General features: G+C 40.1%; 3 protein-coding genes and 1 long non-coding RNA gene across 4 annotated transcripts; 3 read left to right on the plus strand and 1 right to left on the minus strand.

Annotated features, from left to right (window-relative positions):
* Nucleotides 1–3,422: 3,422 nt before the first annotated feature.
* On the minus strand, nt 3,423–78,992 carry LOC119796577 (leucine-rich repeat-containing G-protein coupled receptor 5-like). Its single transcript, XM_038305198.1, has 20 exons — nt 78,600–78,992; nt 54,267–54,338; nt 48,996–49,067; nt 48,745–48,816; nt 44,939–45,154; nt 42,405–42,476; nt 28,421–28,489; nt 28,268–28,339; nt 27,044–27,115; nt 23,163–23,231; nt 20,495–20,566; nt 20,308–20,373; nt 19,958–20,029; nt 10,006–10,077; nt 9,774–9,899; nt 7,997–8,139; nt 7,125–7,208; nt 6,673–6,916; nt 6,433–6,593; nt 3,423–5,280 (listed from the first exon to the last, which is right to left on the minus strand). The coding sequence occupies exons 1-20, from the start codon at nt 78,827–78,829 to the stop codon at nt 4,589–4,591; spliced, it is 2,748 nt and encodes a 915-aa protein (XP_038161126.1). The 5' UTR covers nt 78,830–78,992; the 3' UTR covers nt 3,423–4,588.
* On the plus strand, nt 68,052–69,341 carry LOC119796578. The gene is made up of 3 exons (XR_005282488.1): nt 68,052–68,180; nt 68,991–69,214; nt 69,292–69,341. It is a non-coding gene; the product is annotated as an uncharacterized LOC119796578 (long non-coding RNA).
* A 9,765-nt stretch (nt 78,993–88,757) lies between the features above and the next one.
* Nucleotides 88,758–102,696, plus strand: rab21 (RAB21, member RAS oncogene family). The gene is made up of 7 exons (XM_038305214.1): nt 88,758–89,233; nt 97,083–97,142; nt 97,225–97,332; nt 98,572–98,635; nt 99,718–99,772; nt 99,856–99,944; nt 101,190–102,696. The coding sequence occupies exons 1-7, from the start codon at nt 89,087–89,089 to the stop codon at nt 101,327–101,329; spliced, it is 663 nt and encodes a 220-aa protein (XP_038161142.1). The 5' UTR covers nt 88,758–89,086; the 3' UTR covers nt 101,330–102,696.
* Nucleotides 102,697–110,370: 7,674 nt separating this feature from the next.
* Nucleotides 110,371–119,904, plus strand: LOC119796591 (tetraspanin-8-like). The gene is made up of 9 exons (XM_038305217.1): nt 110,371–110,536; nt 111,828–111,899; nt 111,973–112,089; nt 112,610–112,684; nt 115,789–115,884; nt 118,331–118,444; nt 118,531–118,563; nt 118,646–118,729; nt 119,126–119,904. Exons 1-9 carry the CDS (start codon nt 110,477–110,479, stop codon nt 119,267–119,269), a joined length of 795 nt encoding a protein of 264 aa, XP_038161145.1. The 5' UTR covers nt 110,371–110,476; the 3' UTR covers nt 119,270–119,904.
* The last annotated feature ends 6,458 nt before the right edge of the window (nt 119,905–126,362 follow it).

The raw sequence follows: 126,362 nt of genomic DNA on the forward strand, positions 1-126,362 counted from the left end.
GGCAAAAGTTTACAAAACTAGACTCCAACAAACACAATACAAAGGTTTACAAGAGCGAACAGAGAAGAGTTATGTCTATGAAACATTTACGTTTTAAACAATAAATGCTGTTTAAGCAGCAGGATTCAACACAGCACACATTCATCGTCAGGCTTTGTAAATATTTTTTTTTATTAATAAATTGTTTGTTGCTGTGGTTACATATATTGGTGGAGCTTAACGTAACGGGGCGGGGCATTCCCCACTTCTTTTCTATCCATCTTTTCACTCTTTTGCACATGAAAGTGTAAGAAATTAAAAGGACCAAGCAGTGAAATTTTCACCAGAAACCACAAGAAACACACGAGTCACAATATTCGGAGCAAACATTTTATAGGCAGTTTAACTGAACCTGGTTAAGTTTGGAAAAAATACAGAAAGAAGAAAGTAAAACCTGATTTAAAATAACTTCAATCTACTTTTTCAACTTTATTTTTTAAAAGGACTTTAAAAAGGGGGAAATTATATTAGTTTAACATGATTGCATTACTACCTTAAACTATCAATAATCATTATTTTCTTTAATGCTGGGTGGGTCTTAGTGAAAATAAAAAAGGGAATAAAGTTATTTATTAAAATCACATACAAAAGATTTTCTTTCAGTAATTTGGAAAATAATCTGTAGATTAAAATATGTCGAACAGTTTAAGTCTGTTCAGAATAATGATGTCATTGTAAACTTGTTGATATTTTCTAGCATCCTGCTGAAGAAAATCATGTATAGGCCATTCAAATGTGATTCGAAACATTGAATGCGTCCTGGTGTTGCACTTTAAACCATTTTATTAGCTGGGATGTTTTATAATTGTGGATTCCATTTGTAATTCATGATCTATTTTCCAGAACAGAATACGCTGTCAGATCAGATTGGTATACATTGTGCAAATATGCACAATGTGCAACAGAGAATTATTCCCTAATTTAATTTTAGCAGCAGTCTACAGATCAGCAAAAAACACATTTATTTTAACCTTTAAAAAATAAAATCAGCTTTGATTTTACTGTATTTTCTTGGATGCAGTAACGGCCAGACATGATTGAGTTTCCTGGATGTTGAGAGAAGAAGCCTTTATTGCTAGAACTATATTAGTCTATATTCATTTAAAATAAGTTACTTCAGTAGTAAAAAAAAACAAAAAAAACGTGTGTGCGAAGAATTTTTTTTTTTCATGTTTAAAATCATATAAAAAATTGGCTGTGGTTTATATTGTGACTCAATATTACATTAGTTTGGATAACAACCGAATCATATGTCAATCTGACAGCGTATGCTGTTTTGACATTGCAATGAGATTACTTCAACTAATTGATTTAATTAAAGTATTAAATCAAATTCTGCTTTAACATAAGTTTGAAATTCAAACTTGGATAATTTATTGGGAAAGAAACTAATTAAGCAGAGAAACCTGGTTCTGTAGTATCATGGTTTGGGCCAACAGTCTGCATGTAGGTCTGCATCTCAGGTTCCTGAATGATTCTTTTAAGATTTCAGCAAACCTTATAAAATACTCTACTTTCAAAACATAAAAAGCGAGATTTAAGGAGTCAACTTTATTTATTTTTTTTGTTTGTTTGTTTTTTACTGTTATTTGTCTACAAACATTTTTTTTTTTTTTCCTGCTCTTAGTTTGCTGAATAAGGTAAGAATTGCCTGTTTTGTAAACATTCGATGTTCTGTTTAAGAAAAGATAAAAAAGAATAAAAGTTTATCATTTTAACCCTAAATTAAAGTTTCTCACCATAAGCACTGGTTTGGGTTTCTTTGTTAAAAATGATATCAAGTCGACGGTTAATTACGAAGCAAGAAATGAAAAAAGAATTTAAAAACAATAAATAATTATTAGAAGAGCAAAAAGAAACAGATTTATATATATAAAAAAACAACAAATTAAAAGCTTAGGGTCAATTTATTTACTGTAAAACATCACAGAGAGCAAAGTTAAATTTCTTTAAAAGAAAAAAAGAAAGAAAGATAACGTGGGAATTTAATAAAAAGAAATAAATAAATAAAGTTAGAAACGTTTCTGCCCCAAATGTAGGAGAGGTGAGAAAATGAGAAAGTATTTGAGGTCACGTTTGTGGAGAAACAGTGTTCACAATCAGCACTTTACACGACACATAAAAACGACGAGAGTTAAAAAAAAACAGCTGTAATATACAGACAATAAAATCCTCAAAATAAAACAAACATATCTCACAGTCTACACACTTTATCGATTGTCACAGTAGCGCCTTTTTACAACACGGTTTACTCACTAAAACAGATTCTTAAATGCAGCAGCCTCCTGCGGCGTGAACACGAGGCCAGACTAGATGTCACTATGTGGACTGAAATGATGACCTGATGACCTCACTCCTTCGGGCTGAGGTTTGACTCTGTGACGAAGCTCTCACGCATGCTGCAGTTTTCACACCCGCCTGCAGAAACACGAGCTGCTAGCGTGAACATTTGGTGGCGCGTTGCTGTAAAAGTGTGTTTTTAAAACGAAACCCTTCATGATTCCTGCCGGCGTCTCAGACTGGACAGGAAGAAAACAAAAACAAAGGAAAACTAGAAATGTGAGTTCATGGCGAGCTTCTCTTCTTTAGCTGCTGCTACATTTGCTGGACCTGTAGGTTTGATGTCACCTGACAAAAGCTGGGGAGGGTGGAATGAAAATCATTGAACCATCTTAAACTGGTCCCAGTAGCCAACTGGCTGGAAACTATTGCAACACTGAAATGTTTTAAAATCATCAGAATTTCAGGCTTCCTTCACACTGCAGCCTGAAGCGACCCAAATCAGATTCTTTTGCTCATATGCGACCTCTATCTGATCTTTTCATGACATTCTGAACAACACAGGTCCGATTTTTTCCAATGTGACCCAGGCTACTTGGCAATGTGGTCCTGAATCCGATACAAATCCGATCTTTCAAATGCGACCTGTGTCTGAACAGCCAGGTCGCATTCATGAGGCCTGAACGCCATTAATACCAAACATAGGTCACTATTCTGGATCTGGCTATGAAGAAGTTGTAAGAAAAACAACAACAACCATGGCAGACGTGGACGCAGAGAGCAGTATTTCTGTTTAACTGTCTTGAAAAGATTGTGTTTTTATGGTTAGGAAAGATCGCTAGATGTGATCCGGCACTACCATCCATGTTTACTTCCGTAAACACAGAGCTTGCTGGCCTGTGACGTCATTGCTTCCTCTACTGCGCATTCAGGACACTTGTGTCGTGTGACTGCAGTTCACGCAGGAGATTAAATACAAGTGGCATATATTAGGAAATGTGAACGGCAATGCAAAAAAAATCGGATTTCACAAAAAAAAAATCGGAATTGAGCATCAAGGCCTGCAGTGCGAATGTAGCCCCTGATTGTATATATATATATAATTGTATATAATGTGTCGCCAAATGTGTGCATTGATGACTGAAAGACATCTTCTGCCTCAATTTATTCGTTTACCACAGTGTGTTGAATTCATATTAATGTAGATTTAAAGATATTTAAATTAGTCGACTTAAAGTCCAACTCTGATGGAGGACAGCAGAGAGCAGAATTCAGTTTTCCATCCACTGCGGCTAAACTCCAACACATGCTTAAACAAGCATTATGTTCTTTCAGGCACGGTGGAGGAAGACTGATGATCTGGGCTTGTTTTGCAGCCAGATGACTAGCAGTGAATTTTATTTATTTACTTTATTATTTTAATTTCTTTTTTTAAAGAAAACATTTTTATTTTTTTCAGGTTGAGTTTCATGAATTACATTATTTTCAAATTACGTTTTCCTGATCAAACTCTATTCACTTCTAGGGGCGGGATTTCCTCTGGAGTGAGTAAAGAAGATTAATTTCTATTGGTCTGCTGGAGGTTATCAACATTTTCATTGGTCAAGAGCCAGCGTCTGGAATGGGCTTGAAGTGAAGAGAATGTGATGCAATTTGAAAAGAAAGCAAAACGTAAAAATACATCTGAAAAAGTAGAGTTTAAAAAATAAAATTAAAAAATCTGTAAAAATAAAAAAAAGTAAACATTAAGTAAATATAAAATTTACAAATTTAATTTTAGAGAGAAAACAAATCTGGGAAAACAGCCAATTCCCTCTCCAAACCTGTTTTGGATTGAAACGTTTTGAAGTTTCATTTCTTGATTGCACTTTTCTCACATTTCCATTTACAAAATGTGTTCTTTGCAACATTAATGGACCAGAAATCTATCCATGCAGAACCTGGTAGGAACCTCTGATCACTGAGCGGACCTCCTCTCTGGGGTCAAATGTCAAACAATGGACCAAGCAGAGTCGTGACCCCAAACAGACTGAGAGTCTACATCAGAATGGCTGAAAAGGGGAACAGATGAGGTTAAAAATAGGTCCAATCACTTTAAACCCTAATAGTGAAACAGAATTTCAATGTTCTGATAGAATAAACCCTCTGTGGTGTTTAATGACTGAGCTAACCCTCCACCTGGACGTCCCACACGGGTCCAATCTGACAGAGTATTCCAGCTTTCGTCAGGGGAGACCAATAAATGCTACAAGTGGGAGTTTGTGTCCATTTAACAATGTTGGCCGACTGACAGCAACTGCTGCATTTTGCTCTGCTGCTCCTCTTCCTCTTTAACACCTTCAACGACCACCAGCGCCTGCGTAGAGTCACATGACTGCTTCTCTGCGTCCTCGTCGTATGTTGAATCCAGCGGTCGTCCTCCAGAAGCTCCCCTTCTTTGTAATTTAGACGCCACTGCACCCACGCAGGCGCGTGTCGCCAGTGCTGCCAACTCCCCTCTGGCGAGCGGGTTGAAGAGGAGGTAGAGGAGGGGGTTTATGCAGGCCGGGAGCGGCGCCACGAGCAGCAGGACTCCTTTTGCCGCCTCTGGCCCGGCGGCGGGGAGCCGCAGGAGGGAGGAGAAGGAGAGGAAGGCGACTGGGAGGTAAAGGAGGCAGTCGGAGAAGAGAAGCCAGGCGACGTGACGAGTCAACGCCGCCTCTTCGTCTGAGGAGGGCGGAGCTTTGCCGGCACGGCAGTAAAGGCGAGTGTAGGCCAGCGTCATGACGAGGAAACAGAGGGAGTCGAAGAGCACCAAGGAGACTGAAAAGGCCATGGAGGAGGACGAGGAGGACGAAGGGAGGGGCAGACAGAAGGAGGAGCTACTCTCACCCACCACCAGCGGAGGCAGGGTGATGATGAAGCCCAGCAGGAAGCACAGACAGACGGAGAAACGGATGAAGAGCGGCGACATAGAGTGACCTGCGAAAACAGAGGCGAAATTAAAACAAAAAGATTTCTCGCTCGGACAAATAAAACATCCAATACTTTAATTCTCCTGATTTTTCCTCCAACATGAGGCGTTCTGAGCAGAACCTTCCGAGATGTTCAGCTTCCTGTATGATTGTGGAAAATGTAAATGTTGTAAATAAAGAGCAAAAATTTTTCAGAACCCACAGCCGCTATGGAGGAGCTGCAGAGATCCACAGCTCAGGAGTGGCTGGGACAGGGGAGGAGGTTCACCTTCCAGCCACAGATACAATGATGGTTTGGATCAAAGCATTTTAATTCAATTCGATTCAGTTTATTTATAGAGCGCCAATTTACAGCACATGTCATCTCAAGGCACTTTACAGTTCACCAGATCATAAACCCAAATGGATTCAAAGTTTTCTATCTAAGGAAAACCAGTTGATTGCGTCGACTCATTGACTCGAAGGAAATCCTGCACACTAAGCATGCTTGTGGCGACAGTGGAGAGGAAAAACTCTATTTTACCAGGAAGAAACCTCCAGCAGAATCAGGCTCAACTGAAGGGTTGAGAATGGCCTAGTCAAAGTCCAGACCTAAATCCAGTAAAAGTCCTGCGGCACATTGATGTTTACAAACCTTCCACATCCAATCGGAGCTTGAACTGTTGTGCTAACTAGAACAGGAACTTGTTCCCCACGTCTTGTGTGTCAGAGAGGCAGAGTGTGAACAGTGATATGAATACCTTAAAGCAAGGGTAACCAATTTAAAATCATCGGGGTCCGAATAAAGAATATCAACAACCAGTAAATGTCTAGAGACATTTTCAATTATAATCTGTTACCTTAAACTGAATTTAACACTGAAATAAAATGAGGTTTTTATGCATCCATGTTATACATTAAATCTGTAAATAAAAATATATTAAAAAAAGGAAATGCATTTTTCCTTTTTAAAATCTAAAGTGTTTTTTGAAGTAGAGAACAAGAGCCGTTCAGTTTGGTAAAGAGACAATTTCCTGATTGTGCTGCTGAAGATACTCAGTTAGACACTGTCGTCAGACAACATGCGGTCATTTCTAAATGTTTTAAATCAGGTTGGGTCTGGAACCTCTGATTTAAAGTGACATGTGCCTTGGTTTGGGATGATTTTGTTTTCTCTCACCATTGTTGCTTTCGGTTCTGTTGCTCTGAGTTGCACCTGCGGCAGACAAGCATCGCTCCAGGGCCGCCAGCGTCAGCAGGAAGAGGCCGGTCTGGGATGCAAACACACACAGGAAGCCGCTGAGGCGACACAGGGAGCTGCTCTCCCACTCCACCCCGTACCTGCCACAGATGAGGATTTAAAGACCGAACAGGCAAACAGATCAGGTGGTTTTCATTCCACTCAGAGTTCATTTCAAACCTCCAGAAGCTGCCGAACGTCCAGGCGTCCACCGCCGCCAGCCAGCCGCCCCACACGCCCATCAGCCCGTTCACCAGAGCCAGCAGGCCAATCAGGAGCTTGGGGGGTGTGACCCTGCTTGCTGGAGAAAAGAAGACGGAGAGGACCACAAGACCATTGCTGACCAATGAGATTCCAGCGATGAGCCAGACTCCGCCTCTGATCATCCAGCTGCCAAGCAGACGGAGGCAGGGACGAAACGGTCCTGAGAGAAAGTCAAACCGTCACTTTAAAAACAGACAAACTGGCAACCTCCACCAAAACCTCCTCATCTAGTCAAAAGATGACTATGTTCTCAATAGTTTGAGATTGTACAACAAACTGAAAAGTCTTCATATAGAAATACTTTAAAAAGGTAAAACAATCCGCTGCAGGATGAGGGTCATGAGAAATTTGATGTAACTTCTTGTTACCTGGAGTTGGGCTGCAGTGAACAGAGTGTTGAGGTTTGGGCTCGTCTTCAAACTGCATGAGAAAATCGTCCCAGTCCTGGTCCACTGTGGACATAAAGCCGTAGATCAACGTCTGAACTCAAAGCATTTCCATTCATTCCTCGAAGGAACACATTCAGAACTCCAGAACAAAAAAAGCCATTTTAAATTCGTACAGTTATATGTTTTGAACAAACATAAATCACCAATATTTGCACAACTGAGTATAAATGTTCAAAAACAAATACCTAAAACAGAACTTGGCAATAAAGCATGTTCTAAATAAAAAAAATATATAGATATAAGATATTCAAAAACAGACTTGGCTCTCAGAGCTCCACTCCAAAAGCTCTCAGGTCTTATGAAGTAAAAACTAACTTCACAAAAAGAAAGAAAAATTCCATAAAATCACCGTCAACATGTGTTTTTGTGCTGCTCAATTTGATTAAAATACCTAATTTTTAAATATATAAGTTTTAAATCTGTAACAAAGAAAGAGGAGGTGAGGCCCATCAAAGCTGCGTCCTCGGGACACTTTTATTCAGTATCTCCGTGTTTTGATAAATACATTTGAATGTGCTTAGAAGTAAACTATTTAAACTATTTATTTTTACATAATGTCCTTACAACAAGAATTAAATTCTGAATTACTTTTTTGGTGAGTTCTAATAACGTTATTTGTATTTGGTCTTCAGTTCAGGATTTATTTTTAATTAGATAATAGCACTTTAAGTGTATATACCTACAAACATACATACATACACAACAATCATTACTGAAACAAGGATTGCAGGAACACAGCAGGAACTTTGGGGCTTTTTAAATGTGCAAACGTCTCTGATGTGGAGGTTCACCTTGGCTGGAAGGGAAAGGAGGATCTATTGCAGTTGAGTCTGCTGCTTCCTCCCTCTCCCAGGATACACCTCCTTCTTCTCCTCCTTTCTTCTCACAGGAGATGAAGGCACAGCATTGGAAAGCATAAGGAAGCTCCATCACCCTGAGGAGACACTTGCAACTCTTAGCATTTATTGATAGAAGTTTTACAGCATAAACAATAAAAAGGCTAATTTACACCCAGGAACATCCTGTTATATTTGCACAGAGTAATAAACAAAGATCAGCGAATCAGAAACCATCATGGTCTTGGTTCTGTTTAAGTTTTGTCTTTGTGTTTTCTTTAGTTTTATATCCATTTTGTGTTATTCTAGTTATTTTTGATTGTATTTGGGTTCTTAGGCATTTCTTGTTTGCCTTCGGTTGCCCTTGTGTGTCAATCTCCTTTTCCTTAGCTCCCTTCTAGACTGCTCTCTCCACACCTGCTTCCAATCTGCTGATGAGCCTGGTCTTTGTTTCTGTCTCTCATGTATACACCTCCTGCTTAGTCATGGGCTGCGTTCAAATGCATGGGCTGCGTCCTCCAAAGGCCAGATTCGTAGGCCGATTAAGTCATAGCGTGTGCTGTGGTCTGGTCGGATTCAAAAACCCCTCGTTATGCCGCCTACAAATGCGCCCTTCTTTTTGCCTGATTTCAAGGACGGGTCCGATATATCCTCTCCATCCTTGGTTTTCCCAGGATTCATTGTGAGACCAAGCAAGCCGACTGCTCTGTGATCAGAGGAAAAAGGTACTTGGCACCAAATAGTGGTGAATATTGGAAGTTCCGTTTAATATGATACAAGTATGAATAGTTCTGTGAAACGTTCCGTCTGAAATGAAGGAAAATAGTTGTTTTAATGGTGCAGATATGTGGCGGTAATGTTTGATTTATCTAAAGGTTTTTATCTGTTACTGTGTAAATGAGTTTGGCTGTAATTTAAAGACAGATTCTAATATATCTGCAGTGTGGGGACTATAAATCTGATAGGATTTAAATTTTTTAATTTCTGTTTTGCACAATTAGCTTAAACTAAGTATTTTTTGTTGTTGAATATAAGACATTTTGCAGATATATTTTTTATACATACATTGTTTAGATTTACTTATATCCTTCTACCCCTTTTATGGAATAGAATACAAAATCTCTTTATTGTCCCACAACTGGGAAATTCTGGTGGTTACAGAAAAAAAAAATATTATAGAAAAAAGTGGTCCCACAAATGTGGACCTTAGAAAAATATATAAGAATAATATACTAGTGAAGAGTTAAAATATAAACAATAAATTAATGTAAAGTTAACAACATAAAAATGTGCATCTGGAGATTAAATAACCAATATGCAGCTATGGACATTTTTACAGTAATGGATATTTTAAAACAGCAGCAACATCAGAAATGTGCAAAATGCATATTATTTAACTGACTAAGGTTTCTATCATTACATTTGCTTTTATTTGTTCATGCTCCCGGTGGTTGGAACCTTTATTTCACTCTGGATTCTCATGAGTGTTCACTTTACGATAAAAAAAAGAAAAAAAATTAGAACATTTTCCTATTCTTTTCATTTCTTTGCCCTTGTTTTGAGTATTCATGGTTCTCAGTATTTTGTGGATTTGTGTTTTTGAATTTTTGCTTCGGCTGTGACCTTTTTAAAGTACCACCTTCAGCTTCAGTCTCTGCATTTGGGTCCTGCTCTCAAACCTCCCCCCAACCTGACAAATACCAAATAAATACTTTTTGGTGTAAATCGTCACCTGACTCGTGGCAGATCTTCTCGGGGTATTAACTCCATCAGCTGATCGTTTCCCACCAGCCGAATGCGAGTTAAACTCTGCAGACCAGTAAGAGGGAGAGAAGACAGCTGATTGGACGAAAGGTCCCTGCAGGAACACAAATCACTCCAGTTATTCACACCCAAAATAATCCCATCAACAGGACCAGGACCTTAAAGCAATGCAGAAAACAAACACTGAACAGAAAACTCACAGTTTGGAGAGAGCAGTCAGAGCAAAGAACGAGTTTGGCTCCACGGATGATAAACGATTCCAGGATAAATCCCTAAAAGCAGAAAAAGGAATCCCACATTAGTATAACTCGGCAATAACTGAATTAAGGTTTATGAACTGGTGGAAAAAAAGTTGTAACCCACATGGTTACTAGACCCACGTATGTTATTTGAGAACACAACGGTAGTTATGATCTTCGCCACATGGTGGCGCATTGGATTAGGTTCCTGCCACTGAGCATGTGAAATCACACTGATGGACCAAGCTACACTCACTGCCGATACACAAACTGAGAAAAAAATCATCTGTTGAGCTAATAAACCGGATCAAGAAGATTTTATGAGCCTTGAGGAAGAGAGAGGAACTACTTCAACCACCTCTAAGCCCTCTGAACTCCGGTAAGAGTTAGGCTAAGTGGTAGGATGCTAGGCTTCGGTTATTAGCTTGTTGGAGTTAGGACATGTGAAGATGTTGTTGCTGAGACAGTTCCATAAAACCAGTCGGAGTTTTTTTATCCAATGTGTGACCCACCATTGTACTGTGTATCATTTTGTTAGGTGAAATAATAACTAAAGAGATAGCTAATTAGCGTGCTAACGCTAATCGCGGGTAGCTGCTATGCTAGCACAGGTAGCCTTCTCTGCTACTATGTCATTAGACAAAGAGAGAGATAAATGTGATAGTGAGATGTAAGAAATTGTTCTAATGTACTGTTTTGTGTACATAATGCTATCTATTTCATTGTGGTTGTTCAAACTCATAAAGATTTAGTAAAAAAATAAATATTGATTTAAAGGCTGGGTATTGATATAAATACTGCTTTAAAAAAGAGGAAGAAGTTCATTTATGTTAAGAATAAAAGTTCTTAATGTTTAATTGTGTTAACATAACACTACTTATGTTGTAGACCAATATTTACAATTAATTGGCTGTGATAATGCAGAGAATCAGAGTAAAAGTAGTAGATGAACATAGTATTAATGGAAGTATCTTTCTACACCCCGTGTGTAGATTGGTTTTATTTTTCTGCTGGATCAGGAGTCGATCTGCATGAATTCTGAACCTTCTGTGGTTCAGTGGCGAGCCAAGCGACAGGAAGCGGAGAACGGGATCCACTCCACGAGGACTACAGAAATCTACCAACTTCTCTGATACAGATAAGCGCGCTCAATAGAAACAATTAAAAAAAACTACCCGGGTAGTAGAAGAATATATAAACAGACACACACACACACCACAAGGATCTAAGCTTTTTCTCCTGACACAGAAGAAAAGGACACTTTTATTTGAACTTTTTTTTCTATTTTTGTTTTGTTATCAAAGAGCTCTATTTTGTTGTTCCCCCCCCCCCCCAATTCTTTGTATAAAAAGAAGTTATAATACCTGTTTGGTGCAATAAATAATCATTGTTCAACTTCCACTCAGAGTCCAACTTTTTGAACCAAGAGAATGTGGTTTCTTTCTTACATTTAGGTTAAGAGTGCTACATTAAACTTGGCGAGCCAGCCAGGAGAGTTGGTTAAATCCTTTGAACAGGAAGTTGAGCAGTGTGACATTTTTGCATTTTTCTGTGAACATTAATATAATTTAACTTTCATATATTTCCATTGTGGTACAAATACAAACATGGATACAGTTGCATCTGAAAATGTTAAAGTGCCTAACTCATTGCTAGTAAGTGGTGTAACTGGTAGTGATGTAGACAATGAAGTATTTGACTATTTGGGACAGTATGGTAAGATTGAAAGAGTAATTAATGTTACGAGCAGTCAGGCTAGGTTCCAAAACACAGCTATAGTGGAATACAGCTCAGGGCTAACTATAGAGTATCTTAAAGATACCTTACCTGTTGATAGGCCCTCCAGTAACCCGGATGTTGTCCACCACATTCAGCTCTTGTCCGAGCTCTACACAGCAGACAGAGGTTCTACCTTAACTCAAACTTACTTAACTGAACTAAGGGATGTTGCTCAGTTGAGTGGAGCAGATTTTGAGAAGGTTTTGCTAGATGAACTAGCTAGGATTCAAGCATCCATTAGAACTAGGAAAGCTGAACCAGATGCATCAGCGGTTAGACATGAACATCAGCATGTTAGTGCTGTGGACATAGCTGACAGAACTCCCCTGAATGTAGGTGACAACCTGACGCTTTCCCCTGAGCCTGATGCACCCCCACGCAAGGAAGTTGAAGCATCCCCATGTAGTAACCGGACTCAGAACTTATCTCCCGAGCATCTCTCAACCCCAGAAATACAAAGAGTAGTGGTTGAGCATGTCATTAAGAACAGTGATCTTCCTTTGCACTATCATGGTAGCACTCGACTCAGACCCTTTTCAGGAAGAATTCCCTGTCCCAGTTCAGAGTCTGATTATGACATGTGGCGCAACAATGTTGAGTTTTTCCTTGCAGACCCTGCTATGTCTGCCACACATGTAACCAGGAAAATAGTTGAGAGTCTCTTTCCACCTGCGGCCACCATTGTGAAACATCTCGGGCCCAATGCTTCCCCCCATGAATATCTTGCCCTTCTGGACTCTGCTTATGGCATCATTGATGATGGTGATGAGCTTTTTGCAAAGTTTTTGAACACGAATCAAGACCCTGGAGAAAAGCCGTCTGGCTATTTGCAGCGCTTGCAGACAATCCTGAGTAAGGTTATCAAAAGAAATGGGTTAGCTGCTGGTGATTCAGACCGCCAGCTGCTTAAGCAGTTCTGTAGAGGCTGCTGGAATAACAGTCTACTTACCAGCCTTCAGCTTGAACAGAGGAAGAATAATCCTCCCCCCTTTTCAGAGTTACTGCTTTCGGTACGTTCTGAGGAGGACAGACAAGCTGCTAAGTCCAGCAGGATGAAGCAGCATCTTGGAGCAAACAGAATAAAAGTCCAGTCAAACACAGTCTCAGTGGAAGACCACACCACTGATGATGATGATGAAATAAAGGCTGCCCCATCTGACCCACGGAAACTTGGAATACAAATGGCAAAACTACAAGCCCAAATAGCTTCTCTTAAAGCGTCTCTAAGTTCAAACCAATTGGTTGCAAAGCCAGGTAAGAAACAAAAGGCTAAGCCCAAAGTCCCTTCCGAAGGAAATCCTTCGCTTTCTTCAGAACCGAAGCTGGTCAACAAGAAGCCTCGCCCATGGTACTGTTTCAGGTGTGGTGAGGACGGCCACATTGCGCCTTCCTGCAACAATGAGCCAAATCCCGAATTAGTTGAAAAGAAACGCAAAGAGCTAAAGCAAAAACAAGAATCCTGGGAGCGGAGTTTAAACTAAACGCAGTTCCTGCTGCGGGACGACCAGGAGCTGGAATTGAGAATGACAGTCCCAACCCAAAGCATACAACAAAAACAATTATTCAATCACACAAAGTAGAACCCCAAATTAAGCTCCCCCGAGGTCTTGTGGGCCAGAAATGTGTTGCCGATGTCAGTGTGTCAGGAGTTAACACAAGTTGTCTCCTTGACTCAGGGTCCCAGGTTACCACAGTAACTGCGTCTTTTTCAAGAACCCACTTGTCAGAACACCCCATCCAGCCCTTCCAGGGCCTGGATGTTGAAGGGGCTAACGGCCAAAAGGTGCCTTATTTAGGCTATGTACCTATCACACCCAAGTTCCCCAGAGAATTTGTTGAAGCTGAGCCTGAAATCACAACCCTAGCCCTAGTAGTACCAGACCGCCATAGTAACTGTGACTTACCTGTACTCAATGGCACAAATGCTCTAGATACCTTGTATGAAGAACATTGTATTGATAAAGACTTGAATGACTTGTCCTCTGTATATGGTTACAGGCAGATTATTCGTGTACTCAGGCTCAGAAACAAAGTTAACTCTACGGGAAGAATAGGGTTAGCTACTCTAAAAGATAAAGTGCACCAAATCTTACCTGCTAAAACAAGAGTCTGTGTAGAAGGATATGTGAATGCCAACATCCCAGGTGCCTGTGCCATAGTTGAGCAGCCTCAGTCTTCTGCCTTACCTGGTGGAGTGTTTGTAGAATGCTGCCTTATCACTCTGCCCAGACACTGTCCCCACAGACTACCCGTGTGGGTCAGAAATGAGAATGATCACAATGTCACACTCCCCTCAAATTGTGTCATTGCTGAACTTCATACTCCCGAACAGGTCTACGATAACTTACCTGACTCAGACAAACCAACTGACCCTGTGAAATGTTGTGCTGGCATTTCCAAACCAGCCAAAAGACCAGACCAGTCTGACTTTATTATTGACTTTGGTGACTCTCCCCTTTCAAAAGAGTGGAGAGATAGAGTAACATGCAATTTGAATGAGTATCGTGATGTTTTTGCCTGTGATGAGAATGATTTTGGGCATGCAACCAAAGTAAAGCACCATATAAATCTAAAAGACGACTCCCCATTTAAAGAAAGGCCCCGACCAATCCACCCAAACGACTATGAGGCTGTCAGAAAACATTTGCAAACACTGCTAGATGCAGGGGTGATTCGCGAGTCAGAGTCCCCTTACGCTTCCCCAATAGTGGTAGTCCGTAAAAAGAATGGGGAGGTCCGTCTTTGCATCGACTACCGCAAACTCAATTCACTGACAATCAAGGATGCATACGCATTGCCAAATCCTGAGGAAGTTTTTTCAGTTCTTGCTGGATCCAAATGGTTCTCAGTAATGGACTTAAAATCAGGATATTACCAGATTGAGATGGAGGAACGCGATAAGCACAAGACCGCTTTCGTGTGTCCCTTGGGGTTCTATGAATTCAACCGCATGCCCCAAGGCATCACAAATGCCCCCAGTACCTTCCAACGACTGATGGAACGAGTCATTGGGAGCCTCAATCTGAAGGAAGTACTGGTGTTTTTGGATGACATCATCGTCTTTTCTGACACGTTAGAAGAGCATGAAATTAGGCTTAAACATGTCCTCCAGCAACTAAGAGAAAATGGCTTGAAACTCTCTCCCAAAAAATGCCAATTCTTCCAGAGCTCTGTAAGGTATTTAGGCCACATTGTTTCTAGCAGAGGAGTAGAGACTGACCCCGATAAGGTCAGTGCACTCCGCACCTGGCCTAGGCCCCAAACACTTGGTGATCTCAAGTCTTTTTTAGGCTTTGCAGGGTACTACCGCCGCTTTGTCAGAGACTATTCTAAAATAGTCAAACCCCTGAATGATCTTACCAGCGGCTACCCACCTTACCGAAAGGGCCAAAAGACATCTAGCCCTGGTTCGTACTTCAACCCCAAGGAGCCCTTTAATGAGCGCTGGACTCCTGAATGTCAAAAAGCTTTCGACCTGATCATAGAAAAACTCACATCTGCACCTGTCCTTGGTTTTGCTGACCCAAAACTACAATATGTGCTCCATACTGATGCCAGCACTTCAGGTCTAGGGGCTGCCCTGTACCAAGAACAGGATGGTGAAATGCGAGTCATTGCTTATGCGAGCAGAGGCCTTTCATCCAGTGAAAAACGTTATCCCGCGCATAAGCTAGAATTTCTAGCTCTTAAATGGTCGATTGTTGAAAAGTTTCATGATTACCTTTATGGTAATACGTTCACTGTCATAACGGATAACAATCCTTTGACCTATATACTAAAGTCAGCCAAACTAGATGCTGCCAGTTATCGCTGGCTAGCAGCTCTTTCGACCTTCAACTTTGACATAAAATACCGTGCTGGGAAGAGCAACCAGGATGCCGATGGTCTTTCTAGACGGCCGCATGACAATATAGCAGATGATCATGCATCCCTTGAAGAGAAGGAGCGAATCAAAAAGTTTGCTTCTCACCATCTTTCTTCATCTCCAGATCAACAAAGCTTGCCTGTAGACGCAGTTGCTGTGTTATGTCAACACCGTCTTTTACCTCAGGTAGTTGATGACCTACCTTCCATCACATTGGTTGAATCCCTTGCCATCCATCCAGATGCGATTCCAGACACTTATGGAAATGAAAACATGTTAGGTTGCTCTACCATACCCACCTACAGTACAGAAGAGCTCCAGCAACATCAAAGGGCTGACCCAATCATCGGACAGGTTCTCCAAGTCTTGGAAGGAGGGGATGAGGCCAACCTCTCTCCTGAGTCCTTAGAGCTCAAGCTGATGCTCAAGGGAAGGAAAAGGTTGGAGATGAGAAATTGTCGTTTGTATAGAACGCATCAAACAGGAGATGATGTTACTTACCAGTTTGTTGCTCCCAAGTCTCTTCGTGCTTCAATTCTCAAGTCCTTACATGAGGATATGGGACATATGGGTTTCGATAGAACCCTTGACTTGGTTAGAACAAGATTCTACTGGCCTAAATTGGCTGCAGATGTGGAAAAAAAGATCAAGTCATGTGGGCGTTGTGTCCGAAGGAAGACAAAGCCAGAAAGGTCAGCACCCCTTGTGAATATCCACACAACTCGCCCCATGGAGTTGGTGTGCATTGACTACTTGTCACTAGAACCGGACAGCCACAATACCAAGGACATCTTGGTCATTACAGATCATTTTACCAAGTATGCGGTTGCTATACCGACAAAAGACCAGAAGGCTACAACAGTCGCCAAAACCCTTTGGGAGCAGTTCTTCGTGCACTACGGGTTCCCTGAGCGTCTGCTGAGTGATCAGGGCCGGGATTTTGAATCCCAGCTCATCAAAGAACTCTGTGCTGTAGCAGGCATCACAAAGGTGCGTACCACGCCCTATCACCCACGAGGAAACCCTGTAGAGAGGTTCAATCGAACCCTGCTAGGCATGTTGGGAACCTTAAAAGACAAGGAGAAAAGCCACTGGCGAGATTATGTAAAACCACTCACCCATGCCTATAACTGCACCAGGAACGATGTCACGGGGTTCAGCCCGTATGAATTGATGTTTGGACGTCAACCTCGTTTACCAATAGACATTGCCTTCTGCTTACCGGTGAAAGATGGCTCTCCCAAATCCCATTCTCAGTACGTGAAACATCTGAAAGCACGCCTTGAGGAGAGTTATCAGATTGCCACCAGGAACTCAAAAAAGGTTGCTGATCGGAACAAAGGCTATTTTGACAAGGGAGTACGCGAGTCAACGCTAGAGAAAGGGGATCAAGTGTTAGTGAAAAACCTGAGGTTCCGAAGTAAACACAAGCTTGCAGACAAGTGGGAGTCCGGTATGTACAACGTTCTTGAAAAAGTTGGAGACTTACCAGTGTACAAAGTACAGTCAGTAGAGGGTGATGGTCCCATCCGGACTCTACATAGGGACTTGCTGCTTTCTTGTGGTGACCTATCTGAAGCCGAGGAGACTGAACCAGTCAAACCTCAGGTCCGCAGGCCAAGAACTAGGCAGAATCATCCACAAATCCTGGAGGAACTCTCGGAATCTGAGGAGGACTTGGTTATCTATCCAAGCCTGTCCTCAGTTTCTCCTGAAGAACAATTCACACAGGTGTGTGGAATTCCAAGGAGACAGCAACCCAATTCAAACCTAGAGCATGGAGGGTTGCTGGCTGTGCCATCGGTTCCCTCGACCTCCCAGCCTCAGAATTATCCTGAAGACAACAATTCCACTGCTAAAACTGTTGGAACACCTTCTGAGCTGGTAGAAGGAGATGAGCCTGAGGTCATGGTTGAGCAGTCCTCTGCTGGAGGGGGCTGTGCACAACTGGATGAGACACAAGAAAATGAGATGGATATGACAAACAAAATGGATATGACAAATGAAAAGAATGTGATGAATGGACAGGAACTGCATAAAATGAATGGAATTGGAGAGAGCCCTGCAGATGCAGGGACTGCAGAGGTTCCACAAGAAGCGGGGCCAAATCACCCTGAAACATCTGATAAAGAAACTGAAAGTGAAACAGGAAGAAACACACCTGACCCCACAAGGAGGTCAGAAAGGTCCCGAAAACCCCCTGAACGGTTCCACTACATTCAGTTAGGGAAACCTTTAATGTCCTTTGCACAGAGTATTTTAGAGAGCTTTAATCAAGCACTGGACACTCTAAATAGCTGCGACAACCCCCATATGAATCAGAGATCAGCTCATGAAGGGACTCATGTTGATTCAAGAGGGGAGGGTGTAACCCACATGGTTACTAGACCCACGTATGTTATTTGAGAACACAACGGTAGTTATGATCTTCGCCACATGGTGGCGCATTGGATTAGGTTCCTGCCACTGAGCATGTGAAATCACACTGATGGACCAAGCTACACTCACTGCCGATACACAAACTGAGAAAAAAATCATCTGTTGAGCTAATAAACCGGATCAAGAAGATTTTATGAGCCTTGAGGAAGAGAGAGGAACTACTTCAACCACCTCTAAGCCCTCTGAACTCCGGTAAGAGTTAGGCTAAGTGGTAGGATGCTAGGCTTCGGTTATTAGCTTGTTGGAGTTAGGACATGTGAAGATGTTGTTGCTGAGACAGTTCCATAAAACCAGTCGGAGTTTTTTTATCCAATGTGTGACCCACCATTGTACTGTGTATCATTTTGTTAGGTGAAATAATAACTAAAGAGATAGCTAATTAGCGTGCTAACGCTAATCGCGGGTAGCTGCTATGCTAGCACAGGTAGCCTTCTCTGCTACTATGTCATTAGACAAAGAGAGAGATAAATGTGATAGTGAGATGTAAGAAATTGTTCTAATGTACTGTTTTGTGTACATAATGCTATCTATTTCATTGTGGTTGTTCAAACTCATAAAGATTTAGTAAAAAAATAAATATTGATTTAAAGGCTGGGTATTGATATAAATACTGCTTTAAAAAAGAGGAAGAAGTTCATTTATGTTAAGAATAAAAGTTCTTAATGTTTAATTGTGTTAACATAACACTACTTATGTTGTAGACCAATATTTACAATTAATTGGCTGTGATAATGCAGAGAATCAGAGTAAAAGTAGTAGATGAACATAGTATTAATGGAAGTATCTTTCTACACCCCGTGTGTAGATTGGTTTTATTTTTCTGCTGGATCAGGAGTCGATCTGCATGAATTCTGAACCTTCTGTGGTTCAGTGGCGAGTCAAGCGACAGGAAGCGGAGAACGGGATCCACTCCACGAGGACTACAGAAATCTACCAACTTCTCTGATACAGATAAGCGCGCTCAATAGAAACAATTAAAAAAAACTACCCGGGTAGTAGAAGAATATATAAACAGACACACACACACACCACAAGGATCTAAGCTTTTTCTCCTGACACAGAAGAAAAGGACACTTTTATTTGAACTTTTTTTTCTATTTTTGTTTTGTTATCAAAGAGCTCTATTTTGTTGTTCCCCCCCCCCCCCCCCCCCTAATTCTTTGTATAAAAAGAAGTTATAATACCTGATGGTGCAATAAATAATCATTGTTCAACTTCCACTCAGAGTCCAACTTTTTGAACCTAGAGAATGTGGTTTCTTTCTTACATTTAGGTTAAGAGTGCTACAAAGTACAATGTTTTTTTTTTATGTCTCCAATGTGAGATCAATAAAGTTCAGTTATTATTTATTCTTTCCTTTTTTTTTAGGTGACAATGTGTTTTAGTTAAACCCAAACATCTGATCGTTTGGTCAAAGTTTCACTAAAACTCTGTGGTGTCTTGAGACCAGATAAGTTTAATACTAAATGAACTGAAACCTTTTTCCTAAAACCCCATGCCTTCTTCCCTGAAACCTGAGCGCTGAATTATTTCCTGAGACCTGAGTGTCCTGAAATGTAGCGCTCCCTGTATTCTAGATGCGTGTTGTAAAAGTGAAATATTTTCAGTATTTGTTGGTGTTATTTGGATGATTAGCTCTTTGCTAACTGCTACCAGGAGCAGCAGGGTAACTCCCTTGTTGACTTCGTGTCGTGGCAGCTGCTCCACCAACCAGCGGACCACCTTGATAGGAGATCGGCACTTCCATTTGGAAGCACTTAAAGTAGATTACAGTTGGATCATGGGTCAGGATCCAAGGACTAATTAAACCTTCAAAGCGTGTGTCCTTACAGTGAGCGAAGGCTCATCAGCCCGGTGAAGGTGTTCTCCCTCAGCTCCTCTATCTCGTTATGGTGAAGATCACTGAAACACAAACACACAGTGATCAGCGAACAGTTTTTCCATGGCTCCACCTTTATCTCCTCCACCAAAGCATTTTCATTCCTTCTGATTTGCCTTAAACAGACAACGGCGCTGCTAATTATTCCCATGATGCACAGCTGGATGCATTTTACCGGTTGCTATGGTAACCAACAACTTGATAAATGCGCTTAACAGGCTTCAGAGGCTGACAAAAGAACCCAGAAACCCCAGAAAGAGAAAGATAAGCTTTAATTAGATAAAATGAAGATAAACCTCACATCTTCTGGAGGCTCTCACAGCCAGAGAAGCTTGGAAGAGTCTGGATCTTGTTATACGAGAGGTCGCTGCAGACACAAAGACAGTTTTTGCTGTCAGCAGCTGTCAAGGATGTCCGACACACCCTAAGCGGATCAGTGTGCAGCACATGAAAGTGGAAACATTTCTGCTTGATGGTGAGAGGCTTACAGCAGCTGGAGGTTTGGAAGCTCCTCACACATGAAGCCGGGTAGAGAAGTGATCTGAGCTCCAGTGATGGTCCTACAGCACAGATAGGCAGACAAAAGGAAACCTGTAACATCTGTTTATATACCCTTTTTACCCTCATCTAGTCCTACTTAATCTATATGTGTATGTAACCTTTATTTAACAAGGTATGTCTCGTTGGGATTACAAATTTCCTTTACAAGTGAGACGTCTGCCTAATTAAAGCTACGGTGATTTTGATCCATCTATCAAATTGGACATCATGGATTTTTAAAAGTGCTGGTCCAATACTGGTCTTATAAATACTTAAAAAGCATAAATAACAGTTTTATTGTGTTTTTTCATAATATTATAAAACCATATTTAAATGTTATCGAGCAGCATTGCAGATGAAGAAGCTGAAGAAGGCAAAATTTGATATGCTTTGAATGCAAAAAAATGACATATTTAAAAAAATATATATATCATAATAAATACATGGGAATTTAATAAAGTTGCACCGATACCAATACCAGTATCAGGTGGGGCCCTAATCCAGAACTAAAATGGTGGTATCAGTAACTGCTTCAAAAAGGTAGGCAGCAGCTTGACAAAGCCCTGATTGCAATTATTTTACATCCAAGTAGTATGCAGTTCTTCATATAAACACATATCAATTTCAAACAGATGGTATCTGATACGCGATACCTGCACAGCAAGGTATCGCTTATCGGTATCGGGGCCAAAAGATGGCAACGGCGCAACACTAGAATTTAATGGTATAAATGTTTCTTTGGGATTGTTTTAAAACACGATGTGTTCGGGGTATATTTTTATCCTCTTGCTTTCATCCTACTGATGACTGCAGCTAGCAACAAAATCATTAGCTTATTTTACTGCTTGGGTTGAACACCCAATTTTGGGCCTCCAAAACAAACCAAAAGCAATCTAACTAAGTTTAAACGTAAAAGCCTAAAACTAACTGCTGGTTAAATTATCTTAGTTTATTAAATAAACCCACAACAGATCAAATATAAATAAATTTAACCTTAGATTACTAGCTGATATGTACTAGCATCTGTTACGTGCTATCTCTCAGTCACACAGTGTTAAAGTCGTAGGGAAATGGCCGTTCCAACTTTGCATTTCCAAATTCTCCCGAGTGATGCACGACTTTACACGAGTGAATAAAGTGAATGTGATTGGTTGATTATCAAGGGGGCAGGATTGTTGTGACGGAAGGTTTGCAAGCAAGTTTGATTGTGTCCGGTTTGTCGGAAGCATCTTGCTAACCAGTTAGCAACTTAGTGCTAGTAGGTTCCCAATGGGAAATTCCATTGGGACCAAGTAGCACTAAATTGGTGACTTAGAAACGACACTGTCAAGGAACGCTATGGACAGAGGAAACATGCAAGGGGAGGAGAGATTTGTGTCGGAGGTCGTGGGTGAGTCTCCGCTGTCAGACATTTTTTATTTAGAGGAGGAAAGCGGGGACAAAGTTGTCGTGGAAGAGGACGCCAGAAGTTTGGTTTGGTGATATATGATTGGCCGAATTTAGGTGTACAACTAACTGGCCTGCATAAGATAACGAGAAAAAGAACACACATTTTAAGACAGGATTTATTTTCTAAATCTTGGGACAATATTGTCTGATAAAGAGTACATTTATATAGATGTTTAAGCCAAAATGATTTGACATTGAAAATACGATTTCCCTACGACTTTAATATCAAGCTAATTCAGCTTAATAAGGAAAAAGAGCAAAGACGTGTTTTACATTTGGTTTATTAGGCATCCAAAGGCTTCTCCATCTTTTTGTCATATTATTAAGAGAAAAAGAAAACTACTCTCAGCAACACACTAATTTGGGTCCTGGATCCATCTTTGGTTCATTGCAGACCTAAAGTCTTAGAGATTTTGGTTGTTTTAAGGTGATTGTTGCTTCTTGAGAGCTTTCAGACATCACAGAGATTCTATTTGATTCGTTATGTCTGCTGTGAGGTAGTAATCAGACCTGGGCTTGAATTAGTTAAACTGAGCTAAGCTTTCTAAAAAATATAGCTTAATCAAAGTCAATCCATAATTTAAAAAAGGAAGGGAACATTTAATCTCCCCAAAAGTCAAGGTTGGTTTTACAGCTTCTTTCCTCAAAAGAAATCATCCTTTTCAAAAAATGTTTTAGTTGATTAACTAAAACATTGAATTTAAACAGATTAAACATCTGAAACATTTTAAGTGTGACAACAAAACAGAAGAAATCTGTAAGAGGATAAAGCTTTTGGAACCACAGAAAATGCTCATTTTAAAGCTGGACAATAGAAAAATGTGGGATGGTTTGTTTGGTTGCAATATGTTTTTCCACCTACTGGTTACAGTTGAACACACCACCTTCAGAAAGGAGTTTGGATGGAACATTACATGAAAATAAACTGTGTAAAATGTTTATTATGACATGGAAATTTGGCCCACTACAGGAAGGGAAAAAAATGTATTTTAATTTCAGGCCAGGGCTGCAGAAAAATAAAGCTACAGCCTGCTAGATAGGATAATAACTGCAGTGTTAATAAAAACAGTTTGATTTGGTGTTTAGTTCTGAAACCCCACAGTGATGTGAGCTACAACAGCAAATAGAAAGGAAACATTCCTGTGAGGGTGTGTGTGTGCGTCTTACAGGCTCTCCAGACTCTTGGTTCCTGTCAGATCTGGAAACTCTGTGAGTTCTGCTGCTCCATTCAGAGATCTGAGAGAAAAAACAGGCAGAGTTCAAGCTGGGAGAAGCAGATTTATATGGAGGAAACAGAAAATACTCTGGCCGCCTCTCAGTTTCTGAGTTACATTCTTTGTGTAATTAGCACCTGATTTAATGAGGCTCGGGCTAAATACTGAGTCACCTTAAACTGACCTTTTACTTTCCGCCTGTGGGTGAAAACAAGCTCAGAGGTTTAACTGGCTACTCTGGCAGTGCAGAGAGGAATCATACTGTTAATGCGACCTAGATGTGAACATTTTTGATGCACCACAGGCGAAGATAAACTACGGAAGCCGAGGGCGGTCGTTTCCCTCGGATACTTTTTCACTGAGGTTTCCTCAAGAAAACAAGTTAATTTTCTCATTACCTAATTGTAACAAAACCATTGTCTCGTGATAACGAGATGATTGGTGTGTGTTAAAACTGATTACATCCTTCAATACCACAACAGCGGGAGAGGATTTATAAGTTAAGCCATGGCAGCCAATGTGCAATTATGAAAATAATCTTGTGTTTAACTTTTAGGTAACAAGATGAAGTTGTTGGTTTGATGATTTGCTTTTACTTCTGATTTATAAGCAATAAGACCTATGCCTCCAGCGCCTTTGCGCCGGATGTTTTCTGAACAGCCCTGGTGTTAACAGGTATAAGATGCATTAACCCTCAAAATGAGTCCAGATTAAAGATTTTCATTGAAAGACAGATGTTTTTCTACTCTATTCTATGCAATCCAATCATCCACCATGACCTGAGAATGAGTGAAAAGAAATAGGAAACTAAAAAATGTATTATTTGCGCACACGCTGTACCACAACTGCACAACTACGGGCCTCGCAGGCATGGATGGACTGGGAATCCAGGGCTGCTGGCCTGCCTCATTCATTACTCATACAGGTTAATTATCTTGTTATCTCGAGAAATCAATAACTGTTTTCTTGTGATAACGAGATAATTATCTTGTTATCTCGAGAAAACAACCTTTTAAATGTGATAATGAGATAGTTATGTCGGTATCTCGTGAATACATAGGTAAAAAAAAGTTGACTATGACTGCTCTCAGCTTCCGTACAAAACACACAATTTTCTTGACATATTGTTTTAGTTTGGAAAACAGCTATATATATGAAGGAAAAATCTGTTGTCCTGACTTGGCATAGCTTTAACAGCAAACTGTTATTTGACAAGTCACAAGATAAAAAGGCTGACTTTTAAAAATGGAAGTCCAGAAACTTCCAAGTAACCTAAAAATCCAAAATGGCGGCAGTCTGTATGTAACATTACAAAGCATTTTATTTCCATTTTTGGTTACATTCACAAACTCTATTTTGTATCTATTTGTGAACTTAGCCTTAGCCTAGTCAAAGACAACTTCGCAACCAACTTAATACAAACATAAAAGTCAGGAAATAACTGCTGGTTAAACATTTATAGTTTGTTAAAAAAAAAAAAAAATCAAACATAAATAAAAATACCCTCAGACACAGTCGATATGTGCTAGCAACCATTGACATACACTTATATAAAAAATAAATGTTTTACAAGAATTTTTTTTAAATCATTTAGTGCATTTAAATATTCTTAGTGGGGTTAAGCGTAATGGAATATTCTCATAGTATGTACACTGCTAAAAAAAATTAAAGGAACACTTTGAAAACACATCAGATCTCAATGGGGCTAAAAATCATGCTGTTTATTTCTACTGATGTGGACTTGGTGATATTTTAGGAACAAAAGGATGCCACATCTTTTGATGGAAATGAAAATTATTAACCTACAGAGGGCTCAATTCAAAGACACCCCAAAAATTACAGTGAAAAAATTATGCAGCAGGCTAGTCCATTTTGCAACTCAAAATGGAGTTCAGTAATTTGTACGGCCCCCACATGCGTGTATGCATGCCTGACAACATCAGGGCATGCTTCTAATGAGACCACGGATGGCGTTGTGGGGTATCTCCTCCCAGATCTGGACCAGGGCATCACTGAGCTCCTGGATAGTCTGAGGTGCAACCTGGCGGCGTCAAGTGGATCGAAACATAAAGTCCCAGAGGTGACATGGATTTAGGTCAGGCGAGCGTGGGGGCCAATCAATGGTATCAATTCCTTCATCCTCCAGGAACTGCCAGCATACTCTCGCCACATGAGGTCGGGAAATTGTCGTGCACCAGCAGGAACCCAGGACCCACTGCACCAGCAAAGGGTCTGACAATGGGTGCAAGGATTTCATCCCGATACCAAATGACGGTCGGGGTGCCCTTGTCTAGCCTGTAAAGGTCTGTGCGTCACTCCATGGATATGCCTCCCCAGACCATCACTGACTCACCACCAAACCGGTCATGCTGAAATATGTTACAGGCAGCATAACGTTCTCCACAGCTTCCCAGACCCTTTAACGTATGTCACATGTGCTCAAGGTGAACCTGCTCTCATCTGTGAAAAGCACACGGCGCCAATGGCGGACTTGCCAATTCAGGTGTTCTGTGGCAAATGCCAGTCGAGCTCCACGGTGCCAGGCAGTAAGCACAGGGCCCACTAGAGGATGTCAGGCCCTCAGGCCACCCTTGTGAAGTCTGTTTCTGATTGTTTGTCAGAGACATTCACACCAGTGGCCTGCTGGAGGTCATTTTCTAGGGCTCTGGCAGTGCTTCTCCTGCTCCTCCTTGCACAAAGGAGCAGATACCGGTCCTGCTGATGGGTTATAGACCTTCTACTGCCCTGTCCAGCTGTCCCTCTGCTACATACCTAACCAAATCAATATCCCAGAAGTTTAATTAACTTGATGCTATACTCTGATTACAAAGCGTTCCTTTAATTTTTTTGAGTAGTATATATATACTGAATAGATACTATATGTATATATACATATACACACATATATATATATATATATATATATATATATATATATATATATATATATATATATATATATATATATATATACACACACACCAGCAGGTTAGGGTAGAAGGTCGACCACCCCAAGATGGCGCCCGTTATTTCTGTCCCAACCGTCAATGAGGTGTCCACTCTTACATGTCTGTTAGAAACTGCTACCTGCTAGCTCTCAGTCACACAGAGCTAATATCAAGTGAAACCAGCAGAATAATGACACATAGTTTAGAATCTTGTTGAACATTTATATATATTTCAGGTGTGGTATGTCACCAAGGCTGCACCAGTGGTCTTTTGTCATGTTTTTCAGAGAAAAAGAAAACGGTCAACCTTAAAATAGTTAAAGACTTAATACCAAATAGTTAAGGTTTTTTTTAAGGGAAATGTGAATGAAAACAGAACTAGCCCACCCAAATATATACCCAGCCTGGGGTCTTTCTGCATGGAGCTGAATGAGGAAGTCAAAACATCTCATTAGGTATAGAATAACTGAAGACATTTCATTGTTTGACTCCTGGGTCTCTCTTTGTCTCTGAGTAGCTGTGATTTCCTGGTCATATTTCCAGTCTACCCTGCCTCCTGCTGAAGGGCAAGCCCTGCCACCACCATCAACAATTAATAGGGGATAATTTATAAAACAGTGTGATAGCATCAGCTTGAAGTGTGCAATAGTTCTCACAAAATCTAATCTGCAATTTCTAACTGGAGCGTGTTATTATATAGTTAATGGTTTAGCCTGACTAAGAAATCCTAGTTTTCTTACATTTTTCATCATGAATTGACTTACTTCATGCTTAGGTTTGAATATGCAGAAAAGGAGCAAACATTGGCTTCCAAACGTCTAATATGAGAACGTGTTAAAACCTAATAAGCCTTTAAGTTTCTAACAGAGTCGAGTGTTTTCCTCACAGTGTCCGAAGCTCCGGCAGGTTCTGAAAGGCCGACCCTCCCACAGACTGAATTGGATTGTCGTAGAAAAATCTGATTGAGACAAAAGAAACATTCACTGTTCACCAGGCAATAAATAGAATCAGTAAAGAAAAATAAAAGATTTTTTAAAACATCTGGCACACAAGGACTAAGAAAACAAAACTTAAACTAAGAATGCACAGATTGGAAAATTCAGGACGCTTTCTCCTTGTGCAGTATAAATTATATGTATACAAATCTTAGTGTTTTTAAAATGCTCTTTTTCACACATTTATTTTCTTTTCCAGACGGGGTTAGTTTTGTTGAAATCTTATTTTATAAAGAAAATGGTGCCCTTTTGTATCATTGTAGCCCTTTCAATAAAATCTCAAAGTATAAAAGGGAACACGTAAACACAATATAACTTAATTTAAATCAAAACTATGTGAAATCAAACTGTCTACTTAGGAAGCAACACTGATTGACAATCAGTTTTACGTGCTGTTGTGCAAACAAAATAGACAACAGGTTGAAATTGTTGGTTATTAGCCTGACACTCTATATAAGAGAGGTTCTGCAGGTGGGGACCACCGACGGTCTCTTAGTACCTATGCTTTCTGGATGATGGTTTGGTCACTTTTGAAAGTTGGTGGTGCTTTCACACTCGCGGTAGCATTAGACTGACTCTACAACCCACACAAGTGGTGCAGGTAGTGCCGCTTATGCAGGATGACACATCAACATGAGCTGTGGGAAAAAGGTTTGCAATCTCTGTGCTACCAGGAGACAGGCCAGTACACCAGGAGATGTTGAGGAGGCCGTAGGAGGGCAACAACCCAGCAGCAGGACCTCTACTTCCACCTTTTTGTAAGGAGAAACAGAAGGAGCACTGCCTGAGTCCTGCAAAATGACCTCCAGTAGGCCACAGATGTGAATGTCTGCACAAATGGTTAGAAACAGACTCCATGAGGAGGGTATAATGAGCCTCATCTTGACCCTACATTACTTGGAAGTAGTCTGTTTTTCCACTTTAATTGTGTGACTCTTTTTTGTTGTCAGCACATTCACCTTTGTACAAAACAAAGTATTCAATGAGAATATTTAATTCTTTCAGATCTAGGATGTGATATTTCAGTGTTCCCTTTATTCTATTTTTTTTTAGCAGAGTATAAATGTAAGTCATTAAACAAAGAAAAGCGAACATTTGTTATTATTGGTACCTACAAAGAGATCAGTGAGGGGTTCCCAGTGAAGGCATGTTCTGGAATAGACTGAATGTTGTTGCTATGAAATCCTCTGAAAAGAAAGACAGAAGAAATTACAATTTTCCCTTTTTTCTTTTGCTTTTGCCTTTTTAAACCAAAGTTTCAGACTTACAGCTCTTTGAGGTGACTGAGAGAGCGGATGGCTGTAGGAAACTCAACCAGGCTGTTGTAGTTTAAATCCCTGAGAAAAACACAACAACAACAAAAAAACACTTAGAAGACAACTCTTCCTGCTTCGACATTCTCTCATCTAGTTACTGCTTCCATGCATGACGAGTTTATCTAAATAAACAAGACTGCTATTACACCATGAAAGCAGCACTGTATTTTATATCTCACTTTATCAACAAGTGAATTAGCTACACATCAAGGTAACCTTTATGCTTTCACGGTTTTATTTATGGCTGATTAATTTTGAGCGGACCATTCAAGACTGGGAGTTTGGTCTCTAACATTGATATCAGTTGGACACTAACCAAGTAATATTGGGGTCATAGTCAAAAACTCAGGAACCTGCAACTCCTTAGATGATTTCCTCCACTGGTTCTAAATTTAGACTGACAAATTTGGTGCTTAAAAAGTTGAAATGCCTGAGAACAATGTCAGCATGCTCTAAATATGCCAAAATAATAACATAGCATTTCTAAATCTGGGCATTCTCAAGAAAGGCATTGTGTAAAACTGTGCTCTGTTCCTGGTACTCTGGCCTTGTAAACTTTTGTTAGACTGTATTTTTGCTGTGCTACAACAAGAGTCTGATTATCTGCAGAGAGACAATAAAGGCTAATCTTATCTCATTTTATCATTGTCTTGTTTTATTACCTCTGTACAGTGAATTATCTGCCACAAGCTGGTCCCACCAAATCTACAAATGGGTTGTAAGGGACTGAACTCTAAAACAGAGGAGGAGGCTGTATAAAAGCATTAACTTATTACAGCGCTGGAGTAGAGTCAGATTAGAACAGGGCGTAGCATCTCTAGTGATTAGAGAAAATCTGAAACCCTTTTGTAAGACAGGGAACACCTTGCCCATTGCTGTTGACATGGGAAATGTTTTATTTTGACCAATGCAACACTGTAACTTTTAGCCACAAAGGGCATTAGAACTGAAACTTCAATGTTTAGTGCCCCACTGTATACACTGCAGTAGGGCTGCAACTAACGATTATTTTTGCAAATCAATAAATCTCTCGTTTATTTCTTTTGATTAATCGATTAATAATCAGATAGCCAAAGGTTTAAATAGAAACAGATGAAATTAAAACTTTTCTACATGAGGAGGTCTGGATAGAGCATATAGACAGATGAAAGCATTTCCATTGTTAAATTGAAAATGTTTACATATTTCTTTATACAATTTTATAATTGCTGCTCTAAGTGGGTTGCTCAGTAAGCTAAAAGCACGTTTTAGAGTCTCTACACACTGGTTAATGATTATTCGATTACTAAATTAGTTTAATATTATTTCAATAATCAATTAAGCGGATTAATAGTTTCAGCCCTTAACTGGTTAATTAGTCAGAATTAGAGGTCAGTAATCTAAAAGCAGACCAGCAGATCTACAAGTCATTGGGTTCCGAGCAGACAAGGCCCTCTAGATTAAATCTTACTTCAGTCAACCAATAATAACCATTAGATTTGTTATTTGAGCTTCTATTTGGCAAATAGAGGTTCCCAAATCCTGAGGGAGGTTGGAAGCATGGAGTCAGAGTGGTCCATGTTCTCCCTCTCCATTGACAATGCGGCTGTTGGTAACTGTGACCGTAAGGTCTCTGGTGCCCGTCGTGACGGCAATCCCTGAACCTGATGATGGCGCCCGGATGTAAGGGATGCCGTCAAGCTGAAGAAGGAGGCTTACCTGGCCTTGTTAGCTAGTGGGATTCCAGGGAGGCACTGGCAGGCCAACCGTGCTGCAGCTTCTGCTGTCTCATTAGGCAAAAACTCAGGTCTGGGAGGAGTTCGGATAAGCAATGGAGAACTATCCGTCGGCCTCAAGAGTGTTCTGGCAAACTGTCCGGCACCTTAGGATGGGGAAGCAGTGCTTCACCAACACTGTTTACAGTGCAGGTGGGAAGCATCTGACCTTGCCTGGTGATGTTGTCAACGGCAGAAGGAATACTTTGAGGATCTCCTCAATCCCATCGACATGTCTTCTGACGAGAGTACAGAAGCTTGGGACTTGCCTATCAGCCAAGCTGAAGCCACTGAGTTGTTAGAAAGCTTCTTGTTGGCAAGGCTCTGGAAGTTGTAGGACTGTCTTGGCTAACACCTCTCTGCAGCACCGTGTGGCAGCCGAGGACAGTATCCCTGGATTGGCATACCTGGGTAGTGGTCTCTCTCTTTAAAGAGAGGATCAGGGGTGTGCTCCAATTAGAAAGGGATCCCACTCCTCAGCCTCCCCAGTAAAGTCTACTCCAGGGTGCTGGAGAGGAGGATCTGGCTGATAGTCGAACCTCAGATCTAGGAGGGTCAATGCGGTTTTCATCCCGGTTGCGGCTCACTGGACCAGCTCTATACCCTTCATTGGGTGGTAGAGGGTTTGTGGGAGTTTGCCCAACCAGCCCACATAGGTTTTTTGGATTTCGAGAAGGTATTCAACCGTGTCCATTGTGGTGTCCTGAGGGGGGTACTCCAGGAGTATGAATTCCGGAGCCCTCTCTTAAGGGCTTTCTTTTTCTGTATGACAGCAGCAGGAGCTTGGTTCGCATTGCGGGCAGTAAGTCAGATCTGTTCCCAGCGTACAATATGCCTATTTCTTGTTTGGTACCTTACCAGCATGTTCAGTTTGTATATCCGCCATTGTGGAAAACGACTCGTGAAGATGGACCAGCTAGAAGAGGGAGATGTGCGAAAACGTTGGGACCCTTTTTCCACCTGGATCCCCACTCTTTTTCGCCCTCATTTCCCCCTGTTGTCTCACAAACTTGCCCCTTGCGTTTTTTACTTCCTCACCTCGGCCATATCTAGACCCACAGCTAGTGGGTCCCTCTAGCGCTGTGGCATGGAATTACATAGGGCAGACCATGCTTCAAAATTTGGGCCTAAATCAAAAATATCTGCATCATACCTGTGACAAGCTTACTGCGACACAGTATAACAAGCCCTTTACACTGTGAATAGCTGTCTTTTCTAATACCTTAACAAAACTTTACCCACTCTCCACTAAAAAAAAATCAGATGACTTTTGGTTTTAATATGAACTGACCATCTTTGCAGTGCGGTCGTGACTTTAAGCTGAAAAATATTTCACATAAATGTTTTTTTTTTCCATTAACATGTTTTGCTTTAATCAAAAACCAACAAAAAAACAAGGGTCCCTCCTTCCTCCTCTTTCCTTTCATCACCAGTAGAGACTAGAGCATTCCTCCAGTCGACATGTGCTTTCAATTAGGTCCTCTCATCCATCTCTGGGATGCAGGTGGCTGTTCCACAGACACACACAAGTGCTCTGAGCTGAATGAAGCTGCCACATTGTGAAAATACCATTAAATTGAAATTGTTTCAGTCTGGTTCTGAGCATGTGAGTTCATGTGTGTTGAGAGGATCACTGCTAACAACAATAGCGGGCAGCGTTCTTTTCAAAGATTTTTTAATGGGGTATGGAGTGTCCTGATTGCAGATGTTTCATGAGATCGACAAACCGTTGGAAGATTTCATAGTGTTTTATCGTAAGCTTATAAAATTTAACTGAAAGTGAATCAAGCTCAGGTGTGAAGGTAAGAGTCACATTTATTTATCAAATAGACAGAAATGGTGTTTATATCCATCTTGTTTTGTTTCCAATTTCCCTCCTGGCTGCTTATATCAAAGGGGGAGCCTGGTAGTCCATGGAAAAAGTAAGTAATTTACATTGTGTTTGGCTAATTTCTTCCCAATTTAGCGCTACATTTGGATGGAAACCCCTATGATTGCCGAAAATTAGTCCAGAAAAACAGATTCAGGAAAAAGGACACTGTTGGGTAGCTGAATGAGTTGAGCTGTCAGATCAGCATGCAGCTCAGCAATGGAAAATGAAACGATTATTAATATGAACTGGACTGGAATGAATCCAGTTTAATATTACTGTAAAGGGTGTGGACCTGTTTTTAAAAAAGGCAGCATTTTGTGTTGCAATGAATCGATATTGAGGTGGAATTTTGGCTTTATTGTAAAATGGTTTAAATGTTGATGTTGACATTCTACAATGAACAATGAACTGGTGACCTGTCCAGGGTCTAACTCCACATCTCACCCATAGACTGCTGGAGATAAGCACCTGCCGTGACCCTGACAGAATGAACGGCAGATGGATGGATGTTTATATTTATGAAAGAGATTTATTGTGTCGCCATGGTAACAACCTATATGGTGGAATTAATTACAGCCTGATATGTTTTCATCCAAACTGGGCCTCCATAGGATGCTTGGGGTTATGCTTCTGCTGGACTTTGCTGCTTGTCATGACCAGCAAACAGGATGTCTGATGGCCTATGGAAAACGTTTTTTTTTCCTGCTATTCTTCCAATAAGTCCAGATCTATAAGGGAAACAAGTTACTGTTGTAGCTTCAACAGATTTTCTGGATCGCTTGTTTTTCATGAGAGAAAAACCCCAAAAAATAAAACAACAACCTGGTGACCCCCTAAAATACATATTCACTCAGCCACCTTAATTAAAGAAAAACCTTAATTATTTATAAGAAATGCATTTAAAAATGTTTTTTTTTTTTTTTTCTAAATGGTGTTTATTTATTTAATGGGAAAATCAATTATTTCACCATGTTTTATCAATATAAGTTAGATAAATAAATGTTACATATATTTATTAATTTATGAGACAGTCACATTCCTGTATTTCATGATATATTTTGTTCCTCCACATACCTCTGGAATCATAACACAGTGACTGTGAAAACTAGCTTACATTTGCATTTGGTGTCTCACGACCCCACAGGGCACCCCGACCCGCACTTTGGGGACCCCTGGATTTTGACGTCATTAGAAGGTTCTCCCTTATCCGTTTGTTGGGTTCCTGGTCGTCATGATGCTGCTTATTCTCTAATGTTCTCCATCAAAACCCTCTGAGGCCAGAAACAGCTGCATTAACAATCAGATTAAATCGCCCACATTGGGACTGTTTTTTTTTTTTTTTTGTTTAAGGGTCTCAATATAATTTATATATGAAAACTTTTCATTGGTAGTAAAAAAACATTTTCCTTCAGCGTTGCAGTAATTTGTGGTTATCTGACAGATAACGTCCCACTAAAATAAATCCTAGTTTGTGGCTGTAACGTAACAACTTTTGGCTACACTTTGGACTTAACCTGCATTCCCACTGTTCAGATTCTTAAATAAAAGTGTTTATTGTTCATTTTCCGCTTCCTGGGAAACGTCTGCATTGGAGTTCTTCCTTCCTGTTGAATCAGAATCTCTCAGGGTTAAACTTGAGCAGAGCAAGGACGGTCGAATGAATTAATTCTCGCTTTCGTTTGTGTTTGTAGTTTTGGGTGAACGTCAAGCGAGGGCTGTGGTTTATTATTGCTGATTGTACAGGTATACAGCCTCCCGACTCACAAATAAACACATGCGGCCCTTGTGTGCATAATTCCAATTAGCATAGAGCCCGGGCCCACACACAGAGTCGGCTCGTTTCTGCTCAAGTATTTCCAAATGAAGGCAGCAAAGTGTTTAAACCTGGCTTGACTGAGAAAACAGAAACATTTCTGTACACACACACACACACACACGCATTCCTAAGATGACACATAAATACACCAAATCATGCAGGCACGCTCGTTTATATGTTGGCTCCTCGGTTATTTTCTGTAAATACTCCCTACAATAAGCAATTATGTGATTTGGAAAAGAAAAACAAGTGGATGACGATATCAGACAGTGAATTATTCGTCTGATTTACTGATTTATTTTTCTACTGTTTCATTTTGCTGACAGCAAACAGTAATGATGCCTGTGTTAATGAAGATATAAACCAAAGACTGAGAAGGAATCCAGATATTTAGGTTAAGAGTTATTTCACTCTTTAAGAAGAGAAAACATGTTTGATATTCTCGGTACATCGATCACATATCTGCCCATTTAACACGCCATTGCAGGTTCTTGAATCCATTTTTATCCCATCAAGCTGCACGCTCACTACAAACAATTAAAATCTAAGTAACTCCATTTTTCTTGAACGAAGTGATTTTTTTTTTTTATTGAGCTGCTAGGTGAGACACTTTTCTAATGGGAAAAGACTATTTACATCTAAAATTAGAAAAAAACAACTACAGCCTATTATTTCAATTCCATAATATGTATTTGTCTTATTTAAAGGATAAAAATGCTTATTCAAATGGAAAATCATCTTATTTACCTGCTCTAATTAAAGGTTAAATGTCATGATTTTGGTGATGATGGCTGGCTTAATTGCTCATTTCATTTACCTGCCTAATTCTGCCCCGTTTCTCATCACTTCTCATCTGTTCTACCTGCTCCTGTTTCTATTTATACTCTTTTGTCCCAGCCATCAGTGCCAGATTATTCTCTAGCCATGTGTGAGAGCTCTTTAGCATACCCAGTGTGTTTCTGATTCCCTGATCCTGACTAGTTTTTGCCCCTGTCTGTTCTGTTTGCCTGACCTGTCTTCGGACTCCTGTTGGACTCCTCTGTGGACTGAAACTGGATCTGCCTCCTGACTTCGACATGGATTGTCCTGCCTTTCTTCGTCTGCTTGGATCTCACCTCCTGCCAATTCTGCAGGCTTCTAGACTTGGTCTTGTCAGCTGACCGACTGAAATCATCCTCATTCTCTGGGCACGGACTGAACTTAACTATAGACGTTCCTGCTTTAGACGCAATGCCACTGATACCGCAGACCCACTGCCCGTTGTTCGAAAAAACGCTTTTTCAGGTATTCGACTGTCTGTCTTGCCTGAATTCTGAGTCATTAATATAATAACAATTTTTAAAGAAATGTTTACTTGTTTTTAGACCGTTTTTGCAGTGCTGAGTCACATGACTCATTGAGAGAGAAATCATACCCACTAAATACAGAAGTTTTTGAGAAGAGAAGCGTGGAGCAACGATACCATACCAGGTGCTAAATATTGACCTAAACATAATTTCCAAATAGGATGATACTTGGGTCAAAGGTTAAGCAGTGTTGCTTTATAGTCCAATTAAAGATGACAAATAACCCAGCTGTCATGTTTCTGAACTGTGGGAGAAATCTGGAGAATCTGAGCAAGCATGAAGAGAACATGCACACTTGTAGCTTCTTAAATCAAGGCAACAGCGCCACCATCAACAACAATTTATCTCTCACATTGTTATTAATGGTGAATCTATCATTTGCTTAATGCATAACTAAAGAGCGTCTCCCTTGTTTTCTTTTTCTGTTTGTGTCGTATCTTAATAAGTCATGAAATCGGCCATTCCAACATCATAATTCACCGAAATATAAGGCACTGTTTGGTTGACAAACGTGAGGATGATGCGTGCAGCACCCTCAGGTTATAAGCTGAAGTAAAAATGTCACTGACCTGGGTGGGAGAAAACTAGATAGTGTCTGTAAGTAGGTCTAGGGGAAAGATTACCTGCATTGGTTAGTGAGTGAGTAGTGAGCTGTAAAATATCAGATATCAGCTGAATTTCCATTATAGTGCATCCCTACTTAAAATATAGCAAACTGAACTACGAATGTAGAAACAAAACATTTATATTTTCAGATTAGAAAAATCAGAGAACATACCTGCTGCTTCATTAGGTCTCTAACACAAATCTTAGACCAATAGATAGAAGGTACACCATCGTCCTACCATCACAAACATACACATGTGGAACATTGCCCTGAATGCTTAAAGTCGTATGGAAGCGGCTGTTCCAACCGTTGCATTTCTGAATTCTCCCAAGTGTTGCACAGTTTTACACGAGTGAATAAAGTGAATGTGATTGTGATTCGATTATCAAGGGGGCGGGATTGTTGTGGCAGAAAGTTTGCAAGCACGTTTGGTTGTGGCCAGTTTCTCTGAAGTATCTTACTAACCAGTTAGCAGCTTAGTGCTAATGGGCTCCCAATGGGAAATTCCATTGGGACCAAGTAGCACTAAATTGGTGACTTAGAAACAACACTGTCAAGGATGCTGCTTCAGCAAACCTGATTTTGGTTCATTGCCGAACTGCAATCATCTGAACCAGGTGGGTTAAAGCAGATAGTGTCCCTTCAGAACCAGGATGTTTGAGGTCTACCAGGGCTGTGAGTTCCCTCCAAGACTCAAATGCATATCCGATGTTGACCGCAGGCTACAGGCTTATTGAATCATCAGTGCTGAACTACTAAGATGTCAGTCTGCTCATGAAACAATGTTTTAGTCGTAAAGTGTCTATTGAAAAGGCTAATTTAAAGATATTTTTCAGTAAAAACTTACATAATGCCTCTTTAATGAGCTCAGTACAGCAGGTCAGACCATTTACTGCAACTGCTCTGTCATCAAATGATGCTTCTAAATTTTATTAATTTAACATCCTTCCACATCATATCAAATTTATTAATAAAGCACTTCCAGCACTCAACAGGACCAGTGTTATACACGATCATAAGATACAAATAATCGATCATAAAAACAAAGTGGTGCATAAAAGTAGTAATAAAATAATACAATAAACACAGTAAGACAAAGCTCAGCTCAGATTGTGTTAAAAGCCAAGGAAAAGAAATGGGTCTTAAGAAGAGATTTAAAATCAGAAAGTTAAGAGGCCCGTCTAATGGAAACATGAAGGTCATTCCACAGCTTAGGGGCTTCAGCAGAAAAAGCACGGTCTCCTCTGAGCTTGTTTTTTGTCTTTGGCCCCCTCATTAACAACTGGTCAGCTGATCTAAGGAAACGAGGGGGTGTGTAGGGATGAAGCAGCTCAGACAGGTAGGGAAGGGGAAGACCATTAACAGCTTTAACAGCAAATAAAAGTATTTTAAAATCAATCCTTAAATGTACTGGCAGTCAATGTAAAGAGTCTAAAACAGGGAGAATATGATAAAATGCTAGAAGACGTGCAGCAGCATTCTTCACCCACTGAGGCTTGGAAATACTTGAATCAATGATGTCCTTTAAAGTGATTTACAGTTAGGGATGGGCGATATGTTTTCGTGTGCGATATATCGTCAAAGAAATTCCTCATGGTAACAATTTGTCATCTCGCGATAAAAACGATAAACTCCCGCCGGTGACGTGTACTGGGCGTGACACACCTGCAGTCCAACCCACATGCGAGCCATGCGCAAACAACAAGCATGGCGGAAGGTGGAGGAGAAGTGCCGCAAGACCTGGTTCCTAAAAGAGGCTCCAGCTCTGTTATCTGGAACTGGTTTGGATTCAAAAAGTCTGATACGGAGCAGAAAGTCGTATTATGCAAAGTTTGCAGACAACCTGTGACGACAAAGGACAGCAACACTACAAATTTATTTCACCACCTAAAACACAAACACAAACCGGAATATGAAGCTAGTCAGAAGATGCGCTGCGATGCAGCAGAAGCCTCGACGAAAACCTCTTTTAAGAAGCCAACTGCCACTCAAACAAAACTTGCCGACGCGTTTTCTCACTCCACACCGTATGATAGCCAAAGCAAGCGATGGAAAGAGTTAACAGAGGCCGTTGCGTTTTGCCTGGCTAAAGATATGTTGCCGCTTCAATCTGTGGAAAAGGAGGGTTTCAGGCGTATGGTCCACAAAATGGACGCACGATATAAGATGCCTTCACGGAAATATTTTTCCAAAACAGCCTTGCCTAAGATGTATGACGACTGCCGTGATGGGCTACAAGCGAAGCTATCAACAGTGACGTTTTTTGCTTCAACCACAGACATGTGGAGCAGCCGAGCGACTGAGCCATACATCAGTCTTACGGTGCACTACATAACGGATGACTGGAGTTTAAATAGCAGCTGCCTACAGACAAGTTTTTTCCCGGAGGACCACACGGGTGAAAATATTGCGAGTGGTTTGAAACAATTTTTACAAGAATGGAAACTTGACGAGGCCAAACAGGTGTGCCTGACCACGGACAGTGGGGCCAACGTTGTCAAGGCAGTCGCGTTGAACAAGTGGACAAGGCTGTCCTGCTTCGGACATAATCTGCACATTGCTGTTGGTGAGTAAATCTCATAATGTCTCCTTTCTTCTTATTTCTGAGTGTTCTAATTTGTGTGCATTATTTTTATTCAACAGTACTACTTGCAATTAATTGTGTTTAAGGTCACAGCTTATGTTTTCTATCGATTTTTTTTTTTCATTCTTCCTGCGCACTCCAAAGTTCTAATCTATACTTGGCATCTACCGTTGCTAAACAACAGCAAGATGAGCGGTTTAACAAAGCCTCTGTTAAGAGCATTTTTGCTGAAGCTAAAAGTTTTTTTCTTTTAACCTGTGTCCTCATGAGCAGAATTCCATTGCACTGGGACGCTGGTACATATGGAGGACCAACTCTGCCATATTTAAAAATAAATACAGAAATAAATGCTCAATAAATAAATAAGCATACAATTAATTGCCAACAAAAACACAATCAACAAATAAATATAAGTAGAAATTAAATTATACAGTGAGACATAAATGTATATAACTCTTTTAATTAGCTTCTTTATTTATTTGCCTTTGTAATATTTACCTTATTTGTTTTTTTGTCCTTTATATTTTTTTTTTACATTTCTGCCTGCCCTTTTTACATTTCTTTTTACAATCGTGATGTGTAATATTACCATGTTTAACAACATATCGCCCAATCAGAAATTAGGAAATCAATTTACTGACAGACATGATTAATATCACACAATTCTGGAAGCATGTATGAATTATCATTCATTGTTTTGGTTTTTGTGTGTGTGTGTTTTCCCCCAGAGAGAAGCATGAGGGACAGCAGGATTGACAGAGCTGTGGGAGTCAGCAAGAAGATAGTCAGCTTGTTTTCACATAGCTGGAAAAGGCAACGTGCTCTTAAAGCTGCACAAGAGGAGCTTGGACTTCCTCAACATAAACTGGTGACCGAATCTCCAACACGATGGGGCTCCAGGCAGAGGATGATTCAGCGGCTTCTTGAACAAGAAAAGGCCATCACACAAGTCCTGGCTGCTGAACGGTCAACCAGGCATCTGGTGCTGAAGTGGCAAGATGTTGACGTTCTTGATGCTGTCAGCAAGGCATTAGGACCTCTGCTTGATTTCACAGATGCCCTCTCTTCAGAGAGTTATGTGACAGTGTCATGCCTGAAGCCTATTCTTCACCTTTTCAGTAGCAAGCTTCTACAGGAGAAGGATGAAGATTCTGATCTCACCAAAACCATCAAAAAGTCAGTACTGGACTATCTGACAACAAAATACAGTGACCCAGATGTTGTGGAGCTGATCAACATGGCATCATTTCTGGATCCACGCTTTCGTACACAGCACCTAAGTCAGGAAGAGATCCAGGTCATCAAAGCCAAAGTGGTCACAGAGGGGGAACCTGTGTCTGCCATGCCAAGTGGCCCTGCTGCTGCTGCTGCTGCCGCCTCTGAAACATCACCACAGTCTGCTGAAACAGGCCAGGGTCAAGAAACTGAGGACAAACAACAGAGGAAGAAACAGAGGAAGAGTCTGGGAAGCTTTCTGAAACAAGCAGCTGCTGCTGAAGTCTCCACCAGTGTCTCTTACAGTGACAGAGTTGAGGCCGAACTAAGCAGTTATTTATTTGGACAACTGGCAGACAGTGAGAGCGATCCACTTGCATGGTGGAAAGTGCATGAGGTGAATTTCCCTCTGATGAGTCAGTTAGCAAAGAAGTACCTGTGCATCCCTGCAACAAGTACAGCCTCAGAAAGGGTCTTCAGTGCTGGAGGTAATGTGGTAACTTGCCAGCGATCTCTTCTGAAACCAGCCAGTTGATATGCTGGTCTTTCTAACCAAAAATCTAAAGGTGTAAGGCACATACAGATGCTCCTGTCAGCCTTATTTATACACTGCTGCACAGAGAAGAATTTCAGTTTTTATATTCTTTTTAATTTTATTGAAATTATTTATTTTTATTTCATTGTTTAGCATGCTGACGATGCTGCTAGTCTTATTTTTACATTTTTGCACAAAGTATTTCAGGTTTTACATGTTTGTTGGAATTTATTGACATTATTTCTATTTTATTATTTAGATTTTTCTGTTTTTTTCCCTTTATTTATCATGCCATTTGCACATTTTTTTGTTTTAATTTTCAGTGAAATACTTTTAAGTTCTGTTTCTCAATTTATCAGGTTGTATTTACAGTTGCACTACTTTGAAACTTTTATAAGCCAAGTTGTATTTGCTGTGTAGCATTTAAATAAATGTCAAATTTGTTCTCATATTTCAGGCTTGTTTGATTGGTTTGATATATTAGGCTGATATTGTGTTTTTGTTTTGTTTTTTATCGTCACTTATCGTTATCGTGGTAAAACCTAGAAATTATCATGATAAATTTTTTAGTCCATATCGCCCATCCCTATTTACAGTAATCCAGTAACTATGGCGGTTATGGGAGAGTGGCGGCCTAGTGGGTAAGGCATAGAACTTGGAATCCTGAGGTTCTGAGTTTGAGCCCCACTCCCACACTGGGTCTTAACCCCACACTGCTCCCTAGGCGCCTCATGATGGCAGCCCACTGATCCCCAGGGGGATGGGTTAAACACTGAGGTAAATTTCTCCATTCTCCAATCCAATAAAGTTTAATTATAAAGTTCAATCCAGCTGAGTGGTTACAAACGGATGGACCCCTGTTTCAAAATGCTGAGGTGAAAGAATAGATTTAACCTTAGCTAGCTGCCTCAAGTTGAAGAAGCAGGATTTTACAACAGCTCTAATGTGAGATTTAAACTTCAGACAAGCATCTGTTTTAACACTAAAAGTCCCGGAGATACGAGAATTTTCGTCAGCCTGCAGTCCCTCCGCAGTAGTTATCAACTCATGAATCCCTTTTCAGATGTAAATGCCCCATTAGTGCTGTGGCTGGAGAAACATTCCACTCACTTCAGTTTCGGTTTTAGCTCAAGTCTCTCTCTTTGAGAGTGTTTTACCTAAGAGCCTGGGGGGTGGGGGGTGGAATCATATCTGTGATTAACCCCTACATTGGTAATAAGTAGTGTTGCGCCGATGCCATCTTTCGGCCCCGGCACAGATACCCGATGCCTGGCTGTGCCGTATCGGCCGATACCGATACCATATGTTTGAAATTGGCGTGTGTCTTTGTATATAGATGAAGAACTGCATACTACTTGGATGTAAAATAATTGCCATCATGGCTTTGTGAAGCTGCTGCCTACCTTTGTGAAGCAGGAAAAAGACTAATACAAAGTGAATCCAGTAGAACTTTTTATGCCTACCTGGAATGGGAGACAATAGTTGAATAAACTTTTGGCTCACAAAATGGTATCGGTGCCCTATTTGTTGGTACTCACCGATGCCATCATATTAGTGCTGGATAGAGGCCCTGCCCGATACTGGTTTCGGTATCGGTTACACACTAGTAATAATAGGCCCAACATACTGGGCTAAAGAACCAGTGAAAGTCAGGGAATCATCACTGGAACTACCATAATAACCACCTCTGTTTTTCCTTATTGGGTTTCATCCTTTGCTTCATAAACATATTCAAAGTTTTCTCTGGATGTGGATGAAATTATAGTTTTGGTCAAATCAATGTATTTGCTATAATAAGCATCAAACACCTGTCCAGCTCTAAATCTGCAAACATTTTATAATGTGTTTATATTCGATTAGGTTTGAAATTTGCTTAAATTCATGCAGGAACAAAAATATCTGACAAATAAATTAGCATTTTAACATTTACTTTAGACCGATGTTAACAGGATCTACTCTCTGTTGTTTGTTTTTCTTTTCTTTTGTGGTTTCATGTTTAACTTATTTATGTTGGGTTTGATACAGTCAAATTGAAGAAGGCTCCCTGGGTCGTACATGAACCTGGAGAAGACCCACAGAGATGAGAGAAAGCTCAGATTGTCCATCAGAAGGACTGTTTAGGAGCAGAGATCTGCCTCGCTGACCCCGACTTAACCCTCCCTGCTCCAACTCCTCAACAGAAACAAAAACACACAGAGTAACTCACAACGTCTCCAGGCTGTGGAGTCCGTGGAAGCAGTTGGTGCCCATGGAAACGATCCTATTGTTGTTGAGATGCCTGCAGAGAAAGCGAGAAAAACTGATGGACTAATGAAGGGGACAAAGACTGAGTATGTGTCTTTTTAAAAAGGGGCCCTGAGGCCCTCTCAAGAAGGTTTTTTCTTTTGGTAATTTCATGCAAATTAGCTTCAAGCCGATTGGACAAAAGAAATGACAGCGGACTTCAATGACGCCGCTCTGAATGCGATCACACGGACACAAACGGGGAGCTTGCATGTTATTAAAGAGGTAACGTGGACAGACAGGGAGGCAAATAGCTTTCAACATCTCCTGATTTAGTTTTCACATCTTACATATTTTATATTCTGAACAGCAAACATTCAGTAGATTCAATCTGTAACAATTAGATCATCATTAAAGTTAGTATTTAGCCACAAGCGTAAACAGTCATAAATCTCAGCCATTTATATTAATTTAGCATAAATTAATGCATCAATTCAGCATTACAGACAAAAAAAATATTGTTTTTAGGAACAGAGACTGTAGCCCCATTTAGACACGACCTTCTGAAAACCCATCCATGCTGAGTTCGGACCGAGCTTGGATCAATTATCGTGCTGAGCTCAGTTCCCTACGACCGATTTACACACCACGCTAGCACGGTTTGTCGCCTCTTAGTGGCGATATATGGTACTACTGCTCTCTAGAGGGAAACAAGCAAATCAACATGGCAGCGCCCGTAACATTCATGAAGTTTGATTATAATTGTGATATTTCGTTGTTTGCGGAGAGTCAGGCTTTTGGGAAGTGGATACGACAAACGATAGTCTAATCAGGGCTTGCAGACGGAGGAAACAACAACAGACGTTGAGGTTTATCACACTGCTAAGCAGAATCATCACTGGAAATTGTGTGGCACGGTAGGGACCGACCCGGGTTCGAGAAAGGACCCGTGATCCTTTTGCCGCATGTCTGTTCCCCTCTCTGTACCCCCTTTTCAGTCAGCTTACTTTGCAAAAACGAGCAACTAGTGCCGCAAAAACCCTTTATAAAAAAAAACAAAAAACAAAAAAAAAACATGGCTGCTCTAATGGAAGTCTGATGGAGGAATGGGCCAATATACGAGCTTCAGTGAGAGCAAACCTGGTAAGTAGAGTTGTCAACTCCCTGAAAAAAAAAAAAAAAGGGACACCTCATGTGTGTGCCAGCTGATTGCCTTTATCCCTCCTGGCCTGGTGATTGTTTGCTAGCTCCCCTTTGTGTGTGAAATAATTTTTTTTAACTATTTGACTCAAATCTGCATTAAATTAGAAGCATATTTGTGGGTGACATGAACACATGGAAAACAAATTATTATCCAGCTATTCACTTTAATACAAAATAAACTTTGCTGAATAAAATAAGTATCTCAAACATAAGCCTGTCCTGCTCAACTTTAAACTGTAAAATTGAACATAAAACAATAAATAAATAGTGAAACTTTTTGGTGCAACAGCAAACTTGGGAAAACTTGTAAACATATTTGTGCCTTGAATGCAATGACTTTAGGCTACAAAAACAGGCTAAAAAAAATCATTAGCTCGATGCCACATCATTTGGCGATAGCCTTATTTTTCCACTTGTATGTCCTCCGTGCTCTTGCAGCATTTCAATTACTACGTTTGTCCCCCATACTGCTCTGTCGTCTCCTTGAGCAACACTTGGCTCGACCAATGGGATGAGGGTATTCTGGATCGTTACATATATGTTGGTCATTGGTCACAATGCAGGACAGAGCCCGGGAACAAGTTTACCGTAAGTTTTGTATCTAATGTGCCCTGGTTCTTCATTTTCCATTTGCTTTTTACTGGTTATTTTTTTTACTCTCAAATTAATACGGGACAACGTGCGTTCCTTTTCCACTAAATACGGGACAGGTACTTTTATTTCTAAATACAGAACGATTCCGTTTTTAAGGGACGGTCGGCAACCCTACAGGTGAGTGACAGAGGAAACCTCTGGCGTTTCCAATAAAGGTAAGGCTACAAAGAACTGAGTTGAACTTATGATTCTGACCTTTGTTTTTAGATATAGTTGTACTCTAACCGAAACTCTGGGTCATCAATCTGTTCTGATTGGAATATGTTGAGCCGGCTGCAAATTTATAATTTTTTTGTAAACTCTGCTTCAAATGAGATGATGGTTTATTTCAGGTGAAATTTAGCGCAGGTGTTGAGGTGAAGGTGAGACACCAGAAATGACACTTTGCAGAACAGCTCACGCTGATCTGCCGCATTGATGCATTCATTTATACAGAAGGAGTTGTGTAAAATAAATGTTTTATTTTATTCTCTCGTTAAAAAAAAAGTAGAAATTGTTCCGTCTGTGAATAATCTGATAAAACCTTTAAATGGGTGTTTTGAACTGTAAACGTTTTTCTGTTGCTGAAGATGTTTTTGTATGGTTTACTGGTGAACGTTCCTCAGACTGCATCACATTCTGCACCCCATTAAAACCCCAGCATGCGTTTCTTTTACGTACAGAACCACCAGGCGACCCAACTTGCTGAATGCGTCGTCCGGGACGTGAGCGATGTGGTTGAGGGCCAGCGTCATGGCCTGCAGGGTCGGCAGCTCTTCCAGAGCCTCGACCGGGACTTCGGTCAGAGAGTTGTCATCCAGCCAGAGGTGGCGAAGCGACCGCAGTCCAGAGAAACAGCCGGGTGGGACGTTGACGATGTGATTGGCATCCAGACGGCTGTGAAGTTCACACACAGATAGAAAGCTCTGCATTAAGGCATCTCTAAATAGTTTGAGATTTAGGTTTCTTTTCAACAAATCTAAAGTCAAGCAGGAGATTTGAAGTGGTTCCAGGAACAAACAGGAAACGTCTTCCTCTCTAAGCCCTCCTAGAAGAGGTCCGCACTCACTTACCGCACAAAATGAAAGGCTTCACTAAATCTGAAGTAGTTTAAGAGGAAAATGAGTGTTTAGAGTGTTTGATTAGTAGCAGAGGAATGATCGGCAGGCTGCTCAACAGCCTCTTCAGCAGCCAGACAGCTCTCAGGTCCCACTAACGAGATTTTATCAGGATACCGTTTCTATGGAAAGCTTTTTTCAAACATAACATAATTAGAAACCAATTTCTATTCTAACATTTGCCTCATTTGTTTCTCTTTAGCTTTCTTCACTCATTTTTTTTCTTTTTGCAAAGACTGTTTTCTAAGAACATGAATCTTTGTGTTCCTTCTTTAGGAAGTGAATTCTGTTTCATTATTTTTAGAAGCAAAGAACATGTTTTGTAAATGCAAAAAAAGAAAAAAAGAAATAAAAGCATTTTGTGAAAGTAAATTTAACAAAAACTAAAAGTGAAACTTCGAAAAACTTCATTGAAAAAAGTTTTTCAATTGTTATCTTTTTCAAATTTCATTTTTTAGACTGATTTTATTTAGTTTATTTGCATTCTTTCCACACCGTTTCATAATTTAGACCAGAGGTCACGGATTAGCAGACTACGGTCCGGATCCAGACCCAACTTGATTTAAAACATTAAAAAATTAACGCATGTTGTCTGACAACAGTGTCTAACTTTGCTTGCGCCTCTTCTCCTGTTAATACGGTAAAGCCTTTCAGAGCGTCAGCACCAGGCTACACGTGATACAAATGATCCAATGAGCTGCTGTCAGTCTGGGTTGCTGCTGCTGCTACTTTTAGACACAGCAGGCAAACCTGTGACAAGCCGGGCTATGGGAAACAAGGAGAAGATGATGAGAAAAAGACAGCAGAGAAAAGGCTGATTTATACTTCGAAACTAGGTCGTCTGCGTGGGTGTAGGGGTGAACGGAGAGACGTCCCCGCCCCCTCCACAGACACTCTGCTGCACCTCTACCAAATTGTAGGTGACCGCAGACAGGAGGCCGGCTTGTTTTGTTTGAATGACCACAATTGCGGAAAATTACTCGTGAAGATGGACCAGCTAGAAGAGCGAGGTGCACAAGAACGCTGAGACCCTTTTTCCACCTGGATTCCCGCTCTTTTTCACCCTCATGTCCCTCCGTTGTCGGACAATCTTGCCCCCACTTCCTCATTGCCTCGGCCGTATCTAGACCCACAGCTAGTTCCTGATTGTCTTACGTTGTGGCACAGACCACGCTTCAAAATTGAGCATAAATCTGCTGCAGGGAGTATAACCAGCCCTAAAGTGTGACCCACTGGAAGAACTGCGGTGAACTGGTAAAAGAGAAGTGAAATGGCATGTTCAAAGGTGATGAGGATGTTTGGCTCAACCTGCTGCTGTGAAGCAGGTTTCTCCACCATGAACAGAATCAAAAATAAATATGGATCCAGGCTCAAAATGAGCTCCTTGATATGTGCTTTAGAATGGCTTTGTCTCCATTCAAACCAGGTTTAAAGCCTTGCAGGGCAGCATAAAGCCCACTGCCAACATTAAGACAGAATAAAATAACAAACGGTCAGTCAGTTCAGGTGTTTTATAAAATATGGGAATCAGGAAATTGTCTATACAGCAAACTGAACGATTGTTGTTCTCTAATTCAAAAAACACTTTAGATTTTAAAATGGTAAAAATTTTCTATTTTTTTATTTTAAAAGTCAATGTATAACATGAATACATAAAAACCTGCATGTTATTTCAGTGGTTTTTCTTCTTTCTCCTTCTTATTCTGTTTAATGTAACGGATTATAACAAAAAATGTCTCCGGAACTTTACTGCTTGTTGATTTTCTTCATTCGGAACCCGCTGATTTTTAATTGGTTAAGGTTTTCACATCACTGTTGCAGCTCTGCCTCCTCTGACACACAAGACGTGGGGAACAACTTCCTGTTCTAGTTAGCACAACAGTTCAAGCTCTGATTGGATGGTTTGTAAACAATGTTATGCCACAGGACTTTTACTGGATTTAGGTCTTGGTTACCCCTGCTGTAAACCATACCATTTTAATAGATAAAACAATTATTTCTCCCCAGTCCTTTATATCCAGTGGGACTAGGAGTTAATAGCCTGGGATCCAGGCCCTGCTTCAGGCTTTTCTGGTAGCAACAACATATCTCAGGCCTTTGCTTTTATAAATAATAATTTCTGTGAAAGCAGGAGTCGCCTTTCTTTATTAATGTGGCTCTGCCTCCTATGGCTTTATAAAACCCAACAAGGCTTTCATTTGGCTGCAGAAACATGTAAAGAGCTTTGGGTTTGTCTGAGCGTCCATCCTAACAAAGGCTCCTCTGTTTGGACACAGAGAGACGAGAAGGATGGGACTTCACATAATCGTCCATCAGATAAATTAGAGACTTTCGTCCTAAAGACATCTCCGTTCTTAAAGCCTTATTGAAAAACACACACACATAGACACACACGGGTACAGTTTCAGTATAATTACTGTGTATAATCAGGCTGAGAGAACCACACTGTCTGCTCCATAGGTTATCATGGGTGTGTGAGTTTGGGACAATCTTTTCCTGTGAGTTTAAAGGATGAAATAAGCTGAAATGTAAGGCCACTGATATTCCTAAACAATGTGGTGCATTCACAACCAAAGCATTTCCAGTGTTCACCAAACGCACGTTCAGCAGCCCTGCGCTGCAAAGCCGTGTGGCGGATGCGTCCGGCGACGTTTGTGATGGATTTGCATTGTGTCCCTACCCTCAATGGTAAAGTCAGTAATGATTCATATTTTTTATTTCAACCGTTGCGTATATTAGCTGCGACGTACAAATCAAGATGCTATGAACCGAAAAAATTTGATTGACAGTTGATATATGATTGGCCGAATTTAGGTGTTCAAGCTGACGTATAACTAACTGGCCTGCATAAAATAACAAATAAAACACAGGTTTCAAGCAGGGTTCTTTTTTTTTAATAGAAGTTTTCTAAATTTTGGAACAATATCGTCTGATAAAGAGTATATTTATAAACATGTTTAAGCCAGAATAATTTGACATTTAAATATGATTTCCCTACGACTTGAATATAAATCTGGCTACTCTAAAAACTGCCATTCATGCTTAAAAAAACTATTCTGCAAAGAAGAGTTGGAGAAAAAAAGCCTAATTTCCAGTTACTGCCAAGTTGGATGGATTGTTTTTCTCTTAGTCAATAAAATCCTTAAATTTCAAATGCTTCTATGTTATTTACATATTCTTGTCAGATATTACTGTAATAAGCAGGGGCATGAAATGGTTAACATGGTGTTGGAAAATAAAGAGATTCCAGTCTTTTTATCAAATAAAAATGGAGGATAAATTACAAATTTGTTATTTAAGGAAACAAATATTGTTGCATCGAAGCAGAACTAAAACCTTCGTAAAGGAACAAAGCCAAACATGTCTTACAGTGACTGAAGGTTGTGAAGGTTGTTAAAGGCTTCAGCAGGAACAGAAGTCAGCTGGTTGTTCTGCAGCATACTGTAAAAACAAAAACATTAAAAATTTAGTAAAGAAACAGAAAAAAAAGCTGCATAGCAGTTAATTTTCAGCGTGAAAAGAAAAATGAATGAATCTGAACTCAAATCTTGTAGGAATTATCCTTTTGAAAACCTCCACAGTGATAAGAAGTGTTGGATTATAAACATCTGAGAACTTACAGCACTTTTAGGTTGTAGAGGCCGTTGAACGCTCCTTTGGGGATGAAGGACAGATCGTTTCCTGCTAAACGTCTGAGAGACAGAAACAAGAACGAGAAAAGTTCTGATTTAGTCAGAAAGGTCTTCCTCTGTGCCATAGGGACTCAAGTAAGAGGAACAAAGGAGTAGATTTATAATGTTGCCTTTATTAGAAAACAACAGTGCAAACATTAATGATCCTGACAATCACTGCCCTGATTTTCACTTCATAAACATTGCTGATAAGTCCTTCATAAAACATTAATAAAATTCTCTCTTCCTCAATCCACTCGTCCATTTAAGACCAAGAAACCTTTATTACACATTTAAAAAAAATGAATAACATCCTTTTCAGGAACAATAAAAATATTGAAGTGCATTATATGTTGCTTTTCCACATTTTAACCATCAATGTCCTTCAATGATAATTAACTAAACCACAAAAATGTTGATTTTTTAGTTTCTTTTTAGAGAAAATATTGACATTTTTATGTTAAAGGGTCTAATTTCTGCCCCCTATGGATTAAAATATGGGTACTGCAGTTTAATTTTCCTAAAGGTCAGAACTGCACAGCTGTCGTCAACATCACAGCCCACGGTTCATCTGTAACGATGCGTCCAATTTACCTCCGAACTGGGAAATGAAGTAATCTCCAAGGTGATGGTATTATTTTCTGCTCATGGACACTTTTCTTCATGTTTTATATTTGGACACTGTGGCCACTGTTCCAACCATAGTAATGAAAAAAACTATGATTTAATGTTGTTCTCAGACGGTTAAATGCAAATGGAAGGCATCATGAAACAGTTTCACAGACAGAACTTTTTAAAGGATTCCTTAACCTTGTAATAAGGTATGATTTTTTTTTAGCACTTTTCCGAAAGGTAGCACTATATCTCTAGAGAAAGTAACTAAAGACATTTATCAAACCTAAGCTACCCTGGCTATTAGTGGACATAGATCCTAATTTCAAATCGTGAAAATCCGTAATGGTGTGTTCACAGTAAACGCATTTTGAGCATCAGGCTGTCTGGTTTTACATGCCAAGCCTTTTTGACTTTCAAAACACGCTTGGTGTGAATGCACCATTTGCACACTTAAGTGGAAATGTATCACTGGTCACCATGATAAGTGCTGTCTGAATACAGCAAGCAGTTAGGAGGGATGTAGAAGGAGGAAGCAGGATGCCTTCTATCATAGTTCCTTAAAGCTGAAGTCTGTAAGTTTTTAAAAATCACTTTTTTGTCATATTGGCTAAAACTGTCCCTATGCCCAGACAGCAGTACATGTGATATGTAACCTGTGAAAAAAACTGCTTCAATTGGTCCCGCCTACTGCCTGTATTTCAATCTGGAAAGAATAATTCGGGACGAGTCAAAACAACCAATCACAGCCAGAGGAGCGTCTGATGGAGTGTCAATCACAGCTCACACACGCTGAATCCCGCCCCCCCCCCTTCTGGTCGCATGCGGTAGCCGCGCAGATGCTGTGAGAGGGGTGGAGCTTGGAGGTGGGGCATGAGTGAAGCAGAGAGGGTGGGGGAGTGGCGTGAAACCTGTTTTTCTTCAAATTTTCAGTCGAAGTCTGCTCTCTTCTCAATGTTACAGACTGCAGTTTTAAGCTGGGTATACACTGTACGATTTGCTGGCCTTTTCTGATCAGGAATCGTGAGGTTTGAAATTCAGTCGGCCATTAGGGCAAATCGCTCAGTGCACAAACAGTGATTCTTCTTCTTCATCCTCTCAGATGAAAACACAGAATCATGGCGGGGGTGCAAGTGAAATGGAGTTTTTTCTGTAAAATTGACAGACCGTAGTAGCCACGTTTGCTAAGCCATGTCTTTGTTCAAATATGTCGTCATCTTTACTTTTTAGGGCTTTCAGCACAAAGTTGCACAAATTACCAAGGCAGTTTATCTCTAATGAGCTTCATTTTCCTCTTCTACTCATTTCGAGTAGCGCCATCTCACTACGGAGCTGAGTCCGATATAGTTTTTAGATGTACGGTGTGGGCAGGAGCGTCGGAGCGCAGAGTGTGAGAACATACATCGTAAGCTGTGAACTCGCATTGTACGACGAAACCCGTTGTACAGTGGGAGCTGTAGGTGCGTGAAACAATTGAAAGAAATAAAATAAAAATCACGCAGTGTATGCCCGGCCTCATGACGTTTCTATCTGCTATCAATTCATGCAATCCTTTGCTTGAGAGGATGTCTAAGCACAGCTCCTTTTACAGAGTTTAACAAAAATACATAATTTGTTATGATTATCATGTAGGAGACAAGCCAATGGACACATTAGCACCAATTCAGTACATTTGTAGTTCTTTTTTGTTTTAAGGTTGTTGTCGTCATGATCTTGGTTTGATGACTGGCTTGATTGCTCACTCATCCTGCCTTATTCTTGAGCATTTGGTGTTAGAGTTTTCTAGCGTAACTGATTGTGTTCAGATTGTTTACATCCTGACCCGTTTTGCTTTTGGACCTTCGAGCCCGTCTGCCCCTGTTCTGATCTGTTTGCCTGACCTATCTCGGACTGCTGCCAGATTCTTCTTCTGGACTGAACCTGGATCTGCCTTCTGACTTCGACATGGATTATCCTGCCTTTCTTCGTCTGCTTGGATCTCACCTCCTGCCAGTTCTGCAGCCTTGAAGGCTTCATCATCTTGACCTCTTTGTCAGCGTCCACTGCGACCGGCTGGAATAAACCTTCTCTGGGCACAGACTAAACTGTCAAACCAGGTTAGTGACTCACGTGTTCATAACCATTCTCCATCAGATTATTTTGGTGTTTCTCTCCTGCAGAGGTTTCTGCTACTGCAGATCCGGTTTTAAATAAATGCTTTTCGAATAATCCCACTGTCTGTTTTGCCTTAAATCCTGGATCCTCTGTTCTGAGCCTTGACAGTTGTAATCTGAAATAATGAAATATTGCTAAATGCTGCTTTAACATGGTGACACAGGAAAATAAGCTGGTTGGTGGAGGCCTGCGCTTTCTCAGTTCCAATTTTTCAGATTTTCCGACCTGCCTATGAGAAAGTAATAATTTAATTGTGAAGGCAACTATGACACTGGATTTATTTTAGGGCTATCGGAGTAAAGGGATGAGATTTCTAAGTGTTGTAAAACCACGTTTCTTCTTTTTCCTTATACAAATATGACAGGAAAAACCAAGCAAAAAACATGGATGTTTGTGGCTGGAAGGTGATAAAACGTGGACGAGTTCTGAATGCATTTATAGTTTTATAAGGGACCTCATCCTGAGGAGCTCTGAATTCAGGCCAGGTTTTAATTTCTGTGTTTGCAAGAATCTTCCAGTAAGCCTGGACTTCCAAAGCGGAGTAAAAACAGCGAGGGATAATGAATCCTGCAGGTCTGTTTGTTTTTCAGAGGCCATGCAGAGTTCAGCCTCTCGGAGTGCCTGCGGTGTCCTATCGCCGTAGTGACGTTTCTCATGCCGCCGTGACAAATATCACACACACACAGCTGGCAGCAGAGCAGAACATCGGCCAGAGTCATGTTCAGGTCTCAGTGAGGTCAGCCCGTCTCTCCCAGCTGCCTCGATGGTTTTTAATTTAGTCCGGCCCGGCTTTGGGAAAACGCTCATACTTGACACGACGCTGCTGGGAGGTGAGGAGAGATGAGATTACACATCGCATCCTTAAAGATATCTGATCTGCTTGCCCGCTCAGACACCCAAACTTCAGACCTCCGATGGTCACTGACCACAGATCAGATGCATTATCTACCTTTACTCATCCTCAGATATTTCACCTAATATGCTCTGCATCTTCATTCTGGATGACCAGGTGGATGTTTATGGATCACTGCAGCCATTAAAGAAGATGTGTGACTGAAATACACCAATAACCCCAAATAGGGGGGAACCGATGATTTATGTTTAGAAAAATTACTTGAAGTAGAAAAAAATGAAGGTTGATAATGATAAAAAAATATATATTAGAAGAGCTACCACATGGCAATATGGGAAATAAAAAGAAAACAGATTAGAAATTTAAAAAAGGCTTCAAATAATAAGTAGAAAACATGAATATTAAGAGTGATCAATATTGTGAATAATATTGCACAATTTATTATGTGTTTATTTCCTTTATAATTATTGAATAAATTATTTAATAATATATATTCATTTCCTAAAGTACCACTGCATGAGCTCCTCAGCAGACACTGAGTGGTGCAGAAGCCTGTTAATCATTCCTTCATGTTAGTCAGGTGAGAAGCGAGGAGACGGCTAAAACTTGCAGGACAGTGGTACCCGATGAACTGGCAAAAAACGTGCTATAAAACAATTAAAACAATTTGAAATAGATCGACAAAAAAAAAAAAATTAGTCTAAAGATAAATGCATGAAAATGAATTCCAATTAGACACTTAGAGGCATGTAAAATATGGAAACATTAAAAAAATAAAAATTATCTAAATAGAAAGGCTAAACAACCTTAGCCTTTAACAGCATTATAAGACATAAGTGATAATTTAACTTCAGGTAAAGTGAGGAAAAACAACCTCAAAAAACATGGAAGATAACAGTTATTTAGAAATCACACTTAAAAAGAACAAACAAAAACAAAACAAAACGGTGGAAAGATAGAGTCTGACCTCTAGCAATCCTCCATAATGCTCAGCTCTATGTTTTGGGAAAAACTAAACCCTTCATATCAGCTGGCACGGAGGAGGAGGGGTGATGATCTGGGCTTGATTTGTAGTTTCTTCTTTGGTTCAAACTGGGTCATCAGCAGAACAGCAGTAAATATACAATGGAATAACTGAAAATGAAAAGAATCAAGCTTGTCCAGTTAAAGTCTGGACCTCGAATGAATGGTAAGGGAGAAGAAAGCCAAAAACGTCTGCAAACCTCAAAGAACTGCAGCAAGTCAGACAAGTTTCCTCCTAAAAGATGCAAGAAAAACAACAACAAAAAAGTCCTAGACTTGTGGCTGCAGGAGGTGCTTCTCCATGCAGTAATGTCGGGAGATGAGGATTTTTATTTACCAAAAACCAGAAACCCTGACAATAAAAACAACAGCTGCAGGCCAAACAAAGCTCTGAAAAATTATTTCACACACAAAAACTTTAAGAATTAGAAACTTCAATGAAAATCTAATAATTGACACAACATAGTTCAAATACCCATTGAATACTTGCTTATATTTCACTGCTGAGATCACATATTAAGTTTCATGTGAGGTAAGATCATTTCTGCAGGAGATAAACATAAGATAAAATGACTCACAGCTCCTCCAGGAAGTGCAGGTTGGATAGAGCTCCACTGGACACCACAGTCAGGTTATTCATGCTGAGATCTCTGCAGACACAACAGATAAAAAGAAAGCACCTTTCAGCTATTTTTATTCCCATCTAATCAAGCTTTTTTAAATACAGGATCTGCATTCATAAAGTCATAAAATGACATTAAAAAGAGAATTTTAGGTTCAAATAATGCAGCAGCATAAAACAACATCTGAACACAAACAAAAACATACATCAGGAGTAAAAACAGGACCAACGACTCATGAATTATTAAAGCCGGCTCCTTAGAAACACTGAGGCCATTCAGCCAGCTTCACGTGCAAAAACATTTGGTCCCACAACCCAGACCTCCGGTAACTTTTTCCATCTCTGTGAGGGCCGTCGAGCGGGCTTTGGGCCAAAATCAGAAACTGGATGAAGAAAAAAAAAAAAAAAAAAACGGGGAGGAAAATCTACAGCTCCTTCAAAGAGTCGACAAACACCTGAGTGAGAAACAAGACGGGAGCAGAAATGACTGGAAATGGGGAGAAAACAGGAAAAGCGGGAAGGAGAGCCGGAATGAATGAATGTGGGAGGTTTCTGCAGTTTATCCTCAGAAAACCAGGATTTAAAAAATTATTCTGTCTTTAATGGGAAACAATTACCGTAGCGACCATTTTTAGGCCCATTTGTTTCCTAGAAGTAAAACCATTAAACCTGTTTTTCTATCATTTTCAAAACATTAGCATTGAGCATCTGTTGCTGCTTTAGTACTGATGAAACCTCCCGTTGCTTCTGTGTGCAAAGCTTTTTTAAATTAAAAACCTTCTAACATGAAAATTACTTTATTTTGACCTGATTTCATGACAGTCGCAGAACCGTGAAAAAAAAAAAAAAGGAAAATCACAGAAATGCTTGGATATGATGGGTTCTTGTTTTAAAAATCTCAAAATTAAATCACTGCTCTGCATCAACGGATCCACAATTAGTTGTTACAACAGAATATTTTCTATGTAAATACAAAGCAGTAAAATTACTGTAAGATTTTTAAATTTTATCCATGTAAATAAAATACTGTGACATGTAGGGTGACCAATTGCACTATACAATAAAAAGTGATTTAAATTATGCCATTGATTTATTACAAGTGGAAATAAATAAAGAATTTATCCAATATCAATTTTTTGAGCCTCGGTGTAAGTATTAATGACAGTTTAAGAGGTAAATATAATAATTTCATGATATAATAAATTCAGTTATGTTCCTGAAATCAAGCAAACCATGAAATATGTTAAATTGTCAAGCATCTATCAAAGCCAAGAAGGCGGGACTAGGACTGCTTCCACAGAAACCCTAACATCTGATTGGCTGCTTCTCACTGAGCAAAATAGTTGAAGTAATTACTGCTGAAAAAAGCATAAATAAATTTAAAAAATAAATAGCCAGTGTGTGTGTTGTGAAATCATTTCATTCCTAAAGTGTTTGACTGATTGTATCGTATAATGATGTTAAATCACCTTTTTAATTTAGTCAATGTTTCTTGGTCCAAAAACATTAGACTCAATGGGTTTAATAAGAACTCTGCACTCTGACAAAGGGGACATGTCCCCTGGACTTTTTACTGTCCAAAACCAATTTCACGTTACAGTACACATGTTTTTTAAGATAACTTAAACAATCCAGATTCTTGTAGAAAAACGTGGGTCTCAAAAGACGATAGTTGGTGAGGGAGTCTGCTGTAAATTAGGTAAATGAGTCTGCATTTATCTCTTGGGTCACGTAATCTAAAACGGTTGTAATCAGTAGAGGGCGCTAGGGCACCCCAATTACCCTAACTAAGACATAAAAAAAGAAAAAAACAAGATTTTATTTTATTTTCCAATTTGAAATATATGAGTATATATTTTTTAGATTTGCAAGATAAATATTTAATCTTTAAGTAAAGCGTTTAGTAAAGTGTCCTTCCTTTTTTCGTCAGATTGCTGACATATTTTCGGCCTAAGGCGCAAAAATCTTTGCCCATTGACTCTCGTCGTACATGCGCAGTAGCTCCTCTGCAATACAAAGGTATAGAAGAGCTCGGGGTGCAGGAGAGCTGCGACCTGAGGTAACAGGAAGTGTTTTTGCTCACCACCTTCCGCCACAGCGCAGACTTTTTGTAGGTGATTGACAGGTTAAGTCGGTGGAGTTGGAGACGTATTGGAGAGAGAGAGAGAAAAATGGTGCAAGAAACGTCCCTTTCCAGGACCCGGTTTAGCAAGAAGGCTTGGCTAACTGCATGCAGCGAGGCTAAAGCTTTATCCTACTTTCCCTGCCTCCTTTTTAAAATACCAGGATCTGACCCAGCATGGATAAAGACAGGTAGGACTGATTTAAAACACTTTCTAGAAAAGGCAAAGAATAAACAATCTGGGATTCACATGGAAAACAATATAATATAGTGTACTTTTTCTAGATGTTTGTTAGTTTGCATAGTTGCTCTTAAATAAAAATATTCTCAGAAAATAAATAGTTTTTATAAATAAAAAAAATATAAATCTGACTAATAGCTTCTCCATTATTAAACTGGCACATTCTTTTTTTGGTTCTTGGAATAATATTGGACCATGCAAAACACAGATTTACCTTCACAAAGCCTCATAAGGCCAAGATTTATGTACAAAAAGTACATAAAAGTACATGAATTCTGTTTTGTTTTTATAAATGTTTTTTTATAATGTTTGTTTGTGTTGGTATTCATATAAATATACTGGTGTGGTAACTTAGTATATGTTTGATTGGTTTTGGGTATACGTCTATTTTGAATTTATAGCCCCCTTGGAGGAAACTCCACCAGCCTCCTCTGGTTGTTATATCAGGTGTATTGGCCCATGTGCTTGCATGTGTTTGTTTGTGTTTTTGGTTATTAGGCTTGCAGCCAGAATGTCTGAAAAAAGAAAGAGACATAAGAGGATGGACCTCTCCTAAAACACCTCCACTGGCGCCATAAAGCAGCAGATCCACTTCAAGATCCTTTACCGCATTTTAAAGCTTTCAGTAACCTTGTATAGCATTTTTTTTTATTAAAAGTGCTGATAAAGCAAATGTATTATTGTTATATATTATTAATATAATCATAAAAGGAAAAAATACAATCTATAAATGTGATTTTATATATCTATGCTCATAATTGTAAAACTATGTGTTTTTAATCTACATGGATTGTTGCACCACAAATTGTCCAATTGTTCAGGTCATGCATCCAATATTTTGTCAGGAGAGCGAAAGCAGAGATGTAAGAGAAAATGGAGGAAACAAACACAGAATAACAACTAGAAAACACGCTGAACTCTGTTATATTACAAAATACTGGCATCCTCTCCACTTCTAAAATCAAACTTTCATCCATGCAAAAGAACAAATTATGAACAGATGTGGAAGCAGCTGTTTTCAACACAACAGGTTTCAAGTTTGAGACAAATGTTAGAAACAATGAAGGACTCTTGAAGAACAACAGAAACAGTGAATCCATAAAAAGTTCCTAAAATCACCACCAACATATTTATATATTGAACTACAATTCAAAAGATGAATTAAAGGAAGAAAATGAGTCAAAAGCTGAAAAACAAAAACAAAACATGTGAAAAATAAACAACAAAACACCCCTTTAGATGAGGCTTCGGGTTATGAAGATAGAATCTGATCATAATAATATAACAGCAATAGATAAAATGAGGTAACAGGATCATAAAGCTATAAACAAGCAGAACAATCGGCGATAACGGAACGCCATTAGCAGGATAAACAAAACAGAAAGAAAGGAGGAAGGTGTTGTGAAATCGACGGTGAGGAGCCGTTTTTTCCTGCTGGAGCCCGGGCCCCTCTTTATCAGAGCACCACCCCAGCTGCCAGCATTACACTACAATCATGACATCCCTGCATGTCAGGAATCTGATGTGACTTCATCTTTATTTCCCTTTTTTCTAAAACGCTGAGATCATCCAGAAACAGGAGCGCCCTTTTCTCTTCCACACTGTTATTGTTTGTGTTCAGCCATGACGCTCTTCCTCCTTTCTTTCCCTTATCGGAATCGTCTTCTTTCTATCCTCACTGATAATAATCGGCAGGTAGCTTCTCTGCACTGGAGAGGACTCGGGTCTGAAAGGGACTCAGAGACAGGCTGCCTCTGTCTCAAACGCTCCGAGGGCGTGTCTTCCTGTTGAATATACTGGTTGTTAAGGAACTTTCTCAACGCTCCATAAAGGCTGTTAATGTGTGCGAGCTTTACAACACCGTCCACAGGTAGAGCGCTGGCACACAGAGAGGGTTTGTTTGGCTCTGAAAGGCTGACACAGTTAAGGCTGATTGGATTTTACTGTTGCTCAAAACAACCAGCAGATTTCTTTCATTCATTCATTCATTCATTGGCCTGTAGTCATAAATATATGGTTATATAGGCTGTGAGGGCAACTTTCCAGACAGTGAGCTGTTCATTAAGCCAGAATGAGACCTCTGTGATTTCTGCTCACATACATTCTGGATTTTAACATAAATATTTACCATTATGACCACAAACGTTCAACAAATGGTCTTATTCAGGATTTATGATTATAATAATAACCTAGGATTATGAATGGGGGACTTTTTTATGAACTTTTTAGCCTGATTCTTTATTTGGATGACAAAGGGATCAACTACCATCATCCATCCATCCACTCATGTTCCATCCATCCACTCATGTTCCATTCATACATAATCGATCCATCCATCCATCCATCCATCCATCAATCCATCCATCCCCCATCCATCCATCCATCCATCCATCCCCCATCCATCCATCCATCCATCCATCATACATCCATCAACGTTCTATCTATCCATCCATCCATCCATCCATCATACATTCATCCATCCATCCATCCATCCATCATACATTCATCAACCTTCTATCTATCCATCATCCATCCATCCATCCATCCATCCATCCATCCATCCATCATACATCCATCCATCCATCCATCCATCCATCATACATCCATACATCCATCCATCCATCCATCCATCCATCCATCCATCCATCCATCATACATCCATCAATCCATCCATCCTCCATCCATGCACCATACATCCATCCATCCATCCCCCATCCATCCATCCATCCATACATCCATCCATCCATCCATCCATCCATCCATCCATCCATCCATCCATCCATCCATCCATCCATCATACATCCATCCATCCATCCATCATACATCCATCAATCCATCCATCCTCCATCCATGCACCATACATCCATCCATCCATCCCCCATCCATCCATCCATCCATCCATCCATCCATCATACATCCATCAATCCATCCATCCTCCATCCATGCACCATACATCCATAATCCATCATACATCCATCCATCCATCCATCCATCCATCCATCCATCCATCCATCCATCCATCCATCATACATTCATCCATCCATCCATCCATCCATCCATCCATCATACATTCACCAACCTTCTATCTATCCATCCATCCATCCATCCATCCATCCATCCATCCATCCCCCATCCATCCATCCATCCATCCATCATACATCCATCCATCCATCCCCCATCCATCCATCCATCCATCCATCCATCCATCATACATCCATCAATCCATCCATCCTCCATCCATGCACCATACATCCATAATCCATCATACATCTATCCATCCATCCATCCATCCATCCATCCATCCATCCATCATACATTCATCCATCCATCCATCCATCCTACATTCACCAACCTTCTATCTATCCATCCATCCATCCATCCATCCATCCCCCATCCATCCATCCATCCATCCATCCATCATACATTCATCCATCCATCCATCCATCATACATCCATCATCCATCCATCCATCTATCATACATCCATCCATCCATCCATCCATCCATCCATCCATCATACATCCATCAATCCATCCATCCTCCATCCATGCACCATACATCCATCCATCCATCCATCCATCCCCCATCCATCCATCCATCCATCCCCCATCCATCCATCCATCCATCCATCCATCATACATCCATCAATCCATCCATCCTCCATCCATGCACCATACATCCATAATCCATCATACATCCATCCATCATACATCCATCCATGGTTCATACATCCATCCATCTTCCATCCATCCATCATCCATCCATCCATCCATCCATGCATCATCCATGCATCATCCATGCATCATCCATCCATCATCCATCCATCATCCATAATACAGTTCCTTCACCTAAACATAGAGATAGGATGGACCAGCAGCAGACCTACATTATTATTACAGGAGCAACCAGGGCTGCCATGGCAACGTCCTTAGGACCCACAGGACACATGTGTCCCATAGGACACATCTGTAAAACCAGCAAAAGAAGGCATGTTGGATGCAACCTGGTCAGATGGACAGTGACTGTTTTTGGAGAAGCAGTAGCTGTACTCTGCATTCAAAGGTCCTCACTTCATCCGTGGGGTGCAGCCCCCCTCTGCATCCCCACTCCCTACAGGGAGAGCATGTTTTAAACAGTTGCTTCACCTAAACATAGAGATAGGATGGACCAGCAGCATGCTCTCCCTGTAGGGAGCAGGGATGCAGAGGGGGATTTCATCCAGGATTTCAAACATTTCAGAGGTTGTTGACATAATCTAAATTGATCTATATTAAAAATAAATAAATAAAATCCTTCAGTAGAGCTTTGATAGAAACTAACCCAGAATCAGAAACCTGTCTGGACTTAAGTTGGACCAAGCTTTAATGAGCTCTATATTTACTGTTCACCGAAGGCCCAGCTTAATGCCACAAAGGTGAGGAAGTTCAGACACATCGTCATGGAGATTGACTTAAAGCAGGTAGATCTATGAAAGAACAACTGAAGGTTATCATTTAATATTTTTAAATAATCTATAAAATAATAACAATTGAATTTTATGGATCTCACATTGGAAAGTGAACTCTCTGCATTTAACCCATCCCCTTGGGGAGCAGTGGGCTGCCATTGTGCGGTGCCTGGACAGCAGTGTGGGGCTAAGGGTCTTGCTCAGGGACCCAGAGTGGCAGGCTGTGGGAGTGAAGCTTGAACTCGGAACCTCAGGATTCCAAGCTCCATGCCCTAACCACTAGGCTGCAAGACCCACAACAACATATTTTAACAATATATACTTTTCATCAATGAGTAAAAGAAAACTACCCATTTAGATGAGAATTTCCAGTCACCTAACGTCTGAAATACCATCGACTTGCGTTCTGAACCTGAGCCAAAGCCTCAGAACCAACAGTGTTTCTCATGTTTTGATTCCCTTCAGTCGTGACATGAGGGACTGAGAATGACAGTATGCTACAACAATGATGATGGTGGTAGTTTACGAGAATAACCTGATTACCCTGCTTCATATGAAGCCAACAGCGTTCTGATTGTTCCCATTCTCACAACTTCGGCATCTTATCTGCTTGTTCAGCATTTTTATTCTGTTGGTGAGAAGAAGAACAGAACCTTTGTGTTTAAAAGATCTTTATCGTCTGTTAGAATAGACAGTCAGTCGTAGTCCAGACTGAAACCAAACTAGTTTAGACTTTAATAAAGTGAACTATTTACTGAAGACAAAATTCAAGAGATTGAAAACAGGGTAATAAATAACTTTAAGGGTTATAATACCTGAACTTATCCAGACTGAGTCCAAGAAAATATTTTTTTTTAATGGTTAGATTAAATAACATATTTGTAAATGTAATAATAACTAGAACTGCAAGTATTGATGACTGACTTAATGGTTCATTCCATCCACCTGCCTAGCTCCGCCCTGTGTTTCTTATCACCATTCATCTGTCTCGCCTATTCTAATCAATATTTAAACTGCTTGCTCCCAGTCATCAGTGCCAGATTATTTGAGCCTTTGGTAAGAGTTCTCTAGCTTGTCTGTTTGTTGTTCTGATTGCCTGATCCTGACCCGTTTGTCTTCTGACTTTGAGCCTGCCTTTTCTTATTCTGATCCCATTTGCCTGACCTGTCTTTAGACTCCTGCTGGATTCTGCATGTGGACTGAACCTGGACCTGCCGACTGACTTCGACCTGGATTTCCCTTTGGTACCTGTTGGTAACCTGGATCTCTGATCTTCTGGCCCAGACTCCTGTGAACCTCTTCAACACCGGCTTGGGCTTTCAGAAAGTCCTACCTTCCTTCATCTGCTTGGATCTGCTCTGCAGTCTACAAGGCTTCGGCTCCTGGAACTGGATCTGTTGGCAGCTGAATTCCACTCTTTCCTCTGGGAACGGACTAAACTCTAAGAGCAGGTTAGTGACTCACGCATTCGTAATCATCCCCCATCAGATTTATGTGAACTCTAACCTACCGAAAGTTTTCCTTCTACAGAGATTCCTGCCTTAGACACTATGGCTGCTGAATTGCAGATTCCACGTTTCCTAATAAAAGTCTGTTTGAGTTGAATTCTTTTCTAAATCTTGACATTAGCGGTCATTAACAGATTGCAACCCAACACAGCCAGTCAGCCAGTTAGAGCAGTCCTATGCAACATTCCAGATCAACACATAAACTCATTTATTTTTGGCTGGACACCAACCATTTTCTCCTAGTTCTATCAAAGCAAATCCAGTAGAGTTAAATTAAACTCTTGTTGATAATTAATTTCATCACTGATTTACTGTGTAACAAATAAACCACTTAAATAAGCCAAAGATGCACGTTTAGATACTTTAACAGTGATTTGTGTGTTTAATAATCACCCAGGGTAGGTTCAACACGGTGAGTTAGAAACAGCGTGCCTTCTCTGGGAGAGAAGAACATCCAGTCGACTAACAAAGAAAAAATTTACTAATTAAATTGAGTGGAATTATAAAAAAACAAGTAGAAATTTGAGTTTACCACACTTTTATCTTAAACAAGTTTATTCTTTTTTGCAGTTTAGTGCCTCTGTCATCTTGAGTGTTTAGAGCTGTGTTAGTCTGCCTTATATCTGAGAAACATATTTTTTAAAAATGAAATAAATGTAAAATAAAAAATAAATAGCCATTAATTAGGGCAGTTAGATAAAACTACTTTTTGTTTTAAATCTTTTTTTTTTTATTTTGCTGAGAGAATAACTTTAGGAAAATTCATAAATAAAAAGCCCAAAACTATTTTTCTTTTAAATAAAAATAAAAATTAAATTTGAATGTCTCAGCCTAAATGACACAATGACCAATATCCAGAAAGTACAAAGAAATTATTTTAAACATATGACATATTTAAAGAAAATAAAAACAGTTGAAAATATTATTTTGTAAAGCTCATTTCAGATTATTTTAAATTCAGATATTTTTGAAAACATGTGAAGATGTGTTTTATATCATAAACCAAACTAAGAATCAATGCAAAGAATAATCTATATACTAGATAATAATAATCTAAATACTTTGATTCTGAATACTTTGTTGACAGTTTCATTGCAATAGTCAAACATTCAATTTAATAAAGTAAAGGTTTAACCACTATTTTGATATTTTCAGTAAAATGTGTATTAAATGTTGAAAATGGTTGGCATTTAATACACATCATGAAAAAATAATTAAAGTGTTTTGCAAATATTGTTTATGGTTGTGATGATAAAGTCAACAAAGATTTTATCCTAACAGTAAACAAAGCTGCCATTTTTAAAATCTGATGCCTCCTGTTTATATATCAAATGGATCCTGAGGCATTTATTAACATTTTTTATCTTGTTCTTCTCAGTTTGAGTTACAGATCCAAGTCCTGGACCTTGAAGATTAAAAGTTTTGAAGAATCATGGGAGACTGATGAGAGCCGAGATGCAGCAGGCATTAGCCTTTTTGTGGTGTTTGCCTTTTGATTGTGAGGCTGCTTGGTGCCGGTTGTCTTTTTTTTCGGCTCCTCAGGCTCAGACTGATGGATATCAAACGATTATTCAAATGTCGGCGGGCAGCAGAAAGACAAACTCTGCGGAAAGAAAAGGGGGGGAGAGGCGTAGTGTGACAGTGAGGCCTCTCTTTCTGTTTTTGTCCTCTTTCGTTTCTTCTTTCAGTGTTTTGGGAGGCGGGTCAGCGGGGGGCCCCCTGGGGCAGCAAAACATGTGGGGGTTTGTTCACCCCCTGGTTAGTCAGATCAAGACAAAGACGCCAGAAGACAAACAGCAACTCTGTCAGTTTGAAGGAAACCTGAATCTGCTGGGCTCTGATGACTCATTTAGTCTGAAATCGGTTCATACAGTCATGATCCATTGGTCTGGACATCATCTATCAGCTTACTGCTGAACTACAGACATCACACAGCTGTATCACATCAGGTTCACATTATCGCAACAATCTAAAAACCTCAGACGCTCCTGACTGTTACAGTGCGAGTGAACAACATGGTTACACCCAAAAAAAGTCCAGTTCTGGAAGCCAAGCAAGTTAGCTGTGAAGGTTTCAGGTAGTTTCACAGCAGGACCCAAGAGCAGAAGGAAAAACTTGATGAACATGATGGATCTATAATGAATGAAGCGAAGAATGCGCAGCGAAACACAACAGGAACACAGAAAGCATCACAAGCAGGAGAACTAAGAGTAAAATGGGATTTAGGAGAAGATTCAGAGCAGAGGCGTAGCCAGAACATCTTTATAAGGGTGGCCAGGACTCACCCAATGTACACTGAGGGGGGGCGAAGGTAGATAGGCGCCAGAACCTCAGGGTCAATCTACACGGTTCTTACAGGAAAACGATCGAGCAAAACTTCCATATTTTCTAAAGAAAGACAAACTATACTTTCCTAAAGCCTTTACTTACAAATAGACGCATATATTTAAACATCCGTGCTTTCTAGATAAAAGGTATACTGGTTAAAATTCTTTCAGGATTGAGTTCTGGGGCAAACATCTTTTCCATTGTCATTACTTCCCTACTTTTATCAATAATCATTCTGCATAAAATAGATATTTACAAGTACTAATGTCTACATAAATTGATTATTTAAGTTCTTATTAAAATAATTATTTAACTATGATTCCACTGAAGAGTCCTAGATGACTGCAGAGACATTTTATTTTGATCATTTTACCCCATATATAGTTCTGAAAAGATGATGACTTTAATGTTAGTATACTGATGTGCATAATTAACCACAAAAAATGTAAATGTTTTGAATATTCCACCTTAGAGTATTACTGCTGCCACTGTCTGTATTAGAAAGAATAAAATGGTTGGGGTGGCTAAAGGGGTGGCCAATAAATGGCTAAGGGTGACCTGCCCCCCCTCTAGCTCCGCCCCTGATCCAGAGGAGGAGAGTTTGAGTCCAAAAGCTACAGTGGGACAGGTTAGGACAGATGACAAGCTAACAAAGAGGAAACCAGAGGAGGATCAGCTGAAAAAAAGAAAAGGAGGCATTGACACTAATGGACCAACTAGAAAACAATCAACAGGAATGAATAGAAAGAGGAAGAAGCAACATTTTAAAAAGCATTGACTACAGGAATAGAAAGCAAGATGCTAAAAGACGAGACTTAAATGTCACCAAGAGACAAACAGCAGGATTTCACGTCTGTTGACATGGAAGTGGACGCCTCTGCCATCAGAAATGGGTTCAACTTCCACAGACAAAGACCAAAACCTCTGAGATGGTTTCACCCAGACAGATGAGATTACAACTAACCACTAAATTACTAACAATCTCTATAAATACCTAGGCAAACACCCTGTGCAATAAGCCTGTATAATAATCCTGTTATATATAAAAAAAAAAGTTGTCATATGTTGGCACTGTATATACTGTATATATCCCATAAACCTTTTTCTTCTCTTTTGACTATCTGAGCTGATGTAACGAGTAAATTCCTCCACCGCGAGATCAATAAAGTCATTCAATAAATTATTGGATGGATTCAACTACAGAGACCATGTCATCCATCCACCATGACACCACTTTAATGTCACTGTGGTTTCTTAAATTGAAGCATGTTAAAAAATTAGATTGTATTTATAAGCACTATGATCTTGTTTTCTGACTAAACTAGAGCCTTTTACTTTATTTACTTTATTACTGCGCTTTGGTGACTCATCCTCCGATGATAACAAAGCTGCCATTTTATTATCAGATTTCCTTTTGCTGTGAGGCTTTTATCAAAGTTTTTAATGTTTCATCCTGGACATTAAAGGAGGTCTGAATCTTTGATAAGGAGGAGAGAAGGATGAAGGAAGCTCGGTGCAGGATACGCCATTAATCTTTCTACATTAACCGTCTCTAATCTGCACAGTCAAACATGTTTAGTTTGTGGAAATTATTCATGCTATATAAAACTATATGCAAACATATTTTAATAGGATGACCTATTTGGCATCGGATTGTGTAATCAACCGATTTAGCATTTTCTCCAGCTTATTCTGGGGGATCGCAGCGCGTTTACAGACCTGAAGGTTAATACAGGTCTGTCTGCAACACATATGTTCATTAGGAACTACATGATGAGATATATATATTTTTTTTGAATAGAATTTTTTCTAAATTTTGGGACAAGTCTGATAAAGAGTACATTTATATACAAGTCTAATCCAGAATGATATGACATTCAAGTATGATTTCCCTACGACTTTATAATAATAATAATGCCTCCCCTTTTAACCCTCAGAACATCGGATTTATAATCGATGGAGAAGAAAGTTTCCTTTACTTGCTGTGGTAACAGGTGAGACTGAGCCACTTCCTCTAACAGGAACAGGATGTAATGGTTCCACCTAGAAAATCCTAATTTCTAAATTTCAAAAAAAAAATTCGGAAATTTGGAACAGAAGAGTAAAAAAACCACACACAAAAAAAAAAAAAAAATATATATATATATATATATAATAATCATAAATATCTCTATGCGTCTTTTTATATCCTTAAAATTAGTCAAGTTTTCGTGCAATATATTAAAGTAAATGAAAAGAGAGAAATTTAATTTATAATTGTTAAATAAAAAAACCTATAAGACTTATAGCAGCTCAAAATAAATGGTGAAGCAGTGGTAAAGTTTGAAAACATAAAAGTTAGTATTTTAATATTTTCACCAAATAAATTGTTTTTGGGATCAAAGTTATAATAAAAAAAAACTATTATTTAATATTCTTATCCTTTCATTAATAGAAAAAGGAAGAAAAAAAGAGGCTGAGGAGGGAAATGGTTTGATGATCCTGTGATATTTAAACCCGGACTTTCTGGATATGAAGACCACAGCTATAAGACGTCGATTTCTCTGGGTTTAAGCGCGACCTTTGACCCGAAGAATGAGGAGAAACTGATTGTGATGCATTTATAAATGTTTATGTCATCTATTATGGGAAGATTTATTAAAAACGTCTGATAAAAGATGAAAGCTCATGCATGAATGTCACACATATTGTTCAAAACACGCAAAGTATGATGTTGTTAGTTAACTCACGGAAAAAAAATTTAAAATTAATATTCAGGCCAAAGTTTTAGGTATTGATCACACTTCTGTGGTGCACAACAGTCATTGAAGACCTTTTTTTATTAATTCCTCATCTGATAACTCCAATAACCAGAGGAGTTTAAAGTTTAAAACCATGACTCTTGCTTCTTCTGAGTCTTTTTGTGATGGATCTATGGTGTTATATTCAGGATGGGCTAAAGAAAAGCATGATCCTAAAGGAGGAACGGAAAGGTCCGAGCTCAGGGAGTAGAATGTTGTTGCCAGAGGGGGCGTGGCAGCAGAACCTTCATATGCACATGGGTTCATTCATCACAGCCTGGCTAAATGCATTCCTGTCAGTCAGAGGGAGAAAGGAGACCTACAGGCCCATTCACGCTTCAGGCGGCGCTGCTTAGGCATGCAGCTAGAGCTGCACACACACAGAAAGGCGTTGACAGATGGCAGCATTCACAGTGATGGCGGTCAGACAGGCGGAGAGCTGGAGGTTGTTAACTCTGATGTCTGATATCAGTTACTCTTTACTGAGAAGGCTGTAAAAGTTCGGGTCAGAACACAGAATCTCAACTCTTTCCAGCTGCTGGGTTTTTTCTACAGATGCTGATAACGAGACAACTGAAAGGAATCGGCTGATTTTTTCCAAACGATTGATTCAATCTGAGGTCGTGATCAAAGCTTTCTATAGTGACGCAAATGTTTGCTTCCTCCTTACATGTTTCCAGTCCTTAAACACGTCATTATCAGGCAGAGACGGCGTGTATAAATAGTAATATAATAATTTCAAAGACAAGAAAAGAAAAGCAAAAAACAGCATGATGACAGTCCTGTTTCATAAAGGTCGATTCTAACATTTCAAACTTGATATCAACCCCCCAACCATGGGATTAAAAAATTTATCTTATCACCATGAAAAACTTACTTTAATAGTTACACTGATCATGGTAACTCAACTTATGCTAGTTAAAAAAGGGTGCAAATAAATGTTAAATAAATTACCCAAGAATTTCTGAGGTGTTCTTGCAATGTACAAAATAATCTAGAAATTTCACATTAATAATAGCAGAATTATGCAAACAACTGTCATGACTTGGCACTGATAGCTGGCTCAATTGCTCATTTTATTCACCTGTTGAACTCTGCCTAGTTTCTCATTACTGCTCATTTGATCCACCTGTTCCTGCCTCTATTTAAGCTGCTTGGTCCAAGCCATCAGTGCCAGATTGTTCTTGAGCCTTCGATGTGAGAGTTTTCTAGTGTTTCTAATAGTGTCCTGATCCTGACCCATCTCTGTATTCAGACTTTTGAGCCTGCCTGCCCCCATCTGATCCATCTGCCTGACCCGTCTTCGGATATCTGCTGGTTTCTTCTCGTGGACTGAACCTGGATCTGCCTTCTGACTTCAACCTGGATTATCCCTCCTTCCATTGTCTGCTTGGATCTGACCTCCTGCCAGCTCTCCAGCCTTCTGCGTCTGGAATCATCATCCTCGTTCTCTGGACACGGACTGAACTGTTAAATCAGGTTAGTGACTCATACGTTCAAAATCATCCTGCATCAGATTATTGTGGTCACTAACCTGTGTTTCTCTCCTGCCATAGACGCCCCAGCCGCAGATACTGCAGATCCATAGCCAGTCATTTTAAATAAATGCATTTAAGTTATCCCTCTGTCTTTCTTGCCTGAATTCTGGGTCCCTCTGTTCTGAGTCATTACAACAACACATCTTTGGTATCAATACCAGAGCTACTAATAATATATCTTTATTTTAAATCTGTCTATAGCAGAGGTCCCAGATTAGCGGACCAGGACCCACCTGCTGGCTAGACCCAACCTGATTTAAAACATTTATAAATTACCGCAGTGTCTAAATTCACTTGCGCCTCTTCTCCTGTTAATACGGTAAAGCCCTCTGGAGCGTCCGGCACCAGGCTACACGTGATAAAAATTATCTAATGAGCTGCTGTCAGTCTGGGTTGCTGCTGATGCTACTTTAAGACACAGCAGGTAAACCTGTGGCAAGCCGGGCGATGGGAAAGAAGGAGAAGATGATGAGAAAAAGAGAGCAGGAAGTGTGGACTGCTGGAAGAACTGTGGTGAACTGGTGAAAGAAAAGTGAAATGGTGCTCAAAGATGACCCTGCACATTTAGAGGGTGTTTGGCTCAACCTGCTGCTGTGAAGCAGGATTCTCCACCATGAACAGAATCAAAAATAAATATTGATCCAGGCTCAGAATGAGCTCCTTGATATGTGCTTTAGAATGGCTTTGTCTCCATTCAAACCAGGTTTAAAGCCTTGCAGGGCAGCATAAAACCCACTGCCAACATTAAGACAGAAAAAAAACAAACAGTCAGTTCAAGCATTTTATAAAATATGGAAATCAGGAAGTTTTTTATATACCAAACTGATTGTTGTTCTCTAAAAACACTAGATTTTAAAATGAATTTTTTTATTTATTTTTTTTTTTTATTCAATGCATAACATGGATGCAAAAAAAACAAAACTTATTTTATTTCTGATATTTTTTTATTGGTTACAACTGGTCTATAGAAATGTTCCCTCTAACTTTTCAGTACACCTAGGGATCACTGTGAGCAACTTCTGATATAAACCTACCCATCTATCTAGAGATAGAAAGTTGCTAGAGATAGATAGATAATAAACCCATGATCATAGCAAGTTACATGACTTATTAAAAGATTAAGAGATTACAGCAGCAATTTACTTCTAATTTAAGTGATTTTTCCCCGATTAAAATTAAAAAAGAAACAAATAAAAAAAATAACGTGTTGTTCATGAGATGTGTGGTATGTTTAAATTTTATTCATTTCACATCTGTTGTTCTTCTCCAATGGTTATCCATATATGCTGTTCTCATATGATTCATTAAATTAAACCCTCTTTCTCAATCAGCACTGAAATGCAGCACAAATATCCAGAAGCTGTGAGATCTCCTCACATCTAATGCACCATATCATCATACCACAGAGAATGTCCTTCAATGTAACAATGTATTAAGTATTAATACTTGAATTTAGCAAAGAAAATAAAAAAAAGTCCAACTCAAAATCGCACTGCACAGTGATCAAGCGTGTCTTGAAATGTTTGCACTTGGAACACCATAAATGTTAGAAACCTAATTTGCTTTTTATCATAAAACTAATTATAAATAAATAAAACTGGCACTGAAGAGTAGTTGGATCATACGCCAGAACAGCCGGCTTACACTAAGTCCAGTAGGCTGAGATACATGCATCCCCTCTTCCTTTTATTATCATTACATTCAATGTGGTTATGAGCAAAATCCTCTTCTCTGTTTCAACATTTTATGTAACAAAATTCATGTTTGTACACAGACCCAGTTATTTTCACAGCTGGTTTAAATTGTAAAACGAAAGATGCATGTATTCCAGATAGAGAAAAAAAAAAGGATTTAAAGGTTATTTTGGATTTAATTCATTCACAGATTTTCTTTTACGCTCAGAATGTTACTAACATTGGTCTAACATAGTCTCATTTTATATTTAACATCATGGTTTTTACATTCATGATCTTTTGAAGATATCAATATAACCAGCTCTAATCGAACTAGATCCAACATTTGATTATTGATACTTTAAAGATATATATATTTATATAGATAATATTGACAACCCTGGTATGAAAATAAATAAATAAAATAAATCTCATAATCTCTCTTGCTAAATGTTAAATTAAAAGTTTTTGGGAAGGACAGCAAAGAGTTCTGCCAGACCTCCTGAGGCAAGAAAGCCCTTTAAAGTCGTAGAGAAATCATATTAAAACGTCAAAATCATTCTGGCTTAAACATGTATATAAATGTACTCTTTATAAGACCAAATTGTCCCAAAATTTAGAACATTTCTATTTATTAAAAAATCCTGTCTTAAATTCAGTTTTTTTTTTTTTTGTCATCTTCTGCAGGCCAGTTAGTTATACATCAGCCTGAACACCTAAATTCAGCCAATCATATATCAACGGTAATCTGTCAATCGGTTTATTTGATTGACAGGTAAGAAATAAGAATCATTTCCTTTCCCGCTGAGTTCCGTCCCAGTGTTCACGGGGATGGACGTCTGTGTCTTCAGCAGGCGTAGAGCTAACAGAACTGGCAGCGTTGCGAGGCAAGGGCTCAAACATGTACGGCTGTAAGCCTTCTACACCAAACCAAGCTTCTGCCGCCCTGGCGTCCTCTTCCACAACATCTTCGTCCCGCTTTCCTCCTCTAAATAAAAAATGTATGACGGAGGAGACTCATCCACGACCTCCGACACTAAACTCTCCTCCTCTTGCATGTTTCCTCTGTCCATAGCGTTCCTTGACAGTGTCGTTTCTAAGTCACCAATTTAGTGCTACTTGGTCCCAATGGAATTTCCCATTGGGAACCTACTAGCTCTAAGTTGCTAACTGGTTAGCAAGATGCTTCTGACAAACAGGCCACAACCAAACGTGCTTACAAACCTTCTGCCACAACAATCCCGCCCCCTTGATAAATGATCAATCACATTCATTTTATTCACTCATGTAAAGTCGTGCACCACTCAGGAGAATTCGGAAATGCAACGATGGAACGGCCGCTTTCCAACGACTTTAAAGCATTTCATATTTGTCCTAATGTTTGTGTATATCAGTATTTTATATCATTAATATTTGTATCCAATGACATTTATCAAGCCTTTTTTTTAACATATCAGTCTTGGTCAGATTAGTAAAACTGCGAGGATGTTAATAAATGTGGTTTATTTCCATGTTGTTGGTCTCTGTGTTGGTTATGTTAAAGTGAAGATGATGATTATTATAAAGGTGCAATGTGAACAGCTGTGGTCAAAGGGGAGAATGCATATAATATAATCTGTAGCTGTAATGTCGACCCAAAGGATTTTCAATGACAGCATCTCAAGAACTGCATTTAAGGACTTTTAAATATGTAAAACAAACTAAAAACTTTGGAAATTTCAGTAAAAAAATGGGGAAAAAAACAGACGAAAACGAGAGTTGAACCAATTAAATGTTTAAAGACGTTTTGACGTTCAAAAAGTCCTGGTTCTGGTTTCCGAAAGAAGAGAGAGCGACTTGTTGTCTCCTGGGATTTTGGAAAGTTTCCAAGGACCTTTTTTTTTTTGTTTAGGAAGAGCTCTGATTGTTGCCAAGAGTTTCAAGAACTTCCTAGGTGTTAAATAAACGTTGTATTGATGGAGATGGAGGGCGAATAACGGGTTCAACGAGCGTAAATAAGTTTTTGGTGCTTCTGAAAGACGTCTGAGGACCTGAGCACCCTTTAAGTGTCGGGGTTAAGGTTTCCTGAAGGCGGTTTCAGAGGTGTCAGATGTCTGCATGGGATCTCTGGGGTTCGGAAAGAGCTTCCAGGTTTTAGTGTGGTGGGTTAAAAACTGCTGCAAACTTTTATTGTTTCTACTCGTGTGTAAATTCTTGTAAAGGGAAGACAATAAAAATAATTGAAATGTATTTGGCCTCCCAGCAGGTGACTGGCTTTGATACAACACATGTCTCAGCTCCGGTGAAGCATTACGTCATTGAGTGGTGTGTTTGTGTAGAAGGGAAACCTGCTTTTCTTGGCTGCAGCCCGAAAGCCGGACAATGTCTTGGATTTAAATTTCACTCTCATTAAAGTAACTCACTTCTATTCAATGCAGCCGTGTGTGTGTGTTGGTGTGTGTGTTTCTCAGGATTTGTCTATGCGGGGCAGATGGACGCACAAAAAAACACGCACCGACAGTCGATCAAAGGCTTTCTGGGTCTTTATTAGAGCTGCAATCAGGAACTGAATGCAACAAAAACATCAAGGAGTTCCTTTCACAGCGCAAAGCTCAATTTTTAAAGTATGCATTCCAACGAGGCGTAAAGTTGTCCAAGAGAAGAAGGAATGCCCGTTTCTGCTGAATAAATTAGACTTTTTAAATCAACTGTTTGGTTCTCATTGCTAAATTTAAGCTGCTCTAAAAAACGACACTTTAAAGTAGTCAACAAAAGGACTGAAATCCTAATGTATAACATTTCTGATGCTCTAAACTTGTCTGGATAAAAGTCTTCATTAGGTTTAATACCAACAACAGCTGTTTGCAGTAAAACAACCAATAAAGTGATTTTATATGGCTTAAAACAAGTAATAATACAAGTAAGTTCTTAAAAACGTCACTTTTTAATGAGCGCAGCAGTCTCTGATAATTTGACCCATCTTGAAAAGCCTTTTAAAACTCAGTAGGTTCCTGTTTTGTTGGTTTAACCTGCTGCAAACATGATGCATCATCGGACAGCAGCTTCTCACGGCGATCCTGAGGAATCTCAGCCTGATCTTCGTCGCCAAACGCCTCCAGCTCATCAATAATGACGCCTTTTTTAACCATACCAGAGATCTTCTTTAGTAGAGATCCATTTAAAGTGACTTCGATGTTTGAGTCAAGTTGCCATAAAACTGTTGCAATCATAGCATTTTTGAGGATTTTATTAATCTTTCTGCCTACTTCATGTTGTCAGATGGGTCCTATTAAAGTCATAGAGAAACTGCTGTTCTAACTGTTGTAAGTTGTTAGATAACTAACTGGCCTGCATAAGATAACGAAAAAAAAACAGCACAGATTTTAAGACAGAATAGAAATTTTCTAAATTTTGGAACAATACTAGCCTGGGTGCCAGTCCGAACTTAGTCCCGCCCACAAGGTTTGAGTTCGGGGAAGTTCGGTCTGGCTCTGCTCCATAGTAGCGCGAGTATTATCGCCCACTGTCAGGCGATCCAATCAAATTGTCAGGGCGGGCTTTATACGATGATGGACAGATGATCAAGAGTAACGTTATCAACCACGTGACCAAAGCGCGCTAGGGTGACAACAATAATGGCTGCCGCTGGAGAGTTTGGGTGAGTAGATTCTGCTATTAGGTCTGTTCTAGAAGATATTGACAGCAAATTAATTTTAAAAGAGGAACAGAGAAACGCGATCAAGTCTCATCTTCTTATTCTAGGCGTGAAACTGCACGCTTTGATTGTTGTGGACAACAACTATGCCTCGCTTAACATACGTCACGCACTCCGTTGCTCTTATTGGTTGTAGGTCTATCCAATTGAGTGCAGAGGCATTTTTTTCCTGGTTCGTTGAAAACACGCCCCATAATCACAGCTCTATGGAGCAGTATCAGACTCATATTCTGATTAGAATTGAGTCGGACTACGTCAGGCTAGAACAATACCATCTGATAAAGAGTATGTTTATATACATGTTTCAGCCAGAATAATTTGACATTTAAATATGACTTCCCAACGACTTTAAAAAAGGACTCAAAAACCATGATGAGCTTCTAATGAATTTTCATTTCCAAAAACAGATCAATCTAGAAGAACCTGAGGATGTTTCATCATCTGAAAACAGACAAGAACATCTCAGGTTAAGAAATCTCAGTGTTCTCAGTGATTTTAGCCATTCAGAGTTTTCATTCACTGAAAAATGCTTCTACTCTTTAACACAAAAAATATATGAAGACAAAATCCAGAATCTCAGGACCCAGACATTTATTAATGGCATCTGGATTCATTAAACTCTGCCTTAAAAATGTTACAGAAACACTTTATAGAAAGCTATTAAATGTCTTAAACAAATATTGAGTGAAAACAGTAAAAACTCTGAAATGTTGATGTTTTCCACAACTTTAGACACTTTCAGCATGTTTTAGCAGCAGAGGCTCTGATGAAAACTCTGGAAAGGCTGTAAACCTCTGAGACAAACCTCAGAACATGCTGCATTAAGGCTTCTAAAAAAAAAAAAAAAAAGCGTAGATTTAGACTAAAAAACAATTAATTGAAGTGAAAATTAGGATTTTAAAAGAAACTTTAGAGACTCTGAATGAGCTAAAACCTAAACCCTCTTTAAGTAAGGAAATATTAAAAGAAATCCTAAACTTTTCAAAGGATAACAATCCTAAAACATCCTACAAATATATGTTCTTTAGAAACTTCTAAAGGTAATGATTTTTTTGTACAACAGGAACAGCCTGGTTATTATTCCCTCTGGAGAATAATCTGACCATCTTAATTTCCCTGAAAAGAACCTGAAAGAAAACTTTAAATCATTTTGGAATGCCGGCTCCATGTAGGAATTTAAGCTCATGTGGACCCAAAACCCTTCCCGAAAATTTCCAGACCTTCTTTTGATTTTCCAGATGCATTCAAAGTATTTATTTCAGCTTCGGCATACATTCTTAAACTTTATTTTTGTGTAAATCTCACTTTCATCGCTTTGCTGGGCAATTAATTGCATTTGGAATGTAACTGCAATACAAGTAACTGCTATTTTCAATCAAAGAGGAGGCACTGACTTTTTTCATCATACTAGTTAACAAGATGATACTAATTTCCTCCCTCCAGCCTTAAAATCCTGGAGGGAGGAAAGCACATGCACAGCCCTGTACCTGCTCCCAAGAAGGAACACCTATTTAACGTGTGTGAGAGCGTGCACATGAAGATTTGCAGTTTCTCCACTATGTCAGACTCACCACCAGTAAGTGAAAATGGGAACGAGCATGTAGGACGTCCTTATGTAAACATATCACCAGAATGATTGACAATAAGGAGGACCACTTATTTGGATACCCAACTCGGAAAAAGAACATCCTCCACTATACCTTAAATGTCAGACCGCCCTACACAATATCAGACCGGCCTACACGACATTTACTGCCCTACATGACATCAGACCACCCTACACGACATCAGACATCCCTACACAACATTAGACTGTTCCCCACACAACATCTACAGCTCTACACGACATCAGACCGCCCTACACGACATCAGACCGCCCTACACGACATCAGACCGCCCTACACGACATTAGACTGCGCCCCACACAACATCTACAGCCCTACACGGCATCAGACCGCCCTACACGACATCAGACCACCCTACACGACATTAGACTGCGCCCCACACAACATCTACAGCCCTACACGACATCAGACCGCCCTACACGACATCAGACCGCCCTACACGACATCAGACCGCCCTACACGACATCAGACCACCCTACTCGACATTAGACTGCGCCCCAAACAACATCTACAGCCCTACACGACATCAGACCGCCCTACACGACATCAGACCACCCTACACGACATTAGACTGCGCCCCAAACAACATCTACAGCCCTACACGACATCAGACCGCCCTACACGACATCAGACCACCCTACACGACATATGACTGCGCCCCACACGACATTTACAGCCCCACACGACATTTACAGCCCCACACGACATCAGACTGTGCCCCACACAACTTCTACAGCCCTACATGACATAAGACCGTCCCACACCACATCAGCTGGCCTACACCACATCAGACCGTCCCACACAATATCGGACCGCCCTACATGACATCAGGCTGCCCTAAACGACATTAGATTGTGCCCCACATGATATCTACCGTCACACACGACATCAGACCACCCTACACAACATCAGACCGCCCTACACCACATCTAACACCCTACACAACATCAGACCGTCCCACACGACACCAGACCGTCCCACATGACACCAGACCGCCCTACACGACATCAGACCGCCCTACACGACATTAGATTGTGCCCCACATGACATCTACCGTCACACACGACATCAGACCGCCCTACACCACATCAGACCGCCCTACACCACATCTAACACCCTACACCACATCTAACACTCTACACGACACCAGACCGCCCTACACCACATCAGACCGCCCTACACCACATCTAACACCCTACACCACATCTAACACTCTACACGACACCAGACCGTCCCACACGACATCAGACCGTCCCACACAACATCTAACGCCCTACACTACATCAGACCACCCTACATGACATCTAACGTTCTACACTACATCAGACCACCCTACATGACATCTAACACCCTACACCACATCTATCACCCTACACAACATCTAACACTCTACACGACACCAGACCGTCCCCACAACATCTAACGCCCTACACTACACCAGACCGCCCTACATGACACCAGACCGCCCTACATGACATCAGACCGCCCTACATGACATCTAACGCCCTACATGACATCAGACCGCCCTACATGACATCTAACGCCCTACATGACATCAGACCGCCCTACATGACATCTAACGCCCTACACGACATCAGACCGCCCTACACGACATCAGACCGCCCTACACGACATTAAACTGCCCTATACGTAATCAGACTGCCCTATACAACATCAGACCGCTTGAAGCACTCTGTTCATATCATCAAAATTGACAAACATCCTATTAAACCCAGATCCTTATGCTGCCATCACTATGCTGTACTAAAGGTGAAATGAAATTACGCCCAAATTTAGCTTGTGATGCTGATTTATTTTACCCATGTCCAGACTGATACTGAATCTCAAAGGTACAGAAACGTTTGGCACTGAGAGCTGTGTCCGATCTCAGGAGGTTTCTGCATCCTGGAGGGTTCAGAAATGGTTTGATTTGATCCCGTTCTCGAAGTTTGGGAAAGACCTGAACTGGCAACTCACAAGACATAAAGACCACCTCTAATATTCACAATTCATCTCCAGAGATCTAGTCAGAGAAGGGAGTCTGTTAGGTAGGTGGTCATAATGTTAAGCCTGGCTGGAGGATCTAAACAGCCTCCCAGAGAAATATTTCCCAGGAAAAAGAACCTCTTCATACAGACTCAGAAACTAGGAGATACTTCAAGTAGTTCAATGCTCATCTAATGAGTTTGAGAGGAACTTTTTTTTGTTTTTTGCCTGCCCTCCCTGACAGGCGCAGGCCCGAGCAGACAGGTGTTCTGTTTCCCAGAGCAGGAACATGTGTCCCCCTCCCTTTACACAGCAGCAGCTCTGCTTCCCCCCCCCATCATGACTCACAGGTAGGAGGTGAACACGCTCAGGTTGCTCGGTATCTCCCGCAGCCCCAGGTCCGAGCAGTCCGCCCGGTGCAGCAGCCCGTCCCCCTCGCAGCGGCAGCGGTCAGGGCAGGTGGTGGAACCGTTCACCGCCTCGCTCTGCCTCCTCACTCCGGCCTCGGAGCTCCTCGACCCGGCCAAGAGGACCGCAAAGGCGGCCAACAAAGCCCCGAGCCCCCGCATGTCCCGCATGGGTGAAAGTTTCCTGCGCAGTGACAGGAGGAGAAAAGTTTCTGCTCCAGGTGTTGGTGGCTCCTCTGATGAAGGAGGGCTGTGGGCTCAGGTTTGCAGCTTGGTGTGTTTCCAGGCTGAACGCGTGGATCTGAGTGTGTGTGAGTCCCTCCACGCACTCACAGCCGCGTGAAAAAGCCGTCCACTTATATACAGCCTGCCCCTCAGCTCACAATGGGAGGGGGGCAGAGTCCCAATAATCTGTGATTTAATCCATCAGTTGAGGGGGAAAGAATGTGTTAACTAATTATGCTGAAAAAGGCTGCTGCATCTTTACCCTCATGATTTTGAACATTATTATTTAAACATTTCAATAAGAGAATTTAGGTTTGGAAAATAGTATAAAAAGTATAAGTGAACTGATTTTTAAATAATATTTCACTTTAATATGGGGAAAAAGTCAGAATTCTGACCTTAATCTCAGAATTCTGACTTTTTTTTCCTCTGAATTCTGACTTTTTTCTTAGATTTCTCACTTTTTTCTCGTAATTCTGAATTTAATCTCAGAATTCTAACTTTAATCTCAGAATTAATCAGTTTTGAACCACACGTCCTCGAAAGCCCAGTCAGCATCCAGTGGTTGTGCTATGTCCAATTTCAATTCATGAAACTGTTTCAACCCACTTCCAGCCCCTCCTCCACCTTCTTAGCTAAAGCTTCATCAGAGTGTCATTCCTAATGCGTTCCGTGTCTCATCTTAACCGGTCCGGCAGAAGACGGGTTAAGGGTTCTGCCAGAGGTTTCTTCCCAAGTTTGAGTTTTTCCTCTCCACTGTTGCTTCATGCTTGCTCATCATGGACAGGTTCTCACAACCAGTGTTATCCAAGCTTCATCTTCCAGCTTCCCTGAGTGAAGTTCTAGTATCAGCTCACGCAGTCCATTGGATCTCCACATAAAGCTCAGCAGACCGTCTCGCTAACGTAATGTTCACAGGTACAGAGCAACGAAATGAATTCTCTGCAACTTAACCCATCCCCTTTGGGAGCAGTGGGGGGTTAAGGGTCTTGCTCAGGGACCCAGAGTGGCAGTCTGTGAGGGTGGGGGATCGAACTCACAATCTCAGGATTCAAAGCCCTATGACCTAACAACTAGGCAACCACTCCCCCACTGTATGTCAGTGACACCACCAGGGGCCATGGCCACCCTGTGCAATCCCATCACTGGCCAGTATAAATTGTAGTAGCATCAGTTTAGCATTTCATCCCATTATGCACAGCCATAACGTAACATTAAAAATAACACAATAAACCAAAGCATGAGTAGGTGTTTATGAGTTCTACAGGCAGGTTTACCACAATAGTCGATTCAAACCCTGAAATTATGGCTTTTAGTTTTAGTGGCCCCATCTGGCCCCCCATGAAACATTTCTGCAGGCTCCACTGCTGGACGTCCCGTCACCCTAAGGATTGTGGGAATCTTTAGCTCCTACGTAGCGGTCACTTGGGAAGAATTTTGCTTCCTTCTTGCACTTTGCACGTGTCCTAACTGATTTTCTTTGGCATCATGTTTATTCCTTTACTAAAGGTCTGATCCCATATGAATTAATGATCTTTCCCCCGTACTAGTGGGCTAGAGAACGTTGCTAGTTTCCAGCTTTTCTTAACTAGCTGCTGATTTTGCATGCAGCATTTTATTCTTTTGGGCAATAGTATTATTAGCCATGTTAGCATGCACAAAATGTCACAATTGGATTTAAATATATTTGGGTTAAAACACAAAAAATGGCTGAGTTTTATGCCATTTTATGCCATTGAGTTTTATGAGTTATCGTAATAAAATAGCAGACCAGACTAAAAATAAACAATATCTCATGTTGACACGAGCTAACTCAGGCCAACCTGCCTTATACAGCTTTACTTGATCGTTGAGTGTTTACATACGTGCCAATCAGAGTATTCATCCATTTTCCATCAGGCGTATCCCAGCTGGGGTGGTGAGGGGTGCTGGCGCTTATATCTCCAGCTGTGTACGGGCGAGAGGCAGGGTACACCCTGGACAGGTCGCCAGTCATTCGCAGCCAATCAGATTATCAGTCGGCATAAACCAGCCGTCTGAATGGAATCATATATTCCACTGTCATGTTTACATGATGCATTTTTAGCCGATTAAGCGATTTATTCACCTCCATCTAAAAGTAGCTGTTTAGTTTGTTTGTCTATATATTGTGGTTTTGCATGACTTTTTAAATGTGCTTTGAAACAATGTATTTACAGCGTTTGCACCCCTTTGGCCTTGAACGTTAAAGGCTTTACCTTTAAAAGTATTTCTGATTCTGATTGACCTGCACTAGAGGAAAAAACTAAAATACAGCAGAAACTTTTAATAATTTTAAACTTCTGTATATTTCTGATTTGGAGCTTCAGTTCATTTGTTTTCTACTTTGGGTTTCTTTTCTAAAGCTTCTCTCAACAGTTGGGTCAGGTTCTTGAGGCCTCTTTGCTCACACACCTTCATTTAGGTGCAACAACACATTTGTAACAAAGCTGAGATCATGGCCACGAAAAACTGGTATAAAAATAAGAAAAACTTAAAGTAGATGCATTTACTGTCATTTAAGTAGGTACATAATATGATCTGCCAAATTTAATTAGTAATTTTTTCTATAAAATAAGTTAATTAGATATTATTCACCTTAAGCAAGGTAACAGTGTTTTTTTTTCTTACTTTAATTATAAATCACCATATTTATTGGCAAATTATCTTGTCCAGCTGCTTAAAGAAAGAACAAATACACTTAATTCAAGAAAAAATTTAACAATTTATTAAGAATTCAGTTTTTGCAGTACACAAGCCGTTAGTCTGCCAGGATTTTCTTAAAATGTAATGATGGGAATTATGTTTAAAAACTTAAATTTAATTTAATCAAACCACAGGAAATGTCTCCAAAAACCAACGATTTTGTACCCATTTTTTTTTTTTATCTTTAATCTAGGTGTTCATGTTCCTTTTAATTTAATGGCTTCTTCATCTCTGAGCGGCACTTTAGATGGAATACAAAGATAAATGGAAATCCTAAGCTATCTCTATAGTTCTGCTGCTACAGGCTTAGACTGCTGGAGGACATAGGGACCCCCATTTCATCATTCTGTTTCATTCTTTCTCTATTCTCCCACTCTGCAAAATTTGTTAGTTCCATCTCTAACGTTATGCTCTCCCTGCTTTTCTCATATTAGCTTCATCTGGTCTGTTCCTGTTTGGCTGTGACTCCATCCTGGAGAGAAATATCAGCTGCCCTTTGTATATTTGCTTCTTTCTGTATCTCTGCTTCTGTCTCTTTGAACCCCAGACGGCCTCGGCAGATGGCCGCTCACACTGAGCCTGGTTCTGCTTGAGGTTTCTTCCTGTTAAAAGGGAGTTTTTCCTCTCCACTGTCACAACACGCATGCTTGGTGTGAGGGATTACCTTCAAGTCAATGCAATCAATTGGTTTTCCTTAGATAGAAAACTTTTTATTAATTTGACTGGATGATCTGGTTGAACTGTAACGTGCCTTGAGATATAAATAAACTGAATTGAATTGAAATAATTTACCTAATTAAAGCAGTGTGAGTTGAATAGAATAAAAAGATTAAACAAATTCTTAATTTCTAATCAGCTTTCAGATGTTCAGATGATGATCAGATTTAATACAATACAACACAATTTTTTTGTTGTTGATGTTTGTTGGCCCGTGTGAACAGTTTTTGTTGTTCTCTCCTATTACCTGTATTTTCTGATTTGAATCCATCTTTCCATGCTTTGAAAATCATCTAAACTCATTCAAACCTGAAGTGGAGCTTAAAAAATCAAACAAATAAAAAAGGTCTTGGTTTAAAAATGTTTTTAAGTTGAAATAAAAAAAATTTAACTTAAAGGTTTAGAGAACATTGTAATGACCGGTGAAGACATCACACCCCCTGGATTCGTTCAAACAGGGACCTCCAGACATGGATCTGGTTCTCCAGAAGTTCTGCTCATAACCCGGTTCTCAGTGGCACTAAAGCGGAGACACATCTAACCCTTTGATGCCTGTCGTTGCTAATAGCAACAAACCACTTGTATTACACTGCAAAACATGGAAATCTAAGTAAGTCAGTTTTTTCTTAACATTTCTTTTCTCTTCTTTCAAGTGCATAATATCTAATTATCTTATTTTAAGGGTAAAAATGCTCATTCCATTGGCAGATCATCTTATTTTCCTTCTCATATTAAAGGTAAATACACTTATTTTAAGACATTTTCAGAACATTTTTGCAGTGTAAGCAAACAGTCGCCATAGCGTTTCTGCATCACTCCAGTGCTAGTCACAGTGTACGTTATTATGTAGTTATAACTGCTGTTACAAAATATACTTTATCTTCATTTCTATTTATTTAGTAACAGTAACTATTTTAATTTGGCATCTCGTTGAAAGGAAAAACACACAAAATGTCTTTTTATATGTACATGAATATCAATTCAGGCTTCAAGGGGCTAAAATTAGCAGGACGTCCATCTTTTAGGACACAGCTGCCTCAGATCAGGGCACAGTCAGGGGATTAGAATGGTCTAGTCAAAGGCCTAAAGCTAACTGAGAATCTGTGGAAAGTCTATAGAGCCCAAAACGTTTAAATTCAAACCTCAAACACCTGCAGCTGAATTTAAAGATGGCTGCTGGGAGACTAAAAACAAACGTTTTTCAGATTGTTTAAACATTCCTTCAGATTAGACCTGATTTCCATCCTCTGCTGATTCCTTTAGGAATCCAATTAGTTTATAACTTATTTTAGTATCATTTTCTGCACTACTGTGGTGTCATTTCTTATCAGTTTATGTTCTTTAAAAAATCTTTTTAAATAATTTTTTAAAATATTTATCTCATTCTTGCATCTTTCCCTCCCTTTTTTTTTTCTTCTATTGTAATGTTTGTGCAGTCACTCTTTCACTGGATTTTTGGCAGATTTTTGGTCCCAGATTACAAAAATAAGTAATCTTTGTAATCTGGTGCTTCTTCCATGTTTACTATCCAACAACAGACACATTTTGCATATAATATGACTATTAGACCTTGATGAGGAAATGGAGGACATAACGGACTTCCTGTAGTAATCCCCTTCTCTTGTAAATAATTTCCAGCGAAGTAATTCTGTGTTCAGGGTTTTTATTTTACCTTGGTTACGTGTCGTCACCAAGCAGAAGCGGGTCTGATCCTCCCAGAGACTGAAGAGCAGCGGCTCTGGGTTAATGATTAGTGCGCTTCATTTCCTGTGTCAGTGTGTTTTATGAAAATAAGACAAAGAGTCTTTCTATGACAGAAAGGACGGTGGGGGGCAGAAAAAGGTGAGATATGAAGATGTTATCAGACCTTCACAGAGGCTCGAATGATGCAACATGAGGCAACCTTAGGAGTAAAACACAGATAGCAACTCCCGCCTTCATTTAAAGGAACTGTTAACCATAAACTGACTTTTCTAGTTGCACTTTTTTTTTTTTTGTTGTAGGACAAGTTGTAGATTTTTAGCAGAGTTCTAAAGGTGAGCTAGAAAATAATTTACTGAAGTTAAAACTCAACTTTAAAATAAATAAATAGATAATGCAAAAAAAATGAGGTGAAATCTAGAGGAGAGCAACATTTCTATAAATTCCTTTGTTTTTTTTTTTTAAAGGCGGCACCAAAATTTCTTTTTTGCAACAAAAACCTTATATACCGGTATATATATATATATATATTGCCTAGAAATGAAATATTGTAGCAAAATGAGTTTTTGCAACAAAAAGACAAAACTTTTATTTGTGTAATAATTTTTGGAACACAACTAGATTTTTATTGCAAAAAAAATAAATAAATAAATAAAAAAGCATTTTTTTCTTTTTGCTGCAAAGGTATATTTTTGCTAAAAGCTGCATTGCAAGACGTTTCCATGTTGTTTTGTTTCCAGTTTTCCATAAATCCCCCCATGCATTAGTCAACTAGAACCTGTACGATTTTATTATACTTGTTATCTACGACGTAAGGAAATGTGGCTGCAATAAATAAGTGACCTTTTAAGGATCAAAGTCTGTTAGATTTCATCATTCATTCATTTTTTTTTTTGCAACAAAAATCTTTTTTATATATATATATATATTTTTGCCTAGAAATGAAATATTGTTGCAAAAGAATTTTTTGCAACAAAAAGATAAAATTTGTTTTTTTGCAACAAAAATCTTTTTTATATATATATATATATTTTTGCCTAGAAATGAAATATTGTTGCAAAAGAATTTTTTGCAACAAAAAGATAAAATTTGTTTTTTTGCAAAAGAATTTTTGCAACAAAACTAGATTTTTATTGCAATTCTTTTAAAATAAAGAAACCTCTTTGCAGCAAAGCTCCTTTTTGTTTCAATAATCTACTTTTTTTTTACGTTGTTTGTTTTTTTGTTGTTTTAATGTTAAAGAACTTTCATTTCAATGAACAACAACACTTTGACAGATGGCATCACAGTGGGGATATTTATTCGGTAACATCAGCACCTTGCTGGTTGATAACAGAGTGTTAGAGGATTTATAGTTTGGGCTCCTTTTGCATCTTTTCTCACTAGTGGATGTCCCAGAAAATTCATCCTTAAGATGGGACATGTCTAGAAGTCGAAAGTTCCTTCTAAGACGGTTCAATTGTTCATCTTAGATCAGGCTTATAGGAAACAGTTTAAGCAGAAAGTCTCCTTTCTCCTAGAGAGAAAAGTGGCGTCATGGGTTTGGTTTGAAAAGCTTCATCTGAATAAAGAAATACGTAAGAAGCTGAGACCAAAGCTATTACCATGTTTGGAGAAAATCAAACTGTGAAGCACGGTGTTGAGGAGTGATGGTCTGGGCTTCGTTTGCCATAATTGGGTGGACTTTGCACTCCTTTGTGAAATAAAGCATTCTAGAGGAAGATGGAGACATTAAAAGCTTTTTTTTTTCAAACATACACTATATTGCCAAAAGTATTTGCTCACCCATCCAAATTATTGGAATCAGGTGTTCCAATCACTTCCATGGCCACAGGTGTATAAATTCAAGCACCTAGGCATGCAGACTGTTTTTACAAACATTTGTGAAAGAATGGGTCGCTCTCAGGAGCTCAGTGAATTCCAGCGTGGAACTGTGATAGGATGCCACCTGTGCAACAAATCCAGTCGTGAAATTTCCTCGCTCCTAAATATTCCACAGTCAACTGTCAGCTGTATTATAAGAAAATGGAAGTGTTTGGGAACGACAGCAACTCAGCCACGAAGTGGTAGGCCACGTAAACTGACGGAGCGGGGTCAGCGGATGCTGACGCGCATAGTGCGAAGAGGTCGCCAATTTTCTGCAGAGTCAATCACTACAGACCTCCAAACTTCATGTGGCCTTCAGATTAGCTCAAGAACAGTGCGCAGAGAGCTTCATGGAATGGGTTTCCATGGTCGAGCAGCTGCATCCAAGCCATACATCACCAAGTGCAATGCAAAGCGTCGGATGCGGTGGTGTAAAGCACGCCGCCACTGGACTCTAGAGCAGTGGAGACGCGTTCTCTGGAGTGACGAATCGCGCTTCTCCATCTGGCAATCTGATGGACGGGTCTGGGTTTGGCGGTTGCCAGGAGAACGGTACTTGTCTGACTGCATTGTGCCAAGTGTAAAGTTTGGTGGAGGGGGGATTATGGTGTGGGGTTGTTTTTCAGGAGCTGGGCTTGGCCCCTTAGTTCCAGTGAAAGGAACTCTGAATGCTTCAGCATACCAAGACATTTTGGACAATTCCATGCTCCCAACTTTGTGGGAACAGTTTGGAGCTGGCCCCTTCCTCTTCCAACATGACTGTGCACCAGTGCACAAAGCAAGGTCCATAAAGACATGGATGACAGAGTCTGGTGTGGATGAACTTGACTGGCCTGCACAGAGTCCTGACCTCAACCCGATAGAACACCTTTGGGATGAATTAGAGCGGAGACTGAGAGCCAGGCCTTCTCGTCCAACATCAGTGTGCGACCTCACAAATGCGCTTCTGGAAGAATGGTCAAAAATTCCCATAAACACACTCCTAAACCTTGTGGACAGCCTTCCCAGAAGAGTTGAAGCTGTTCTAGCTGCAAAGGGTGGACCGACGTCATATTGAACCCTATGGATTAGGAACGGGATGTCACTTAAGCTCATATGTGAGTCAAGGCAGGTGAGCAAATACTTTTGGCAATATAGTGTATCTTGTGTGGTTTAAAAAATATTTGGTGTGCTGAGGTGTCGGTCATCTAGGTTTCAAAGCCCCTGTTACTGAATTGCGCCACCATGTGGATGGGAGGGACTCTACAGGACTACTGTGTCTTTAACTGTGTGTGAAATATTTTCTTTAGGTTTATTTTTTCTGATCTGTTTTTAAAACGTGTGTTGTTTTGTTCCTATTTTTATGCATTTCCTTCTTTAAAGCTTTTTGTCGAACCGTCTCTATTCGTTTTGGGCATTCATTTCTCTATTTTTAGCTGCGCCTGTTCAGCAATTGATTCATAATTTCTGAGTTCCATTGCACCAATGGTTTCTGCTTGGTTTAAATCACTATGCAAAAATAACCTATTAAATATTTGGGTAAATAGCTACACTTTAATCTTGCTTTGATTGTTTATAGGTTTTTACAGCAGAAATAAAGTCTACTCTGTTTGAAATAAAAATCTCCCAATAACATTTAACTTTTACCATTCATTTAAATCCTTTTGCTGCTAGATGATGATGTTTTTTGGTGAAACACTGACCTCTTCTGGTTGGGCAGCTACATTGCAAGAAGTTTCCAGGTTGTTTTGTTTCCAGTTTTCCATAAATCCCCCCCATGCATTAGTCATGTGGTACCTGTACGATTTTATTATACTTGTAATCAACGCTGTAAGGAAATGTGGCTGCAATAAATTAGGGATTTTAGGATCAAAGTCTGTTAGATTTCATAATCCAAGTGGGAATAAGGAATAAATTGGATAAATATATGGAAATATGATTTAATTCCTGATATTTGAGCATTTATATTTATCTGTTTAAGAGCGATAATGAACTACGGAGGTACGAAGAGACGAACGGAGCCTGAACTTCTCCGATGTTTTCCTCCTTCAGCCTGTTTGTTGTCCCTGAGCCAACGTGAGAAACTCCAGCAGCTTTGACGGCCCTAATCACGTGATACTGCAGAGAGAGATTACAGCGAAGATGTCTCACTCTGGTGGAACTTTTAAACTCTAAGTTCAGGAATTTTCTTCTTATCAGTTCTGATATTAACTATTCACTTCATGAAGTAGTTATTAAAAATGAGAAAAAATATATTTATAATAAAAACTCAGAAAAATAAAAGAAATTGTAGTTTACAGAGAAGGGGGATCTTACTTTGCATATTAAAGAGTGAAATAGTATATGAAGATGCAACAACATAAATCAAAACATATTTATATTTCGGAAGGTGTAATGTGACTGAAAAACTATCATAGTTTAGTTGTTTTGGCCAAAATTAAAATAATCGTTATTAGTCTCTAATAATCGTCAGATTTGTGGAGTGAAGGACTTATAGTTGAGCTGTGAGGTTTGCACCTGAGCAGCAGATCTCTATATAGCTCATCCAGAGTTACCATCTGCCCCTCAGCTGCTTTTTCCATTAACTTTGCTCACTATTATATCAACTAGTAGAATCAGTAATGACTTCAGCTGGACTCATAAAAATAGGTGATTAAAAAATGTCCACTGAGTTTTATTTTTGTTATTATTTTTTTTATATTATTTTTAAAAATCAATTAAATGCTTTAAAGTTAGTTGTTTTATTGCAAGAACCTCTATTAGGCATTAAAGTAAGGAAAATTACCTCAGACAAATATATGTCTTTTTTTGTGTATGCGTGAGATCCATGATCAACACGGCGTAAGAGCAACACTGAAATTTTTCGGAGTGAGTCATCATGTTGAAAATTGACGATCTTGGTTAAAGCTAGCCGGCTAGCTGTTAACGCAGACTGACGCCATTAGTTTACAGCAAAGAAAGCGTAAGAACCGTGAGAAGCGACCCGGTTCCGATTTTAGACCGGTTCTCCTGTCGGTTTGGACCGCTGCTGTTCGCGGTTTGGGCCGTGTGAGCTGTCAGAGAGCCGCTCTTATGATTTTAGCCTAATTTATAAAGTCGGAAGTCGGTTTAAGGTTCGAACTAAGTTAGCATTGTTAGCAGCTCGACAACAAACGTCTCTTTTTTTTTCTGGAAATAAATACCCAGGGGGAGTATTTTCTAAACTAAAGTGAGAAGATGGCAGCAGCGGGGGCGGCCGGGAGCGGCGGCAGAACCTACTCCTTCAAAGTGGTGCTGCTGGGGGAAGGCTGCGTGGGGAAGACGTCGCTGGTGCTGAGATACTGCGAGAACAAATTCAACGACAAACACATCACAACCCTTCAGGTAAACCGAACCGAACCCACCGAACCGGGCTGCTGGGGAACCCAAGCCGCCCTTTTGGGGGTTAGCAGGGCCGTGGCTGGAGCCCGGGGCGGGGAGGGGGAGGAGGGGGGCGGTCAGGTGGTGTTTATGTTCATCCAGAACCTGGACTGGTTCTGGTTTCACTTCCACAGGAAACATGTCTGGAAGATTTGAATATCATTTCCATTAATTATTTTCATCTGCACACGTTTGCTGAAAGAAGGCGAAGGCCTCCGACTGGGATTACGGATTAGGAATATTTGATATATTCCATTGGGATTAATATCACCAAAAACACATTTTTATGTAATTCTGAACTTAAAGTATTTTCTTTTTAAACCTTTATAGGACACTCTGTGAAATACTTTGAAAATTACAAGCCAATAGTGTTATTGGAATTCAGGATAAGACCTTATTACCTTTGTAACATTAAAAGAATATGGATTATTTTCATGGAAAAATGAAAGTCAACACCAACTTGCTCGAGTATGTTAAGAAAAATAAAAGTGGTTCTATTAAAAAAACCATGAAAAACACTGAGAGAGAAAGAAACGCATTTTTTTTGGTCTAACATAACCTTAGAGGCATTAATGCTGAAACTGGCACTTACATTTTTTAGTTTATAAACCTAAATATAATTGTTTACTAGGCTTATTTACTTTTAATTTAGCTTTTTACCTTTTTTTACTGATTTTTTTTTTTTAACCTAATTTCCAGTAGGTAATATATCATTCAAATTGGTCAAATGCCAAAAGAACATGTTCTGCCATGTAGCAGCATCTTTGCTGATTGGCTGGACATAGATCTTGTGCTTCTAGAACTCACTAAGTCACGGTTTAGGAAGCTGAGTGTGTTTTCAGCCCCACTGGCTCAGTGTTTTGGTGCTGGGGGGATTTCCAGCTTTTTCTCTGAATCGGATTGAATAAAGAGCCTCTGTGAACATCACAGATCAGGTTTTATTCTGGACTCTTCCAGGATTATTTCATCTAGACCACCTTAATGTGGTTCTCCAGCTGAAGCTGAACCTCCAGCCCAGACTCTGGTTTTCTGTAGCCTTTTCTTCCCAGGATTTGGCTCCGTTTATCTTCCCTGCACCTCCTGAAAAGAAAGCTTCCCCACAGCCTGATTATGCCACTACCATACCTCACCATTAGGCAAGGTGGGATCTCATTGTTGTGTATTGAAACGGATGAACGGGTCCACCCCTATTCTGAAGCGGTGGACCCTTTCGTCTGTTTCAATTTGCACAGGAAGCAGAACGTCTTCTTGGAAACAAAGTCCAGTGGATTATTTTTTTTTTACTTTTTTTTTTTTTTTTACACTATCGTCTGGACTTTATTGAAGCCTGCAGAGACGGAGGTGAGGTTTTGGGATGTTTGACATCTGTCCAGTTAAGGGAGGATTGGCTGTGATTTCCGCTCCTGGGAAGATAAACAGCTGTTTCTCTTGGTAATAACCAGAAAGCTGATCCCGTCATGGTCACATGTCGCTGACGGATCGTCTTGGTTCTGCTGCATTTTCTCATCATCAGTCGGAGCTTTCTTTTTTCTTTTTGAAACTATTCGGAACTTCAAGTGAGGACTGTTGTTTTTTTTTTTTTATTCATATATTTTTTTAAACTCTGGGTAATGTGACCCTCTGCTAGGCTGTTAATTGGTGATGAAGCTTCAGATCTGCTGATTGTCGGTTTCAAATGGTCATCAGGTCTCACCTTCAGGTTTTAGGAGAAAACAAAAGAGAAACGGCACAATGGCGAAGGGTTCAGTCTAACGGGAACATCTTACAGAAAGCTGCTCATTCATTAGCTGCTGGTGGAAACGGTTCAGCCTGACTCTCATTCACTAAAATCTAAGCTGACCTATACCGTCAGTGTGAAGGCGGCTGCTCTGGGTAGAGATCAAACCTGGCTGGTTGGTCTGCTATGGATGCTCCTCCTCTGCAGGAACGCATCAGGGGGAGATGGATGGATGGATGGAGGAGGTTCACTTCAGCAGGAGAACCAGGCAGAGATACAATAGATCAGGGGTAACCAATAAAAATCACAAAGAGATTTTCAATTATAATCTCTTACTTTAACACAGAAATAAAATTTGGTTTTTATGCATCCATGTTATACATTGAATTAATAGAAAAAATAGAAAATTTTTCCATTTTAAAATCTAACAACAATCGTTAAGTTTGGTATATAGACAATTTCCTGATTCACATTTTTCATAAAACACCTGAACTGACCTTTTTTTTTTTCTTTTTTCTGTCTTAATGTTGGCAGTGGGCTTTATGCTGCCCTGCAAGGCTTTAAACCTGGTTTGAATGGAGACTAAGCCATTCTAAAGCACATATCAAGGAGCTCATTTTGAGCCTGGATCCATATTTATTTTTGATTCTGTTCATGGTGGAGAATCCTGCTTCACAGCAGCAGGTTGAGCCAAACATCCTCTAAATGTTCAGGGTCATCTTTGAGCACCATTTCACTTTTCTTTCACCAGTTCACTGCAGTTCTTCCAGCAGTCCACACTTTCTCTGCTCTCTTTTTCTCATCATCTTCTCCTTCTTTCCCATCGCCTGGTTTGCCCCATGATTGCCTGCTGTGTCTAAAAGTAGCAGCAGCAGCAACCCAGACTGACAGCAGCTCATTGGATCATTTGGATCACATGTAGCCTGGTGCCGGACGCTCTGGAAGGCTTTACCGTATTAACAGGAGAAGAGGCACAAGTGAAGTTAGACAATGTCGTTGGACAACCTGCGGTACTATATAAATGATTTAAATCAGGTTGGGTCCGGATCCGGACTGCGGTCCGCTAATACGTGACCTCTGCTTTAGGTGGTTCTGATCCAAGCATGGCCTAGTCAAAGCCTAGACCTAAACCAAGTATTTAATCATTTTATTTTTTTAGAAATTCACGTAATCCTTCTGAGATCATTATTTTACAAATTTGATAAAAATGTTCTTAAATTTGATTAAAATGTTGTTTGGTCTCTAGAAATCAAATCCTGATTGGATACGTGAAGGTTTGATGCTTTGATATGAATGTTTCTTTTTTTTCTTTTTTTAAACCTGTAAAGCTTTTCTGCGGTTTAAGTAAATATTGACCTCAGGGCTGCTGACCGTTCCTTAACCTCAGTTCCTGCTGATACTCTTCATTTCCACAAGTTTCAGTCTTTTAGTTCTTACTTCCTACCAGAATGTAAGCAGGGAAAGCTGCCCTAAGACTTTTGCACAGTGTTGTTGATGCCAGACATTAGAGACCAGGTTGATCAAAAAATTGCAATGGCAGCAGAAACCCTGAACGCAGCTCTTTCCCAGTTAGTCCGAGCAAACCTGTTGAACTGTATCCTGGGAATTGTTGAAAGTTCCGGTCTGCAGCCAAGATGTTTGACTGAATCAGAGCGTCTGTGGATGCAGGGAGGCTGCTGCAGTCACACAGACGCCACGGCTGCAGGGCAAAGCTCCTCACATGAGCAGCATCACCGCCGCTCTACATCCCAGGTCTCCAGGAAGACACGCCGAGCGCCAGAAGATGGAGGAACCTGTAATACTGCCGGGTTGTTTGTTTTTGTTTTCCTTTTTGATGAACATTCGGCCGTTTCTCAACACGAGCTCCGCATTAATGAAACCACACGCCTTATCATGGGACTCCATGTTTTTCTTTCCCTTCACAGTCGAAGCGGATCAGACCAGAGCACAACAAGCTTCCATTTAAAGGCCGGGACACTCCTGAGACAACTGCTCATTTAGGCAATAAAAAGCACTTAGGATCAATAAAACAGCTGCTCCAGCTCATTTCATGTCTACAAGGAAAATCTTTCAGGGCATCGTGCCCAAACATCACATCTAATCAGTCAGCGAATAATCTCATCATACACTATATTGCCAAAAGTATTTGCTCACCCATCCAAATTATTGGAATCAGGTGTTCCAATCACTTCCATGGCCACAGGTGTATAAATTCAAGCACCTAGGCATGCAGACTGTTTTTACAAACATTTGTGAAAGAATGGGTCGCTCTCAGGAGCTCAGTGAATTCCAGCGTGGAACTGTGATAGGATGCCACCTGTGCAACAAATCCAGTCGTGAAATTTCCTCGCTCCTAAATATTCCACAGTCAACTGTCAGCTGTATTATAAGAAAATGGAAGTGTTTGGGAACGACAGCAACTCAGCCACGAAGTGGTAGGCCACGTAAACTGACGGAGCGGGGTCAGCGGATGCTGACGCGCATAGTGCGAAGAGGTCGGCAACTTTCTGCAGAGTCAATCACTACAGACCTCCAAACTTCATGTAGCTCAAGAACAGTGCGCAGAGAGCTTCATGGAATGGGTTTCCATGGGCGAGCAGCTGCATCCAAGCCATACATCACCAAGTGCAATGCAAAGCGTCGGATGCGGTGGTGTAAAGCACGCCGCCACTGGACTCTAGAGCAGTGGAGACGCGTTCTCTGGAGTGACGAATCGCGCTTCTCCATCTGGCAATCTGATGGACGGGTCTGGGTTTGGCGGTTGCCAGGAGAACGGTACTTGTCTGACTGCATTGTGCCAAGTGTAAAGTTTGGTGGAGGGGGGATTATGGTGTGGGGTTGTTTTTCAGGAGCTGGGCTTGGCCCCTTAGTTCCAGTGAAAGGAACTCTGAATGCTTCAGCATACCAAGACATTTTGGACAATTCCATGCTCCCAACTTTGTGGGAACAGTTTGGAGCTGGCCCCTTCCTCTTCCAACATGACTGTGCACCAGTGCACAAAGCAAGGTCCATAAAGACATGGATGACAGAGTCTGGTGTGGATGAACTTGACTGGCCTGCACAGAGTCCTGACCTCAACCCGATAGAACACCTTTGGGATGAATTAGAGCGGAGACTGAGAGCCAGGCCTTCTCGTCCAACATCAGTGTGCGACCTCACAAATGCGCTTCTGGAAGAATGGTCAAAAATTCCCATAAACACACTCCTAAACCTTGTGGACAGCCTTCCCAGAAGAGTTGAAGCTGTTCTAGCTGCAAAGGGTGGACCGACGTCATATTGAACCCTATGGATTAGGAACGGGATGTCACTTAAGCTCATATGTGAGTCAAGGCAGGTGAGCAAATACTTTTGGCAATATAGTGTATGTGGAGCAGAATCGTAACTCGATCAATCAATTTAACTTTATTTATAGAGCACAGTCTCATCAAGGTCAAAGAAAAGTGACAAATGCATAATACTCCAATAAAAAAGCAGCTTTCTGCTAAGCTTGAATCAGACCTGGTCGGCCTCTGACCTCCGACGCCAAGTAAAAATAATCTGTTTGGACGTGATTCAGATTCTTCGGCTCCACCTGTTCAGCACGCGGACTTTGACTTTCAGTTTCCTGTCAGATAACAGGTTGAGTAACCCGCTGCCTGGAGGCGCTTTGCGGGTTTATGTCTCAAGTTACAGAAGCTGCCGATTTCAACACTGATGTTGGTCAAATGTGGGTTTTCCTTCCTGCAGCAGCTCCAGAGAGGGCAGCTTCACGCCACAGATACAAGGATTCTGACCTGAACGTCCAATCATGAACTCAGCCTGTGGCAATAACGTAAAAACATTTAAGAATTGTTCCTTTAAAACGACTCAAACATGATGTTTCATCTGTGAGAAAATCAGTTTAGAGGCTACTAGTTTGGCTTTTTAAAACTACAATTACAAACCACAAGTTTCTGAGTATGCACTGCAAAAAAGTAGCGGTTTAAAATCCAGAAAAATAAATAAATAAAATCCTCAGAAAAGCTCCTCAAACCAGTGGAAACCATCTGTCCTAGCAGCAAGATGGATCTAAGATTTTAAATCTTGAAATAAGCATGTTGAATATTTTAAAATGAGGAAATGATGTCTAAAAGCGTGATCGACTATCCAGTGTTTATAAATATAAGGTTTTTATTTTATTTTGGTAAGAACCTGCTGGTTCTTCATCACCTTGAAACCAGCTACCGTTGGATTAAAGGCTTTTATCTTCTTCCTCTCCTGCTCATTTAAAGTCATAAGAAAATCATATTTAAATGTCAAATCATTCTGGCTTAAACATGTATATAAATGTCTTAAAATCTGTTTTTTTTTTTATTATCTTATGCAGGCCAGTTAGTTATACATCAGCCTGAACACCTAAATTCGGCCAATCATATATCAACGGTCACCTGTCGATCAAATTTTTTCGGTCCTAACATCTTGATTCATATGTCGCAGCTAATATATCCTTTCCCATTGAGTTCCGTCCCAGTGTTCTTGGGGATGGACGTCTGTGTCTTCAGCAGGCGTAGAGCTAACAGAACTGGCAGCGTTGCGAGGCAAGGGCTCAAACATGTACGGCTGTAAGCCTTCTACACCAAACCAAGCTTCTACCACCTTAGCGTCTTCTTCCACAACATCTTCGTCCCCGCTTTCATCCTCTAAATAAAAAATGGATGACAGAGGAGACTCATCCACGACCAACACTAAACTCTCCTCCTCTTGCATGTTTCCTCTGTCCATAGCGTTCCTTGACAGTGTCGTTTCTAAGTCACCAATTTAGTGCTACTTGGTCCCAATGGAATTTCCCATTGGGAACCTACTAGCACTAAGCTGCTAACTGGTTATCAAGATGCTTGCTTGCGAACTCTCCACCACAACAATCCTGCCCCCTTGATAAACGACCAATCAAGTTCACTTTATTTACTCTTGTAAAGTCGGGCACCACTCAGGAGAATTCGGAAATTCAACGGTTGGAAGAGCTGCTTCCCTCTGACTTTAAATGGCAGAGGCAGTCTGTCTTAGATCGCAGTTCTTTCCATCAAGACTGACAATGATTGTTTTCTATTTTCGGCTACTTTAGATCGCAGATGAAATGTAAAATAATAGCAAATATAGGGAATAATATGTTGAGATTCCAAAAGAGATTTGATCCTTAAGAAACAGGTGCAATACAGTTTGTCCAAGTGGAATTGCCATATGGGGATATCATAAGAAGGGGCGGGGCCCTGAGCAGATCTGACCACCAGAGCACAAATGGTAGCTACAGTTGCTGCTGCAGTTCTTTGGGCCTGACATGTTCCTCTAAAGCAAACAAGACTCCCTAAAATAAAAATGCTTCAATAAAGCTTATTTCACTTCATGGTGTTGAATTTACTCAGGAGTGTTTCAGGTCTGCCTGATAATAATTGGTCTGCATTAGTAGGAAACGATACATCTACAGGCCGATACCCGAGTTGTTCTTATTTGTCAGTTTGGTTTGTTCTTTTGCTGGTTTATTACTTTATTCAGCCGAACATGGCGCTTCTTACATCTGCTGTTGGCGTTTGAAATGTTCATACCTTTTTTTTTTAATGGAAATTTGTGGATGAGGACTGTTATTGAGTAACGGTGGATGAAGAACAGGGTTTCCGTGGGTCATTAAAAATCATTAAATGTCTTTAAATGATTACTTCATAAATTGATGCCTTAACTGGCATTAAAATTCATTAAATGTGATTATCAGTGAGATAAAAATAAAAAAGTTTATAAAAACTTTCGTCAGATATATCAGATATAACTGGTTGCGCATAACCATCGTAAAGCCGTATGTTCGGAAAAGAAGCTGGAAATTGAGGAATTCGGGACATGGCTGCAGTCTGTCGACAGCAAAGATGACGAAGGATTTTGTCAGGTTTTTAATATATACATATATCATGGGTGCTTGTTGATGCCATTAAAATTATTTCTAATAGCATTAAAAGAGCATTAAAAAGCATTATCTTAGAGTAACTCATTACTTTATAAACCCTGTTAAAGTATCAGAAACGTCCAGAAGCGTCTAGATTTACATCAGGTTTCAAGTTTTTCAGTATATTAACTGTTTCTCTTTCTCTGCAGGCGTCCTTCCTCACAAAGAAGCTCAACATCACAGGAAAGAGGGTCAACCTGGCCATCTGGGTAAGGCGTTCTCTTGACATTCTGTGGTGCTGATGTGGTGCGTTCAAGTACCCCACTGAGACCTGATCCTCTGTGTGTGCAGGACACGGCGGGACAGGAGCGCTTCCACGCGTTAGGTCCCATCTACTACAGAGACTCCAACGGAGGCATTCTAGTCTACGACATCACAGACGAAGACTCCTTCCTGAAGGTAGCCACTCCTTCATCGTCCTGCTGCTTCCCTTAAATGTTTGAGTTCACCTTCAGCGTTGACACACCTGGGCTGAATCCCAAACCGGCCTCTAACCACTAATCCTTAACTATATCAAGCGTCACTTGAAATAAAGTCCCACTCACAGCTGTGGGAGGCTGCTGGATTGTACATAAACAGTAATGGGACGGCCTGTTTCCTCCAACCAAAAGGGAAAGCAGCCGTTCCTATGGCAACACAGTGACGCCTCATATGCGTGGCTGTAGCTCTGTAGCGCAGGGTGACATAACATCAAACATTTGCCCCTTTTTTGGAAAACAACCTAGACATTTGGTCTTACTCGTGATTTTCTGTCATTGCGACTCAGATACAGCAAACATTTAAATGAAGGTATTTCCTCCGTGACTAGTTGGCCAGTGCACCCGCTGCCGAACTCCAGCGAGCCTGCACTGATGCAGACTGATGCAGAGGAACAGACTGGATGTAGAGAGCAGCCTGGGATCAGCTGTTTTTCACTCTGAGCTCATTAAAGCAGCTCAGGTGTCTTGATGAAAACAAATAAAACTAAATAAGTCCGTCTAACTATAAATTTTGTTCTGTATTTTGTTTGCAGTTCATCAGATTTAAATGTGATTATAAGGGAGTAACTCAGAGGAGCTCCTGTTTTGTAAATACAGGTTTATAATATGATTTTATTCTGTATTTTATTTCGATTCCTTCCTAACTTCCAGGCAACATATTTATGTTGATTTTTAATTTTTTTTATTTGACATGTAAAAAATAAAAAGCCTGAGAATTAGGTACTCGAATCAAAAGATTAAGTAAAATTGTTTTGTATTTTATAATATGTTATTGTAAATTCCACTTCTGGAAAATCATCAATACTTTTGACTGTTGGGGTAAGAAAAAAGGCCGAAAGGGGAACACAAATAAAAATAAACTGGGAAACACTGCTCTGTTTCATCTGTGTTAGCGCCCTCTGCTGGACACACCCAGAATAATCTCAGCCTTTTAATTCTAGTTGAAGTGAAGCAGACATTTTCTGATGTTCCATTAACTAAAGAATAATTAAGATGCTAACAACATAGAGTGCAGTTAACAGTTTTTTTTCCTAAGGTTTAAATATATCTAAAAATTAATGAGGTTTCGTTTCCTCCTTCAGAATTAACTGCAGTTTGTTTTTTGTTTTTTTAACTGCTTGTTTCCCTGGAGCTGATCTATGCTTTTGTGTCGTTGCAGGTGAAGAAGTGGGTGAAAGAGCTGAGGAAAATGTTGGGAAACGAGATTTGTTTATGTATAGTAGGTGAGTTATCACAGGAACCACAAACAAATGAGCTAAAATAAACTTCAGCTGCAGGAAACTTTTACTGAGCTGAAACGGTTCGGTGTTTCCTACAGACACGTCGAGGCTGTTATCGTCTGCATCTTCTGTCAAACTTTGGGTTTGTTGTGTTGCTGCTGTTGTCATGGCAGCTGCTTTGGTTTTATTGGGGGGGGGGGGGGTTCCAGTCTCTTAACTGGATTAGGATCATGCCATCATGTGTTCAGACCAGATTATCTTCAGCTGGAGGCGGCTGACTGTTTGCTGCTCGTTCATGGAGGGGGGTTCAATTCTGTGTGACACCCGACCTGCTGACCCGGCACCAGGGTTTTCCCCTCGGCTCATATTTAAAGAGCTTTCATCTGTTTCGGTTCCTCTGAGTGACCTAATGTGACGGACGAACGTGGACAGGAGCACAACTGTAAAATGAAACCAAAATAATAAACGGGTTTAATTGTCTTCTTTAAACTAAGGCGTGTTTTGGCTCCTTGGTGCTGAGAGTTATTATTAGTTTTAAGGTTCGTCTCCTGACGGAACTTTTCGCCTTTTTCTCCAGCTCAGGTTGATAGAGAACATCTGTAAACACCAGTTTTCAGCTCCTGCTGTGATTATTTTGTTTTAATTTAAGTCTCTGCTTTGACTGCTCTGCAAAAATTAAAATAAAATAACGCAATTTCATTGAAATAAGTGATTTCCCTTGATTTAACAAGGTAAGTTAGACAATTTACCCAAAGAATCTGATTATGTAGGTTTAAATTTAGAAAAATAACTAGGTCCATTATCTTATTTTAAGGGCAAAGTCACTTTGTTGGCAGATCATCTTATTTAGCAGCTCAAATTAAGGGCAAATAAACAGATTTTAAAAAAAAACTGGTGTTTAGTTTTAGTTGAGTTGTGCAGTTGTCGCCGTTCCAGCACCAGAATCAGATTTGATCTGAACTTTTCACTTACTGGATGTTTAGGTTTGAAAGCTGCCTTTAAAACCCAGGCATAAAAATAAAATATAAACATGCTACATTCTCTCATTTAACTCTTTAACATTTGGATCGTTTGTGTCTCTGCAGGTAATAAAATAGATTTGGACAAAGACAGACACGTCTCGGTGGAAGAAGCTGAGAGGTGAGAACCAACTCGATGCTGCTGCAGCCAGGCGGCGCCAGCGAGTCTCTCCCTGCTGACCTCTATCTTCTGTTTCTGTGCAGCTATGCAGAGTCGGTGGGAGCCAAACATTACCACACGTCAGCCAAGCTAAATAAGGGCATCGAGGAGCTGTTCCTGGATCTGTGCAAACGTAAGAGTCAAGCCTCATCCTGCTGCAGTCAGACCTCTCAGCTTTCTCATGTTCATATCCAGCAGAATGATGCAGAAAAGGCTCCACCTTAACTATTCAGACTGAAGGTTTTTCCTTCAAACTCGGGTTTTTAAGAAAATAGCTGCTCACCAATTAACCCCTTTATCTGAGGGTTAAATCCATGTGTGTGATGTGACAAACTCCAAGTCCAAGGTAGTGATGTCACGAGATGAGCCGAGGCTTCAAGGCGTGTGTTGAATACTGGTGGGGGGCGCGTTTCGAGGCTTGCTTCATTAGGCGGAGAAGCCAAAATAGGTGACGTCCGAGGCCTCGCTATCCCACCATTCCACGTGACCGCTTCGGGAAGTGGTTTAGCTCGCCCGGAAGTTCGGCAGGCATTTAAACAGCCTCACCACTCAGTCAAGATGAGGGAGTTTGTAGGAGCGTTGCTGTCAGTTGGATAGAGTTTGGGTAGATTCTAAGAATAGATTGGTTGTTTTTCCAACCAATCTAGTTGGTTAAAGCTATTTTGGTTAGATTAAACAATGTAATGATTAAAATATGAGCAAGCCACTGGTTACAGTTCTAATATTTGTTTTAAGCAGTTACTATTTTAAGTGTCATAAACTGTAAGACATTGACTTCCAATCCTAAGGTTTGTGTTACGAAGCCCCACCTCAGACTTTTGAAAGTTGTGCAAAAACTTAAGTATTTTTGGCTAATGATACTAATTTGTATTGTTTAGTGCAAATATAGATTGGGTAAAAACTCTGCCAAATGAGATTGGTTGGTTTAACCAAAAGATTGTTTGAACACATAACTTCCAACCAGATTAAAACTGAAAACTTATGTTTGAATAAAAATTATATCTTAAATATCTTTCATTTTGCTCATCATTGCCCACTTTGAACACACACTTTCACTCTCTGCTTGAGCTTATTTCATTCAAATAGCAGAAAAACAGTTTACCTTAAATTATTTTTCTCCTCTAAGACGTTTTACACACAAAAAGCTTCATGAATTGTTGAAGCAATTTGGCCAAATGGCTCAATGCCTCATGAGGCTTCATCTCACCACAAAGCAGACCTCTTGTTGCTTTGATCGTTTTCTGTTCCTATCTTTTCTTTTTTGAAATTGCAGCGAGAGGTTTGGTTCAGCTGCTGCTTCCTTCACATCTTCACTCACCCTCTAAAGAAGCCGGTAAAATGTCTGATTTCTGCTTTTTTTTATTTTTTTTCTCATCAGGGATGATGGAGACGGCTCAGGCGGAGGAGAGAGCGAAGGGAAACGGAGCCAGCCAATCAGCATCGAGTAGGCGGGGCGTGCAGATTGTGGACGACGAGCCGCAGGCCACGCCGGCCGGAGGATGCTGCTCTTCTGGCTAACACACACCCATCCACACATAACCAACACGTTTATCCGTCTGTCATCCAGTTCGTCCGCTCGATAAATAACCTCTGCCGCTGAGGATCATGGGAAATCATATTCAAGTTTGTTTCGTCTGTGTTAGCGCCAAAATAAAAGCCCCTCTGATTTATCCAGGTGTGCTTCTGTAGCAGGTTGATCTCTGTAACGAGCAGCTGCTGTCACATTCAACATGGCCGCTCCTGGTTTGGGTTGTTTTTTTTTTTGTTTTGGGGGTGAAGCTGCTGTACTGACCTTCATTAACCTTCATCTGGGAATGAAAACATGGTAAAGGGGCAACGGTTCCACCTGCTGGACGGATGTGATTTAAACCTCAAAGGAGATCTCAGAGTTTTTATTTCAACCGGCAGACACACCCTCAATGTTGAAGCAGTCAGGAATTGTATGTCGGTGGTGTTAGCAGGCGGCTAAGGAGCTACTGATGCTCCGTAGCAGCTGGGTTCTCTCTGTTAAATGAAAGGAGAGCTCTGATTTCATCCTTTAATGTCATTTATGGAAATAAAATCTAATGCTGCAGGCTTCTAGTCTGTGGAATAACTCCATCCCTAACCAGGAAATTAAGGCAGAATTCACCTTTTATCAGATTTTAAACGGGCTGAAAAATCCGTTCTAGTCGGACAGACGGAGTAGATCCAGCTTCGTTAAAAATAACGGTGACTGATCTTGCTCCATTTGGGGGAGGGGTTTAACTTTAAAAGATGAAAACTTGGATGGAAATGATGAGCAGTTTTCAGATATTTTGATTATTCTTAAAAGATGTAAAAAAAAAAAAGATGTATTTGTTTAAAGGTGTCTGGTCTGCGATGATTGTAGCAGAAAAATTCATTTAAATCTGTAAATGTTTGCGTTGTTCTCGCATTACTCTGTTTTATGTTTGATTTATTTTGTGTAACTTGGATTTTGGAGAAAATTAAACATTTAAACATATTTTCTTTCTGTGAGTCTAAAAACACGAAATCAAACGAGAGCCGCAGCTTTTTGATTCTAGCTCTAAAACAGGCCCAAAGATGTCGGATTCCTCCCAGGTTTAAAGTATTTTTTTACATTTAAAGGAAAAAAATAACAAAAAAGGGGAAAACTGTGGATAAAGGAAGCTGAAACAAACAACATGCATTCATGTCTAAGTATGTGTATTGTGTTGCTGATGTGCCATTATTAATGATTGTAGGAGGAGGATTCTCCCCACTTGGCTCTGCTCCTCTTCATCGCTTTAACCTTTGATTTTGTAACTTCTTGACTTGGAAGTTAAACCCTGCATGTCTGATTCCTGTAAACTGCTTTGTTTGTCTCACTTTTAAACAAAATAAAATAAGTTATTTTACAGTGATGGGAATCTGTGCGAGTCTCTGTGCTCAGGCAACTTGAAGGTCGAAGGTACAGCTGTTTCCACTAAATGGAAATCTCCTGCAGCCTGGAAAAAAACGTGGGCTCAGTGTGTATCTGATAAAAGGCCTCTAAACTAAACACACAGAAACTGATCAGGAATATTATTCATTATGGAAAACCGCTGCCGGTAGGTTCAGAACTGTGGCAGCAAGCAAAAGTCTGTGCTTGATGACTTTCTTTGCCTTTTTAGACACTTAAAGGGCGACCTAACAAGGGCTGAAACAATCAGATTAATCATGATTAATGGGAACCGGCATATACCTGTTTCACACCGGCACATACCGGTTGCCAGCTGGCCTTGGCCGGCTCCCAACAGGCCTGTTGGGAACTGGCCTATGCCTGTTGGGAACCAGCCTATGCCAGTTGACATAGGCCAGTTAGGAACCGGCCTATGCCAGTTGACATATGCCAGTTAGGAACCGGCCTATGCCTGTTGGGAACCAGCCTATGCCAGTTGACATAGGCCAGTTAGGAACCGGCCTATGCCAGTTGACAGATGCTAGTTAGGAACCGGCCTATGCCTGTTGACATAGGCCAGTTAGGAACCGGCCTATGCCAGTTGACATAGGCCAGTTAGGAACCGGCCTATGCCAGTTGACAGATGCTAGTTAGGAACCGGCCTATGCCTGTTGACATAGGCCAGTTAGGAACCCGCCTATGCCAGTTGACATATGCTAGTTAGGAACCGGCCTATGCCTGTTGGGAACCAGCCTATGCCAGTTGACATAGGCCAGTTAGGAACCGGCCTATGCCAGTTGACATAGGCCAGTTAGGAACCGGCCTATGCCAGTTGACAGATGCTAGTTAGGAACTGGCCTATGCCTGTTGACATAGGCCAGTTAGGAACCGGCCTATGCCAGTTGACATATGCTAGTTAGGAACCGGCCTATGCCTGTTGGGAACCAGCCTATGCCAGTTGACATATGCCAGTTAGGAACCGGCCTATGCCAGTTGACATAGGCCGGTTAGGAACCGGCCTATGCCAGTTGACATATGCCAGTAAGGACCAGGCCTATGCCAGTTGACATATGCCAGTAAGGACCCGGCCTATGCCAGTTGACATAGGCCAGTTGGGAACCGGCCTATGCCAGTTCACACATGCCTGTTGGGAATCGGCCTTTGCCTGCTGGCAACCGGCCTATGCCAGTTGACATATGCTAGTTAGGAACCGGCCTATGCCAGTTGACATATGCCAGTAAGGACCCGGCCTATGCCAGTTGACATGCCAGTTAGGAACCGGCCTATGCCAGTTGACATAGGCCAGTTAGGAACCGGCCTATGCCAGTTGACATATGCTAGTTAGGAACCGGCCTATGCCTGTTGGGAACCAGCCTATGCCAGTTGACATAGGCCAGTTAGGAACCGGCCTATGCCAGTTGACATATGCTAGTTAGGAACCGGCCTATGCCTGTTGGGAACCAGCCTATGCCAGTTGACATAGGCCAGTTAGGAACCGGCCTTTGCCAGTTGACATATGCTAGTTAGGAACCGGCCTATGCCTGTTGGGAACCAGCCTATGCCAGTTGACATATGCCAGTTAGGAACCGGCCTATGCCAGTTGACATATGCCAGTAAGGACCAGGTCTATGCCAGTTGACATATGCCAGTAAGGACCCGGCCTATGCCAGTTGACATAGGTCAGTTGGGAACCGGCCTATGCCAGTTCACACATGCCTGTTGGGAATCGACCTTTGCCTGCTGGCAACCGGCCTATGCCAGTTGACATATGCTAGTTAGGAACCGGCCTATGCCAGTTGACATATGCCAGTAAGGACCAGGTCTATGCCAGTTGACATATGCCAGTAAGGACCCAGCCTATGCCAGTTGACATAGGCCAGTTAGGAACCGGCCTATGCCAGTTGACATATGCCAGTAAGGACCCGGCCTATGCCAGTTGACATAGGCCAGTTGGGAACCGGCCTATGCCAGTTCACATATGCCTGTTGGGAATCGGCCTTTGCCTGCTGGCAACCGGCCTATGCCATTTGGCAGCCGGCATAGACTGGTTCCCAACTGGCAAAGACCAATTCCCAACAGGCATATGTCAACAGGCATATACATTTTTCAAAACTGGCATGCCGGATACCACTTTTGGCTCTCGCTGTCACTTGCAGAGAAACCTCTAAAACCTGCAAGACAGTGGCCTTTGACGGCCGACTTTGGGCATGCTTGGATTAATTGATTTGCATTTAATAGTTGCATCCATAATTCTACTATTTAACTATAAATTGAGAACTGCAATGTCCTGCTTTTGCGTGTTTTGCACAAGGTCACTGCATTTGATTTTTATCCCATTTTAAAGCTTAATAAAAAAAATAGTAAATGTATTAAGATTGGCTAAAAATAAGTGTCAAGTGATTTAAAAGCATCATTAATGAATTCTGGCCAGTTGTTGGCTACGGTATAAAACTTTGAACTCAACGCTTCGACCTGGATGATTGAGAATCTTCACCAGAACATTAATGAATGAAAGAATGCATTAAAATTGGACAAAAAGCAGAGAGAAAGAACCAAACACAGCTTCTGCATCACCCCCTCATAAACCACCAGAAGAAGGAAGTGGTAACAAAATTCACTTAATGAAGAACAAAAATAAACTAGAATGATACCACTACTGTTAATACTTAGAGAAACTTCATTGTCATTTTGGATACACAGGGTGTATAAAAAACAAAGTTTCGTTCTGTACAGCTCTCAAGACAGTTCGAATTCCTAAAGTGCAGCAGTGATAAAATGTAAACATAAGACTTAGATATAATTGACAGTTTTTCCAATATTCAGATTTATTTATATATTTTTTTCGTTTTCAACATTCAGCAGTTGGGGAAGAAGCTGTTGCAGAATATGCTGGGCCTGCATCAAATGCTGCAAAGCCTCTTCCCAGAGGGCAGCAGGGAGAACAGTCCATGGTGGGGGGGTGAGGGGTCATTGATGATGGGCTCGGGACACACAGTGCTGGGATGAAATGTCTATAATGGAGGGAAGAGGAGCCCTGATGATCCTCTCTGCTGTTCTCACCTTCTTCCAGTCTGAGGCGCTGCAGCCTCCACACCACACAGTGAGACAGCTGGTCAGAACATTCTCTATGGTGCTTCTGTAGAAGGTGGTGAGGATGGGTGGGGGCAGGTGGGCTCTCCTCATCCTCCTCAGGAAGAGGAGGATCTATACCAGAGGTCATGGATTAGCGGACCACAGTTCGGATCCGGACCCACCTGCTGGCTAATCTGGACCCAACCTGATTTAAAACATTTAGAAATTACTGCATGTTGTCCGACGACAGTGTCTTACAGCAAAATCCCAGATCCTCTGTCTCTGCACCACTGCGCTCCAAACCTCCTACGCAAAGCAAAGCCTTCAGCCTCCTCTGTTTCTCCCATCTTGCTGCGCTCCGACTTCCTCTGCGGTTCTGTGCTTTATTATTAAATTCATTAGTTTGCATCCAATCATTTAAACAAGCAGTCTTAGTTTTTGGGAATAAATAAGCTCATGAATGTGCCTGAGAATGACTTTGTCTCCATTCAAACCCAGGTTTAAAGCCTTGCAGGACAGCATAAAGCCCACTGCTCTCATTAAGACAGAAATAAATAAATAAATAAATAAAAAATGGTCAGTTCAGGTGTTTTATAAAATATGTGAATCAGGAAATTGTCTATATACCAAACTGAACGATTGTTGTTCTCTACTTCAAAAAACACTTTAGATTTTTAAATGGAAAAATGTTCCATTTTTCTTTTTGTTATTCAAAAATTCAATGTATAACATGGATGCATAAAAACCTAATTTTATTTCAGTGTTAAATTCTGTTTAAAGTAACAGATTATAATTGAAAATGTCTCCAGTGCTTTACATGATTAAAATATAGGAAAATAAAAAAAAATCAGAGCAAGTAGGGAAGAAAATAAAATAAAAAATGCAGAATCAAAAAAGATAAAAAAGTTGAACTAATGATATTTCAGTTGAACTGTTTAACTAGAACAGTCGAAGGCAATTCTAAACAAATGTGTTTTTAGTCTTGATTTAAAGGAACTCAGGCTTTCCACACTTTTACAGTCTGGAAGTTTGTTCCAGATAAGTGGAGCATAGGAACTAAATGCTGCTTCTCCATGTTTAGTTGTTGTTTTAGGCATGCTGAGCAGGCTGGATCCAGAAGACCTGAGTGGTCTGGAGGATTGATACAATGATAGCAAGTCTGCAATGTATTTAGGTGCTGAGACATTCAGGGATTTATAGACTAACAGAAGTATTTTAAAGTCTAGATACATGGAGCCAGTGTAAGCACTTTAGAACTGGGGTGATGTGCTCTATTTACTTAGTCTTAGTGAGGACACAGGCAGCAGGGTTCTGGGTCAGCTGCAGCTGTCTGAGCCACTTTTTAGGCATATATATATATATATATATATATATATATATATATATATATATATATATATATATATATATATATATATATATATATATATATATATATATATATATATATATATATATATATATATATAGAGCCCCATGGCCTCACTTTGACTCTCAGATTTAAAACTCTGAGGCTAACTTACATTATTCAGCATTTGTATCTGTTATAAATGACGAATCCTACAGACTGAAAAAAAGCCACATAAAATGCATTCATTTTATTTGTCATTATTTTACAGAATTATGAAATCTTTTTAGTGAGTCTATCCTCCCAGCTGTCAGTTTGTTCCCGTAACTCTGTCCTCATTTTTTTGGGATTTTCCACTCTTCTCTTCCCGGAACTATGGAAGCCCGTTTCCGCCACTCTGTAAAAAAAAAAAAAAAAAAAAACTATCTCAATATAATGAGATACTATCTCATTAAAATGAGATAGTATCTCAATATAATGAGATACTATCTCATTATAATGAGATAGTAACTCAATATAATGAGATAGTAACTCAATATAATGAGATAGTAACTCAATATAATGAGATAGTAACTCAATATAATGAGATAGTAACTCAATATAATGAGATACTATCTCATTATAATGAGATAGTAACTCAATATAATGAGATACTATCTCATTATAATGAGATAGTATCTCAATATAATGAGATACTATCTCATTATATTGAGTTACTATCTCATTATATTGAGTTACTATCTCATTATAATGAGATAGTAACTCAATATAATGAGATAGTAACTCAATATAATGAGATAGTAACTCAATATAATGAGATAGTAACTCAATATAATGAGATACTATCTCATTATAATGAGATAGTATCTCAATATAATGAGATACTATCTCATTATAATGAGATAGTTTTTTTTTTTTTTTTTACCAATTTTTTAAGTTAAAATTGAGTATTTGTGGTCAATAGCTCCCAGGTCATGTGACCTATTGATGCAAAATCAGTGTGAAATTGTTTTACTAGTCTCTGTAGATGGGGCACACTCATTTGTTTTTCATTTTAACTCTTTTTTTTATTTTTTAGCAATTTTTTAAGTTAAAATTGAGTATTTTTGGTCAATAGCTCCCAGATCATGTGACCTATTGATGCAAAATCACTTGGAAATTGTTCTACTAGTCTCTGTAGATGGGGCACACTCATTTGATTTTCATTTTAATTCTTTTTTTTATTTTTTAGCAATTTTTTTAGTTAAAATTTAGTATTTTTGGTCAATAGCTCCCAGGTCATGTGACCTATTGACCCAAAATCAGAGTGAAATTGTTCTACTAGTCTCTGTAGATGGGGTACACTCATTTGTTTTTCATTTTAATTCTTTTTTTTAATTTTTTTTAACCAATTTTTTAAGTTAAAATTGAGTATTTTTGGTCAATAGCTCCCAGGTCATGTGACCTATTGACCCAAAATCTGTGTGAAATTGTTCTACTAGTCTCTGTAGATGGGGCACACTCATTTGTTTTGCATTTTAACTCTTTTTTTTATTTTTTACCACATATGGACACCCTTATGCTTGAACATGGTGTTCGTTATGGACAATCCATGACGAGCACAGAAGTCCAACAACAGAACACCACTCGAGTTCAGATCGGGGCGACCATTCCTCCCAACCATGCCCCTCCAGGTCTCACTGTCATTGCCCACGTGAGCGTTGAAGTCTCCCAGCAGAACAAGGGAGTCCCCAGGAGGAGCACCCTCCAGTTCTCCCTCTAAGGACTCCAAGAAGGGTGGGTAATCTGAACTGTTGTTTGGCCCGTTAGCACAGACAACAGTCAGAACCCGTCCCCCCACCCTTAGACGGAGCCCTCTCGTTCACCGGGATTAACCCCAACGTACAGGCACCGAGATGGGGGGCAACAAGTATGCCCACTCCTGCCAAGCGCCTGTCACTGTGGGCAACTCCAGAGTGGAAGTATGTCCAGCCCCTCTATAGGAGACTGGTTCCAGAACCAGAACCATACGTCGAGGTGAGACAGACTATTTCTAGCCGGAACCTCTCAGCCTCACACACTAGCTCCGGTCCCTTCCCACCAGCGAGGTGACATTCCACATCCCAAGAGCCAGCTTCTGCAGCCAAAGATCGGACCACCAGGGTCCCCTCCCCCGGCCAACACACATTGCATACGACCCTTATGGCCCCTCTCACGGGTGGTGGGCCCATGTAAGGGGGGACCCAACAATTCACACTGATTTTGGGTCAATAGGTCACATGACCTGGGAGCTATTGAAGAAAAATACTCAATTTTAACTTAAAAAATTGCTAAAAAATAAAAAAAGAGTTAAAATGAAAAACAAATAAGTGTGCCCCATCTACAGAGACTAGTAGAACCATTTCACACTGATTTTGGGTCAATAGGTCACATGACCTGGGAGCTATTGACCAAAAATACTCAATTTTAACTTAAAAAATTGGTAAAAAAAATAAAAAAAGAGTTAAAATGAAACATAAATGAGTGTGTCCCATCTACAGAGACTAGTAGAACCATTTCACACTGATTTTGGGTCAATAGGTCACATGACCTGGGAGCTATTGACGAAAAATACTCAATTTTAACTAAAAAAATTGGTAAAAAAAATAAAAAAGAGTTAAAATGCAAAACAAATGAGTGTGCCCCATCTACAGAGACTAGTAGAACAATTTCACACTGATTTTGCATCAATAGGTCACATGACCTGGGAGCTATTGACCAAAAATACTCAATTTTAACTTAAAAATTGGTAAAAAATAAAAAAAAAACTATCTCAATATAATGAGATAGTAACTCAATATAATGAGATAGTATCTCATTATAATGAGATAGTAACTCAATATAATGAGATAGTAACTCAATATAATGAGATACTATCTCATTATATTGAGTTACTATCTCATTATAATGAGATAGTAACTCAATATAATGAGATAGTAACTCAATATAATGAGATAGTATCTCATTATAATGAGATAGTAACTCAATATAATGAGATAGTAACTCAATATAATGAGATAGTAACTCAATATAATGAGATACTATCTCATTATATTGAGTTACTATCTCATTATATTGAGATAGTTTTTTTTTTTTTTTTTTACAGAGTGGCGGAAACGGGCTTCCATACGGAACACTTTCGTTTTAAGTAAAACTCTTACACAAGCCCCGCCCTGGGAATAAAGCCAACACAAACCCCGCCCCTTGCATATATCCATCAGACGTCCCGGCTGTCCTCCATCTCCTCTCTGAACTCCTACCCTCTCCGGACGGAAACGTCGCTGTTAAAAGTTGTTTTTTTCCTGTTTTGTTCTCCTTCGCAACCATGGCTAAAATAAACACCTGCCTCAAACGGACTTTTATCGGGTTTAACCTGTTCTTCGCGGTAAGTTTCCCGCTTTTATCCAGAAACCGGGTCGGAATTAAAAGTGCGCAGTTAAAGCTGAGGACCGTTAGCGCCATTTCAGCTATATTACACATTAATACCGAGTCATAATGAGCGTTTTATAGTCAAACAAAGTGTATTTTAACGCTGTAGTCGGTCACATGTGTTATTTAATCGTGTATTTCTAGGTGTGGCGATGACTGTAGTTTAATGGCATCAGGTCCAAAGGGAACAGGTGTGCCGCTAAAATGAAAGTTTAGAAATTTAAAAAAATGACTTAATTCTAGGTTGTCTTTTTATCTTGGATGTTTTAGTTTGATCAAACTGGATGTTTTGTGGTTTATAAAACAAAGTAAAAAGTGAACTGGCCCTTTGGCTACAAATTAATCCTCATTAAAGTTTCACATGATCCTCTGTTTAATTAAACCCACACTTTATGTTAATGTTTTATTTTTATTTCTAAGTCTATGCTTTTTACTTTTACAACAGGATTTATTTTCCACTCTTTTTAAACCAGGATAAAATGAGTAAAAGTATTTTCTTTTAAAGATGTTTCAACAGTTGGATGATTTAAGCCTAAAACGTTCTTTCTTTGTCATGTTTTTGTTTCTGTTTTAGTTTAAAAATCAGCTTCAAATCTTTGTATCAACAGCAGAAACTGTTTTAATTTCTCTGCTCTTGTTTTATTTATTGATTTATTTATTTTTCTCAGTGTGGTTTCATAAAACCAGGCCTGTGGGCGTTCCCTGCACTCAGGTTACCTGCTGGCACTGGTGTTTGCTCTGGTTGGACATGTTCAGGCAGCTGAGCTCAGGCTGCAGCTTTGCGTTAATCATCAAACAAGTTTTTCAAGTTTCACAAACAGGGAAATGGTTCCTTGTTTAGCAACGAAGCCTGTGGCTTTTTTACTGCATGTTTAGATCCTGAACTAACATTAATAAACCCCCAAAAAACAACCTTCAAGCTGATTTCAGGGTGTTTTTCTGTCTTCATGTTAAAGGTCATCAGTTTAGAAAACGAAGCTTGGCGCCAGAGACGGAGCAGACGCTTTTTCTATCTGTTTATGTGTGTTATTTTAGAGCTGAAGTTAGAATGCTGGGAGGAAGCAGTTAGGTGAAATCATAAAAGAGATCCTTCTTTCAGGGTAACATCCTGTTACCCAACAGCTTAGTATCTAGGTTACTTTCTTTTTATCTCTGTGGGTTTTCTCGTAACTGGAGCAGAACTGACCGGGGAAACGGGATGTTAGCAACAGGCTGGATGAATAAATTTAATCTTATTTTACTTTCAGATTGTCGGGGGGATCATCATTGGCCTCGCCGTGCTGTCACAGATCTTCACCAGCAGTGAGGAAGACTCAAACGTAAGAGAACAAACCGAACGGACTAAACTAAAGGTGTCCTTAAAGTCTAAATTTGAACCCTTTTTTTCTGCAGATGGAAAGCCGGGCCAGTGGCATCATCTGCCTGTACGTGATGGGCGCCGTCACCATGATGCTCAGCCTCCTGGGGGCCTACGGGGCCTACAAGGAGAGCAAAGCGTCTCTGATTGTGGTGAGTGCTGCGGGAAGCAGTTTCTGATCCAACAGGATGTCGTTAGTTTGGAGATTCTGGTGACTTCAAATGTTTCATCATGTTGGAGCCGTTGCCACGCAAGCAGATAAGGTTTTTTGTCAGAGGTGAAATTAGTCCTAAACAGGAACTTAAAACAGCTGCAAGAACGTCAGGACTTCTGCTTATGGTTTTTTTTATACCCCTCAGAATCAGTTCTGTTAGATTCATAAATGGATCAATTCATCAGAGGTCAGATGATGGAAATATTAGCTAGTTTAATGTTTTAAATGCTTTACTGGGTGGAAAATGAGGTAGCTCTGGGTCAGAACCAGCACAAACGCTTTCAGTCCATGGTTCTGTTCACAATTAACCACCTACCTGCCACGTTGTATAAATAAATGAGTTAAATCTGTCCAGTCCCGCTGTTGATGGCGTAGAAATGTGTGTCTCCCAGAGGTCCAGCATGGCTCAGATGTAACATTCTGGTCCAAACTTGGTTTTCCTTTCTGTTTTCCCTCAGTTCCTGGTCTGCATGATCCTCGGAGCCTTGCTCATGATCCGAGCAGGAATCCCGTCAGCTGTTGCACGTCCTCAGGTAACGTCTCTCTTCCTCCAGCAGAAGCAATTCTTCACACCAAACTGTTGATTTGATCAGTAAACATTTGAACTGTATGACAGAGAATCAGGGCTATACTAAGCTAGAGAATAAAGTCAGAATATCACGAGAATAAAAAGTAATTTTGATAAGAGAGAAGCTTCAATAGAGATATGAACATAAATCACCCAAACTGCAGCCTGAAGTGACCATAATCCAATTTTAGTTTTTTTATTTATTTCTTTGCTCGTATGCAACCACTACCTGATCTTTTCAAATGCGACCCGTTTCTGAACAACCAGGTCACATTCATCCGACTTGAACATTACTAATACCTGCTTCCTGCTACACAGAAGCAGGAAGAAAAACCACCCTGAGGGAGGATGATGCAGAGAGCCGTCTTTATTTTCAACCATCTTAAAAAAACTTGTGTTAATAATGCACCGGCTGAGGTTGGGGAAAGAAGTAAAAGAGCATAAGATGAGCTCCAGCATCCATGTTTGCTTCCGTAAAGGAAGAGGACGCTCGCTTGTGACATCATTACATCCTTTTCTAGGCATGCATTAGATTAAAGCAGGATATGACTTCAATCTCATCATGTTACCCTTTTATTCTCTTAGACCTAAAATTCTGATTTTATTCCCTTAATTTTATAGTTTCTGTTCGATCTAATCGATCCCAGATTACTGATCTTTCCAGGTTTGGTCGTTACTAATTTATTTAAGCGTTTGTTTTTTTAAATGACTTTCAACACGTTTTAAACTTGAGGCCAACATTTCCATTGTTGTTTTGATTATTTTTATATAATTTTTTTTATTGTTTTGTTTAAAACAATTTTTGTTTATCAATGTGTCATTTTTATTCCATTAAAATGGAAATGGGGGGGGAAAATATCAGCTTCAGGAATCAAGCTAAAAATATCAGCACATATTGGTATCTAAGATGGAGGCTTAGGCTCTTTAAAGAGCAAAAAATGGCTGACAGATAAATCAATAGCAGTAAAGTTGAAATACTAGAGCAATGATCTCTTTGCAAAGGAAATGATGAAAACAAAATTTTCTTTGAAGACCTGATTATGCTAAAGAAGGTTTAAAAAGAGTTGGACATTCATGATTTAGTGTCACGAAAGACCTTTGAGATTTCAATCTTATTTTACTGAAAAACTGCAAACTAAAGCCATGAAAGCATAGAAACTTGCTGAATAACTGCTCTCCAATAGCAATGCATAGTGACAGTGGAGGATTGTTAGACTTCTACAGACATAAATAATACCTGTGGATAAGATGTGTTTCACATTGAAGCATCGGCTGAACTCTGATCTTCTTATATTAAAGAAATCGGACTTCATTTTATGCTTTTATTTTGGTTGGTTGGTTATAATGGTTGAATAAGAAATAAAGTGTAATAAAGCAAAGATAGTAAAAATAGATTGGATAAATTTAAACTGGGGAAAAACTTTAAAGCTACAGTGTGTAATAATTACAGGCATATAAAGTCAGAAATTTAATATATTATACATAACTATGTTATTTATCATCACCTATGAGCTCAGCCTTTTAACCATAATATTTGCGTTGCCTTAGAATTCGTTATTTATAATTACATAGGAGCGGGTCTCGCAGCCATGGAGGCTGACATCTTTGCGCTACGTCAAGCGCAGAGGCAACAAACTAGCGATTGCGAGATCTCCCATGACGCTCAAAAATAACTACGGCAAGTTGAGAGAGATGAACTGAGACGGTACTGAACAGTAGATGGCAGTATTATGCCTGAGAAGCGTTTAGTCTGCCTGAAACCAAAGAAGAAGAAGAAGAAGCAGGTATACTGCGCCTCAGTAACAAGAAAGGTGAACAAGGCGGCAGGCGTGAGTGACTTTGCAAACTGTTTGGCACTGTGTGGCCAAACATCAGACGAATGGAGGATCATGTCTACTCTGTATCACAACGAAAAGCGGCGGGCACCGAACCCCCGTCATCTAAGAAGCGGAAACACGACGAGAATAAACGCAGGCGTGACAAGAAACGGCAAAAAACACGGATCAACATTGGCACGGCATTTACACGATGGAAGTCACTGATGGAGGAAAAAGGTTTTCAAAGTGACGCTCAAGTTGCCAGTTTTCTCTTGGACAGGTAATTAATCCTACACACACAATTGTCTAATATCACTGCAGTTTTTGGAGTACAGGATGCTCAGACCTGTCTAAAACAATAACATGCTGCTGCGTGATGATGCTGTTACTCTCCAGTATACTTATTCAGCAACGTCCCTGACGTTTCACAGGTAATGATTCAGTAATTTTCTGTAAAATAATTTTCTGGATATATACCTCGGTTACTTCTCTCCGGCTCCTTTGGAGATCTTCAAGCCTTTCCTCCTCTGCTCTCACCCCGCTGGCTCCCCTCTCTCGCCTGGCCCCAGCTGCACGCTCACCCCGGCCTCTCTGCCCTCTTCCTTTCCCTCTTCCTTGCCTTGTAACCCCCGTGCCACAAACAAGACTTGGACTCTGTAAACGGGGAATATATATTCTTCCAGCGAACACAATCTCGCTGTTAAACTAATGACTACAATTACTTCGTCTGTTTATATCACCATGCAAAGCAGCTCACCAAAACGTCACAACGACGTAGAAAAAATAACGGGTATATTTATTATCTTAAGTCTACATGAAATCTATACCCTAAACAGACCAATGAAATACTATCTGTAAAATTATCTATGTAAACAAACCTCATCACTTGAGAGGGTAGGTGATGCGGACGTCGTGGAAGACATTTTGTCCTGTAACGCTCGCCGTACTGTTGGGAGGGAGAAGCGGTGGGGGGGGAGACGTTCATGTTGCTGCAGTCTGCAGTCTGACCGCTAGATGTCACTGAAAATTACACACTGTAGCTTTAAACAATTTTTTTCAATTCAGAGATTTAATTTTTTTTTTTAAGTTCAGACATTTTTTTTTCTCCAGATGATTAAATGTTTTCTTCTTTTATTTGTATTTTACTAATTTATTAGTGAAATGTATTTACTTTTATTTCATTGAGGGAATTTATGGACTGATGTTTCTGCCTCTGAATTTATTGGCTCCGTTTGGTTTGTTGCTTTTGTAGTTGGAGGGCATCATGGAGGAGAAGTTCAAGGAGATTCTGCCTCTCAGCGACGCATCCTTCCAGATAAAGCACATGGCCGACATGCTGCAGGAGAAGGTGAGATATTTAACCCCCCTCCAGCAGATTCTCTCGAATCTATTTAACATTTTCCAAGTTTGTTTTGAAATATTAAAATCAAGCCTCCGTTCAAGTTCAGGCAGAACAATTCAAGTTAAGCTTCAACAAAAACCTACAGGAAGAAGGAAAAAAAAACTGTGATGGATATGAAAGGTTATACCACCTCCTGTGTGGTTTAAAGTTTCCTTTCTGCTTGTTTCAAAGCCTTGTTGGTGCCCACCTGAACCACACACACGTCACTGTTCTTTCTCGCAAAGTGCCGCTGCTGTAACCTCCATCCTGCTCTGGTTTATTTGCTTAGCAAATACAGGCGCCGACCTCCACCTGTTGGAGGAAGTCATTTGACCATCAGGATGTAAACGGCCGTCTCTCATTAACCCTCCGTGCTCCTTCATCACTTCCTGTTTTTAACGTCTACATTTGCTCTGGCTAAAAAAAGCAGAACTAAAAAAAAAAGCATCACTCATCTTGTTCCCTGACCAATAAAGTGGTTATTTTTCCTTTAATACACAATAAATTTTGCGCTGTCGTAAGCTGGGTCAGATGTTTGCTGCCGTAAATATTTAGATTCGCGTTTCCCTTTAACCCAGATGTTCCCAGAGTGCAGCTGGGGAGGGGCTTTAAACGCTTTATCATTGTGATGCGACTCGTAGCGTATAATGAAACGCATCCATTTCAATGTTCCATTGTAAGCTGCATTTAATTATTTATTAGTTTTTCCAAAACATTTTAAACTGTGACCCCTAAAAATATAAATATTCCATTAAATAAGCTGAGGAACCCTTAAGAATACATGCAATTATTCTACTCTATATTCATTTAATTATTTAAACATAAAGTGAATTAATAACGTTCAGGGTTACTGTAATTTGATTTTTTTTTTATCACATTAATTATTTTACTCATTTAGCTAATTTTGAGCTCATGACCCATCATTGATAACCTCTAATATTATACATCACTGAAATGTTAAATATAACATTAAAATGATTTGAAAAGCACAATAACATAATTAACATTTTAGCCAATAATTGATACATTGATGTAGAAATGAATATTACTCTATAAATGTAAATATATATAAAACAAATGCAGAGTGAAGCAATTAAAACTATTTTTCGGGTGAATGTCTGGAAACCTCTGGTCGGCGTTGCCATGGGAACATCAGCAGAAGCCCACCACAGGAGATCCCCCACCCCCTCCTTAGAGCAAATCACAAGCTGGAGGTTTTGACTTCTTCATGCTGGTCGACACCACATGAAAAACGCCGCCGTGTGATTCTCAGCCATCAGTAGAAAAACCGAAAACGGCGTCTGCCGCAGGGAAGCTACAAGCTATGGAGTGAATTTTGTTTCACTATTGCAGAAGAAAATGCTTCTTAAAAGGAAAAACCAAAAAAGAAGTTCAATCCTGAAGTGAAACTTTGAAAAACTTCCTTTTTTTAAAGAAAAAAAGGTCTTAAGGGGAACTTTGCTTTTTTGTTTTGATATTGGATTTAAAAAAGGAATTAGTTTCATTTATTTTTTTTGTAACAGATTTTGCATTTCTCCTTTTTAAAAATAAAAAAATTAAAAGATCGAAAATAAAAATATTTGTAAAAAAATCTGAGAGAAAAAGCAAAGTTTCTCTGAAAGGACGTTTTTTATAGAGAATTGTTTCTCAAAGTTTCATCCCAGCCAATCTAGCAGAGGCAGCAGCTGCTGCTGGAAGGCAGTTTCATTCCTAAGGCCCTTCTTGGATTACTGCCCTCTAACATTTGTAACGTACTTCCACAGAAAAGCATGGCTTCTTCTGCCCTGAGATCCAACGATCAGCTGTTGATCACTGTTCCCGCACAGAGCTAGGGAAGAACACCTTTAGCTACGTAGCTCCTTGTGCGTGGAATGTTTACAAAGAAACTGGAAGCTGACTGAGTTTTTATCTTTAAATGCTTTTAAGTTGAAAGTGAAAGAATTTCAAGCAGCCTCAATGATCTGTAATTGTTTTACTTGGTATGTTTTTTTTTTATGTACATTTAATTTAATGTATCTCTTGGCCAGGACTTCCTTAAAAAAGAGGTTTTTAATCTCAATTGGATTATTTCCTGTTTAAATAAAGGTTAATTAGAAAAAATAAAATACGGGGTTTCTAACTCATCCTGCTGCAGGATTATTTCCAAGTTTGCTCAAGTTTTCCACAGAAAAGAGCTGCATGGATGCATATTTAACATGAGATCTTATTCTTGCATCCATGCATTGACTCCATGTCTGCCATGTTTTAAGGAGTGAAACAAACGGGGTTCTGGTAGAGAACCTTTCAGGACGCCTCTGCAGAGAGCCTCATCTTTGGGGTCCATGTGGGCGGATGGGAGCAAAGCCAGGCGCCACATTTGGAGGAAACTCCTGGAAGTTTCTGTAACCTCTTCCCTCTTCTTCTGTGGGTTCAGTTGCACTGCTGCGGCCTGTTCAGCTACAGAGACTGGAATGGCGACATACCCTCTACATGCATCTGCAACCCCGAGGAGGAGGAGGAGTTTGAGTGCAGGAGGATCGGCTACCAGGTGAGTACCTGAGCTCAGCCTCCGTCAGATTCACGTGTTTGATCCACCTGGAGACGCTCATGTTTCTGTGTGTCTGTCTCTTCCAGTATCTCACCCAAAGCAGGTCCATCTACAGCAAGGTGAGTAAACCTGCGCTCATCTGCAGTAAAACTGAATCATATGAACGTTTAAACTGACCCCCGCTCCTCTTCCCTCCTACAGCCCTGTTTCCCCATCCTCATGCATTACGTCCTGCTGCTGGCTGACATCGTTCTCGGGGTCGTCTTCACTCTGGCTTCTCTGGCTGTGAGTAAAACCTTTAGTTTATTTAAACTAGCGGCTTCTTAGAGCGACATAACCTGGTTTTAAAGTCCCGCTGCACCACAGGAGCTGTTCTCAACATGAAGTAAGCCTGAAGAAATCAGCTTACTCTGCTCAGATTAGAGATAGGTCTGTCTTTACGCCTCTGTGACCTTCATGCTGTTTAATTCCTGCTTCTTCAGAGGCCGGGAAACAAAACAGGAATGTAAACAGACGCTATAATAAATATAAAGCAAACTTCATGGTGTGTCGGCACACTTTTTCTCACCATGAGGTGTGCCCCTTTTTTTTTTTCTTCAGGGAGTTGGCAGCCCTAGTTTTATCCGTGTGGAGTTCAAACATCTAAAGATCTGTTAGTAATCCCTGCTTCTCGTCTCTCAGGTTCTCGGCACGATCCTGTCCTGCATCATGATCCACCAGCTGCGCCAGCGCAACACAGCCACCATCCTGCTCAGCGTTCCCGCCATCTTCACCCCCAGACTTCCAAAGTACGAGGAGCTGCAGAACCCCCCTCCCCCCTACTAAAGGAGCAGCGCCGCCTCTCTGCCGCCGACGGGACGTCCCGCTTTCTCTGCTGTTAATCCGACGCGGTGCGAGGACTGCGTCCACTAGTGCCTTTCATTCCTGCAAGGAGGGGGAAGCTTCCAGACCTAACTCTGGGCCAGCATTTAAAGTATATTTTTTAAACCATATTTGTGTTTTAATAAATATATCTTTGAGTTTGCACCTTTTTATATGTGTGGGGAAATAATAGATATATTTTTATGTTTGGTTTTAATTTTCTGAAAATCTTTTAAAAAAAAGACAAGTAGGTTGAAATGTTTGTTTTCTTGGGACTCATTAAAGTTCTGTTTGCTTCAGATTATTGCAAATTAAAAGCACTGAGGAAGAAGCCATAAGATCTGTTTTGATGATGGAGAGTTAGATCCTGCTGTTCTGTTGGTTCATCCCACTCTGTTAACCTGCTGCCACAGCTCTAAGATTATGTTTGATTTTTGTTTTTTAATCAAAAAGGATGTTAAATGTTAAACTGATCAAACTAAATGTTGAACCTTGAATGTTTTCTTGTTTGTTTGTGGAAAACGTGAAAACGACATGTTTCTTTTCTGTCGTTCGTTTTCCTTGGAACTGATTTCACTTGAGCTTAAAGGGAAATGAAACCATACAAAAAAATCTGTCTGTTTTATTTTCTGGAATCCATGTCTGCCGTTTTGGTTTAGAACAGAACTTTGGGTATTTTATTACAACATTTAATTGTGCTTAAAGTAAAGATCAGGACACCCTTTATCGCCACAGAATTCATCCTGTTGATCAAATGCATGAATTTAGCCACAGGTCTCACTGAGATTAGATAAGAAAGTAGGATTATACGTCATCTATAACATTCAACCAAACATTAATAAAGACCAAAAAAAAAAACAGCAACACATTTTACGATGATTTAAAAAATAATCAGGTTAATGTCTACATGCCGATTTTATGCCTTTCCAGAAACCTAAAAGTTCCCAAAGAGTCTGAAGTTTTATACAGATTTAGGACTTTGATCAGAGAGGCTGTTTTGTAAGGAGTCAAATGTAAATTAAATAAGTCTGCTGCCAAAAAAGATGATGTTGGAACATCCTTAAGGGCATAAGCACAAACCTACAAGCTTGCTGGGACTACAGGCTCTCAGGTCAGAGTGAAAAAGATCTGATTCTTTGAATTGGTCGAAGGAAAAAGCTGTTTACATTAAGTTATGGCTGCTGCATCATGGATAAAACCAGACAGAACAACATAAACACCTCTTGCTATTTCTAAAGCACGGTGGTGGAGGGATGATGCTAAGGTGGGATAGAATAGCTACAGTTTCTAACTGCTGCTCATCATGGTTCTGGATCAGACGACCCGGTTTCTCTCCTCCAGGCTTCTTCTGGACTAATTTACATGACATTAATGCCTGGAGGCGAGCAGCTTCTCTCTGTGAAAACCACACGCTCTGTAATCACTCATCAAGAATTTCCACATTCTTCTTTCAGATGTTCTGAAACCTCTCAGCCGAAGAGGAGGCGGCCTGGTTTAGACTTTATTGGCTAATCTGGGTTATACTGGGTTTTACACAAGTGTGCATTTTTCCTGTTAGGCAATAAAAAATTTTAAAAAACTTGAAAAAAAACCCCACAGAAAATGTAGGTTTAAAATCTTCCTCAAAACAACTAAAAAGTGAAGCGATTTCTGCACTTAAAGCGCCATCTAGTGGACAGAAGAAGCAAATACTGCAGGAACCAGCAGCTGCTGCTTCAAGAACCTGTTTGGCTGCTTAGTGCAAACTTACTGAAAACTATCAAACTGTTGCTTATAATGCCTCAAAGGTAAGGAATACCCTTTATAGCTTTGGAAACAAATTTCTCTTTCAAATGGCTGAGAAACGTTTTTGTATAAAACTATTCAGTTAAATCAAACCTAGTAAATGTCTGTTTTTTCCAGTTTTATACAGAATGACAGAAACCTAATGCACTTTATGGTTCTGCAGAGTGGATCTGATCCAGTAGACCTGAGAGGTCTGGCTGTTGATCCCCTGCCAACCAGGCTGTAATGTATTTAGAAGCCATTCAGTGATTTCTTATCTAACAGAAGGATTTTTAAGTCTATTCTCTGAGATTCGGGGTGCCAGGAGAAGGACTTTAGAATCAGGCTGATGTTCACTACGTTCTTAGTTCTAGTGAGGATGCAGGCAGCAGAATTCTGGATCAACTGCCAGTGGCGGTTCTAGGCCAAATGTACCAGGGGGCCAGCGTTGTTTTCATGGGGGCCCAGAAAAACATGAAATAAAAAAACAGGGTTAGGGATTTAAATATATTAAGATAGCTGCATGAAGGGAAATTTCTATTCAGTTAGGTTTAAATAAAATTTTATGTCTTATTAGATCTTATTCATACTTTAGGAATTTTGCATATTTTTGACTTAATCTAAGTTTTCTATAAAATCTGAATTACAACTCAAGAAAAAAACTGATAAATTCAGCTGTTAATTTTTTTTTTATTTGTTTTGGAAAAAAACATTTAGCAAATAAAAACTGGGTTCCTATCTCAATGCCACAGAATCTATCACCTTGTTGTTTTTAGATAAATGGTAAAACCGAATTTGCAAAGAAAGAAATGAAATAGATCAAAATAACCTATCAGTAACCATGTCTGTTCTAGTGCATATCATCATTAAAATTTCTTTGAGTATTATGTCTTCAATACAGGGCCAATAACGGGGGCCAGGATATGATCTACAGGGGCACTGGCCCCGGTTGGCCCCTGTCTAGAACTGCCCATGTCAACTGCAGCTGTCTGATCCACTTTCCAGCCAGATCTATGAAGGATAGATTCTACTCAAGATGAACGAAGCAGGAAGTAGTTTTTCAAAGTCCTGCTGAGACGTTAGTCCTTCAATCCTGGAGACACAGGATGTTTGTGGCTATAAGCACATAAAGGCCCTTTCTTTGAGTAGGATTTAAAACAGTCCAGTTCTGAACCAGAAAGGCTGACCCAGTTTTCCAGGCTCAATCTGGATCAGAAGACTCTGTTTCTTTACTCCAGGCTTCAGATTTAAGATTTAATCACACAGTTTGAAGTGAGCTGATTAAATTTTCTCTGTATAATCACTCATCGAGAATTTCCACATTCTTCTTTCAGATGTTCTGAAACCTCTCAGCCGAAGAGGAGGCGGCCTGGTTTAGATTTTATTGGCTAATCTGGGTTATTTTTTAACTCAAGTGTGCATTTTCCCTCTTAGGCAATAAAAAAAAAACATCAGGCTTAAAAACATCCTAATTCTATGATGAGCGTTTCTAAGATTAGTTGCAAAAAAAACAAAAAAACATGTAGGGTTGGAGTCTTCCTCAAAACAACTAAAAAGTGAAGCGATATCTGCACTTAAAGCGCCATCTAGTGGACAGAAGAAGCAAATACTGCAGGAACCAGCAGCTGCTGCTTCAAGAACCTGCTAGGAGTTTGGCTGCTTAGTGTAAATTGCTGCTTATGATGCCTCAAAGGTAAGGAATAACCTTTATAGCTTTGGAAACAAATTTCTCTTTCAAGTGGCTGAAAAGCGTTTTAGTATAAAAGTATTCAGTTAAATCAAACCCAGTAAATGTCTGTTTTTTTCCAGTTTTATGCAGAATGACAGAAACCTAATGCACTTTATGGTTCTGCAGAGTGGATCTGATCCAGTAGACCTGAGAGGTCTGCCTGTTGATCCCCTGCCAACCAGGCTGTAATGTATTTAGAAGCCAGTCAGAGAACTTTCAATATTCACAACTAAGTACCTTTTTGCTCTGAGCATGGACCCACAATGAATCCTGGGAAAACCAAAGCTATGGAGGATACACCAGACCCGTCCTTCAAATCGGGCATAAAGAAGGATGCATTTGTAGGCCAAATAACAAGGATTCTTGGAATCCGACCAGACCTCGGCGACACGCTATGACATAATGGGCCTTTGAATCTGGCCTACCAGATGGTAGTCATTGAGTCTGGATGGGCTGGAGTTTTTGGGGATCGGGACGACGGAGGTGAACTTTAATCGTGTCAGTACCACAGTGTGAGCCAGGGTCAGGTTGAAGTTTTCAGTCAGCACTCCTACCAGCTCCCCAGAGCACATTCTGAGGACACGTCCAGAGATGACATCATGACCCGTTGGCTTTAATCCTGTTCAGGACCGCTCCTACATCAGTAGAGGAGAGAGTCAGTGGCTGGTCTGGGGTAATGGCTGCCTTCGTTGCAGCTGCAGTGTTCTCTCTCTCAAAACAAGCATAAAAGTTGTTAAATGGAGTACACAAGCAAACTAATAAGGAAATATAGCGATCATATAAGGTCACTTTCATTTCCATGGAAAAAACTTAAAACATCCAAAGAGATAAAAAATGAGGATATGAACTAAGATACAAACACCAGTATAGTTAAATGAACATTATTTTAAACATTAGACATCATCATCATAACTGCACGGAGGACCCATGATGCTTAAAGGAAAAGTCAACGAATCACTATTTATTCCTAAAACTAATGTAATTTAATGAATTTGGCGTTAATCAGTAGAAAAATAAAAATATATATTTTTTAAGCCATTCTTCTAGCCTGACGTAGTCCGACTCAATTCTAGTCAGAATATGAGTCTGATACTGCTCCATAGAGCTGTGATTATGGGGCGTGTTTCAAACGAACTAGGAAAAAAAATGCCTCTGTACTCAATTGGATAGACCTACAACCAATAAGAGCAACGGAGTGCGTGACGTATGTTAAGCGAGGCATAGTTGTTGTCCACAAAAATCAAAGCGTACAGTTGCACGCCTATAATAGGAAGATGAGACTTGATCGCGTCTCTCTGTTCCTCTTTTAAAATTAATTTGCTGTCGATATCTTCTAGAACAGACCTAATAGCAGAATCTACTCACCCAAACTCTCCAGCGGCAGCCATTGTTGTTGTCACCCAAGCACGCATTGGTCACGTGGTTGATTACGTTACTGTTGGTCATCTGTCCATCATCGTATAAAGCCCGCCATGACAATTTGATTGGATCGCCTGACAGTGGGCGATAATACTCGCGCTACTATGGAGCAGAGCCAGACCGAACTTCCCCGACCTCAAACTTTGTGGGCGGGACTAAGTTCGGAATGGCACCCAGGCTACCATTCTTCCCGCTTTACAAGCAAAATCAATGGGACCTACTAGACACACCTGCAATCAACAATGATTATTGAAGATTTCCAGAGGACTTTACCATTGAAATTCACCAGAGCTATAATTAAGCTGACAATGTCCACGTGCATGGCAGTTGGATGTGTAATACATCGGGTAAAAGTGAATAAAAATCAGTTATCCCGATTCCTGATCCTCCACTGACGGGTTCGTTGTCGGATTTGCCAACTTGAAGAGGGAAGTTTTGCCATCGAACTTCTGTCCAGAGAAAAAACACGTAATATCTAGACAACATTTGGAAGAAGAATGTTTTCAAGATGACTTGGATAATAGCACGTTGCAGGCTCAGACTGGTAATCTGTGATACCGGGCATGTGACCTGTGTCTGGTCCTAATTTCAGCATGCAAGGGCCGGCCCTCCTTAAATCATACCGGCTCCAACACTTAGGCTATGTTCACACTGCAGCCTGAAGTGACCTAAATCCGATCTTTTGGCCCATATGCGACCTGTATCTGATCTTTTCATGGCTGTCTGAACAACACAGATGTGATTTTTCCCAATGCGACCCAGACCACTTGGCTATGCGGTCCTGAATCCGATACGAATTTGATCTTTTCAAATGCGACCTGTGTCTGAACGGCCAGGTCGCATTCATCCGACCAGAACGCCATTAATACCCGACACTATTCTGGGTCTTGCTATGAAGAAGCGGCAAGAAAAGCAACAACCATGGCAGATGATGATGCGGAGAGCAGTATTTATGTTTAACCACCTTGAAAAGATTGTGTTTTATGGTTTGGAAAGATCGCTAGATGTGCGATGGTACTACCATCCATGCTTACTTCCGTAAACACAGAGCATGCTGGCCTGTGATGTCATTGCGTTCTCTACTGCGCATGCGGTATGACTGCAGTTCACACAGATGATCACATATAAGTCGCATATATTTGGAAATGTGAGGCACCTACCTGTGAAAGTAAATAACTCAAGGAACTTAGAAAGTAATCCAATGTTAACTACCTAAATGATGCATGCAGTATATTTAGCCCTTCCTTGTCATGCACATCCTTGTGACGGTTAGCATATGGTGTAATTTTCTATTTCTTCAAACTGTAAAAATCCTTGCAACAAACTAAGTTATAATAAAATTAAAATAGTTTCTTCAAACCAAACTATGATGTTATGATGTTTATATTTGGCAAATTTATGTTTGTATATTTTGCAAAAATATGTTGCAGTGCATGATGGGGTTTTGCATCTAACGTTTCCCATCTTACATGCATTGTTGCCAGGCTGGGATGTTTCCCAGTCTGGCAGTTTAGAATGACCGTCTATGGGTAAAAAATGTTTTTCTTTAGATTTATGGCCTAAGAGATCAATAGATTTTGGTTCAAATTGGGCGAGATTTGGTGCATCCAGGCGCATTGGGAACAATTTTTGGGCTGGAAAATGTGAGTCAGTGACACCTGCCAACCCTGCTGATGTGGTGAGTGGCAGCAGCAGTCACTGTCGCGTCCGTGTTAATAACCAAAACCAGTAAAACCGTATTATAGAAGTCTTGGTGATGGTTGTCGTGTGATGCTGGAAGATAGATCGGTTAATCCACAATGTGTATTCGTATTATGTTTCACATTTGAGACACATTTCACTGTGCTTCTTGTAAGAGTCATAAAGCTCTTACAAGAAGCTTTATGGCTCAATATGAGTTTGACTTTTTGAAATTAGTAACTAAAGAAAATCTAACTTTTTAATTTTATGGTTAGATGGCTGATCTTACTATTAATCACTGAGTTTGCAAAAAATATTTAGATTTAGTTTACGATAAATCTTTAAAATATTCACAGACAAAATCACCAATTTTCCTATAAATAAAACCTGTAATGTAATTTTTGTTTTCGGATAACTCTATCCCTGGTTTCCAAATCTGCCGTTAACATCTCTTTCTGTTACACC

This window comes from Cyprinodon tularosa, unplaced genomic scaffold, assembly GCF_016077235.1.
Source record: "Cyprinodon tularosa strain WSP-4 unplaced genomic scaffold, ASM1607723v1 ctg552, whole genome shotgun sequence".
Classification (NCBI taxonomy): domain Eukaryota; kingdom Metazoa; phylum Chordata; class Actinopteri; order Cyprinodontiformes; family Cyprinodontidae; genus Cyprinodon; species Cyprinodon tularosa.

Bases quoted from the DNA above. Each gene is read 5' to 3' on its own strand.
- rab21 (XM_038305214.1), top strand. From the start codon at position 89,087: ATGGCAGCAGCGGGGGCGGCCGGGAGCGGCGGCAGAACCTACTCCTTC. The intron at 97,143-97,224 runs GTAAGGCGTTCT...CTGTGTGTGCAG, and splicing joins GGGTCAACCTGGCCATCTGG to GACACGGCGGGACAGGAGCG. The intron at 98,636-99,717 runs GTGAGTTATCAC...GTGTCTCTGCAG, and splicing joins GATTTGTTTATGTATAGTAG to GTAATAAAATAGATTTGGAC.
- LOC119796577 (XM_038305198.1), bottom strand. From the start codon at position 78,829: ATGCGGGACATGCGGGGGCTCGGGGCTTTGTTGGCCGCCTTTGCGGTC. The intron at 23,232-27,043 runs GTGAGGAAAACA...TTTTTCTCTCAG, and splicing joins CTGCCGGAGCTTCGGACACT to ATCTCTGAATGGAGCAGCAG. The intron at 7,209-7,996 runs GTGAACCTCCAC...TTATGTCCACAG, and splicing joins TCCTTTCCCTTCCAGCCAAG to TGGACCAGGACTGGGACGAT.
- LOC119796591 (XM_038305217.1), top strand. From the start codon at position 110,477: ATGGCTAAAATAAACACCTGCCTCAAACGGACTTTTATCGGGTTTAAC. The intron at 110,537-111,827 runs GTAAGTTTCCCG...TTTTACTTTCAG, and splicing joins GGTTTAACCTGTTCTTCGCG to ATTGTCGGGGGGATCATCAT. The intron at 112,090-112,609 runs GTGAGTGCTGCG...GTTTTCCCTCAG, and splicing joins GCAAAGCGTCTCTGATTGTG to TTCCTGGTCTGCATGATCCT.